Below are 126,079 nucleotides of genomic sequence, written 5' to 3'. Positions count from 1 at the left end.
CCGTAAACAAAAAATTAAGCAACCAGAACATGGAATGGCCTACATGATGTGATGTAATCTTTAGGAGTGCTTGTTGACAGAATTTTTATTCTTGCCAGGCTCTGTCTAGGCCAGTAAGATGTAGCTAGGTACCAAAAAAGATGCATTATGTCAGTGAATTTTTGGTTTAAAACTGCTATGGAGCCAGACAAGGTATTTTCCACTCAAAGATATCTTTATTAGCTAAGCTAATGGTCAACTAGCTTTAGCATTTTCTAACTGACTAATAAGGAATGATCATCAAAATTTCCTTGTCCGTCTTCAAATTAGCAAGTATTTCCAGACATGTTTATCTATTGCTACAATATAGACTTAACCCAAAAACAAGAAGAAATGATTTTAACACATATCACTTTGTTATATTCTTGTGATTGATGCACATTCAGTTATTTAAAGGGAAGTAGCTCTATGCATCAAAAAAGTCAATAAGCCGCATTGTCAGCAGATTTATGTAAATGCCTGCCTTTGAGCCTTATAATCTGCATAATCCTCTAATGTGTCTATTTAATCAGCCATTTACCTTTCCCCTCTGACTGCTACATCCTCAGGGTCAAGGCTCATTATGGAAACAGAAACCTGCCTACATAAACAGCTGTAGCATCTTTTTTAACTGTTTGATAGTACTTTACACAACTTTGAGTCACCTCTTGAGAACATTTCTCCTTAAGTTAAGTAATATTGAACTTTATATAATGCACACACAGTGTCTTTGAATGATCCCTGAGTGTGTGTATAATTACATCAACCTTGTGGTTATGAAGTTGTTATCTTCCCCCTGTGGTGTCATTGGCACAGAGGACAGCAAAGAGGTGGAGGTGTTTGACAAATAGAGTCGTACCTGAATACAGAATGAGATGCCCTATCTTGTCAGGAATATCCATTCACTGCAGTGTAATCCATCAAAGTTCATTTTTATCAGCCTGCTGGGTTTTTAACCACCTGTCACCTGTGGAAGATATTTACTGAGCACATATCTCTTCTTCTCATTTCATACAGATGTGTGATACCAGCAGAGCAATTTTACTCAGACTATAACGCCTTTTCTTATCTACTTTTCCTTTTCTCATAGAAACAATTATTTTTTTTTAATTCTTGTCTCAATCCAGTGTAAAGTCGGATAAAGTAAACCTGTAAGATGGTGCAAAGACAACAATAAACTATACATAGAACTGCTTCAATAAGCCAGAATACTATCATTGTCATTTCAAACATATGTTGCAAACATGTTATATCTCTGCTCACCAACTGTGTACATTACACATCAATGATTCTTTAAAGCTTTGGTCAAACTTTTGAGCTGAAATGAGATGTTGGCTTTATCTATAATGTGTTTTCATGAATAAATAACTATCAAAGCCTTCCTGTTGTTGTCTCATGTATCGCACAATATGATTTGTTAAGGGCGCCAGTTTAGCTCAGCTGGTAGAGCAGGCACGCAAATGCTGAGGCTTTAGTCCTCGACACACTGGTCGCAGACGGGCCTGCCCACAGAGTTGACTGGAACCCTGAAAAACCCAGTGGATGGACCCCAGTTGTGATTTATTGATGATGCAGTGCATGACTGTTGGATCAGTAGCATTGTGCTAGCATCTTGGCTAACAGTTACTTCATTTTGAGCTAAAAAGTGTTTGCATCCTGATGTTACAATTATTTATTTGTGCTACTTTTAACTAGTAAAACACTTCTTAACCTTTTTTGCCACTTTTAACCAAATGTTGATGCTTTATACCCTCATTTAATACTTTAAAGTCACTTCTAACATATTTTTGAAGCTTTTCCCCAATACACTCAATTTTTTTTGGCACTTTTGCAACTCTTTTTTTGCTCATTTTAGCCACTTAATCTTTTTTCTTCTTTTATCCCACTTGTTGCAACTTTTCAACAATTTTTGCTGCTTTTTGCCACTTTTTTCCACTCTTTTGATCTATTCTTAACCACCTGTCACCCATTTCTGACACCATTTTTTTCTACTTAAACCTAGCTGATGCAATTTTTTTGCCCATTTTAGCCCCTTTTAACCCATTTGACCACTTCTTTTGCAACTTTTAAATTATTTTTTTGCCAATTCGAGCTGCTTTTTTGTCATCTGTTTCTCATTTCTATCATTTCTGATGCCATACATTTGTCATCCATTTTTTCCACTTTTTTTTGCATTTTTAATATCATTTTTTGCTATTTTTGCCCATTTTGCCTCTTTTTTGCCTCTTGCCGCCCATTTTTGCCTCATCTTTTTGCTACTTTTATCCATTTTTGCAATTTTTTTGCCAGCTGTCCCCCATTTCTGCCACTACTGTTTCCAGTTGTCATCTATTATTTCCAATGTTTTGCAACTTTATACCCATTTTTGCCCCCCCCCCTTTTTTAACCACATGTTGACCATTATTGCCTCTTTAAACCCATATCTATCACTTCATCTGCCCTAATTTAAGCAGTTTCTGCCACTTTAAACCAAATTCTGCAGCTTTTATTTTTTCCCCATTTTGACATTTTAAACCATTTAAATTTTGGCCACTGAAAACCGAATTTTGCAGCTTTTTCATGCCCATTTTGCCATTTCAAACAATTTTAAACCAGTTTTTTGCCATTTAAAGCCATTTTTGCCACTTTTTTGCCCACTTAAAGGTTAATTTTTACCACACTTAGACCATTCATGCCACTTTGATGCCACATTAAACCTATTTTATCTCTTTTTGACCATTTGCCCATTTTTTGGCTACTTATTTCTCATTTTTACCCCTTCTTTTTGCTACTTTAAACCCAATTGTTGCCAGTTTTTGCCACTTTTTAATCCATTTTTGTTTTTCTCATTTTTCACAATTATTCCATTCTTTCCATGGAACATTTTTCTCTGTTCTTCTACTTCATTTTCTGACATCCTGACATTTGTGTGCACCATGGCTTAGTTTCTAAAGCCTGACATTACATTTCTAATCATTTATACCAGTGTGCCCAGCCACACCATTACCATTACGATAAAAAGGTAATTCTGTTTAAAGGAGAGGGGTTTACATTTAGAGAAAGGCTATATTATATTACAGCATAGATAAATAAAATTCATTTTCCCTTTTTTTTTTGTTGCTTTGATAAGAGAGGGTATTCAGGTTAAGAATAAAATACGGTTATCACAGCTTAACTTTACAATGGACCATGATTTTGCTGACCTTCATGATCCCAAGAAAGCTCTCCCCTTTGTACCCCCTTATGGGTGGCCTGGCCTGGTTTCAGGAATGATTCCCGGTCTCAGCTTATATTTGGTGTATGTCTTCCCCAAATACCCCCCATGTTTCCAGTCTCTCTTCAGCTTTCCTATCAAATAAAGGCAAAAGCATAAAAATCCAATATGACTCGCACAACATTATAAAAGCAGACAATACATCCCTAGACAGTTTTAAAACTCCTAATCAAAACTGAGCCTGAATTAAACAGCAACCCTTCACTGTATACGTTAACCTCTTCTCCCTCCCATCCACCTCTTCTATCCATCATCCACATCCTCTGTTTCATTCATCCGCATTTCAAACAAGAGCCATCATTGATTAGCAAGACAAAGGAGGAAGCCTTAAATAAAAAGACCATTTACAAGTCAGACTGGGGGAGCGAGGCAGTGACTGTGGGCCCTGCTTTCCCCATCTGCGATGAGAGGATGGAGCTGGCCTGTAGCATGATGACGTCCCGGCTCTATTGTTAGTGAAATGAACACCTGGCTGCCGGAGAAGTGCTAAATCACTGCTGTGTGTGTTTAGCCACACCTGAGGCCCTCCACACAGACTGTAACAAAGCAGAACATTTCAACGCAGGCTGGCTGGATTCAGAGGTAACAGTTCCTGGGAGACATAAGGGTTTTTTATCGAATTAATCAAAAAATTTGCCGACAATCCATGGAGGAAATCTTATTGCAGGCTGCTAAACTGCAGTGTTGTTTTCTGAAAGAATGGAGACTGAGCTTTGCCAACATTAAAAGAATCGGGGTTAGCCCTGTGGAAGTCTAAAAGTTATTTTGCTGTGTTGTGAAAAGATACTGTAAGGGGAAAAGAGAAAGTTTAAAAACCCTGCCAGACCCTTGTCAAGCTTGCTGCTTTATTGCTTTTATTTTGTACAGCAGCCAAAGCTGCAGTCGGCTGATATCATTCTTGACATGTTGTTAGAGAGAGCCACACTTTTTGATGTTGGTTCACACACAATGGTTATAAATGCACACAAGTGTGTTCACACTCATGCTTCAGTTGTGAGCCACCATCATTAGAAATATCATTACTCAGAGTCTTACACTGCTACAGCAAATATCAGAGACCCAAATGATCTGGTTCCCTCTGATGCCAGCAGCTTCAGTCTGTAGAGGATAAACTTATAGGTGGGTGGTGGTGAATAACAGCTGCTCCTCTCTGCTGCTATCTCATGTGAGCCTCTACAGTCTTATTCTCATAATAAATCCTGAGTCTGAATGGACACCCAAATGAAAAACTCCTTCCCACACAATCCCCTGGGATCAATTAACAAATGGTGAACATGCATGTTTGAAGTTTTATCACTGCTTTTAATCTCTTTAAGTACCAGAGTACTTCTATTGCGTGCATTGATATTATTTACATAATTAACAGCTTGGCATCTGTACTTTGATGAAGCCTTCAAGCTTATCTGGCAGAGATAAATGCAAGTATGTGAGCTGTGACTTAACTAATAATTTGGAGCAGCAACTAATGAACACACCAGATCAATAGCAAAGCCACACAGCATAGACAGTTATTGGAGTGTTGCTTCCACATCCCTGCAGCAGGCTACCAGTGGGAACAGCTGACCTTATCTGCCTCGACTTCGCCTGGAAAACAGAAGCGGTGTTGAACTACAGGCCTTTGTTGTGTTTTCTTTTTGTTAAAAACTTAAATAAGGATTTCCTATTTACCTTCTCAAGGTTCATTTATGCTCTAAGTTTGAAATGCTGATACAGATCCAGATAGCCCCGTCTGGTTGGTGTATTTTCTGGCAGTTCCATTTCCTGGTTAAAACCAGCCTCAGAAATGGGAAGAAACTCTTGCTATTCTGTTTTTTTTTATTTTTGGCAGTAAATGGAAACAACAGAAAAACAAGCAGTTTTGTTGTTTTCTCGTTTTTGAAAAAAAAGGAAAAAATGGGAAAACAAATTTCAAAAAAGGGGTCCAATTTTTTTCAATTCCATTATTTTGTTTTCTTATTTTCATGAAATACCTGAGAAAAAGGAAACTGTGTAACCCAATGGGAAATGTAAACACTTCAGAATATAAGCCCTTATGTCAACACTTTAGCCTGCATAGCCGTCCAATGTGAACACAGTATAATAACAGGCCTATTTGCTCTAAACAATGTATTAAAAGATGTCAAAGTACTGGTGATCTAATGGAATGTATAATTAGGAGGAAAATAAATTAATATGAAACAATAAGCCTGGACTGTTTGAGGTATTTATCCATGTACACAGATTTTGGCAGTTTCTTTCTGATGATTTATTTATTACTTATTTATTTTGTACACACAATAGTGAATGAACCTTTCCACCAAACAATACAATCATTAATTGAAAATTTGATTTGATGGATAAAAACCTGAAGCAATCCATGCATATTGTTTCATAACAATTTATTTTCCTCCTAATATTAATATAGTCTGTTAAATAACCAGTACATTTACCACTGACATTTTTTTACTTTTTTTTTTTTTTTTTTTTTTTTTTTTAGCAAATAGGCCTATTATTGTACCCTTATTATTATACTGTAAAACACAGTGAATGGCTATGTAGGCTAATGTTTTGACATGAGGGCTTTTATTTTGAAAGGTGCTCCTTTCACATTGGGTCACATGATTTATTTTTTCTCATGAATTTTAGAACAAGAAAAGAAATTATGTAATTGAGAAATGGGATCCCTTTTTAGAAGTTTGCTTTCAATTTTTGTGTCAAGGACAACAACAACAACAGCAGAAAAAAAAAAAAAAAAAACGACAAGAAAACGACTCATTTTGTTTTGTTTTACCAATTTCTGACAAAAACATAAAAGAACGGAATATCAAGAGTGCCTTCGAATTTCTGAGGCTGTTTCAACCAGGAAAAGGAAATACCAGAAAATGTGATAGCGCTATAGTCTGAGATTTGTGCCACTAGAAACTAAATTTGACTAATGGTATTGAAATTGAATAGTATGATTTGAATTTAATGTTTTGAAACTGAATTTATTTGCTCTGAAACTGAATCTTTTTGCTTTGAAATTGTATTTCTTTTTCACTTGAGCATTGAACTCTATATATCCCTTACATTCAAAAAAAAAAAAAAAAATCAATTTCAGTTCATTCAATTCAAATTCAGTTCTACAATTCAATTTCAGTTCAGCGTGGCACACCGTTTACGTCATCCATTCAGTGAGGAAGAGTAATCGAGCACAGATTCTCAACTGAGCAGGACTGCCGAAAATACAAGAAGAAGAACTGAGCAGAGCGATCGGGGCTGGCGTCTCTTTCGCAATGTCTCAAGACCAGGGACGCAATAATCAGGTTTGTATTATACATAAAATTATTCATATTTATCAAAGTTTACATGAAAAAAACGCAATGTAAGTCCTAACATTACTGTAGTTATTGGAGCTAGCTCCTCCAGTGCATGTAATGCTAGATTGCAGTAGAAGCCGGCTGGGGGAGGGTGGTGGAAACTGTTCCTCAAAAACAGCCAAGTTACCTTAATGCCATTTAAAATAGTTATTATTTTGCTATTCTGTGCTCCGTATGAATGAGGTTTTTAAATAATGACGAAGCGCAACGAGCGAGGAGCACCCCACCAGAGGAGACTGTTCGGTAGTTTGTTGATCACAGAGAGAAAACATTTATGATATAAAGTAAAGTGCCCAGATGGTCGGCAAAAATCCCTCTCAGGTATAATCAGTCACTGGTGTGAAACCCTGCGCTGTCAGACAGCCAGATCCCTGTTCATGCTTACCTGTTCAGTAACAGGTGAAATAAATCCATAGAGAACTGCACAACATGAAACATGACAACTGCAGACATTTAGACAATCTTTTATTCAAAAGAAAACAACTTAATGCTGTTCTTTGTTCTTCTTTTGATGTAGAAATGTCATCAAGTTCTGATAAAACTGGCGCTTTAGCAGCATCCACACTAATGTCTTCCACCATAACTGCACCGGCCTCTTGTTGCTGCTTGTTTAAGTCACGACTCCACCACGCCTGAAAGTACTGCCTCTCTTCACTGATTGGTCCTGTCGCTTTCTAACGGGCTCAAACGGTTCAGGTGGGAGTTTTGCAAGATGGATTCACCAGTGAGAAACACGGAAACGGGCGTATCCATCTGCTTTGCAAGGTTAGTTTAAGAGACATAAAATGAGGAAGTCATTTGAAAAAAGGCAGAACTTAATTGATTTTTCTGAGGAAACAATGCAGAATATTGAGTGAGTTGTTAGAAAACATTCGACACAAGAATTAAAGTTGACCACTTTATTACAACCATTTTAACAGGTTGCTGTTGCTAACTTTGACTTACAGCATGTAACACTGTACTTTGTTAACACTTATGGAAACAAGTATTCTCTAGAGGTTCTTATCTGATTTTTGGTAGTTAGAGAAGTCATGATCTCTGTACCTCTGCTCCTAACCTGATTGTTGATGAGATCTTCTAGGTCTGAAAAGAATAAGAACCTTAAATGACTTAAGGGAATTGGTGTTTGTTGAGCCTTTTGAGCTAACTGACATTAAAGGGGACATATTTTACCCTTTTAAGACAAGTTTGTATTGTTCTCAGAGGTCCCTGAAACACGTCTGTGAAGTTTGTTGCTAAAAAAACACTCTAGTATAGGATTTTTGCATGTCTAAAAACCCCTCTGTTTCAGCCCTTCTCAGAATGAGCCGTTTCTGTCTGTGGCTTTAAATGGTAATTAGCTGTCTGACTTTGCCCCTGACCACCTTATACAATTTTTCAAATCAGTCTGAGTCATTTAGTTGGATGATTCAGAACAGCGCCTGCTGCTTCCTTCTTGCTCGCTAGCCTCGCCCTCCTCCCCTTTCTTGACGGGGCGACTTTAAGCCTCACTTCAAACATCGTGATTTGCCAGTGTATTATGTAGATACCAACTATGAAAGTGTGGCAGTTAAAAGCATACTCACAGGTCATAACAGACCATGAGCAGATGCTGTATGAAGCTCTCTGTCAGGAAGGATGGCTCCAGAGTGATTTTTAAGGAGTGACAGAGTCACAGGTTCGCAGTACGGCAAATACAAGCACAACGGACTCAGTGTAAAAGGTTCAGGTGTGTGCCTTTTTCAGGGATCACAAAAAAAAAAAAAAATGTATCTGAAAATAACTGATCCAATGTGTGAAGACCTTTACACATCGTCTTGTGCATCTACAAATCTAGCCAACGTATGAGGGTTTCCTTTAAAAGGATTTAGTAGCCTCTTTTAAAAATGGGTTACATGAGTGTTTTTTAATGATTTTATTTGCCGTCATTAACCATCATTTGCTTTGATGTATTTACAATATTCATATCATAACACTGCTTGTAATATGTTTTTAAGAGTTCCCACTGGTACTGCTACTTTGTGACACAGGAGTGCCCTCTGCTGGTGGCCTGTTAACCAGCTGATTCTATATATATATATATATATACATATTAGCTCTTTATTAAAAGAGTGGCTGTAAAATGTCTAATTCTGTTGCTATTATTCTAGAACTAATTTTATTTTAATTATATATTTCGGTTAGTCTGCAACATGCGCCATCTTTGACTTTATTACTAGCATAATTCAGTACCCCAGTTGAGATTTCAAGTCAAAAAGTCTGTCTCCACCCCTGCTTAGGACATTCCTTAATGAAGAGAAATAAAGTGTATTTGGGCTTTATTTAAAAGCCTAACCTGAATTATGGAGTGTTTTCTGATTTTACTCATAAAGGGCATAAATGTTGACATTTGGACGCCCATAGTGGACTGATCAGCCTATGGACCAGCACTCATACCCTGGTCGCCTTAAGGAAACAGAAAGAAAGGGCCTTACAGCAAAACATAAACCTATTCTAACCTGGGGGTTGAAAAGAAAGGAGTTTCTTTGTGTATGAGGGGGAAAAAACAGATTCAGTATAGAAAACAGAGCAAGGTGAAGAGAAGAAAATAGACAGCATCATTACCAGGAGTCTCTCCAGACAAAACACACTAAATTTTCCCTAACACCACCTTTCCATTGCACCTCTCAGTGGTTTAGATCATTTTTACTTCCCCTGATATATTTGACCTACACTGCACCAAAAGAGCACAAAAAAATCACTTAGGCCGGTTATTCTGATCTGTGCTGAAATGGATCAGGTTACACATTGTGCAACTGCAGAAACCAGCAAAGAAAAGATTTAAATGGATGTTGTAGGAGACCTTGACTGAAGCAAGGCTTTTCCAACAATAGACAAAATTGCTTCTCAGCAGCTGTCCACAACCAATTAACCTGCAGACACTTGCAAATATGAGTTTTTCACTTCCAGAGGAAGCTGAAAATAAAATAAAAGCCCCTGCATTTGTTACACCTGGCTTAACATGCTGATGAAAAAAAGAATAGAATTTAATGATATCATGACTAAAAACACACATTTACTGACAGAATAAGAAGTGATTAGATTATTAGGTGCTTTGGGCTTCTGAGGACTTTTTGAGACCCTGACAAATTAAAAACCAAACCTATGCCACACATCAAATGTCATTATTGTAACTAAATGATGAACTGGAGTGGAATTGAACTGGTTTTCCATTTTACCTTGACTCAGGATAAAACCACTACAAAGGGCTTGTGTCTTAAACTTATTTTATTTTTGATCCTTTAGGTCTCCCAAACAGTGTAGAGGAGTCTGCCTCTACTCAGTGACAGTGACCGATCCATACGGTGAGAGAAAAGGAGCACAAAGTATAAACAAGGGACTAAAGACAATTGAGTTTTCCAGGTATTGTGTTTGTATTCTTGCTCTCTGGTTCATTTTTCTTAAAACATAATCGTTTTCTTGTAAAAGGAGGCTGTAATTTAAGGACACAGAAACATTCAGGCTCAAACCCACACAGCCACGGCATGACACGTACTGTCCTGCAGAAAAATTAATTTCCTAGGGGAAAAAAAACTGATTTATGCTGGAGCTTTTCTTGTTTCAATCTTGTTGTAACAGGCAGGGTGAATATATTAGCTTACCCAGTCCTGTAATGAATTATGCTTAAGAAGCCAAAGGATAAACTTGGACTTTCACAGCAGTAAGGTAGGAAGTGATGTTAGTGTTTCTGAACGTAGTACCTGTCAGAAAATAAAAAACTCTTTTGCAGCATCAAAGAGGAGTGCCAGAGATTTCAAGCTCAGGAGTAACAGTTGAAACATCACAAAGCCCCCATTACACTGACATTGTGACATTGAATGACAGTTTTTGCTCACATAATTCTAAGTGAAAATTATCAACAGTATACAGCACAAAATATTCACCCCATTTGATGTTTTATCCTTAGATTAATCAATCATGGTCAAGTAGGCTTTCTCGACGAAAAAACCCCAACAAACTAAACAGCCCCTTTAGTGTCACACTGAGAACAAATTCATAAAAAGTAATGTCAATTCAATAAAAAATATGTCAGTATTTAGTAGATGAACCTTTGGCTTCAACGACAGAACTGAGTTTGTGTGGACAGGTCTCAATCAGGCTTACATATATGGACACTGCAATTTTACTCCATTCTTCTTTGCAACTGGGTGTGAACAGCCCTTTTCAGCTCCAGCCACAAATTCTCTAATGGATTGAGCTTTGAATCAGCCACTCCAGAACTTTCAACTTTGTTGTCTTCAAACCATTTCTGTGCAGCTTTTGTTGTACGCTTCAGGTCATTGTCTTGCCAGAAAATAAATCTCCCAGGTAGTAGTTCTCCAGGCTGAATTAGACGGTCCTCTGTGATTTTCTTATCTTTTGCTGCATTCATTTTACACTCTACCTTCCAGGGCCAGCTGCTGAGAAGCATCCCCACAACATGATGCTGCCTCCGCCGTGCTTCACAGTGGGATGGTGTGTTTGTGGTGATGTGCACTGTTTGGCCATCTTGTCTGATGGCTACAAAGCGACATTTTGGTCTCATCAGACCAGAGAACTTTCTTCTTCCACATGCCTTTTGGTGAACTCTAGTCATGATTTAATCAGTTTTCTTCAACAGTGGCTTTCTGGTTGCCACTATCCCATAAAACTTCAACTGGTGAAGGGCCTGGAAAACAGTTGCATTCAGAGTCTCTCCCATCTCAGCTGCTGAAGCTTTTAACTCCTTCACAGTAGTCATAAGTAACTTGGTGGCCTTCCTCACTAGTCTCCCTCGTCACTCAGTTTGTGAGGACAGCCTGATCTTGGTGGATTTATAAATGTGCCATATTCCTTCCATTTCTTTTGTCTGAGTTGCTTGGAGTGTTCTTTTGTATTCATGGTGTAATGGTGTGTGGGAATACTGATTAACAGGTGACTGGACCTTCCAGACACAAGTGTCTTTGTACTACAATCACTTGAGGTGCATTCACTCTTTCAGGTGATCCCCATTTCACAAACTGTGGGACTACTAGCACCACCACTGTTCAGTTAGGTCAGTCACTGTAAAGGGGATGTAAATTTATACAGTCACTTATTCTACCTTACATATTTTTATTCAATTGACATTACTTTGTAGAAATCTGTTTTCATTTTCTCACGTTAAAGAGGATTTTTTGTCACGTTTTTTGTCAAGAAAGCCAAATTATGTTGAACATGACTGTTTCATAAATTCAGTAAAATGGTACAAAATCAAAGGGGGTGAATAGTTTTAATAGGCACTGTTTCACCTGCTGGATTTTAGCCACATTTTAATTCAAACAAAATAATTAAATAAAATAAAAAAACAGATAAATAAATAATAGGGGAACTGTTTGCCACTCTTTGAAAATAACACACAGGCTTCCACCCTGCCTGAACCTCTCATCGTGATAGTTTGTGTCTGTTTTTCAATAGCACACTTGAAACATTTCACATCCCCTAAGTATAGTGGTGAAACATCATCAGCATGGAAAATGAACTCCTTCCAGGGATATTTTTCATCCAGTGGTTTATGAAACATATCCTAATGCTTAATTGAAAAATGAGGTTTGTGGCAACAGGGAAGCTCGAAATGAACAAATGCTAGAATCAGTATGAAAAATTAAAAACAGACAGAATCTGGATCTGAACGCCTCAGGTTTTCAGATTCAAACGTGACAGTAATGGCTGGTTACAAAGCAGGTAAGGATTGGTGAGAGAGATCAAAGCTGGCCTGCCGTGCTCTCAGCGGACATGTCTGAACTGCTCGGCAGTATTAACCGTGGGGGTTGGTAGAATTCTTAATGTTGGACAGCGAGAGGAAGCAATGGTGGAGCTGTGCAGGGGTTCAAAACCACTGATGCTCAACAGGAATAAATAGGAAGGGGGTGGTGATTTTGTTGTCCTCTCCTGTTGCCAAGCAACATCAGATTGGGTGCCTAAGAGCAAAGTGTCTGACCTCTAACACCAGCTGCTTGGGGAGAAACATTTAAAAGCCAGCATGATAGGACTACAGCTGCCAAAAGAGCAGAGACATGTGACAGTCTGCACAGAATTTAGTACCATTTGCCACTTGTAGATTTAACGATGTTTGAAGGTCAGGGGCAAAAATAATGATGTATGTAGTGGGACACCAGTGCTTAAACTGTTGGCATACATTCATACAGAGAGTTTGAACCTCAGGTAAAGATTTAACATGTTCACACCTTTGTTATAAAACAGATCTTTCTCCATTAACATTAATCAAACACAGGTGAGGATGTCAGTGAAAATGAACTCTTTACCAAGGAGCTTAGTCTGGGTAGATGTAGTCACGTTGCTGGAATCAGAGCAGATTTCTTCTTTTGGCAGTGTGTTTGAAGATATCAGTGACCTTGTTTGGGGCAAATGGCGGTCCCTGTCACAGCATAAGCTCAAAGACCCTGTCTTCCCCACATCTTTTCCTGAGCTGGTTAATCAAGACCCAGGTTTTCCTGGCATAAATAATATTATTATGAGCTTGGTCCGTGTATGGAAGGGCACTCTGCAAGTTTCGTCAACTAAAACTAGGCTAAAACTAAAAAACTAATAAAACAATTTAGATGACTAAATATGACTAAAACTAAAAGATATTTTTGGCAAAAGACTATAACTAAAACTAAATTAAAAAGTCCAGTCAACATTAACACTGATAGGATGGAGCTCTCACATGTGGCAACAATCTCTCCCGACCCACCATTGGGTCTTGACCCAGACTTTAGGTAAGAGTGCCCGACAGGGACCATTATCACGTTTGCCCACTGGGAGGGAACATTTGAGGACACATTTTCATGTTTGTCCAGTGGGAAGGCATTCTTGAAGGCACATTATCATGTTGTGTCTGCTAAGAGGGCACCCAGGAGAGCACTGGCTTTATCCACCATAGCGGCACCCAAGAGGGCATTTCTGGGATGCTTGCTTGATTAGGGCATCAATGCACATTGCACTGGTGGACTCTGAGAGTCCTCATTTATCTCAGGAAAATCCATGCACTTTCAGCTGTACAAATGTCCCTCGCCAGGCCCTCACAATGACACTGGACAAATGAACTTGAAAAAGTTTAAATGAGCCTGCAGCAGAAAGAGGAATGAGGACAACAGCTTTGAGTTAGAGTAAAAATGTTTGCCTTTGACTTGTTCTCTGTTGAATAGCGTGTTTAGTTTAGTTGACATGATCTCTACTCATGACCAAAAATCCTGTTAATTTATGATTTTGATGCAGTCACTTGGGTCTAACAAACTTTGACCTGGTGATTTGCAGACTTCTCTGATGGTACAGTGCAAGAGCATTAATGATGTAAAATAATTGTCCCACTCTGATTTAAATTGATGTCCTTTATTGACATGATCATGTTTGGCAGCTCTCAGTTTTACTGGTGAAGGGCTTGTGCCTAATACCACTTCTGGACTACATTCAAACTTTACTCTTCCTCTCGTTGAACATCAAGTTTAACCTCTGCCCATCAAAATAAACTTATCTCAGTATGCACAGGCTTGTGTTGAAGAGCAGGGATCAATTAAAGTAGTGTGTTTTAGTTTGTCTTGATGAGAAAGTAGCCTGGTTCAGATCTTCCACTGTAATCTTTCACACTTAAAATTATAGCACTTTCTCAGTAGGGTAAGGCGGACAGAGAGAAACGGTTAACATGAAAAACTTAATTCAGATTAAGTAAAACTTTGAGCTTACACTGTTCTTCACAACATGAACTCATTAGTAGAAGTTTTGATGTGCAGTTCTTGGTGTATGTCTTGAGGAGAAAAGGATAGAGAACTAATGAGCTGTGAATATGAAAGGTAAAGACCTAGCTGATTAAATGTCCCACAAAAATGTGCTCTTTCCTACATGGGAAACAAGCCATTATTATTTCTTTGTTTTGCTACAAGGTTTTTTTTTTTCAGCTAAAAACATCTGATTGGATGTCGCATTTTATAAAACAGCACAACAACCAATAGACACCATTTATAAACATGTTCCAACAGCTTGAGAAGACATCAACTATTCTAATATTATCAACAATACCAGAAAATCAGAAATCTAAGGAGCGATAATGTATTAAACAATTTGGGGGTCTACCAGAGGGAAACAAACCACTGCTTCATGAGGTTTATTTACTCAACAGTATGCCACCATTTGCAACAAAGCAACAATTTGGTTTAACCCGCGTTGTCGACGACGTGCTGTTGAAGCACACTTTACATGATCATAATTGCATGACCATTTGTGCTATTGGAAAAATTCAAACAGTTTCTGAAAGCTAAGAAACTGTGCTTTACAGCCAGCATGCGGTTATTTCTGTAATTTCCCCTTTTCCCACTAAGAGTCTAGCATAAATTTTTTTGTGTTTCTTCATTTTAAACTGTTAAAACACTTAACATGCAGTATATGTAAATGACTGCCATATATTAAAAGTTCTAAGTATTGTGGAAAAATGGGCAAAAGCACGTACTCACAGGACATTTTCTGGGCCTTTTATGGTTAAAATAAGAAAAGAGCCCAGAAACTCAGTTTTAATTTGAACAGTTAAAAAAAAAAACACTTTTTAAACATGCAGTACATTGTACACAACTGCCAGATATCAAAGTATTCTAGAATAATGGGCAAAAGCACTTACAAGACACTTTCTGTGCCATTTATAGTTAAAGCTACAGTGTGTAAAAATGGGACTATCAACATCTAACAGTCAAGTCTGGAGTGTGATGCTCATTTCTCTGGTGATAACTGTGGGAACCAGTGAAGTTTAAAAATCAATACATGCTTAACTGTTATTTGGTCCCTTCTATGGTGCCATAGAAACAGGCAAAATGCAAAAATCCAAGATGGCACCTTCCATGGAGGGGACCCTCCCTATGTATAAATAAAAGGCTTATTCTGAGTTAATTTAAAACATAAATTTAAAAAATGTGTTATCAGATGTCAACACTAACTTGGAGCAATCTACTTATAAATGTTATGTTTCATTTTAACCAAGCTTGTTTTGCTAAATGCTAATAGGCTAAATATTACACACTCAGAGGTTCAGGAGTTAAAGGGTTAATGCACTTTGGCACTTTTGGCACAGTTGTGTCACCCTGTTGTCACCGCCATGCTTTCTACATGTTTCACCTCAATGCATCCCCATACCAGTGATGCCATTGCATAGCCTAACCACACAAGGAACATTTCAGAATAAAGCCTTCTGTACAAATGAGGAGATTTTCTCTGCATAAACGATAAACTGGGCTTTTACTTTGAAAAGCAAGAAAGTTTAATCTTCCTTTGTGGAAGAATAAACCAGTGTGGAAACTGACAGCTCCAGCAACATTTGTATCTATCAATAACTTTGGTCCTTCATCAGGGTCATCAAGGAAAACATCGCATACATATTCTATCAATATATATATATATTCATATCTGCTATAACAAGCTAAATGTGGCTCTTTAATTTTCCTGTGCATTTTGGCTGAGAGATGGGCATGGTTTGTGGTCAAAATAGGGTAGCCTTATATTCTTTCAGCACATGAGTCATGGCACTCATGTAGGCATTTTAAAACAGTCTTTCAACTGCATGAAATGAATAATAGAGGGTGCAAATATGGCACAGATATTGCAAGAGGCTAGAGAACCATGTTGGCTTTTAAGGTACAGGTCAGGGATATTACTGGAATGTTTCTACACCTTGATTGGAGTTCATCTGTGGTAAAATAATTGATTGAACATAATTTTGGAAAGGCACGCACCTATCTATGGAAGGCCTCACAGCTGACCATACATATCAGAGCAAAACCCAAGACATGAGGTCAAAGGGGCTGCTGACAGATCTCAGAGACAGGATTGTAGCAAGGCACAGATCTGGGGAAAACTACACAGAAAAATTCTGTTGCACTGAAGTTTCCCTAGAGCACAGTAGCCTCCATAATTTTCAAATAGAAGAAGTTTGGCACAACCAAGACTCTTAAAGGGCTGGTTATTCAGCCAAACTGATGTATTAGGGGAGAAGGGTCATAGTAAGAGAGGTGACCAAGAACCTGAGCTCCAGAGATCCTGTGTGGAGATGGGAAAAAGTTCCAGAAGGACAACCATTACTGCTGCAGTATACAGGATACCAGTGTTTTAGATGGAAATATGAGGTATTAATTGTGTATCTTTTGGTGCAGTTTTGGCTCATATGCTGAGGCCAGAGTGCTCAACACGGTGGTTGTGGGATCAAATCCTGATCCTGGTGCTGTTTGGTGCATGCCTCTGTCTCTTTCCCCAGAGAGTCAGGAAAGATCTTTCCCCCTGTTTCTCTTCAGCTGTCCTATCAAAATGATAGCAAAGGGTTTTTAAACGTGTCGTTTACACTGGATATTATAGTGGAAAAATGTTCCATTAGAAAAACAAATATATTAAAAATAAAGAATTTGTCTTTTACACCTATAGTGTTGTCTCTTTTGGAAAACATAACTGCCTGGTTTCAGCTGCATTTATTTTGTCCAACCTCAGACTGTCTTTTATTTCCTCCTCTGCTGATCAGCTGTCATAATAAACACTGCGAGTGAATGACTCTGCACGTACGTCTCTGTTGCCCTTGAATGCCACCCACACAGAAACATTAATTGATTGTGATGGTTGTGAAGGTCCTGCTGAGTGACAGTCAATAACACATTATGTAGTAAGGACTTCTGTCACCAGTCATAACAGCGGATGCAGACCAGCATCGCACACACATCCATTCAAACACACCAACTTATTGAATCAGGCAACACACGCAAACACGCCAATCAAAGAGCACTATCAAAGGGGGACAGGAAGAGAGCCACCACATCCCATTGTACCCTGCAAATCTGCGAGGCCACACTTCTCTCTACTCTACCTCTCTCTCTTTAAAGAATTCAAGAAAACATTTCAAAGTCACCAGTTGCCTGAATCTGCACATAAAACTTGCTGCACAGACATGAAACAGAAGGCTGCTTGCATACATAACTAAATGCATTTAGAGTAGAGCGCTTATGAAAACCCAAAGGAGCATCATGGTACTTTATTATAGCTGAGCACAAAACTGCATGTTTAACCCCAAAGCATTTTTTAAAACTGTGTTCCCTGGGAGCTTCAACACAGCGGGATACTTTAGATCTTCTCTTTGTGGTGTCATTTCATATTATTCATGGCCTCCCCTACAGCCTCCATATGCGCCTCTTTCTCTATCTCTCTTGGTCCCCATACGTCCCCATCTTCTTGCCTCATTCTCTTCTCCTCCAGTCCCTTTGTATCTACCTTCTGAATCCTTCTGCCGGCCTCTCCTGCCTCGGGGCATTTGTATGGCAGCATCTGAGCTGTGGCTCCTCGATGCCATTGTGCAGCTGTGGAAAAGGACACGAAAGATTGTTATCACAAAAGCTGAACACTCTCACACAGAGAAAATGAATTTTCTGACACAAGTAGAATGACTCTTAATGGATTCCTATTCTGGGTTTCCTCAGTAGTTCAGGCTGACATTTGTGCCCATTAAATTCCTTTAACAAGAGAAATGCTAATCTGAGAAGTCATAATAGAGTTGATGCACAAGGAAAGTGCAGTTAGCACAATCATGGAGGGAGCAGGAGAAGAAAAGTGACGAGGAAAAAGGTGGCTTTTTTTGTTGCCGATGACAGCAGCAGTGGAGGTACAACATGATAAAGTGAGAGTGGAGCAAGAGAGATCAAAAGAAAGAGTGAAAAAAAGAGGCACAGCATGACAAGTTTTGAAGCTGACAGCCTCTGTGGACGAATAGAAGGAGCACATGGGTTGCCTAAGGAGGCTTATGGAGAGTTAGAGGAGACATCCACACACTCTGGGCAAGGAGACTTCTTGCCTGGTCCAGATGCCTTATGTAAATACCGAACACATCTTCTTAACATTTGGGAGGGATGAATAAATCTAAAAAAAATGCAGATTCTTAGGGTATTTCTCACTGACATGCTGTAACACAGCAAGCCCAAGCCTTGACATGAAAGGAGACCGGCTGAAATGTAAGCAGGTAAGTCTAAACCGCCATGAAAAATCAATGCCTGGCCTTTGACTCAGACTGTGCATGCTTCAGTTACACTCCCTGCGACCGAGGGGGACTTGCTGGTTTAACTGCCAAGGGATCTTGTTTTAGACATGGTTCAATTCTCCATTTTTCATGCATTTCTTGTTTGCTGACACATTCAGGGAGGTCTGTACTACCAGGTCTCTCCCTTCATTAGTTATTCCTATAGAAATGCAGAATGAGACCTGTTTTGGTCACACTGCCTGACTTTGATAATTGCAGGCATTCATTACAACATTTTCTCAAATGAAATTCCACATAAAGCCCCGTAGTGACCTTTAGCATCAAATAAAATATTTAGTTGGAGCGGTGGATCCATTTTTAACTAATTACAAAGGGCGATGTGGTCAGGTGGAGAGATCTAACAGTCTGAGGGTCTACTCACCAGTTAAGGGCAGAAAACCTAGCAATCACAGGGATAAAATAAGAATTATTGGGCATCTGTGTTTAAAAATCCCTTTTTAAGTACTGAAGTATATCTGAGCTGAGAACAGTCGAGCATACACGAGCAGAAATGCTGCAGCACAAAAGATTTCGTTGGTCATACATGGAATTTCTTGGTGGCCTCTCTCACTCACTCGCATGGCCACTCAGTTTGTGAGGTCGACCTGATCTAGGATATGTTACTCATGTGCTGTATTCTCTCCATTTTTTAATGATAGATTCAACTGAACTCTAGGGGATGTTATTGCCTTGAATTTTTTTATATCCATCTCCTGATTTAAACTTTCCAACAACCTTCTCTGAGTTGCTTGGAGTGTTCTTTTGTCTTCATGGTGTAATGGTAGCAAGAAATCCTGAGTAACCAGTGACCAGACAATTGGATTCGAGTCATAGGGACTCCGACTCGAGTCGACTCGAGTCGCTAATTTGATGACTTGCAACTTGACTCAGACTTGGGAGGTAAAAACTCGAGACTTGACTCGGACTTGGGAGACAATGACTCCAGACTCGACTCGACTTGAGATAACATGAGTCGGAAAAATTGTAGCATATGTTTTTTTTTTTCATGGTATGTTTTTTCACGTGGATATCATTCTAGTATGACCAGAGCGGTCTGTGTACACGCTGCGCTCTCTAGCAGGTTCAGGCAGGCTCCCTTTTTTTTTTTCATCTGAGCCAGAAGCACTGGCAGGCTGGCAGCATGCATGCGCTGTGATTGTAACATGTCGTGCTCAGGCATTGTATGAAGAGCCAGACAAGAGACATACGAAGCTCTTACCTCTTAGGTTCACTTTATTGACGCTCCATTCACAGTACACTCGGTCCGTCACCTATTATTGTCCCACATCTGACACGGTACACACATACGTTCCTACTACACATCCGCTTCCCTTACAGTGATGATCAGTGGACACTGTGCGCGCGGGTGTAACAATGGCAACTGCTGCACCTGCTGCTAGTTCGACTTCAGTGACCAAAGTTATTCACTTTGCTTATAAAGACTTCCATTCTGATGGAAAATGTAGACATGCCAAATGCACGACTTGCAACGCTACAATTAGCGAAAAAGAGGGCACCACGTCCAACTTTATCCGCCGCTTGAGGACGCATGAAGCCAAGTAAGTGAAACCTGCAAACGTTAGCCAGGTAGCTAACGTTACCTTCACTGCCCAACCTGTGGCCAATATGTAGCTAGCTAAGCTAACATTAGTAAAAATGTGTGTGCGTGTGTTGGAATAGTCGGAATAGTCTGCATGCTCTTTTTTGACATTGACCTTAGGAAGATAAGGTTTCTCTCTTCAAGATATAAACCTGAGTGCTTTTTGGGTGAGCTGGGGAACAATGGTGAGGGACTTGACTCGACATAACCTTGTGACTCGACTTGACTTGACTTGCCCACAACAGGAAAAACTTGGGACTTGCTTGAGACTTGGACCAAATGACTTGACACTTGGACTCGGATCAGAGGGACTTGGACAATTGTCTGCCAGTGACTGGACCTTCCAGACACAGGTGTCTTTATATTTTAAATTAGTGTTGTAGTACTTGAGTCTCAGAGTGGCCAGACTAATATTTTCCATCAAGACCTGTGAAAGCCACCACCAAAGTGCTATTCTTCAAAGTCATCGGTGTGATAATAAGGAGAAGCCCTGTCCACAACAAATAGTTACTCATGTGTATTTCTTTTTAATTGATGTTCATGGTCTTGCTCTTGACTCAATCTCAACCCCCCAAAAGTCCATGAAAGACTTGTTTGTGGTTTGATATCAATAAATTTAAAAAAAATCTCAGTAAAAATACTGTTTGGTTTTCAGCAACAGAGAAAAGCATAAATGTCTCAGTTAATGTAGAGGGTACTAAGATGATTCATGGAGTAAAGGAAATAAAAATGTCTAGGTCATGTCATGATTGATGAAAAGCTGAAGTGGAAATCACATATAGATCATTTAAAGGTAAAATATCGGAAACTATTGCTTTGTTACACAAAGTAACATTAGATAATAAAGCCCTGACCCTTTTATATAACTCATTGATTGTTCCATGTCTGACCTACTGTGTTGAAGAGTGGGGTAGTGCTTGCAAAGCATTTATTCATTCAGTTTTTATGTGACAAAAAAGAACAATGAGAATTATCAGTCAATAGTTATGACTGTTGAAATTTCATGAAAGTCTTGATTACAGTATTCTGCAAATTATGTGTAAAGAGATTTGGAAAAAAATAAAGAGACAGTCACCACTACTCAGCTCTGTTATGGCCTGCAGCTCATTTATTTTATTTCAAATTTTAGGCAGATTATTTAGGAAGATTATTCTTCTTTCTGCTCCTTTCCATTCAAAGTTGAAGATTTTCCATTGGATTTTTTTTTGCCTGATTTATTGAAAGAAATAAATGTATAAATGAATTAAAAAATGAATAAATTGCTTGAAATTCACAACTTTTTGAGCATTCCATTATCAGTCACATAAGAAGTAAAAAGTTACTCCTAATTCTCCACAGCACAAACATTAAGTTATTCATTAAGATATTTTTGTTACAAAGTACTGCTTTTCATATTGTGCATTTTAACATCATCTTCTGTTGGATCTTAAACATTCTTGATTTCAGACCATAGTAGAGTATTCCATTAGAATTCAACTCTTAAACATTTTGTGGGAAAATTTCACTAATGTGGATGATTCCACACTGTGGGATTCAGAAAACCGTAATGCTACCTCTAATCTTATGAGAAATGTAGTTTAACTTTTAAAAGGGCCTTTACTCCCAATCATAACTGCAACCAATTCCAAACCCATAGTGGAAGAAAAATACAGAAACCCGACTAACAAATACATCAGATTTTGAATGAAAGTCATTTAAAAGGTAATGCTTAATTTGCAATCAAAATCCATGACATTGCTTACTGAAATCACTGGTCAAAGGTCTACACTGCATAAAGTGGTCAGAACAACCCAAACTCACAGGAGATCAAGTGGTCTCAGTATCAGCAGTGCTGATAACAATTATTCACCCCCTTGGATGTTTTACCATTTAATTGATTTTGTAAATCAATCATAGTGGATATAAATTGACTTTCTGACAAAAAAATGTCAAAGTGAAAACAGATCTCTACAGAGGAATGTCAATTAAATAAAAATATGCAAGGTAAAATAAGTGCTTAAATAGTCACCCCCAAAGGGACTGATCTAATTCTACAGAGGTCCAGCCAATTTGTGCAAGTAGTTTCACAATTAGTGAAATGGGGATCACCTGAGTGCAGTGAATTTGTCTCAAGTAAAATCATCAAGAAATGGAAGGAATCTTGTACATGAGTAAATCTGCCTAGATCAGGGTGTCTTCACAAACTATGTGACTATGCAAGAAGGAAACTAGTGAGAGAGGCCACCAAGACACCTATGATTACTCTGAAGGGGCTACAAGCTTCAGCGGCCAGATGGGAGGGACTCATTGTGCAAGGACTTTTGTGTGGCAAAGAAAACTCATAACAAATCTTGCTGCACATCATCACAAACACACTATCTCCACTATGAAGCCCGGTGGTGGCAGCATCATGCTTTGAGGATGATTCTCAGCAGCCGGCCCTGGCTTGCAAGAGGGGTAGAGGGAAAATGCAGCAAAATACAGGAAAATCCTGGAGAAAATTCTTTTTCAATCTGCAACAGAGCTACGGCTTGGGAGAAGATTTATTTTCCAGCAAAACAAACCTGAAATCTGGTTTCACGATGACATTAGATAGCTTTTTTTTTTTTTTTGTCAAAGTAGCCAATTATATTGACCATTATTGATTTACAAAATAAATAAAAGAATAAAACATCCAAGGGGCTGAATACTTTTTATAAGCACTGTAATATATAATAATTATGAGAGAACACTATTCAGAATCCACTATTGAACCCAGCCTGCGCGTAGACTCAAGATTGGCACATAGTTGGCACATTTTCAGCCAGTATTTACTCCATTTCAAAGATCTGCCTAAAGCTATCTTCCTTTTTAGTAGATTTCAGAGCAGAAAAAGTATTTAATGCAACAGGCTGAGTGCTTGCTGTATTTTGTTGTAGCGTTAAAGCAAATTCCAGTCGTCCAACAAATGAAGTTGGCACACTGTGAAAGCTTCTCCCTTTGATCTGCACTCAGGCATCCATCTCTCAAATAGTCCCCCGCCACTTAATTCACCACTTGACTCAAAACTTGACTTAAAAAGTTTTCCCTCTCATCAAGCTACAAACACAGCTTATATGTATAAGCTTAAGTCATCAGAGGCTACTCCCACTAGTCTTCATTGAAAATAATGATTTTGTGTGTGCAAAAGGATGTGAGGACTCCTCAAGCTGAGCTAAAATATCTTTCCCTCTTGGACTTCCCCATCTCTGCTCATTGCCCTCTCTCCCCTCTTTCTTGTCTCTCACTCAGGAGGAAACCTCCATCTTGGGCTAATGATCACATCATAGACTCTCTGCTCTGCACTCACTGGCTTCCAATTACAGTGGAGAGTTGGCCTCTTTAAAATAAAGATCCTTATCCTTCTGCTACTGAGGGTACTTCTGCTCCTGCTGCCTTCATTACCTGAGGTTTCTGTCCCATCTGGCTCTTGTTTCATGTGTGCTTCTTTTGTTCATTTACGTTTGTTGGGTAATAACTTTTTATATTCAACAAAACTTTTATATGAAAAATAGAAAAGCCTGCATCCAAATGTTTGCCTCCTTAGGCTGGTGACACAGTAGATATTTTTTTTGCCTTATTTTTCCCCCTTCCCAGAAAAAAGGGCCTTATTCAACTGGTTATTTTTGCAATTGTGCAGTTTCAGAACAATTATTCTACTGAAGCTATACAAGTTGGAGAGGTGTCTGAAGTCAGACATGATATTTAGCCAGTCCATCGCCTTTGTGAGATAATGTGCATAACCACAAAGTGCACTTGTGACTGTGCTTCTTAAAACTGGTCAGGCTTTAAACTCATCTGGTATGTTGCCAGCCACAATCCAGAGATACCGAGCACTGACTGTGAAACATGCATTTTTTGTTGAAGTAATCAGTATTTACTCATGATAAACACAAAAACCCTGACTGTTTAAAAATAATTTAGCTATTTTTCTACAAGAAAGAAATATAGTTCATCACAGAGCACAGGATTTACTGCAGTGATGAGAAAGTTTGCACACTGGAATGTTAAAAAGCTTGGCTACAGCAGGGAGAAGAAAAATTGGGAAGAATTAACAAGCCTTTTAGTTGGAAGCTTTGCAGCTTAATCATTGTTGTCAGGCCTGTATGTTGGAATGCATTATGTTGCATAGACTGTTTCAAAAGAGTTACTACCATGTTTCCCTCAGACACTGCAGCTGTTAAAAAAAGAGGAGCTTTTTCAGCCAGAGGTTGAAAATAATGAGTCAATCTGGGCATTAGCATAGAGATAGAGAGCACTTGCCAGCAGAACACTACTGGGGTTAAAAACGTTCAAATTAAATATTCAACAGCAATTGTGAAGGTGTGTGTTTCCTCCATTATATGACTGAATTCACAGACACTTTATTGATGAACCCCACAAAAACTCCCCCACTGCAGCTGCAGACACGGTACATTCAAGGGTTTAAAATTATGCCCTTGTCTTTAGTGAATATTCAACTAGCTTTGCTTGACAAGTGTGAAAACTGAAGCTGTCTTTCCCCCAGCAGAGATGCAGTAGAGAGCAAAGAATAAACACTGATATTAAAATTGCCTCCCTAACTTTCCAATGCCTCTGTCTTTTTCTTTGTCACTCTCCAAATCCAACTGTGCTTTCATTTTGTCCCAGACACTGTCCTTTGGATAGCAGACTAAAGCTGACCAGATTTTTAAATCTTAAATCATATTTAAAAACTGGGACACATAAGGACACTGTCAAATGATTTTTAACCTTATAATCAACTAAAAACACCCTCTAGATGACAGACTGTGAGATTGCACATCTGACGTCTGTAGTTAAAAGATTCCCCACACACGAGATCTCACTGAAACTAGCATCATCTAAAGTGACAGTAGGAAAAAAAAACATGGAGGTTTATGAAATCCTTGGCAGTCCTGGTGCACATTAGGTGTTCAGTTACAGCAAAAATCCAGAAATGAGGAAAAGAACATGGATGAGAAGAAGCAATAGTTGCTTTTATGTCTGTGGGCTGTGGAACTACATAACCCCTGGTTGGTGAAGCTACCTCATCTGCTCACTTTCATTGGTTGTTTTGGGTATTCCATTGACTCAGGCCCCCTCCACCCGGGGGTCAGAAGGGTCAAATCTGGCATACAGTTGGGCTTAAAATAATCCAGTGAGTGGCCAGCTGAAGTCAGAGACATGAGTCTATGTATGCATAAGCCTCTTTGACTCCTTTCCTGTAACATTAGCTTTTCAACTTTTGCTGACTGCATTTACACTTAAAAAATATGAAATTAGCGTTCATTTGTAAAGATTATCATGATGAACAAAACACACAAAAGTCAAACCTTTTTTCTACAGCTGTCATTTAAAAATTGTGAGCAAAAATTCAACTTTTATTTATAAACAAAGTCTGACAGTTACAGTCATGAAATAACCACATTGTAAACATTACAGATATTTTATAAATAACACAGAGAAAAGGTCAGAGGTCTAATATGAGATTGAATTATGTTTAGACCTGTTTTAGTTGTAGTTACATGAACAGTGGCTCGCTTTAGCTTACTTAGCTTTAGCTAAGCTAACATGGCTACACTAACTATGTAATTGATGGTTAGTTAATTAGCTTAAGCAACATGAGCGTTAGCAAACGTGGCTGAAGCTAATGTAGCTACATAGATATGCCTACATTGCTTACACAGTGACTTTGGGAGATTAGCTGTAGCTTACATAGCTAGTTAGCTACATTAGCTACATAGCTTAGACATCTATAACATCACTTTAGCAACGTGAGTTCAAGCAGATGTAGCTAAAGCTAACTTAGCTTTGCAGATAACTTAGATACACAGCTAATATAGCTGCTTTCTGAGCTTAGCTATGTTAGCTGTACATTGTTCTGTTAAGCTATGTTTGCTCTGTTATAATGTTTTCATGTATGACAAGCTTTTTTTCTTGTAAGCAGACTGTTTACTCAGCTTTATCAAATGTTTTGTAATCAGGTTTTGCAGGTCAGGTTTGGGTTTTGACTTTAACTTTGGTATCCTAACCCTTAACCTAACTTTAAACAGAAGTAATCTGATTTTATTTCTAAAATTGTAGCATGTATTTCCATTCTGGGATACATGGAGAGATTGTCTCAGATGACAATCTGCAGCCAGACTGTCTTAAAAAATTTATGGAAAAATCATGGACTTTGGCCCATGGAATCTGAGCAATGCCAACTTCTGGGACTGACCAACAAAAGCCTCCCTGCAGTACTCAGTTGGACCTGCATAGCTCTGCACGTTTAAGCTGGCAGAGCCAGTATCAGATTTAGAACCTGAAGAGACGTCCCTCCTTCTCCACTGGGAATTTCAATAAACAGAACAACCTATTCTTCAAATTTGGCATCTAGGAATCAGGAACTTGTAGTATGCAGGCAAAGCTAGTTTGCACAACAGCAGACTGTAACGCTGAAGCTTGTATTAACCCCTAATTGAGAAGGAAAATAGAAGATGCTGAAGTGTTATATATTCTAGCAACAGGGGAGATCTCAGTGCATCCCTCCTTGAGCTTCCAATTTGCCCCCGATAAAAAAAAAAAAAAAAACATGGGCGCAAAAATAATGGAAAAACTTCCTAAACAGTCCTGATTCAATCACGTTAGCCTTTTCACTTTTACAACATCTTCTCCACATGTTGAGTATTTATACGGTATTGAGGATTTGTAAAATCAATAAAAGGGTTAAACATAAGAGGGGGTGAATACTTTTGTAGGCAAACTATGTGAGAAAATATTCCATGGAAATCTGAAAGACAGCTAGTGCAATCAAGAGCAAAAAATCAAACATCCACCTCTTTATTTGGCCTCAGAGTTGTGCACAACAGCTCTAAACTCACAAAGGGAGAAGCATTTTCAAATTTGACATCAGACAGCAATCAGTTCCAGGCAGAGGGAACAGGATAAATAAAAAAACATTGTAGACAAACAATTCTTTGTACCCAGTCTCTGGCGGTCACAGGGCTAACAAGCTTGTTTGTAAATGCAAAGCCCACTCCATAGTGCCCCATCATTCTGTCCACATGCTGCTCAGCCTGGCAGTTTCAGCTATAAGTGACCTTGAAGCCTTGCAGTCACCAGACTGCATTCTGCTGTGTTTGCTCCTCTGTTCTGACAAAAATCAAAATCTGCATCTGATTCTCCTCATGGATGAAGAATCATCGCCCCGCAATTAAGATGAAATAAAAGTCAGAGTTATGAGATTTTAAAACCCCCCTCATAAATAATTTACCTAACAGCTCTTCCTCTTCCTTTACTTATATTTCATTCAGGACATCTCTTTTCTCTTCCTGCTTCCCCCTACCTGCCTGGCTGGCTGTAGCATCGAATAAAATGCAACAATGAATCGAGATGGAAAGTTGCCATGGCTGCTGTTGAGCTGCACTCTGTAATGAGTTCAATCTCACCCTGCATGGAGATGCTACAATTAAACAGGCTTATGAAATAAACATAAATGTAGCCTGCAGAAAGCAGCTCTTTCCCTTTGCTGACACTGGTTCCATCTTTCCTTCATAATGTCCTCGAAGATGGATTATTCCCCCGCCAAAGCAAAGAGTAAGTTAAATTAGTAACACTTACACCAAGGGATGAAAAAGTCAAGCAGCTTTCCAATTATTTCTGCTGCTTGCAGTGCGTGCCTTCCAGTTAATATAGCTATATGTAAATTTACTCTGCTATCTGTTTTTTCAAGATAATTTCAATTTTCCTTTCACCCTGTTTTCCTCACTTTTTTCCTCTCACACCAAAGGATTGTCTGGGTTTGTAATGTAAAGCTGCCTGGCACTATGATTTCAAATGCATCCCCAGTTCCTTAAAAGTCTGGATGCTGTGTAACGTGCAGATGTGCCACTATGGGTGGGTCCCTAAGGTCCTGGGCCGATACACTTTTGCAATTTGCCCACCATAAATAATTGGGTGATGATTGAATTTCCTTTCTTTTACATTTATAGGTTCATATCTGATGGTTGAATGCTATTTAAATCCTAAAATACAGTTTATTCCTTTGAAAAGAAATGCAAAGCCGTTGTAATTATCTGTAACAAATCATGTCAGACCACTTTAACAATGAAAAACCAGCTCTGATGTGCTCACACTTGGATTCAAAAAATGTTTCAACGCTTGGCAGCAGATGGATCCACCAGGTACAGAGAAAGAGCTAGAAAAGACCCTTCACTCAGGTCAAAGTCAGACAGCTTTCAGAGCCACCTTTCCCTCATCAATCTCATCCATGCAAACTTACACTGTGAGAAGTCGCGTCTGCTTTCATAACTGGAATATCGTTTCTAATTGACACTAGACCTACAAAAAAAGAAAGTCAGGACTTAGTGCTGAATGTTCCTGTCTGATCGAATTGCATTTTGTTTCCGATTATATAAGCTCAAACAGACAGCATGGTGTACTGCTCTTTCTCCATTGACACTCTCTCTCTCTCTCTCTGGTATCAATAAACAACTCCATTCAATTTTATTATCAAAGAAAGAGGATTTTCTTACACAAAAGTCAAAGAGCACTGCTCTGAAAATTCATTTATAGGTCTTAAGCAAGAGAGAAAATAAACAATATCATATTGTTTGGCTAAAAAATCTTCTAATTGAATCATAGGTGAGTGCTAATCGGCTAAAATTAGCTAGTTCATGCTACTTAAAGATATGGGATTCACTGTCAGCTGTCAGTTTCTAATATTAGCTAAAGGCAGTTATATTTTGATCAAGTTAACACATGGCAGGATTAGAAGAAGTCTGTTTGGTACTACTAACTAGTGTAGCCTACCGCGTGTCTGATAGTATTAATTTGTTATTGGCTGGGTTTTCTGTCCCTGATGGGATTCTGTGGAAGTAAAACCCGGGCTTGTCTCCTCATCATATTAACAGGCCCAGACAAACTGTAATCCTGACCCCATGCTTGGTCAAATGTGAACGTGTTGAATGGCAAAATGTTGAACTGTTGGATGGAAAACAACAAAATGCTAAAATAGAGAATGTTTAAAGTGAGAAAAATTGAGCATATAGCTTTAGGTCAGGTTGACCACTGAGTCAAGCTATGCCATGTAGTTGAGATCAGCTCATCTCATTGAAGCCCTCATCACCTGATGGCAAGCTGATTCCTCTTAAGCATGTTATTGGCTGATCTTACCCATGCTGCCATATCTAAACCGCTCTAGCCTGGCTACACTCTACTGCTCCCTCTGCAAGCCATTTTTTGCAACCCTCCTCCACCGCAGCATCTCCTTTATTCTGCTTCTGCCTTAATCATTGTCACTCTGTTGTCTGCTTTGGGGTTTTTGCAGTTTCTCTTCCTGCCTTAGGCTTTCCTTATACGCACAGGAAGAACAGGGATGTGTGCTGTTCCTGCTTGATGCTTTCCTCATTGGCTCTTGGAAGGGCAAGAGGATCCTAGAACAACCAAATATAAATAACAGTAATAAGAGCAAATTAATAACTACTTATAAAGAAACACAGTCATGTGTGTTTCCATTATTACTAAATGTCAGATTTCTGGTGCTTTATTGCCTCTGTTCCAATGTTTTTTGACAGATATTGCAAACTTTAGAATGGGCATACATTTTACACTGTTAAATTTCTCTTGAATGTTAAGATCAGTCTGATAGAGGTTGGCTGTAGAGGAATAGTAGAACCTACTATCAAACCCAGACAGACCTTTAGAGGGCTGCCGAAAATACAATCAGTGGATTTGGAAGAAGAGTAATGTTGCCACTTGGGTCTCAACTGAGCAGAAAACCATCTGGGCCTCAGCTAAAGAGCCAACAAAGGGGTGAGTCCAGGAGTAGACGGCACCTTGGGGGTGGGCTTGAGATTTCAGCTGAACCCTCTGAAGACGGGGGCTGAACAAACATTGAGAAAGAAGGGGCCCATTTGATAAATTTTGAAGGCGCCATCACTCTCTGGACAGTCCCAAAAGTTAAATGTATGCAACCAATAGAAAGTAAAATCTAGTCTTACATAGGAGAATCTAATTTTCAGTACTAGCTTTCTCATCTTTATGTTGTGATTCATCACATATGGAACACAACATGAGCCCACATCAACATGCTACTTAAAGACATGACTACACAAACATGTTGTAGTTCAGTAGATGTTAAAATATCACACTTGTGTTACTTTGCTGATATTTGCACTACACAAACCAGCCATTTTCTTTTGAGTATAGTGCCAATTCTTGCCCTTTAATCTGAAGACACTTAACAAAAAGAAAATGGTCTGTTGTACCCTTTGTTACTGTATTTTATCAACAAAGATTCACATCACGTTTCTTAACAGACAGAAACCATGAGCAGAGCTAGCGGCTGAACTGGAGTTGCAGAATTGAATTGAACTGATGGCTGTACAGGTCCATCCATTTTCTTCCGCTTATCCTGAGCCGGGTTACAGTGACATGGGTGGGGGGGTGCTCCTCCCTTAAAAATGTCCAAATGTCCAATACTGCAAAACAATGCTAGTAAATTTAATTTAACCATAGTTAAATTATTGCTCATAAATGGGAAAATTATGGCCCAAAAATACATTAAAATGCAGAGATATTTGTACAAATCACGCAACATTTGTTGCTTGGCAATCCGGTTAAGGGGGCCCTGTGTAATATTCTCTCTGGGGGCCCAAAATCTCTAGCTACACCCCTGTACAGTGGCAGGAAGCTAAGCAAGTCAACCCAGACATACCGCTCCCCAGCAGCATTTTCAAGCTCTTCCCAGGGGATTCCGAGGTGTTTCCAGATCAGATGAGATATCTAATCCCTCCAGTAATTCCTTGGTCTGCCCTGGGGCCTCCTCCAAGTTGGATATGCCCAGAGGACCTCCACAGGGAGGCGACCAGGAAGCATCCTGATCAGATGCCTGAACCACCTCAGCCAGCTCCTTTCGAGATGAAGAGTCAGCGACTCTAATTTGAGCTCCCTCTGGATGTCCGAGCTCCTCAAGGCTGAGCCCAGACACCCTCCTGAGAATCTCATTTCAAGCACTCAAACCTGTGATCTCATTCTTTTGGTCATTACCCAAAGCTCGTGACCATAGGTGAGGCTTGGAATGAAGATTGATCTGTAAATTGAGAGCTTTGCCTTTTGGCTCAGCTATCTCTTCACCACAGTGGTACAGTACCACATCTGCAATACTGCCAATACTGCACCGATCTGCCTGCCAACCTCCTGAGCCATTCTACCTTCACTCAAGACTTCACTTCTATCAGCATACTGATTGATGATAACAGCTAAATAGATGCTGTGTACTGTGATGTTTGTCTCTGTTCACTAATCAGGTGAGCTCAGAGGTCCCTGTTGGAAGAAAACCAGAGTATATGACATTTACCTCTCCTGAACAGTCCAGTAGGCTACTAGACTAGAGGCAGGGCAGTATGATGCTCCCCTAACATCTGTTCCTGCTGGTAATGCCACTGAATGAGACATGAACAACATTCATGAACAATAATGGTATTTAAAATGAAAGACTGGAGTGTTGGTCAAAGGATTATGCCCAGTGCTTTTGTTCAAGAACAACAGGCTTCTTGGTAGAGACAGAAAAGCCTGAATGTACATTGACAAAGTCAGCTCACAAACACAGCAGAGACTCAGAATGTAAGTGAGTGGAGGGGCTGTTTACCCTCTACATTTGAGGCTGACAAGACAAAAAACTACATTCACTACTACAACTACAAATATCTTATGTAGATAAGATATTTTCATATTAAGATCCTTTTACTTTTTAGACACGCAATTTTGTTTCATTTTCAGTTTGATATTTCATATTCAATATTATGGTTCATTTATTAAGATTTATTTAGGATTTTTGCTTTTGTTTTGAAAGTACAGGACAGTGGATGTTGTAGGAACTCATGAAGAGAAAGTTAGGAATACTAGTAGTATCAACCACAGACAGTATGCTTATTGACCACAAAATGGTGTTTTTCAAATGTTGCATTTCTCAGCATTTAATTTTTCTCATTTTATTTATTTATTTTTTAAAATTTGTGTTTCCCCTTCAAACATGTTTCTTATTTTTATATAATTTTCCATTTCCATGTTGACTCTGATCAGCTGGCTGTTCATAAAAATGACAGTGTGACATTTGATTGAGGATTTGACTTGAAAAGTGACTGTTTTGGGGATTTAATTTTCAGATAAAAATATATTCAAATCTATAACAAGTACTGCAGTTCAGATAAAAAAAATTCCAGGATATGATTTTTGTTCCATATCAGCCAAATTACTTGATGATTGTGACACACCAACAATAGTGTTTAAGGAAAGTATTGACACTTATTTTTTTCCACTTAAAGCACTGGTGGGGACACAATCATACGCCTTTTCCAGGTCCAGAAAACACATGAAGACTGGATGAGCAAACTTTCATGCTTCCTCTGGAAGCCCTGCGAGGGTAAAGAGCTAGTCCACTGTCCCATGATGGAATCAGCATTGTTCCTCCTGTATCTGATGTTCAAAAATCAGTCTCTTTTCAGCACTGTAGAGTAAACTTTTCCTTGGAGGCTGAGTAGTGGGACAGCCTGAAAAAGAGTACTCTGACATTTGGGTATTGGTTCAAGACCCCCATGACCTTTAACAAGACAAGCAGTAAAGATAAAAGATGGATGGACTGTTCAGGAGCAAAAATATTGTACTACTTCAGACTTCACCCAGATGAAGGTGCTGCATCAAAGGATAAAAAAAAAATCTGTTTCAATTATCCCTGAGATCATAGCAAATATAAAGGCATTTTATACAAAAATGACAAATCATAACACTCAAAACAAAAGCAACAAACAAAGAAAAATACAATATTAACCCCATGGCCATAATGAAAAAGTAATTGTGTGAGAAGAGACTGATACTGCTTTGTTACCATCCAAAGTATCACATTAGAAACACAGTATCAGTCAACAGTTGGTTCTGCAGTGTAAAGGGAACTCATCACTAAAGTGTAAAGGGATTGCCCTCTTCTAACCAATAATGTCTGCACAAAATTTCATAGAAATCCATAAAAAAGCAATATTTAGTTTGAACCAAAGTTGTGAAACAACAAGTTGCAGCTCACTGACTTACAGTACATTGTCATCCTGAAAGCCCAGTATTGTTGCTGTGCTTTAATTAAGGATTATTTTAAGCCACAGATTAGAACATTGGTAGACATGTGGCATTCCAGTCATCGGGACAGACTCAGAGTAAACTTCAGCGCCCATGTTGTTAATAATGGAGGAATATGTCAACTAGTGCAGTCATGTGGCTCACAGATGTGGAAAAAGTATTTGGACAAATATGAAGCTGTGCAGCACTGAGGAGAAAGCTTTAGCAGGCTTTGGTGGCTTTTTAAAGAGGACTGGCTTACAATAAGAGAAATAAAATATACTGGCAGCCTTATCCTTTAAATACCCAACTTTCCCTGGAGGAAATGGGACTGCTGGTAAATCTGTCATATCTGTCTCTCTGTCTCTGTCTCTCTCTCTCTCTCTCGTTAACCCCTCTCTCGTTTACTTCTCTCTTTGGTATCTCCGCTGTCACTTTCATCTTCTAAGTGCAGTATGTCGGGCTATAGAGCAAGATTCAGCAGGAAAACAATCTTCACTGTCAAGAATAGCCTGTGACATACATGAAGCTAACTCGTGGTAATGCTATAAATTAATTACAGGATGGGGTAATCCTTAAAGCATGGGCTTCTGGATTTCAAAAGCTCCGAGAAAAGCTGCAATGTGGTAAAACTGTGCAGATTCAATGTAAAAGTACCCATTAAGGGTGTCCCTGACAATGGATTTACATAAGTCACATCTGATTGGTCAGATTTTGCAGATAGACTGACTGATTGCCATTTTTTTTAACTTACTGAACCATTTTCACATTTGCAAAATAAGAGATAGACCATATAAAAATGGAGTAAAATGTTGCTACAGTAGGACTAGATCCATCCTTTTTTCACTCAGTAATTCTGCTTTTGTGGTGGCCTTAATAAAGCTTTACACATACATTTATAATCCAGAAGGCCTCTAGCTTTGAGTAAAAAGGAAAACAATGTAGCAGGGTGCAAACAGTGCACTTCAATGTGATGACAATAAACCTTTATGTTGATATTCATATAGTTCTATCCATAAAGCACACATAAAACAACTACATGTTCAATTGCCAGAATCGGAGATGAGGCCATGCCCTGTCAGTCAAACATAAAACAAAGTGGCATATATTACCATTGCAAATAAATGACAATCTCACACATGCCTCGGGTGTCAATCTCTTTTAGTTACTGCAAATCCCTCGATGTAGAGTAATGGCTACCCTAAGAAGAAAGAAAAAAAACAATGACACTTTGGACCGTGTATAAATAAGTACGCCAAACAACTTATAAATGACAAAAATTGACATAATAAGAAAGTGAAATTAATAATTCAGTTTAATTACATGGTCTACCTTTTGTACTGCAATAAAGATTGATTATTTGTAGAAATAAGGCAAATCTAAGTGAAATTAGGCATTAAGCAGCCTTATATAGCTGCCCTACTTGTATTTGCACATGTTCATGCATAAGATTGGCTTATTGAATGCAGCTCTTTTGAACAGATGGAGAAATATTGCATCATTTGTGGTCACCCCTGAAATGTAAGTACATGTGATTTAATCTTAAATTATGTAAATTAGTCAAAACACCTCCCAAATGTTTCAAGTTATGAATGTTTTCACAGTCAGGAAAATGCACTTAATGTTGTGAAAAAAAGACATATACCAAGATACCTTAACTGTAACATTTCCTATGTTGTTATAGACAACTGGAACTCATTAACAATCAAACTAGTTTAGTATTTGTGTTAGGAGGTGCTCATTTTTAACTGTAGTGTTGCAGTTGTTTATTATTTGTGGTTCAATCTGGTAGTTGAAAACACTGAACAGAATATATTATTCGTAAACATTTCAAAAAGAAAGACTATAATATAAGTATGTAAGCCATAAGAAGACATAAAGGAGAAATCTCGACTTATTTATGCAGCTTATCCCAGGATTTCAAAAAGTATTCATCTCCTTGGATGTTTATACTGATTTTATAAATCTATCATGGTCAATGTAACTTGGCTTTTTGGACTAAAAAAAAAAAAAAAATCTATTAAATGTCAAATTTAAGAGAGATTTAAATTAAGTGACTGCATAAATATTCACCCCCTTTAAAGTGACTGACCTAATTCAACAGAGGTCCAGAGATTTGGTGCTAGTAGTCCCAGAGTTCATGAAATGGGGATCACCTGAGTGCAGTGAATGTGTCTCAAGTGACTGTAGTATAAATGTAAATGTAATATAAAGACACCTGTGTCTGGAAGGTCCAGTCTGTGGTTAATCAGTATTCATGGCTACCATTACACCATGAAGAAAATAACACTCCAAGCAGCTCAGAGAAAGTGTTATTGATAGATACAAAAAAATCTCCAAAGCAATAAATACTCACTGTAGTTCAGCTAGATCAATCATCAAGAAATGGAAGGTATATAATATATGTGCAAATCTGCCAAGATCAGGCCGTCTTCACAAACTGAATGTCTGTGGAAGAAGGAGACTAGTGAGAGGCCACCAAGACACCTGTGACAACTCTGAAGGAGTTACAAGCTGCAATGAGAGAGACTCTGAATACAATCACTGTTGCCCAGGTTTTTCAACTATCAAAACTTCATGGAAGAGTGGCAAAGAGAAAGCCACTGTTGAAGAACACCCATTAAATCATGACTGGAGTTCGCCAAAAGACATGTGGGAGACTCCATGGTCAAGTGGAGGAAAGTTCTTTGGTCTGATGGGACCAAAATGTTGGCCATCAGACGCTATGTTTGGCGGACACCAAACACTGCACATTACCACACACACACACACACCATCCCCACTGTGAAGCACGGTGGTGGCAGCATTATGCTGTGGGGATGCTTCTCAGCGGCCGGCCCTGGTGGGTTTGTTAAGGCAGAGGGTAAAATAAATGTGACAAAAAATACGAAAATCCTGGAGGACAGTCTTATTCAGTCTGTAAGACAACTACAAGTTGGAAACGATTTTTATAAGAGTTACTTTTTGACTTTTTCATGCCTTTATTGACAGAGGAGGACAGTGGACAGAATCGGAAACAGGGATGAGAGAACTGGGGAGAGACATGTGGGAAAGTGCCACAGGCCGGATTCAAACCCCGGCTGATTGCCTTCATGGGGCCCGCCTTAAACCACTAGACCCCCTGCGCCCCTAGAAGATATTTTTAAAGATATTTTCTAGCACTACAATGACCTGAAGTATACAGCAAAAGCTACACAGAAATGGTTAAAAGACAACAAGCTGAATGTTCTAGAGTGGTCTAGTCAAAGCCCAGACCTCAACCCAATGGAGAATTTGTGGCTGGACTTGAAAAGGGCTGTTCATGCCTGAGCCCTGTAACCTGACACGCCAGATAGATGTGTTTCATACATCCATCTGGGAAAGCTTCGATAGGAAACATTTGAGAAAAGGTAGAGGATTTGAAAAAAGACTCAGAGTGTGGTTGGACGAACGTTCTGTCTGTCACATCTCTAAAGGCCAATCAGAGCAACAAAACATGTGACGTAGCTGCTATCAAGCTGCGCATGTGCAGCTACTGAAGAATAACACGAAACATGGCAACTATAGACATGTAATTATTTGACTTTTGTCTTTTTTGAAAAGAAAACAACTCACTGCTGTTCTTTGTTCTTCTTTGACAAAACAATGTTGTCAAGTTCTGATAAAACTGGCACTTTGGCAGCATCCATACTAAGCTCTTCCGCCATTATTGCACCGGCCTCTTGCTGCTGCTTGTTTACGTCATGACTCTGCCGTGCCTGAAAGTACTGCCTCTCGTTGCTGATTGGTCCTGTCACTTTTTAACCAGGCCCAAATGGTTCAGAGCTTAACAAGATGGATTCGCCAGTGAGAGCTTGAGCAGTTTAGCAAAGAAGAGTGGAGTAAAACTGCAGTGTCCAGATGTGCAAGCCAGAGTGAGAGCTATCCACACAGACTCAGTGCTGTGATTGCAGCCAAAAGTGCTTCTACTAAATACTGACTTGAAGAGGGGTGATAAGCAGTCAATTATTTTACATTTCATTTTTTAATTTAATTAACATTGCTTGTAGAAATCTGTTTTCACTTTGACATGGAAAGGGTTTTTTGTGAAAAATTATTTGTAAAAAAAAAAAAGAAGCCAAATTATATTGACCATGATCGATTTAAAAAAAACCAACAAAACGGCAAAACATCCAAGGAGGTGAATACTTTTTGATAGGCACTGCATGATTGGATAATATATGTGTCCTGAAGGTGTTAATGTAAATGAAAAAAGAAGAGTAGGGACTTTGGGACTCACACTCCTCCTTCCTGCCAGATCTGTGATTTCCCTGCTCACCTAAAGTCTACATTCACTCCCTGGCGGTGAGTCTGGGACTTGGCCCAGCTGAGAGAGGAGCATGTGTGTCTTGAATCTTCAGTCTGTCCCTTCAAGTCCTGCACAAGATGAGGCTAAAAATGAATGCCAATTACCCGGCTCCCCTCTGACATTCAGATTATACGCAATATTGTGGATTTTTTTTGGCTCGAAGAGAAATCCTCAGCGGATTGTGGATCATTCGATTAGAATCCATGAGAGTGAGGCTGCTGTGTGAAATAGCGTGAACTTAACACTGTCATATGTGCTGCTGTGATTTATTTCGCATTCTGCCAACATCTACTCATCAACTCAAGCTAATAGAGGCCATATCGGGCAGCGCCAGGCTGCAGCCTTATGGCAGTCAGCAGTTGGATGTGTTTGTGCCTCCCACAACAAGCCGGGGGACTGTACATGTTTGTGTGAGCTCTATATGTGTGTATGCAGCTCAATGTGTGTGTTTTGAAGTGTGAATCTGAGGGAAATGCTAAACGGTGATTTGGCTCTCTACAGGAGTGCCCATGTAGCTAAATATATAGGAAAACAAGTTTAAAAAATAAGCAGGTGGTATCATACATATCTAGCCAACTCTCAGTTTCATTCTCATGCATTACAAGCAGTTTTAATGTTTTCTTGTTTTTGTTTGTTTTGCATTTTGCCCATAATGCTCTGCCAACTTTATTGAACTTGTTTCATATCCCACAATGCCTATAACAGTTTTTGGGAACCCCTTAAGAATCCTTGCATCTGGTGCAGATCTCTATTCCTGCCCCTTTGGGCTTTTCTTTTAACAGTTACTAATGTGATTTCCTGTTGTATTCTTCATGGCAGGGATGCACAATACCTGTTAGAACATTAAAAATCAATACAACTATGGGCAAATGAAATCCATCTGGCAAATAATGCTTTGTCTTAAATGAAAAATATTCTGCCTGCTTTTGGCTTCTCTTGTTTGACACCTGTGGCACAAGAAACAAAAAATTATAATATATTATTGTTGTCAAAGAAATAAAATAAAAGACTCTAAATAATATAAATTGACTTAGTCTCATTTCTTTGTAGAAATGATGAAATTCAAAATATTGTGATGACTGGCCTATCACGATCCTCTAAATGTATGAGTTCAAAAATGTTTGATATTGCAGTCTGTAGTTTTTGAAGTATTTAGATCCCTGTCTTCAGAGAGTAGCAATCCTCTATTTGAGTTTTTATAGTTATAAAAAGTTATAAATCACCTGAAATACATATGGAAAAAATGTTTAAATGCAGAATTTTATTTAGTAGGATTCATAAATTTTCTATAGGTTATGCAGAAATTTGCTTGTGTTTGTACTGTGGACAAAACATTACAATGAACAGACTCAAAATACCAAAACTTAAATCCCTATTACAGCCGTCCTTCAGTACATGTTCCATCTCCACTTTTTTGACGCCAATCTTTCAGCCATCATTACATAAGCAATGTCCCTGAAATTGACTGCTGACCAGTCGATCTCAACAACAGCTGGGATCAGCTCCAGACACCCGCGAACCAAAGCAGAATAAGTGGTGTAGATAATGGATGGATCAGTGTGGAACCATGTGGGCCCTTTAGGCCCTCTGAGGACAGTAAGTATTTCACAGAAATAATATTCAGATACATACATACATACATACACTATGGAGAGAAAGGTATTCCACTGCCTGACCATTAAGCTAACATGGACTGTACTGACATTGTATTTAGATACATGTTCTCTAATATGGAGTCAGCCCCCTTTTGCAGCTCTAACAGCCTCCACTCTTCTTCAAAGGCTTCCCACAAGATTTTTTGAGTGTTTTTTAGGGAATTTATGCCCATTCATTCTGTAGAGAATTTATGAGGTCAGGCACTGATATCAGACAAGAATGCCTGGCTCACAATCTCCATATCAGTTCATCCCAAAGGTGCTTGATGAGCGCTGAGGTCATGGGATGATGACGACGACACATCAACCTGTTTGGAGGAGTTGAAGGGCTCTTTATAGGCCAGTCAAGTTCCTCCACACTGAACTCATTAAGCCATGTCTTTATAGTCCTTGCTTTGTGCACTGGAGCACAGTCATGTTGGAATAGAAAAGCGCCTTCCCCAAACTGTTGCCATGAAGCTGGAAGCATACCATTGTCCAAAATATCTTGGTATGCTGAAGCATTAAGACTGGCCTTCACTGGAGACAGGGGCTTAGCCAACACCCTAAAAAACACCCCAATGCCATTATTCCTCCTCCATTTCATGGAGGAGGAATAATGGCATCTTTTGCTGCATCTTTTCTATTTTAACCCCAAGTGATATAACCTTGCAAAGCACATGGATAAACCCGTTTCCTTATTTTTCACTGGCGAATCCATCTTGCAAAGCTCCCTTCTGATCCGTTTGGTCCCGGTTAGAAAGAGACAGGACCAATCAGTGATGAGGGGCAGTACTCCCAGGCGTGGTGGAGTCGTGACATAAGCAAGCAGCAACAAGAGGCCAGTGGAATAATGGCGGTAGAGCTTAGTGTGGATGCTGCTAAAGCGCCAGTTTTATCAGAACTTGACAACATTTTGTCATTAAAAGAAGAACAAAGAACAGCAGTGAGTTGCTTTCTTTTTAAAAATGACAAAAGTTGTGTACTGATATGTCTATAGTTGCCATGGTTCATGTTATTCCTTGGTAGCTGCGCACCTCGATAGCAGTTATGTCACGTTTTTTGTTGCTCTGATTGGCCTGTAAAGATGTGACAGAACGCTCATCCTATCACACTCCGAGTTTTTTTCAAATCCTCTGCCCTTTCACAAACACTTAGTATTTCAAGATGGATGTGTGAGACAAATCTATCTGTTGTGTCAGGTTACAAGTGATGTGTTTAATGATATTTCATCAGTTCTGTATGTTCAAAGGTAAAGAGTAGTTAAAACAACTTACTCAGAGGCCTTTAAAGTACTCAACACTTCATTACTCTGAGTGTTTTTATATTATAAAGAAGAGCATGGCAACTTACTTATTATTCTGTACTTGATTGTATATTTACCATCCATGTGTGTCTTAAGGATTATAAAAGAGTGTCTCTTTCAGGATACTTTCCTCTTAGTTAGAATAAGAGTTTTTGAATAAGGACTGTGGCCCATCAAGTGTTTGCCGTCCAGGAGGATGCAGACAGAATAAACACCATTCACAGTCCCAACATGATCAAACTTGTGTACATTCAAAACTTTTTTTAACCACTGATGACACCAAAATACCAACATCTACATTGTCATGTCTTTGCCTTCTGTTGCAAACATCTCTGATGTACACTCTGACTTCCTTTAAGGCAACAAGGACAAAGTTGGTCCTGATGTAAGACTACAAAGAAAAACGGATCTGCTCCTGGTCGTTGTGTCTAATTTATGATGAACATCTCAGGGGTGTACAGGTCTAAATCAATCGAACTGGTGTGATAAGACGTTCTTGTTACATTCTTTCTGAGTGCCTGCCCTCAGCTACACAAGACAACTGGTTTTCTACCCTTCCAGCTAGTAAATTGCATTCATATAGCGTCCCCTGTGTAATCTGGCCCCTGATTGGATGGTGGGGATGAGAGTCAGCAGACATCTAAAGACTGAGAAATCACTGATTGAATAAGGGCCATAACATGGGCCCAAGATGAATATGGGCTAATTAATTACTAAGATGTTTCTTTTCAATGCTCCTACAGCCAATATCACAGCAAGTACACCCTGTCTGTTTTAATTTTTTGCATTTCATTTCTTTCCATTATTTTCTAATTGAAAAAACGCAGCTCCTTGCGCAAAGTATTTGGTGCAGTATCGAAAGAAAACCAGGTGATATAAGGTCCCATCCATCCTCGTGTCTCTATAGGAAACATACGTTCCTCCGAGCGTTCAAACACATGTAACCCCGCCTTGAATCTCCTCACTTCTTTACAGTCGCCACACTCCTGCCTCCGTCAGTGCTGAAGGTAACTCCGTGCGTAAAGCTCCTCCACACCAGACGGACACCGCACAGGTTCAGCATCACTTCTCTGAAGACACTTAGTTGAAGACAAAATCTCTTTACGTTTTTGGCAGGAAACATTTAACGATTCCGTTCAGCTATTGTTATTTTTTTTTTTTTTCGTTGTTCTTACTTCTCGGTGAGTGTTTTTTTATGCTCTCACTTGAGCTTTTCCCCCTGTAACAGTCTGTGCAGATGCTTCGCAAAGCCTCGATTCATTTCTGAAAAGTGAACAATGTGAGAAGCTAATGAAGGATTTTGAAGGAAATCACTGTGGATGCTCTTGGATTTAACAGCTGCTGCGTGTCAAAACAAAGATACAGTCAAACTTATGGCGTGAAGGTAAGACTATTATTGTTTTTCTCCTGAAAGAAAATACTTGTGCACAAACAAAGGCAGTGTGTAGTTTCAGTTTGCATTGTGCTAAGATGTGTGTGCGCAGCATAACCAGTCTGCCTAAGAGATTCAGGGCGATCCAAAGTGATTTATTGGCCGTGATTCCTGGGATATTAACTTTCAAGGTGAATTTGCTACGGATGTTGGCAGGCTATTCCCGCGTCAACCTTCCACAAATGTTTGTCCATATCAACATGAACACTTACAGGCTGACCGTGTGAAGAAGGGCGCGCGTCCGAGCGCACGAACTCTTTATGTGCCACTTACACAGCCTGTATTAAACTAAGGATTTGTGTTCATCTCCGTTGCTTACAGTATCGATCCGGACTGGTCGTCGATGTAGAACAACTAAATGTAAACATTTATTCTGTGCATTGATGGAGTCCTGGGGTATTGCTCGTGTGCTTCTTGAGCTGTGGCAGTGTGCCTGTGTCAAGCTGTTCTCCCCAACCCACGGAGCGCTGATTTTAGATCTGTTTGTGCTCTCCAGTTTTGTTACTAGTGCCGGTCTCCAGAGGCAGCTCGTGCGCCACACGGATCCGCGTGCTGGTTGCACAGCCTGTCCTGTATCCAGCTCTAACAATTTAAAAACGGCTGAAAATGAAAGTCAGATGAAGGGAAAAAAATGTTAGTTATGCAAAGGGAGCCAACAGTGACCAATTTGTGATATGCTCTTGCATTTCGTAAAGATTTTTTTTTTCCTTTTTTTCATGGAAGCATGATGTAATTTTCATCACATTTCCGAATAACATAACAGAGAACAGCTAAGATCCTGACCGTGACATCTAGCTTTATGACTTTTTTTCATGAGACAGAAGGCAAAAAAAGAACAAGCAATGTCTTTGCAATAAAGTCCAAATCCCTCCATAACAACAATCATATTCATAAAAGTATCTCAGATGTTCCAGCAGCTATTTTGTAAGTCATCAGCCATGAACAGCATAGCACCTGTTTATTAAATCACTGCTTTCAAGACAAAGGATGCTGTCAGTCTTTATTTGACAAGGAAGAATATTACCTCAACTCTCCCAGGGCAGAAGTGAGGATAAAACATTTTATATGGGAAAAAGTGAAGTGAAGATTGTAAACACATCTACAGATAAACCCTATCTTCCTAGAATGAATATTGGCTGTGCATTGAGTGATAATCTTCAGACATTGTTCATCCATATGGATTTACAGCTTCCTGTCACTGATCTGTCACACCGCGTGAAGAGCAGAACAGCCTCACAAAGCTGCCAGATACAGCGCTTGTCAACTCCAGCTGTTTGACACAGACAGCTTTATTGAATCAAACCTCCAGGACACCCCCAAATCAAACGGATTTTTCTCCCAGCAAGGGCATTTTTGATATAATACTGAAAACAGACAGTACTAACAAGGATTTCAGAGCATGCCTTGTGCTGATGAGCGGTCACCTTACTTTGACAAAGATTAGGTAACTAAAGAATTATTGAAATTAAAGGTGCAGGATTAGGCACGTAATTACCAAAATAATTACAGGGTTAAGGGCTAAATAGCCTCCTACAGGTGGTCAATCAATAGTGACATCAGGATTCAACACTAAGAGATTATCGGGTTCAACATAAACATGACTGCAGATCTATGATTCCCTTAAGACTGACAGGAGAATTTAATCAATACTTATCCTGCCGTGGCAGGCATAAAATGTTGTAGCTACACCTTTGTTCCCAACAAATTTGTATTTTCACTTTAAAAATCACTGGTGCCTAAAGATCTCTGTTTAGTATGGATATAAGATAGTGATTTTGCTCTTGTGAGAAGTTTAAAATTGTACTTGAAGAGATTGTAATACTAGTTACTATGTATGGGCTTTAAAGTAAAGAAAATCAACAACAAGGATGCTCTTTTCTTTATCGTTAAGTTTTGAGTCTGAAATGTTCTGTGTTTGAATCTTAAATGGCAAAGATTCATGCTATGTCATTTATTCAGTTCAGTTGGATGGCTGCTTTGGTAAGAGGATATTCCTTTAAACGTATTCATGCTTGTTGGATATGCAAATAGATGTGAAGGAAGCCTTCTTTCTTTTCTCCTCATTCATTTTGCCCACATTTCTGCAGATTTTCTGTAAGCTTACGGTTATGGACCAAATGTTGCACTACCACCATCAATTGTGTTGAGCAATGTGGCCGACAGTTCAACCCAGTTCGCACAATAAAACAACAAAGAATAACTTGGAAAATGGTAGAATTTTTTTGTGTGAGTTAATTCAGGACATTAAATATATGATGTTACCTCAGCTGGGCAAAGGGACAGGCAGCTACAACAGAGAGATCAGAAGAGACTTAATGTCAGTTAGATGTCATTGATGAAGGTCTGTGAATGCCTTAAACTGAATAGATTTTTCAATAATCATCCTAACATTAAAAGGATATTTTAGTATTGTTAAAGTTGAGTCATATGAGGTACACAGCAGTAGTTAGCCTCCTGTGATTTAACTGAGCATTGGAGCTTTAAGGAGGGCTCACTGGTTGTACCTGCCAGGATGCCAGGCTATACAGCATAACAGATACAGTTTCTGCCAGAGATTTTGAAGGTTTTTGGTCAAAATTAGACACAAAACAGTATTGGCCCAAATGTACCCAGTATCAAAAAAATGTTTTGAAGCATTTTATTTTATACCCAAAAAGCCTCTGTGTTTTGTCACAATCTTAAAATGCAAGCGCACGCAACTGGTAGCCAAAGCCTGCATTGCAAAAAAAGTGATGAAACACAGAGGCTTTCTGGGTTAAAAATAAAATGTTTCAGAAGTTTTCAGTAGTACATACGTTTGACCAATATTGTTCTGTGGCCCATCTAAATTCCAGGGAGAAACTGTACCCATCTGTTACACTGTGTAGCCTGGCTTCCAGGCAAGTACAACCAGCAAGTCCTGTTTAAAGGAGCCGTGCTCACTGAAATCACTGGAGACCAATGCCACTTCTACTGCTAGGTACCTCTATGGCCCAACTTCAAAAATACTGAAATATCCCTTTAAGGAAGCACAGGAGTCTATGGTTAGTGCCAGTGTCCGTCAAAACTTTAAAATTAAACATAATTTTTCAAAAACTCAGATAAATGGCAACCGGCAGGATTTTAAAAGGCCTCAGTTTAAAGGGGACAAATTATGCAAAAATAACTTTTCACTTTTTTCTAACAAAAATATGTGCCCCTGGCCTGTCAACAATCCCCTCAAATACCAGTAAAATCTATTCCCTTCCATTCTCTCTCCACCTTCTAGAAAATGTGTGCTGAAACAGGCCGTTCTCAGATTTCCCCCTCATGACCTCATGTAGGGAGTTAGCACCCCCCCCAGGTTTGGTTGTCCCTCCCTGCTTAGAAGAAAGTTCCGCCCTCCTCTCCTGATCTTCCTCTCAGCTGCCAGCTGAAAAGCTAGATAGCACAGTGGGTTACCCTGCTGACTTTGGTCTTGGGGATTGATGGTTTGAATCCCCGTCAGGTCCTTAACTTTGGATAAAAGTGTCTATAACATCCAAGTGACAACCTCCGGTCCTGAAAAATGAAGCCAATGCGGAAGTGCAAAAAATTTCTGTACCGCGAGTGTCCACTTGAGGCTGGCTGCAGGAACACAACAAGTCCCGTCTGCACACATGTTAAACAGCCGGTTTTTACACTAGAAATAAACTGGTTTACAGCCTGGTTCAAAACACCAAACGTGTCTCATTAGCTGCTGTCTTATTGTGCTCCCACTGTATGGGGGATGAATTTTTTTGTACCACAATCGTTTTGATTATATTTAGGATGAAAGCTGATTGGCGCGTCTCATTGGAATGACAGGCTTGGCAGGCAGAGGCTTTGTTTCTGTCAACCAGAATGCTAGCTAGCAGGCTGACAGGAAGTCGACTTAGTGGGTGGGCCATTAGGTTGATCCAAAGTTCGGCTGAGGCCACAATTTCAATATGGAAGCCTCCACAGATTGGCTTCAAGAGCCGTTTGAGTCCGCATATTGTAAGCAGACGACTGACGTCACACGGGGTTTGTCCAATTCTTTCTACAGTCTATGGTAACATCAGGAGTGCCCCGTCCGTTTCCTGAGAGGGGTGTGGTCAGGGCCAGAGTCAGACAGTTCATTACCATTTAAAGCCACAGACACAGAAACGTCTCACTCAGAGAAGAGCTGAAACAGAGGGCTTTTTAGACATGCAAAAATCCTATACTGGAGTGTTTTTTCAGCAACAAACTTCACAGGCTTGTTTTAGGGACCTTTGAGAAGAATATATACTTGTTTTAAAAGGGTAAAATATGTCCCCTTTTAAGCCTAGACAAGCCACTCATATGCAGCCTGGTTCCACAAAGCTGTCCGGCTTAGCTTGCTAGCTAGCATTCTGGTCGACAGAAAAGTAGCTTCTTCCTGCTGAGCTATCTGTCAGTCAAATGAGACGCGCCAATCAGTCTGCAGTGAGGTTTTTGCTAAATATAATGTAAATGAACATGGTACAAAAAAATACCCACCCCTTTACAGAGAGAGCACATGAAAACGCTAATGAGACATGATTGGTTTTTGGAACCAGGCTGTAAACCAGTTTATTTCTAGGGTAAAAACCGGCTTTTTAAAGGTGATTAGACGGGACTTCGTCTAATCATTGTTCAGCCTCAAGTGGACACTCGCTGTACTGCAATTTTCTGCACTTCTGCATTGACTTCATTTTTTAGGACTGGAGGTTGCCGCTTGGATGAGACATACTCAAAGCCAGAGAGTTGCTCTGCCCTCCTCCATCTGTGACTTGTTCTTACTGGGGAGTGTTCTCAGTCAAACCAGCGCTTCACACGATGTATTTACTTAAGGTACACCTTAACCTCGCAAAGCACATGGATACGCCCATTCCAGTGTTTCTCACTGGCAAATCCATCTTGCAAAGCTCCCGTCGTTTGGGCCCTGTTAGAAAGTGACAAGACCAATCAGCGTTGAGGGGCAGTACTTTCAGGCGCAGCGGAGTTGTCCTGTAAGCAAGCAGCAACAAGAGGCTGGTGCAATTATGGCAGAAGATATTAGAATGGATATTGTGAAAGTGCCAGTTTTATCAGAACTTGATGACATTTCTTCATTAAAAGAAGAACAAAGAACAGCAATGAGTTGTTTTCTTTTCAAAAACGACAAAAATCATGTACTGACATGGCTATAGTCACCATGGTTCGCGTTATGCAGTTCTGTATAGAGTTTACTCCTCGGTAGGGGCGCAGCTTGATAGCAGCTGCGTTATGTGTTTTGTTATGTTATGTTACGTTATGTGTTTCCCTTTCCCAATTGCTGTCCATGAGTGGTTTTCTAGATGGATGTGAAAGAAATCCATCTTGCGTGCCAGGTCAGGTACACCTTACATTTTCTTTATATGCATGGTTATGACATAAGAGGGGGAATGTAGTTAAAAGATGGTGCTAACCCTTGTGGTTTGTGTCATGATGCAGTCTTGTAGTACTTGAGTCCTGGACTCAGACTTGAGTCCGACTTGAGCCCTGATTTTGGAGGACTCGTGACTTGACTTGGACTCAAGCGCTGATGACTTGGACTTTGACTCGAGCTTTAACTGCATCAGGACTTGAGGATGAAGAGGAGGACTCAAACCTTTTTTTGCTAAAGACTATTTTATTCTGTAATATTTGTTGTTTTTGTGAGAAAACCCTGCATAAGTGATCAGTGTTCATGCAGCACGTGGTGCATGCATTCACCTGCGTTCACATGCTACTAACCTGCTGTCTGTTAAAACAACCACAGAAGAGAGAGAGAGCAGGAGGAGCTGGCAAGCCTGGGTGACAGAGAGAGGAGCCGATAACTTTATAGGTAGCTTAAACCTGTAGCTCTTCTCTGTATTCTCGTGTTAATCTTTACAAGAAATTAAACTAAAATTGCAGCCAGCCTACCTTTGAATTGCGGAAAATCTCCATCAGCGGCCTCAGTCTTGGACAGAGAGATAAAATATCTTAAACCTTGTAGTGAGTCCTGTTAGTTAGAAATATTAATCCAACGTTGAAATCTGCGTTAACATTGGCCAGATAATGCTGATTAGTGAGCTAAACAAGGTGGCATACAGTCTAATTATGGTGGTTTAAAGACAGCTCAGACTTTCGAGTAACGAAGAGGGAACAAAGTTAAGACCTTTTTATGATGTGTTCAAATGTACAATGGCGAAAATTGAAATTTTAGTATTTAATGAGAAATCTGAATAAATGCAGTCATTTTAAAGGAGGAATATATAAGATAGAGGTAAAGCATGAGTGCAGTTAAAAACATGTTTCATTTTTCCACACAAGATACACAAATAATCCTGTTAATACAGCTAATATTATCTATGAAGAGTGTGACCATTAAGGAGTATTAATAAGAGTTAACCTGACACACCAGATGGATTTGTTTCACACATCCATCTGGGAAAGCTTCAATAGGAAACATTTGAAAAAAAGGCAGAGGCTTTGAAAAATCCTTGGAGTATGATTGGGTGAACGTTCTGTCTGTCACATCTCTACAGGCCAATCACAACAACTAAGCATGTGACGTAGCCACTGGCAAGCTGCGCATGCGCAGCTAATGAGAAATAACGCGAAACATGCAACTATTGACATGTAAGTACTCGACTTTTGTTGTTTTTGAAAAGAAAACAACTCACTGCTGTTCTTTGTTGTTCTTTTAACAAAGAATTGTCATCAAGTTCTGATAAAACTGGCGCTTTAGCAGCATCCATGCTAATCTCTTCCTCAATAACTGCACCAGTTCTTGCTGCTGCTTGTTTATGTCACGACTCTGCTGCACCTGAAAGTACTGCCCCTCGATGCTGATTGGTCCTGTCACTTTCTAACCTGGCCCAAACGGTTCAGATGGGAGCTTTACAGATGGATTCACCAGTGAAAAACAAGGAAACTGGCAAATCCATCTGCTTTGCAAGGTTAAATAAGAGTATCAATATCAATAAAAATCAATGACCCTCAACCTGGACTGCAATGTTTTTGGAGTTTTCTTTGAGTAAAACTAGAGTAAAACTAGAAAAGGTGATCAGGACTAAAATGTGACTAAATCTATTAACCCTGTCTCTAAGGCTACTCCACCACGGGGCCAAAGATGTCTGGTTTTATTCATACAAACTGCTGTTAACAGCTCCTCTAGTCCTTTAAAATAAAAAGTTGAAGAAATTTATACATAAATAAAACAAATCAGTGCAGCCCACCTGTAAAGCTAGAATGCCGGATAAATAATTATTAATTTGATTTAATTTGGCTCTAGGTTTTAAGTACTGGGGACTCGTCTAGGACTCGAACACAGGTAAAGGGGACTTGACTGATTTTTCTTTTGTGACTTGAACTTGTACACTAGGGACTTGGACTTGAGGTTTGGTGACTCAACTACAACACTGTCGTGATGTATTACAGCTCATTTAGAGCAGTGAAGCCAGAGCAACTGCTTGCAATACACAGTAAATGAGAATTAACTTTCAGTTTCATTAGGTCTTGTTCAGTGTGTAAGGGTGGTAGCTGGGCACATTTGCGATATTGACTTTGCATGTCTACGCACTTTATACTTTTATTAAAGTCCTGGTGTATAAGATGCAGCCAACTTTTAAGATGAATAAAACAAGGGTCAAATGTGGGTGTTATACACAGTTATGATAATGAACGGTGCATTTATACTTGACTTTGTTAGGTCTAGAGGCACCACAATGTGATGAGCTTGGGGGGGTTACAAGTTACAGGGGGAGCGTGGGTGAGTATGCAGCTTATGACAGTAAGTATTCATGGCCCATCACAAATAAGCAGGTCAGGTATATTTATTCAACAGTCAATGCTAATTGACTAGCTAGGACATTTTAGCTGGAGCACAATTAAAAGTCAAATTTTGCAAACTTGTATTAAACTGTTATTTGCTCTAATGATGGATGATTATGGTGATTATTTCACTCTTTTACTGTTCCTGTCTGACCTCAATTACAGAAGTTGAACTTTTAGATTACTTGACCTGACTGATGCCTTGACAATATTTTATTTACTGTTTTTGCCACTGAAGGTCACTGGCTTACTATTAATGTACTGTGGCACAAACAAACATTTTTTTTTTTCGGACAGTCTCTAATAGTTACAAATTGATGTCTGGGTTGCTTTAACCCCAAATGTCAAAATCCACTAACTCCCTTTGTTAATTATGCATGCAGAAAACTGCATTTACAGCAGAGCTGCTGTGCCCTACAGCAAGGATTGTGTCATATAATTGTGTCAGTGTAAGCCAAAGAAATAAAGTTCAGGAGGAGCCTTGCTTAGACCCATATAAACAGAAAAGGCAGAGAAATGAGCACCGGAGCTTCGGTGACCTTTATGTGTGGTTCTGTCAGAAACAAAATAAGCTAAGATGAAATATAAATAATTTAACTTTTTAGCTGAAGGTAAATCACTTTCTGAAAACGCTAAATGGCCTCCAAATTATAGACAGTGTAAAGAGAGGCTCCTGTAATTGGCTTTGGAATTATTGTGTATCTCTAGTAAATGGACAGTCCAGCAGCTCCTCCAGTGTGACTTACAGTCTGTGTCTGTGCTCCAGCAGCACCATTGTTTTCTTGACAAGTAAATCATTTAATTGTATTGGATCTGTGTATCCTGGCCTATTCCTATTCTTTCGCTCTCTTTCTCCTGAAACCCATTCCCCAACATGTCAAATACATCAGCACTCAAGGAACCGGCACTACTCACTGAAAGGGTGGAGGGGCCAATTAGGTCCAGAAGCCAATGGGAGATCCATCAAGATCTGGTTATGCTCCAGGTTACAGTTATATGCTGACAAAGTTATGTCAGATGGCAGGCCTGCATGTACATTAATGGTGTGTCCATGTCACATATTGATTCTTATGGTGTATGGAGGCAGAGCGGTGTATGGAAGCTGTGCACTGGATTTTGCAGAAGCTGAGTGCTTCAATGGAAAAGGCATGTTGATGGACATTCTTTTGTTAAACAGTTTTTTTGTATTTCTAAAAACTAGTTAAGGATTGAATACTGCAATAACTTCACTGTTATCATTGTTCAAATTGCAATGCATCACCATCACTACTAAGGCTCTTTTAAGGTTTCTTTGCAAATATAGACTGGTATACATATATTTCAAATGATTTATCCATCCCCACCTGTATTTCCCCAATCCTCAGAGTTCAGATGGACATTAAGAAAATGCATCACTAGAGGACCCTGTCTCACATAAGCCCCTACTAGCACTGCTGCAATACTACTGTTATTTTGATCCCTTCCGATATTAACCTAGCTGCTCTGTTGTAGTTGTCTGTCCCTGTACCCAGGTCATGTAAAATCATGCTCATTGTTTGAGCCTCATTCACCACGGTAAAGGAAGAGTCAGTTTCTTTAATAATTGGAAGGTTATAGGTTCGATCCTCAGCTCCTGCAGTCCATTTTATTCCCATTCTTTCATCAGTAGATGAGTATGGATGTGTATGAAGGATTAGCAGGTACCAATGGTCAATTCATTATTTTCTCAAATTTGTTTTGAACAAGAGCCTTCGAAAAGGTTTGAGCAGAATTATGATGCTGTTTTTAAACTGCTGAATGGTTTGCACCAGTGTTCTTAAACCAATGAATGCCACATGCTTGTCAGCTGGAAGCATTTCCCCCTTTTGCCTTCTTTGCATCGAGAAACAACCTTTTATGCCCATATACACTGTAAAAAATCCATCTTGATTTATGTTGAATGAACAAATAAAAAAATGTTGGGTGCACTTTTGATAACTTTACTGATTGAATAACACATTATATGACTTTCCTTAATTATGTAAGGTATATACTGAGTAAACATAAAGATTGAAGTTGGGCCAACATCTGGGGACTCAACTTGAATAGTTAGCGTAACTATTCAAGTTGAGCCAACTGAAATTGTAAAAAAAATATCTTACAATTAGACATTTTAAATTATGACCATTTTATGTCAACTAAATGGCAACATTTGGCATTAAGTTAGAAAAAAAAAGCTGAAAAATTTCTTTACTATGCTTTACTGAGCCCTCATTTTTGTCTTTACAGTGTAAAGGCATGAGACTGTAGGGCTGTTTGCAAGCACAGAAGGCACACTGGATAAAACTGAGATGTACGCAGTAAAAGAGAATTGGATCAAATGTAAAGATGTCAGAAAGTTCTTAATTTTCAACATTATTTTTTTAAATCCTTACCTTAATTTTTATTTGTAATTTACAGGTTGCACTTTACATCAGTAATTGCATTGGTAAAATAAAGCTGACTACATTAAATTCACATGTGTATTAAAGTTATTTGATAATAAAATAGGCTAAACTAATGAAATAAAATAAAAAATAAATAGATAATAAATGAAAACATGATTTTGCACTGGCATAACAGCGCTCAAATGTGTAAGAATTTCCTGATTTTTTCCCAGAAAATATGTGGGCAAATGTGGATTTTAAGAACAAACTTCCTAAGAACAGTTGGGGAATGAGGCCTACAGTTCCTAACAAACTCATATGCCTTTACCCCAAAATCAGCTGTTTTCCAAGGTTTCCTTCATTTTTGGTTTGGACACTTTGATTTTTACTATTGTGGGCTTGTCTATGGCAATCACATGGATCTCTAGAGATGGGGCCTATATTGGTCTCATATGGGCTGATCCCACTTGAAGTTCACATGGGCAATCACAAGTGGACCAACATGGAACCTCCGGATAAGCCCCCATGGATCCCATATTGCAGCCTGCATGTAACCCATACAGGGCCCAAATACACATGCTGGTTTGGATTGATCAGCACTGTGCCCACATTTTCCAGTGGTATTGCAATATTTGGTCCATATCCAAAAGCTTTCAGGAAATGTGCAGAAATACTAACAAAATGAATGCAGAGTTCAGCAGAAGCTCTGCACACAGTGGTGAGTGAACCTGATATAGAGCATAAATGAGTCTTGCGTATCTATTTTCACATTTCCTCAATAAGTAGGCCTACATGCGAATTTACAAAGGCACCAAGGTGAATTTTATCATTAAAGGCAGACTAAAACCTTTTGCTCTGCTCCTCTGAAAAAGCGTGATCAAACACTTTTAAGTGAAAAGCGGCCTGCTGGTCTTGGTCTTTTGAAGCTTGAGTAACAGGCAGTCAAAACACAGGGTGTGTATGAAGAACAGAGAACCCTTTCCATGACTCTATTTCCCTGGATGTATTCTTAATAGGTATGAAAGTGTGTTACGGATTAATATGCATGAAGAAAAACATGCTCGATAAGTGTCAGTGGCCAGGAAAGCAGCTGTGGCTCCAGTAGAGCTTGCTGAAATATCAGAGGTTAAAAAAAATCTTCCCAGGGCAGAGGAGAGTCCTTTGAACACTACAGGGAACAACCTGGATCAGTGTGATGGTAGATGATGTACATAGGTTGACAGAGTGAGTAACAGAAGAGAGGTGTCTTTGGTCTGGAACAAAATGTGAATGTGCTGGCCATGCAAAGTGTGTCTCCTTCCCTGTAGACTTTAAATTAGCAGCACTACTTCCAGATCACTCAAACTCCAGCAGATGGTGCCTGACACACAAACATAGACCGCACCGCCCTTAAGGTGCTGAAAGACAAATGAACTACACTGCTCAATCAAGAGCTCTTCTTTTGGTTCTGATTCCCACACTTTAAAATATTAAAAGGTGACAGAAATGAGGAGGGGTGGTGACTGGTTTGTCAGGTTGAACATTTTCCTTCTTAACTTCTTATGTCAAGTGTTGAATAAAGCCACGGTCTGAATACACAGCCTTTCAAGCATCTTCTATGACATTTTCTTCAAGAATGTCTTTTGTTTGTTGAACAAAGGGAGCATAGATCCAGCTGTCTATATGGCCTTTTGCTCTTAGCTTTGATGAATTACTGTCTAATTAAAAGCTGCCTTTTGCAAAGGCCAACCTCTGAAAATTGCAAAGCCTACAAAAACACATCTTTGAACTAATCAGTGAATACTCCAATAGATAAAACCCTTGATAAGGGGTGTAGTTATTTCTATATAGATCTAAGGGAATTCAGTATTAAGATATTAACAATTATGCAAATATCTCCAGGTTCTGTAAATAGTTTCTCAAAATACAGAGTTAGCAAGAAACGCAATGGTTTTCATAACAGTAACATCTTCCTTTGGTTCTTAAGTCGCTATGTCTTTACTTGGTGATGAATCCAGCTAACCCACTGCTAAAATAAAAGGCATCCATTTCAAGCAGACCACCTCAGATACGCAAACAGTTCACTTCCTGCCCAGCATGAAACAGCACAGAGAAATAAGAGGAAGTAGAGGCTGGGGATGAAGGTCATTGAGCATTTAGCATCTTGTGATGATCCTCAAGAAACTATAAGGCAAAACAGGGATTAAAAAGGCTGAAAGGGGAGTTTTTGTTTTACAGGTTGTTTGAATTTTTCTTTAGAGTCAAAAGTAAATGCAATTTGAAGCAGTGGAAAAGAAAGCTTGGGTCTTCTGCTTATAGAATCAGACAGACTTAACACCTTCAGCTGTTGTAGGCTTGTTCCACTGCATTTTCACCCCAAAACACTATTAAATGTATTATTCCCATAACCTACTCTTCTTTTTTTTTTTTTTTTTTTTTTTAAACTTTTGTGCCATTTTCTCTGTCCATAGCATAACTTATGTTCGTGTTCTCACACAAAAACAACAAATATTACAGAACAAAATAGTATTTAGCAAAAAAGGTTTGAGTCCTCCTCTCCATCCTCGAGTCCTGATGCAGTTAAAGCTCGAGTCCAAATTCGAGTATTTCGCGCTTGAGTCCAAATCGAATCACAAGTCCTCCAAATCAGGACTCAAGTCGGACTTGAGTCCGAGTCAAGGACTCAAGTACTACAAGACTGCATCATGACACAAACCACAAGGGTTAGCACCATCTTTTAACTACGTTCCCCCCTCTTTATGTCATAACCATGCATATAAAGAAAATGTGAGGTGTACCTGACCTGGCACGCCAGATAGATTTCTTTCACATCCATCTAGAAAACCACTCATAGACTGCAATTGGGAAAGGGCAGAGCCTTTGAAAAAAACTCTGAGGTTGATTGGATTAATGTTCCCTGTCACATCTTTACGGCCAATCAGAGTAACAAAACGTGACCTAGCCGCTACTGAAGAGCGCCCCTACCAAGGAGTAAACTCCATAGAGAACTGCATAACATGAACCAGGGCGACTGTAGACATGTCAGTACACAACTTTTGTTGTTTTTGAAAAGAAAACAACTGAATGCTGTTCTTTGTTATTTGACGACCGGTTTCTACGTCACATAAGCCCCACCTTTTTAGATAAGATTTTTCAAGGCAGATGTCCGTTTGAGCTAATTAAAAACCATAAAATGCAGATTTTTATTAGTTTAGTGCAAATTTCAGCTATAACACCAACATTGATGTGTTTTATTATAGTTCAGTACATTACCTCAGTGTACAGATGAAAAAAAATGTTAAAGTGCTCACTACCTCTTTAACAACAATGTGCTGTGGGGCCTGCAGGAACATAACATAAGCCATTTTAGAACCAAACATTTTTAAGCCAAATATCTGATTCTGCTGCCATTTGTGGCTCTCTTCTCCTATCAGAAATAAATAATTTATTTTGTTTTGGAAAAAAACATTCACACAGAAAATGGGCTGAAGTATTAGAGGGGCAGTGGTGGGTTTGAAATGTCTTGTTTTGCAGCATGTGATCAAGCATCGGAGGGTTGCGCATTAATATTGGACACCTTTAAATAAATCAGCTCATAGAGAAAGTTAACAGACAGTTTCTCCTCTAAACATTGTACTTAAGGGAAGTTTATATGTACGTATGTGATATAATCAGTTGTCTGTACCACACGTTTGACTGTGAATTGTTTGTGCTTCTGCACAGTGACACGACTCCCCCACAGCGCACACACTGCATGTTCGGCATTGAGATGTTTAATTTCTTGCACAAAATTATTCCAAGATATTTGACTCTCTTGTCTGACAGAGCAGGATGAGCATAGACAGTTGTTTCTCTAGTATTTTAATTGTTTTCTTGGATTAATCTTTTGAAAGGGAGAGAGTGAGTGCATATGGATGACAGAAGGATTGCCATTATGCACAGCAATTTGGTGAAAATAAACACAACATCAGTCCTAAAATGTGTGCCTTATTACATTTTAATCTTTCAGTTCAAGAAATGGTGGGAGCAAATGATCTAAATTAAATTCAACAGTATGACAATATGAGCATCTGGCTTATTACATGTTCATCATAGTGTACTGTCCCCTATATTAAAGAAATGATGCTCTGTATACCATGTCCTCTATAAACCAGAGGAGAGATTTTCTTGACTTTTATTAGCTTGAAGAACAGCTTTTCTCTGAAATCTGATTGGGCCGTTCTTGTCTCCCTCTCACTTTAAAGACAGGCTTATACTCCAATTAATAAAAGCCAACATCTCTGCTGCAAATACTTCAGGTGTCTAATGTCTCATTAAAGAATAAAAAAAGTAACCTAAGCATGCAGTTGTTCCAGTGGTTATGTTGTCTGAGGTTCTGGCATGCTTGCTCTGTTGTCTGGCAATGCTGTGTTTATATTTAGCTAATATCAATATTGCTTCCACAAACCTGCAAATGCAATTAATCTGCTGGCTTCACTGCATACCCGCTCTCTGGCCTACAGCAGCGGGTCATTGTGGGAATGTGAACTGCCTGGGATGACTATGCAGGAAGCTGAGGCCAGAAACCCTGACTTCAACTTGAAAATATATTTCTTAAGAGAAACAAGTGAGTGGTTGCAGACAGGTACAGCGGGGCCTGGCACTGCATTTATCTGGGTTTTCCTTTGTTGAGCAGACAGGGTGTGTCAGGGAAAAGCAGGAGAAGCAGGAGAAGCAGAGACACCGCGTGTGTATGCCTGCGTGCACCTGCAGCCATTTGTGTGTTACAGGGTTTGTAATGGAAAAGCAGCCCCCGATCTGTGTATGTGTACATGGAGTATGCAGCCTCACAAGAGACAAGTCTGGTTGTTAGGTTGGAGCTTCCCTGCGACCTAATGAGGTCGATGGAGGCCTGTTACCAACCTCCCCTCTCCTCTCAATGCAGTGTGCCGATGTTACCATATTTACCCTCATTGCTTGATTGCAGAAGATAGTGGGTGAAATCACCACCCCAGTAACCTTTACGTCTTATCAATAATCCTGACGCAAAGGTTGGATTGGTGCCCTCGGGGATTTTTCTCCTTCTACATCAGTGCCTTTCATTTAGCCCTTTATGTCCTGCTGTACTTGCCTCTTAATGTGACTTGCGTCTTGGACGCTCTCCAGTATTATAGTTGTTTTTTGTCACCCTTTTCTGTCAACACCTCCAGAGTGGCGGTCCTTTGTCAGTGCTTAAATTTGCTCTCTGGGTGCCATTTCCAGAGAAACAGGTTATTGCATATGTCAGTCAAATAAATGATTGAGCGGTCCCTATTGGACCTTTTTCAATCAAGTCAGGAAGCAGTTCTGAAAATAACAAAATGTCTTTTTTTTCCTCTTCTCTTCTTATTTTGCTGTATAAATAAAGAAAATACAATCGTATGTATGCTGTCAGAGAGGGATGATGGACCTATCAACCTGCAAACCTATATCAAAATGTTTAAAACGCTGTAAATTTACCACAAACAATTACAATAAAACCACCTATTTACCAGTTTAGTTATACATAGACCTTAAGTCATTCTTTCAAAATAATCACCTATCAGCATTCTTCTTATAACTATATCAACAGCCGGATTTAAAGCACCTTTCTACATGAAGGCTGCAGAGAGAAAGAGGGCATAATTGCACCGCCACAATAATGACACAGTAATTGCTACTCTGCATGAGCAGGTTTATTTTCAGCAGCACAGTAAAAGTCATAGCAGCGAGCCACCTACACAGCCAGCCTAAAGAAAGGGGCAATTCACAATTGTGATCGCATGCCTCCTTGCTCATTCAACAACAAGAGCGGCAATTTTCCCAGAAAAAGAATTTGCAAGATAGCCATTGACTTTTACCAGCATCACTGATTACGACCTGGCATCCAAGAGGGCCAGGCCAGATTGAAAACTAATTAGGATGAAGGCTATCACAGGGTGGAATCACACACTTTCTTTGACAGTATTGACATGGCCGCATCAGCTTGAGGTCTGCCCTCCCATTTGCATAAGCGGTGAGTTAGGGAAGGATTTATATTTGCAAAGTTAAAATCCTTAGTGTTCCATTAAAACATCTGTAAGGAACAATAATGGGGGAGTTATGTGCATGATCAACGTGCTAAAAAATATTACCAGGGTATTATCCTCGCAAATTTGATTTATAAATACATAATCAACAGACAAGTGCCAAACAATAGCCACTGATGTCATGGGAGCATGGAGAAACGGTCACTAATGGGATGCATTGTGTATTGTAAGGTGAAAATGGCACTGCAGCAAATGGTGTGTTTCTGTAAGCATATTGATCCGTTGCATGTGTGGAGCTCTGTCTTTACACACGTGTTTGTCATGCTCTCTAAAACAAGGTCAAATTTCAAGCCTTCAGAAACAAAGCTATTTAAATCAACCAACTAGCTGAAATCAATCAGTCTTTTTTTAACATAAGCTGTGCAGTTGATTGCAGGGTTTAACAAACTGACACCTGCTCGGCTGACTCATGATTGGATGGTGTTAGTACTTGACATAGAAAAGGCCTGATTAGTTCCAGTTCATAGCCAGTTATACTGCTATTGGAAATTCAAACTTTGCCTGTTACATAACCCTTTATATGGCACTCATTGTAATTCCTGGAAATTAAAATGTAAAGTCCTAGAATATTACTGGTGGATGTCCCAATACTTTTTTACTTGTGTCACTTTTCTATATGTATTTTACATTATTATGGTGAAAATCAAGGTCAATGAAGTGAACATATACACTCACTGGCCACTTTATTGGGTACACCTGTTTAACTGGTGGTTAACACAAATAGCTATCAGCCAATCAGATGGCAGCAGCTTAGTGCGTTTAGGCAGGTACTGTACACATGATGAAGACGACTTGCTGAAGTTCAAACCCAGGATCAGAATGGGGAAGAAAGGGAATTTAAATGACTTTGGATGGGGCATGGTTGTTGGTGCCAGATGGGCTGGTCTGAGTGTTTCAGGAAGTGTTGATCTACTGGGATTTTAACTCACAACCATCTCCAGGGTCCACAGAGTAACCTGCACGAAAAAGGGAAAATATCCAGTGAGCAGCAGTTGTGTGGACGAAAATGCCTTGCTAATGTCAGAGGTAAGAGGAGAATGGGCAGACTGGTTTAAGATGATGGCTACAGCAGCAGAAGACCACACCAGGTACTAAAATTGTCTCACCAAACTAGGACAATTTTGTTGCCTGGTCTAATGAGTCTTGATTTCCTGCCATGTATCAATTGTTCAGGCTGGTAGTGGTGGTGTTGTGGTGTGGGGATATTTTCTTGGTACACTTTTGTCCCCATAGTACCAACTGAGCACCGTTTAAACACCACAATCTACCTGAGTATTGTTGTTGACCACGTCCATCCCTTTATGACCAAAGTGTACCTGTCTTCTGATGGCTACTTCCAGCAGGATAATGCAACATGTCAAAAAGCTCACATTATCTCAAACTGGTTTCTTGAACATGACAGTGAGTTCCTTGTACTCTACTGGCCTCCACAGCCACCAGATCTCAATCCAGTAGAGCACCTTTGGGATATAGTGTAACGGGAAATTCACATCATGGATGTGCAACCCACAAATCTGCAGCATCTGTGTGATGCTATCATGTTAATATGAACCAAAATCTCTGAGGAATGTTTCCAACACCTTTTTGAAACTATGCCACTAAGAATTAAGGCAGTTCTGAAGACAAAAGGGAGTCCAACTCGATACAAGGTGAACCTTATAAAGTGGCTGGTGAGTGTATGGTTTCTTGCCTGTTTATGTTTAAAAAAATCCATAAAAAGTGTGCATATAAATATGTTAATAATAGAAAAATAAGTACATAGAGTCTAATGAGTATTTACTTGTACATTAAAAAGATATTTGAATACAAAATATTAATTTTACAAGACATTGTAGGTTGCCTTTAGATTTTGAGCTCTTTCGGGCAGAAAACATGACTTGCTTCAGAGTACTATAATGGTGCTTCCAGCTCTTTCATCTTTTAATTTTACCTTTTCCAACAGGAAACTGATACTAATCACAAATATTGAATATCTAAGTGTACTTTACCAGTGAGGAAGCTCACAATGAAAATAAAACCTGATGTATGCCGTATAATAAAACTGTTATACTGTTGAAAAACTGACTGAACTCACATAGATTCAAAAAAATTATACCACTTATTGTTCTTAATTATTCCACCAGAAAACATTAAAAACATCCAAAATATATAATGTCTAAATCACGTGCGTGAGAACATGTTTCTGCTGAGTGGTGCTGCTAGGTATAAGTGCATGCATTACTGTTTGTGTGCAGCAGGGTTGCCAGGTCCGCGGTTTTACCACGGAATTGGGCTACTTTTGACGTACTGCCGTGGGTAGATTTTGTTGTCCGTGGGTTGAGCAGACCCATTTTTTATGTTTTGTCAGTGGTGCAAAAAGTGGGTATGCACTAAATGCGGCGCATAGGAGCGCCAAAGCAATGGGGGTAAAACTATTTCGAGTTGGCATTTTCTGTATTTAACAGCTGTTTGTGCATGTGTAAACGATATGATCAATAACAGAGGCACGTCTCTGATTAGGCACCCCTCTGCTCCTTCACCTCCCCTCCTCTCGTCCCACACACACACACACACACACACTATAGGCCCTCCAGTGCGCGCTCCCTCGAGCACGCAGGAGCTTTCATTTGAATCGTGGCTCTGATAAGGCTTACTTTACAAAAAAGAAATTCTCCCGAAATCCTCTAGAAAGGTGAAAACTGTCAGCAGTAGCCTAAAGACTGCAACAAGTCATATCAATAAATCTGAGTCTACACAAAGAAGACGGACTTTAACTGCCAAATTCAAATGAAAACTTGGTTGTTATAATCACCGTGGGGCGAGCCCAGGACGGAGGAACGTGCGTAAAAGAGTGCACAGGACGTCCGCTGACGGAGCGTCTCTTCAGTAAGTCCATAATACCTTCATAGAGGTGTGCTGTCTTGTGTTGAAGCTTCTAATGCCCTTGTTTTAACACAGTTCTTCAGTCATTTCCTGCTGATGCTCTCCCATACTCGTGTTTGATGATGACTTTTGTGATGCACATCATCATCATCATCAACGAGCCAAACACACACGGATCACATCTTAGAATAATGTAAAATTGAGTAAAACTTGTGTGGTGTGCAGGTGCTTACACACCTTCATTCAATTAAGGTGACAACTTCAGATACTGCCAAACAAGACACAGTCGTTAGCCGCTTTAATATCTTTGAAATGCCGTTTACATTGCAAGACCATAAATGTTCTTAACTTTACACATGTGACTCAAAGGAAATCATTATTCCTCAATTTTTCTGCAAAGGCAAAAATACTGTGTAACAAAAGACTACAAAAACACCAAAGCTCAGTTTCCTGCCATTTTTTCATGAGCACTGCATACACATCAGCCACATTGTTCAAGTCCACGCAAGTCCCTCACACATAACTCATACCGTAAAACATATTTTTAACAACAAAAACCAAAGACACCAACCAACAGTGCATCTGTTACTGTGTGCTTATTCTTTGTTAAAAAAAAAAAAAAAAACAGCCACTAGATATACACTCCACATGCATGTTTGAATGATGTTATTTGGCTCTGACCCACAAGTAAACTGTGCAAAAATACAGTTTAGCCAAAATTATAACATATATCTACAGCAAAAGTGTGTGTGAGCTAACTTACTTCAATTGATGACTCTGTAGGTGGCCGTTGCTCTGCTGTGCGCTGCACAAAGATTTGCGTTAAAAGGCGCAGTGTCCAATTCGTTCAGAGCATCCTGATGGACAAGCTGCAGACCCATGTGTGTCAGGCTTTTTTTGAGTCACAGTGCTCCTTAACCCTGTTTTTAACCGCCTAAGTGAGGAGAATCACCTCTCAGAAGAGGCCACAGACGCATGCAGGCCACCTCTCCCAGCAGCTCCTTAGTTTGTGGATGCAGGCCACCCAGAAAAACTGCAACACCAATAGCTGTTTATAATCCCTTTTCTTTCGTAAGATCCGGCGGAAGGGTGAGTTGCATGCAGGCAAGACTTGTCGATGCACTTTGGCCTGATGTGATGATGTCTGTTGTCAGGTTGGAGACAATAATTTATTTAAATCAAATAATATAATAATTAGAATGTGTTTCATTCACTTCTGACAGGAAATGTATGACACGCTGTTGTTAAAAAAGAGGCTAAACATTTTTAAGTTGTAATTGTTTACACATTGTATGCTCATACTGCCTGCCAACAGGGGTGCTGCAGCACCCTCAGCAACCACCTTCTTGCGCCTATGGTCTAAATTAATTTAAGCAGATATAAAGCTCACAGGGGCCGCACGGTGTGGCAGTGGTTAGCGCTGTTGCCTCACAGCAAGAAGGTCCCCGGTTTGCTTCCTGGTCAGGGTCTTTCTGAGCAGAGTTTGCATGTTCTCCCTTTTGATGCGTGGGTTCTCTCCGGGTACTCAGCACACACACCAAACCTCTGGCAACATCAGACTACACAGAGTACTGTTCTCCTACATTATTATGAGTTATTTGTGAAGAAAAAATACCTTCAGTATAGCTTGCTAGATGAATTGGCCCTGTTTTAACATGGACACTATTTTACACCCCTAAACATGTGTATGTCCAAAAATGGTTCCTCAATTTTTTCAAGCCAAAATTTCAGTAATTGCTTAAAATCCTTTGCAAACAAAATCAATCAAATGTAATCTTGACATGTAGCACCACTATTCATCTTTAGTATGTATAAGTTTCCTCAGCTAATTCTGGTTAGTTTTGATTTTTGGGGGCATTTTTTGGGACCAAAAGAGATGTAAAACTGCATTTTGTGAGTTCTGGAGGAAACTGGAAGTTTGAATCACTCAGGGCCACTACTGATTGATTGGATAGTGTGATGTCACTTTTCAAGATGTTGACTGATCTCTACCTATTGGCTGAGAAAAATCATTCTGGTTCTTCCGTATCACAGAGTTTGGGAAAGGCCACAAATGAAGTCTACTAAAATCACCATATATGGTTCCTTGCTCCATAAAGGGATAAATGTAGCTAATTTTAGAGTATCATCATTATTGTCTGGTTTCAGCGAGATTTAAGCCTTGAATCATGTTAATGATTAAGATAAAAGGTAACGACTGTTTTAAAGATACAGAAATCATTCTCGATGTTGATATACTTCAAAATGCTGGGTAACCTTATGCCTCTTGACTCCCATCGTCACTACTGTGATTAAGATATGATTGTACCATCATTTATAGGCTGTCCACTAAAAAAAATACTTCACCTCACCAAGTAAATCATACCCAACAACTCATGTCAGTCAGCACTGTCTAAAAGTCATTGTTACTTCTGTAAATACTTCTATCAGATATTGTAAAAACAAATGCTTTCTAAATCCTTTCAAAATGACTTCCTCATATCTAATGGAAAAAGGCAGCCAAATCCTACATGGACACATGTAGTTATCACATACAAGGCAAACGCTCTCTCTTGTGCTTCTTATCTGCTTTTTTGTTCATCACTGGAGGTTGTATAGCTTCCCAGTCTGTGGAGAAAAGCCCTGTCACTACTGTGGAAATCCAGATAATGCCTCCTGCTTTCATAGATCAGTGCTGGGGTCACCTGGGAATAGGAAGATGCAGTGAGATGCAAGACTGGGGGATTGTGGGTAAAAAGTGAGGTCAGGCTATTTAAGGATTAAATCCAGGACAGGTCAACTGCTCACAGTACTGGGGTCGCCTGGTCAACTCCAGCACTATTTAACCTATTTCATGATGAAGGATGGATACACTGTACCTGTGTCTTTGCTTCCTCACATTTAATAATACAAATACTAAGAATGAACACTATAGTTTTTTTTAGATTGTGGCTTAAATGTAACAGGAGGAATGAAAAATCAGTGCAAATTACAAAAACCATTTCCCCCTCTAATAAGGTTATAAATACATCTATGCAGTAGAGTTATTCAGCTTTAAGACTTACTGTGCACAATAAGAGCACTTTCCTCTAAAACCAACCAATACGAGTGTCATGAGCCCATTAAATGGCCATCATAAGAGCATTTATATGAAATATAGGGTCCCACTTTACATACAAGTCTGATAAGTGGACCATTTATTACAACTATAAGGTTTAAAGACTCATTTTATGTGTACAGATATGTATTGTAGTGTAATGCAAAGACTAGCAAATCATGTGTACTTTCATCGTGCAGCAGTAAATTGTGTTTTAAATCATTCTGCTTCCACAGTTTAAACTCTAACTCTGGATCTTTACCTTAGTTCCAGTCTCAGGGTAAAGATAAGATAAACTGCTTTGGATTGAAGTACCTCAGCAGTGGGCATGTCAATAAAATGCATTGATGTTTAAATCCAACACTAAGACAGCAACAAACAGGTTTGTAAGGGATTAGCCCATGTATGAGTTAAGGGCTAAAGACATGTGCTTTATGCACTTTAATGTCTAAAAGGTTACAGTGTATGTATGTATGTATGTATATATATATATATATACAGTGTGTGAAAAACATTTCTATAATATGTTAAAGACTCCTTCCCTTAGAGAGTGAACTAGTCATCTCTGTGCAGCATTTTCATTACTCTTTCAGTTGGACTCACTGGACTGTTAAGAACACGTGAATACTTTTGGATTGGAAAAAAACCCTAGCATGTAGCATGCTTGTATGGTAGCAACCATGTACATCCACATGTTTCTGTGCTATTTTGTGTGTCCTAAAATTTTTACTTTTTTACTTTAATGTATTACTTAGTTTTTAGCTCAACAGCTCATTGCACGTCAGATTTCATTTTACATTTTATGGTTTTATAGTTCTGATCTCAACACAAAAACACTTTTTAGCACTCTAAAACTGTTAGTATGGTTAGTGTTTCTTGAATAATTGTTGCATTTGTATATTTTTTCTCAGAATCTTTTTTTTTTTTTTTAAAGATTTATTTTTGGCCTTTTTTAGATAGGACAGTGGATAGAGTCGGAAACAGGGAGAAACATGCTGGAAATAGTGCCACGGGCCGGATTCGAACCCGGGTCACCTGCGTATATGGCGTGCGCCTTAGCCACTTGACTACCGGCGCGCCTCAGAATCTTTATTTTAAAAATTTTCTCTGACTGTTAGAATAAATGTTAATTAGTGCTAGCTTTACCACAGAATTCTATGAGTATTAATCTCTTGACACAAGTGTACCATCAACCTTGCAGAGTAGATGGATTGGTCAGATTCTGTCTGTCACAAGGTAGATCCATCTTCTAAGGCTTCAATCTGAAACCTTTGTTCCTAGTCTGAGAATTACCTGACCAATCAGTGTCATTTGACCAGTGTGATTAAGATGCACCGCAAGTTGGTAAATAATAGCGGCCACTGAAGAAACTAGAGTGGATGCAGATATACTGACAGTTTTGTCAGAGCTGAACAATATTTCAATCAGGAGAGATTTAATACGAGTTTAGCAATAATGTATTTTACCCTATGGAGTCTAGACACTAGTGGTACTGTTGATGAGGGATGCAGGATCTGTTGAGGAGTAGACTTATAAGAAGCTGGACCATGAAACCAATGAGGTGGCTTGGAGGAGGAGACTGAGGTATGCAGGATGAGATGAGCAGAAGACCAGTGAGGATCTGGACTAGAGGCTGATGAATGGAATGGAGGTGGCTGGGGTGGAGGACGGTTGTAGCTGACTGTAAAAATGAGAGTGACGTATTTAAAATATGACTGATGTGTGATCCCTTGTCGGTCAGGCTTGTGGCAAAATCTGATTAGTTTAGTAAGAGAGTGAACACCTGTAATCAGCTGATCACCAGAGCGGGAAGAGAGAAAGGATAGAAGAAAGGAGAGATATGAATGAGTGGTGACTAATGAATAAGTAGAAACAGTCTTAAACTTTCACTGAGCTCTATTTCTAAATTTAAAGAATTATTAATCTGAATAACAATCAGATGCATAAATATAGTTACAGCAGTGACTATGTTTGTAACAATACTGTGATAGCAGGGGACTTGAAGAATTGCCTTAACACCTCTACCTGCTGATGAGTACTATTTACTAGAGTGCAGTTGCATTCATATCTCTAGTGGATCATGCTTGAGCATTCATGAATCAAGCCCAAGACCACCTCCTGAAGAGGTTTGGTTCACTTGTGTTTACACTGCTCAAATGAACTGGACTTTAGGCTCAAGTGTTCTCTGGTCTGGGCCTGGATCCCTATCCTTCAGTATGTTTTTTTATTTAAAGATAGGCACAGAAAAAAAATAACACAGATGTGCTTGGATGGCTTGGATGTGCTTAGATTTGAAATATCTCAAAAACACATCCTATTTTTGTCACAAGTGCCTGTGCTCTTTTGTTATTGAGTTCTAAATAGTTTCTAGCTGTTCCCACAGACTTGCTTTAGATGAAACTTTTGTGCCATCAATCTTTGAATCTACTACATCCCAAATTTGTTCAATAGGATTCAAATCCAGACTTTGACTTGGCCAGTCCATCAGTTCCAGTACTCCAGATTCCTTTTTCTTGCTCAAATAGTCTCTGCACAGCTTTGAAGTATGCTTGGGGTCATTGTCTTGTTGGTATATGAACCCATGACCAATCAGATTCAGTCCAGAAGGGATTCCATGATGCACTAAGATGTTGTGGTAGACGTTCTTGTTTATGATACCTTGGATTTTCACTCATTTGCCCACGCCCTATCCACTAATGGAAGACTCTGATCTAGAAGCATTCATCTCTGCCTGAAGATCAGCAGTGGTCTTCCTTCTGTCTCTCTTCAAATCTTGAGGTGTCTGACATCTGCTTCAGTTAACTTTAGTTTCCTGCCTCTTCCTTGGCGCATTTTGTAAGTACCAGTCTCGGCAATTGACTCCAAAGCATACTTGACTACACTGTGAGAACACTTTATGTCTTTCCCTATTCGTCTCAGAGACCATCCAGCATCATGAAGTGCTTTAATGTGGACTCTCTCATTTTCAGTGAGTTCTGAACAGGAATGAGGAATTTCAAACTGAATTCACCTTTTTATACCCAAATTTGAGCCGGCTCACTGGGCTTCTCTGAGAAGTCAGAAATTAATCAAGCATAACATTCAACCACTAAAACTCATTTTTCTGTTCAGGAATGCAAGTAAATAACTATAATTTGACATATTAATCAAGAAATAATAATGTGCTTTACTATTTTTTCAGGGTTTTTTGTTCATCAGTAAATTTGAAAATTCATGGATAACAATAATAATTATATTTTAGCATTAAAAATATCATTTGGGTTAAAGAGCTTCTACATATTGGTGTATTAACCATTGCAGAAACATAAAAAATGATTTTGGTAATTACCAATGCTGTTAATTTAGGGCAGCTGTGGCATAAACCTTACTTTGGGTGGTCGTCTAATAAATTTGTTAAGCACTGGACATGTTGAGAAGACTGAATACAGAACGCTTCAACCATCTGAAGAAAAACATTATGTAACACACTCACTCTTGTTTCACACTAAATAAGCAACAGGTACAACAATTTTCACATCATTTCAATGACAATAGTCCCCTTATATATTTAGTTATACTGTTTTTGAATGCATTGCTTTGCCACTTTGTTTGCTTTGCTGCCTGTCAGGTTTCATTCAGGAGGACACAAAGACACACTGGGACACTTCAGACTCTATAAATGATTGTTCTGATATTTTTTCAAGTCCCAGTTGAAGCCTTTATGATCATTCTTGTTATCCAGTTTGACATTCTTCTGAAGCAGCTGCTTATTGACTGCTGTTCTTATTTACTCTTCACACATCCTCTAGCAGCATCTGAGCAGAGAGGACAATGGTGGATTGCAGAGTCACTGACAGGTGTCTGGCACTGCACAGTGAAACCCCCAAAGAATTAGAAACAATTGACGCAAATTTTCAAAGGGACAGAGTGAATGATAGCTAGACACAGGAGAGCTACAAAAGACCAGACAATGGACTCAAAAATAATATGTGTTGACAGTGTTTGCTTGTTTTTAAGATCACATTCTTTTTATGGCTGGGAAATGTGGTGATGTTTGACAACAGACAACAGAGTTAGGAGAGTGTTACCTAAACAGGAGATTACAGGGCCAGACAAATCATTACAGAGAAATGGGTATTGATTACCAATACAGTCAAACCTTTGCAGAAATGGAAAGGCCAGTTATTTGTTCAGAAAAAATCTAACCACCATTCTCTGCAGCTTTGAAAATACATTTTTTTAGTTGAGGCAACTACTTCCATCAGTGTCTAATTCCACATATTATTGTCTCATCATTAACAGCTGTGAAGTCCTAGTCAGTTGTGTGCTGTTTAAGATTAGAAAATGGTCCAAGTCATAATGGTCATCTTCTACTTTGCTGACATATTAGGCTTGTAAAACAGGCCTTACATTTAACTGTTAACTATTTCTGCCATTGTGAAATTTTCTGCTATGTGTGGCATTTCCTTTTACTAGATTCTTTCAAGTGAGACCAATTACAGCAATAAACTCAGGCTAATCTCTATTCAGTTTGCCCTGTGAGATTTATTCCTGTTGGCACAGAGACATGAACTGATCACACAGACAAAAATGACACCAGCCTTGGCAGACAGCCAATGACTAAAACATTCCCTGTTCAAGAATTTGATCTCATAGCCAGGTGTCTGCTCCCATGTCTACGTAACCTCCCTATTTTTCTTCTGAATTGTAACCTGGGGATATCCTTGGAATCTTTATGTTTACGTGATAGTCCTCACTTTACCTTTCTTGTGAAAATAGACAGTTTTATTCAAGTGTGGTGGATCAAACTCTGACACAGAGATGCATCAATTTCATTCGAGAAAACAGGCCCTTATTTTATAAAACAATCATAGTCAATATAATTTGACTATTTCCAAAGTGAAAACAGATAAATACAAAGTATATATAAAAGTGACTGACCCAATTCAACAGAGGTGCTAGTAGTCTCACAATTAGTGAAAATAGGGATCACCTGGGTGCAGTGAATGTGTCTTAACTGATTGTTGGATAAGGACACCTGTGTCTGAAAGGTCCAGCCCCTGGTTTGTCAGTATTCCTGGATACCATTACATCATAAAGATAAAAGAACATTATAAGTCAGGGGATAGATACCCAAAAATTACCAAGGAACTCAAAATCCCCTGGAGAACAGATAAATCCATCACCAAGAAATGGAAGGAATATGGCGCGTGTCAATCCTCCTTCCTGCCTGATGGGGCCCTCAGGTGGGCGTACTCGCCATTACACGCCTAACTTCAGCCTCAAATTTCAGCCCAAACATGCCTAAAACTTCTGCACAGTACTGTATATGTATAAGTTTGGATGTATATGTGGGTGTATATATATTTTTATTTATAGAAATAAATAACTATGTAATTTTAGGTTAATATGGAATATAACAGAACAGAATAAAGCTATTTATAAAAATGTATTAAAATTATATGTATAGTATACAATTAAAAAATATATGGTGTATTATAAAATATATGGTCCTGCATCTAGAGTTTTAAGTCTTTTTGTGCAATTTGAAGATAATGATTTTTACCATATGTTGTCATGAATTGAAATGCAGGAAGAGAAAAAATAATCAATATAGAGTAAATGTACTAAAACCTTTCATATTTCATGGTTCATCAGCTTATATGTCTTAACGTAATGACAAGGTGCTTGTGGAGGAAGATTGATCCTCAGCTTTAAGGACTGATGGACTGTGTTGTGAGGAGGGCATGACGTGACATGCCAGTGTTTTTTTTAACCGTATTACGAAAGCCGTCATTCTTAACAACACTACCACGGCACGGGTCCTTACAAATAAAACAAAGTATTGAAAAAGAAAAGAAGGTGGGTGAGTGCTGCATGGGGTCAAAGTATCAAACACTGTGTCGTCAGGATCAGGTGCTCTTCAGGAAATGGACAAAAATAGATTGTTTGCAAAAAAGAGGAGGAATGACTGGCCTGTCAACTTATCAATGATCAGGATATCCTGATGAAGACTTGGAGTTGAAATGCGTAGATATCCCTGTTTAATAAAGGATTTTTACTACATCAGAGTGTCTCGGATTCTCAGTTCTGACTGCCATCTATACCATGGACTTCTATTGATAAGTTAGCAGGCAAGTCATTGCTCCCCTTTTTTTGCCGACAAGAAGGCAAAGTATTGACTGGGTAATTATAGTGAGTAAAAGTCAGCGGTAGCTTCAGGCTTCTTTCACGTTAGCTGTTAGCAGCTAAGCTATTGTTATGATGTCTCACGCTCATGTTTGTCATGCGGTCCAAGTATTTCACTCTGGAGTGGTATATCTTACAAATGACTTGACTCCTGTATAAGTATGCACCGCCTTTAATGTTTTGGAAGCCAAAGTAAGTCCACATATCTGCTACAAATGCAGCAGAAGCTGCGCCGCTGGGTAGGCATGGCTCACTCGGACCAGAAGTCTTGCATGATCTGGTTGTCTAAGTCAGGGGTTTTCAAAGTGTGTGAAAGTGAGCCTCCCCTAAGAAGAACTGATCCATTTGGTGGACCCCTGCCCACAAAAAGGATTCAAATTTTTTAAAAAAAGTAAACATCATTTCAAACATTTATGTCTAATCTTTAAACATTTTTAACATTAATATATTTTGGATATTTTGGTTTGCAAATGTCCAGAAACATCTGCCTTTCCCTCTTATTCAGTTACAATGCCATTAAATAGTCTTCTTCATATTTTTGGGTCATTTTACAACTTCTTTTTGGTTCTTTTCCCCCATTTTTTCCACTTTTATCCCATTTTTGCCCCCTTTACCTTTTTGTCTATTTAAGCTATCTTTCATCATTTTATATCCCCTTTTTCCTATTTTTTTAGCCGTTTTTGCAATGTCTTTTTGCCACTTTTTCCCAAGTTTTGCCCTTTATCCCATTTTTTGCCCTTTTTTTCCACATTTTTTTGCCACTTTTTGCCCATTTAAGTGGCCCTATGCCATTACATACCACTTGTTTCCTCTTTTTTTGCCTATTTTTTCCAGTCTTGACTGCTTTTTGCCCATTTAAGTCACTTTCCACTCATTTTTTTGTCACTTCTAACAAATTTTTGCTACTTTCTGACCATTTTTTTCCTCTTTATCCTCCCCATTTTCACCAATTTTTTGCTGCTTTTTGACCATTTTTACCACCTTAAACCTATTGTTATTGCTACTTCAAGCTGGTTTTGTTTTTTTTACCTCTTAGATTGTGGCTCTTGCAAAGGTATTTTAAAATTTTGGCTCTTTGGTTAAGTTACACTGTTCTATAGCATAGTCTCTATAGTAACTATAAGTTTATCCATTTTGCTCCATGCACAGCAGAGGGTAGTAAAGCAAATCACCTTTTTTCTGGTTTATGGTTCCGCGCCTCCCCTGAAGCTCTGTGGCGCCCCCCAGGGGATGCCCGCCTCACACTTTGAAAACCACCGGTCAGAAGAGAAGAGGGAAGAGTCAACTGCTTGCTGCCAGCTGGCGGTTACTGTCACCAACTCGGTCAGGGGGTGAAATTACACCCAAAGCTACCACATCAACTAAGTAAATTATTGCTTTAAAAAACAAACGATACTGCCTTTTAAAATATCATTTCAAAATATCGCGATATATCAGTGTATTGATATTTTTTTTGATACCCCTAAGAGATCCTGGAAGTTTGTAACAGCTGTCAAAATTTTAATTTACAATGAGAAACTGTGAGTGTTACTCACCATGGCCCTTTTCTTTTCTCTTTAACAGCTGCTTTTGACTCAGGTCATACTTCTCTATGACTTTTTAGTGGGTATAACTTCTTCTTTGGCAACAGCTTAGCTTCTTAGCTTGAGCTTTTATCCTATCATCTCTTTTGGTTGGCAAATTTAAAGAGTTTGCCTTTTATCAGCTACTTATAGTATTTGTTTAAACCCTCTCTTCTACAACCACAATGTATGTATCCCAGTCTAGGTAACTGCTTTCTTGCATGTTGCTTCTAAAGGCCTCCGTAAAGTTAACTGCTGCAACTGTAGAAACCTATATTTAAAGGAAATATTTACCATAGAAATAGCTTCCATTTTTCCCTCACTATTCATTTCAGATCTCCTCTTTTGCTCTCAGAATACAAAGTTCAGCACAGTCCCCAGAGGTGAAAGAAACCAGCAGCTGCTCGGCCTTTTATTTTTACTTCTTCTTAATCTCCCCCTCTGCCGCCAAATCCAAATTTGAAACTCTTACCCTGTGCTGCTTACAGCTTATTCTCCACAGATATATCGACCTCAGCATGTTGGGCCCATTTTTCCTCACCCATGAGAATACTTTGTTTGTTGTCCCCAAAGCACATGAGCATCTAAGCTGTGTGCCCATACTTCTTCTCTCACCCTTTATTTCCCATGTTTGCCCTCCCTTTTCATTCTGGCTTCTCCTTGCTGGACAATTAACTGCCATGGGACCTCTCTTTTCCTCTCTTTGCTGTCAGTGTCTTCCTCCAGATGCTTTGAATCTGGATCTGTTTTCTTTAAGAGATGCTTTTGTACTCCCTTTCTGTTCCCTTTGTGTTGCTCCTTTCCTTCCTCTAGGCTGACTGAGTTGTGCACTTGAGCTTTTTCTGTGGGCTTCTTCATGTGGATGTTGCTTGTCTTTCTACTAGTTCCCTAGACAATACTATGAAGATTAATTGTACTTGAATCGGCTCCTTGTGTTTAACATAAAAGTCATGCTGGTACTTACAGAAATCAGTTAGGCTTGCTTGAGGGTATTTTCTTGTCCACATTATATTTCTAAGGATTTAAGTGAGTATTTAACTATTCATGTTTTAATCCTCATAGTACACTTCTCAAGCTGTGTGACAGTAAAGCTGTAAGCTTCTCAGCTTCTTTTCTCTAATCCCCCATCAATATGATCCAAAGAGCCTTCAGAAAGCACAGACTCAAAAACCTGATCAATCAAACCATGTCTCGTCTCCAGAGCAGAAGAAACTCTTCTCTAGTGAAACCTTTCCAGCAGCTCTGACTGCTTCATATGTGGCTGTAATAGTCAGTAACTGTTAAACACACCCTCATTATATCAACCATGTGGATTATTTTCTCAATTTTATTTGTTTCAATATTTCAAAATTGTTTTGCTCACATCACATCATTTCCTTAGTCTCTGGTAAATCTAAGCTAATGGGTCAGGGAGGACTAAGGAAAGGAAAAAGAATTAAACTAAGGATATATTGTCAATTATAAAACTAGACTAGTTTCCTGAACTCTTCACTACCACTAAAGCAAAAGTCTTGGTGATGTCTTCATACTCCACTGTAACTTTGGCTGTTCTTAATACTGACACTTCATGGCCACTGTATGTTCTGAGCTTAATCCTGCACTAAGCAAGCGTGGGTTTATTGGCTATCGTGGAATAACTTGTAAAATGTTCTCCTTGACGTTATAGTGTGTCGACACCCTGCATCTACTCGAATGTTACATTTTTCCCATTCACTTTTAGCTCTTCTCTGATTGGTTCTTCTCCAGGAATGGCTATCTCCTTATTTAGATGGTACACTGTCATCCTTAGGCCTTTGCACACTGAGTCTGTTTTCGTCTGATTTTTACATGTTTAAAATATAGAATATAGCTCCTGTTGTGCTGAATATTTATACAGTGTAGCTGAAACTTTTGTCCATTTTCATTTTTTTCGAAACAGGTTTGTTTTTTTGCATTTATTTACATCAGTCCACGTCATTTGAATGGGTGGTTGATGATTCAGATCAGTGCCTGCTCCCCTCTCTGTAACTCCCAGTAAACCCTCACTTTAAACTCTGTGTTTGTGGATATCAACCATAAGGCAGAAGTTTGTACTCACAGCTACATAACAGAAACTGATTTGAAAAGTCTTCATCTCATTGGCCCAGCACTATGACACATGAGCGTGTGCTGTGTGAAGCTCTCTGTCAGACTGATTTTAAAGGAGTGACAGAGCCACACGCTCACAGTACAAAACAATTTGCCACATTTTACGAATTGGAAAATGAAATACAAATAAAACGCAATGGACTCAGTGTGCAAGGTTCAAGTGTGTGAGTTTCCAGTTATGGATCCAAAAATAATGGAGCCAGTGTGTGCAGACCTTAACGTGACACATCTTGAAACCTTCCTTATTCTCACTATCTCCCCCTTCCTCTTTTATGAAATTAGCTCTCTTTTCGTACTTATTTTTCTCCCCCTTTAACTGTGCACTATTTTCTTTACCCCCTGTTTTGTTTCTGCAGGCTCTTTTTATTTGTCCCTCTTTTCCACAGTTGTGACCTTTTTCACTGGCAAGCCTGCAGTCTATGGCTAGGTGGTTTTCCACATCTGTAGTATTTTCTAATGTCCGACCAGGGCTTTGGTGGTGTGTCAGCAGCCTCTGCTGTATCCTGTTGTCATTTATGCTACCAATCAATGTCTCAACATCATCAGTGAATCACAAAGTAACAGTGCCAGCTCTCTCAGTTCTGCTCAAATGTTTTGGATTTTATGGAAAATCTGTACATACTCATGATTTTGTTATTAAACCAGATTTGAATCGGTACACCCAAGAACTCTTCTGAGGGGTATCAAGGACAAATGGAGCAATGGTGTGGCACGCAAATCAGCACAGACAGACATGCTGTCAATTATAGTAGTAAGATTTATTTCAGCTTTGTATTCAAACAATACAGTTTCAGTTAGTTTTGTTTTTGATAAAGCCTTGTTTTTCATTTTATGTTTCAGTTAAAAATGTTATTTACATTTTTGGTTTTTTTTTTTTATGTTTGGTTTGGTTCAGTAAAATAACCTTGTAGAGGACCAGCTACACTCCCCTGAGGAACTCCACAACTTTTAGGCATGGCTTTTAACTCATATTCATCATCCTAAATTCACTTATTCCTTTTGGTACATTGAATGTTAAAGGAAAAAATGTGTGACTGTAGTTCTGGTAGAAATGAGCACTACATTATTCCTGCATGTAACCTTACTCAAGAAATAGATTGATCTATACGTTTTGGCAGGAGACTCTCAATCCAGAATAATAATGTGAGATCCTGACTGAGAGTAAAGTATAGTAGTGTTGATCTTTATGAATTGTAAAGGACATGACATCTAGTTGGTGACACTACTCGGCGTACCTGCTTTCATTGGAGTTTACAGGTATTCTGCTGGAGGTGGCCAAACCTGGAATTGTAAATATCAAACATGTCTGTGTGGGGGCAGATCTGATCAGTTGTTTATTTGTACAAGCATTGTTAATCATACAGTGTAGGCCCCATGCAATCTGGCAGCATGCTAGCTCCAAACAGGGTAATGTCATGAGTACTGAAAGAAACTACAATTCGCTGTCTTTCTCTCTGTTACGCTCTGACTCGTCTCCTCGACCGGGTGTGCATCTTTCAAACTCTATAAACTCCAAAAAATTGAATAAGGTACTCATGTCCGCCATCTCCTGGTGTAAAGTGGTAACAGCACAGCCCTATCTCCCAGTAGTACAGAATCCTTTAAAAAAAAATCCTGCATCCAGACAGTGATCCGGATCAGTCCCAAAATCTAATCAGTTCTTCCTAATGCCATTTCTGACATTTCCTGAAAATTTCATGAAAATCCATCCATGACTTTTTGAGTTATATTGCAAACAAACGAACAAACCCACCTGATCACATAACCTCCTTGGCAGAGGTAAAAACTTGATGTGATCTGTTGGTGGAAAGTTCATTAATGAACTAAGACATGGATGTTTGATCTCTTAGAGCAGAGGAAGTTAATTGGCCAGGTATAAAACTATAATGGCAGGCATTAAAGCTGGTGGAGGGTTAGCATTAACACATCCTACTGAATCAAATGTGACAGTAAGTGTGGGCTTGGAATGTATGAGCTAAAAAAGGAAGTACACAGTCTCTACAAAAATAGCAGAAGATTATAGATGAAGAGAAATGGGTTAATGGCTAATAATAAAGCAGGTATCTATTTGCTTAAATACTCCTTGAGCAAGACATATCCGTTCTATGTCTTTGACATTGCCCTGTTTGGAAATGGACACGATTATTATTATCATTACCATCAGACACAGGTTGCAGGGCTTATAATAAGGCTTTAGGAGATAGTTAAGGCAGCAGGAAGAGAGCAGAGGCTTGTTTTTATAAGCTAGCACCAGCCATCAGGCGAGCAGCAAGAAAAGTCTCAAGCACTGTAAGTAAGGATGTAGAGCGGACGAATAAATAAGATTAGACAGCACAGGGCATCTACAGGGTACACACACAGACTGATGCCCCCGAGCAATGCTTACACATCTTACCAGGAGTCCTCCTTCCTCACTCTCTTCCTTTATTCTGTCATAACTTCTTTGGAAATCTTCCTTCCCTCCTGCATGTAGACTCTGCCCTCCTCTGGTGACTTTTCTTGTTAATTTTGCTCTCTGCTGTGCTTAAAAATGCCAGATGTGCCATCTTTGATACTCTTAATAAACATGATGCCTTCTGCACAAATCAAAAGTTTAATACATCTATATTTACATCCTTTTTTTGGAGCCACTGTTGCATGAATAGCTGCCAATTTGTGCTTTCTGCTTCATGATGTAATAAATTCAGCTTTGCCCTTTCTGAACATTCACAGTCCTTGCTGTTACAAGTGTGCAAACCTTTGTGAAGGAGTAAGATAATCTAATCAACGCAGTGGCATTCAATTGTGCTGCAGGTGAGATTTACTTGACCCTGTTAAAGAATTCACATATCACTTAGAAAGCGTCCTTCAAAAAGGAACGTGTCAAAAAAAAGTCTAGGGTCTTGAAAACTGACAGTGTTTATGAGGGCTTAGAATAAAAACACTTAATGCTCTGAGAGGGCTTGAAAAGGTAGAAAAGCACCTCCACAGAATTTAACCTTCTCATCTTGGATAAAAAAGGTTAATGAGAAAAACATTACTTTCAGTTGAAGAGCTGCAAATCAAGGATGTGGCAACTATCCTGTGCTTTATACACTGAAAACATTCAAGAAAAATTAGTTTGTCCTTTAACCCTGTAACCATGAAGCATAATGCATGATGGGAGTATTTGTATGTCTTTCTGGGTTCCCCTTTTAACACTTTTGTCTCAGGAGAGTTTAACTTCTTTAGATAAAAACATTACAAAATGACTGTAAACACATACTGTATGTCTTAGACTGTCATGTGATTCAACGTTTAGTATTTTCCATTTGGAAAAGCAACATTGTAAGGTTTTGTAATAAGTAAGCCTCTTTTTCAACCACTTTTCTCACTTACTAGATGTTATTGCTACAGGCAAGAGATAAGCCTGGCAGATTATTCATAACAACCAAAAATAAGCTCAAATTATAAAGACAGAAATTACTAACAAAAACAATTACTTGGGTGAGAAAATAGGTGCAAGGTTAAGGAAATTAAATTAGTTGCAGACATGAAGATAAGTTAGAAGCAGCTTGGGATTTTAAATAGATTCATGTCAGCAGGAGCAGTCTGGAAGGCTGTGAAACCAATTAAGATGTGAGCAAGCTGGGAGGAGGGGGGAGAACAGCATTAAACAGTTAGTAAAGCACATGAGGGATGTGCATAAGACTGATTGTTTCATTGTTAAAAAGAAGGAAAGCATAGAACAAGAGTCAGTGTCAGATCTGGTCAGTGTCACTGTGGTCAAACAAAGTTATGCTGTAAAGCAAAATGGAATTTGAGACTAAAGCCCAAAACACACCAGTGCCATCTGACACACGTCCCCTTTATTTATGAACAAATCCACACCAGTGCCAGATGTGCATGGATGCACCATGACACTTTACTCCACTGCTTTAATCAGGGCCAGCCAAGTTTACTTTGGGCCCTAAGCGAACTTGTTTGGGGGCCCCCAACTGCCAATCACTGTCACTGATGCAATCAATGCTAGAATATCTGTATCTATCTATACAGCTAGTATATCCTCAATGGGGATAAAAAGAGGTAACATAACTTGAATTTTTCTTCAGTTTATTTAAAACAGCATTATATAATGTCATATTGAGAGAAATTTAATATATAATGTTGTGTACATTACTTGAGTTAAACCTGAAGTGATCTGACTCAGTTGATCCTTTAAATGAGTAAAACTAGACTCATGTAGTTGAGCGGTGTGTATAGACTTCATTTTGGTCTGCTAATGGTCATCACTATACATAATGGTAGTGAATATTAGACTCACACTCTGGGCCCACTAGCATGCAGTAACTTCAGCTGTGAGCTGGACAGTTGTGGATCTTGAAAGGACTGTGATTTTTTTCTGGGAGATCAGGAAGTCCTCCACCCCTCTGCCTCTGCTGGGATGTTATATGTTTTATCTTCATGCACACGGATGGAAAGGCTCCTGTCTCTCTTCTCTTTTCTGGACTGTCGGTCTGTAGAGGACTGATCTCACTATAGTTTGCATCTGAACTGATGCTTGTGAACATTCACAAGGGCCCAAAGCAGCAGCTTATGTCACTTATGCCTCCCGCCAGCTCTGGCTTTATTCCTGGCATAGCCAGGTGCTGCTGGTAGTGTGTTTTCCGGAGAGATCAGCATCTCAGCTGCTGTAGTAGCAGCTCTGTTTGAGAGCACAGAAAAAGGAATTGGGTGCAATCTTTTGTTTCTGAATGGGAGGCCTTAGCTGGCGAATACCACTGCTCTGCTTTTTTTTTCACTTACATACATTTCTAACATTTCTGTGTCTCCACAGATATTCTTAGGGTGGTTAAGTTACTCTAAGGCACCAGGTCAAGCTGTAAGGTCAAGAGTGGGGAATCTATGAATCTCTCCTCTCCTCCTGGGCTGATAGTCTAAACTCACCAGCTTGAGCTAAATAAGAAGTTTTTAATTCCTACAGTCAAGGTTGTTTCTTCACAGTTTGTGTGAAAACCATTCACAGACACAGTCTGACTCCAGAACTTGCATTTGACGTCAGTCAGTGGAGTCTGTGTAATCTTATTATGAGTTATGATTAAGGTTATGGTTGCTCTAAAGGCATTTACAGGTGAACTGCTTTGGGCTCACAATGCTTTGGTGTTGCGGCTTCTCCTTGGCTAAGACCAGTAAACAGCCAAACGCGAGCAATCTGAGTCTCCTGTGTCTTCCTCATCTCAGGTTTTGGAATATGAGGTGGGGAGGTGGGCTCTCAGCTCTGGTACCAAGCAACTGGCCAAGCAGTGGCTGATGGGGCGTTTGACCGTTGACATGCTGCTGGCAGTGTGTGCTACGGATTGCACATGGGGTCTATCATATGATGTGTTTTGGCATAAAAAGCCCAAAAATAAATCTTAAAAAATAAATAAATAAATAAAAACTTAAATATTCATAAAACTCATTGTTCTTTTCAAACCTCAACTTAGTTATACTTAATTAAACCACTGAAACTATAGGGGGGCATTTACCTTGTTGAGTTTTTGAAAACAAAAGCATCAACATTTTGGACCACTAAACATTCACATTTTGTTCTTGCATCATGCTCCACCAGCATGTATGCACTCACAAGTGCATCTAGAATACCTGCCAACTGCAGAGGGAAGTAAGACAAATGTGGTGAATGCAACACAAACTTTCTCACTGATCATTATTCAGTGGAGGTAATGGGCCAGGAAATGTAGCAGAGCACCAGCAAAAACCATAAATCCAACATTCAACATCTGGATGGAAGTTCAGTTTCCCTGTAGCCTTATTTTTTGTTCCACCACTTTTATCGAACAAAAAGAAAGACTGAAAAACACCTTTCTATTGATATTTTAAAAGGTGTTTACCTGCTTTGCAAATTCCTGAAAAGTTTTAAACAAAAACCTTACTTTCTGGGGGATAACACAACTTCAGTGCATCATAATAAGCTGCCAGCAGCTTCTTGATAAAACTCAGCTTCTGACAGATCACTAAATGAACCACTTAGTCTTAATTTTCCCCCTTAAGCTCACCCAGGTTGTTATAGTTTAATCTAGCTGAAGTATGGTGGAAGCCTTCGACATCATTTTATAAACATTAGGAATCTTAGCTATATTTTAAAATAAAATTGGAGCCATTATTGGGCACAGCAGAATTTAAGCGATAAATCAACACTTAGCAGAGCAATTACTGCAGCAAAACAGATCATCCTGAAACATCCAAGCTCTTTTCCATTAACATCTGCATGAATAAAACTTCATTAAAATGCTGTCTTCTGTGTGTTTGTTTTGCAGGGCCCTCTCCTGGCCTTTTGACACTCACAGCTAATGGATGTCTTTACCCAGTATGCCTACAACAACAGTTTCTTCGACAATGGAGCATTCAACGGAACCGATCAGGGGCAGAAGTACCCGTACAACTACTACGCTATGCTGCTCTGCCTGCTCATCTTTGTCATTGTCTTCGGTAACGTGCTGGTGTGCATGGCTGTGTCCAGGGAGAAGGCTCTCCAGACCACTACCAACTACCTGATTGTCAGTTTGGCTGTCGCCGACCTCCTGGTGGCCACCCTGGTCATGCCCTGGGTCGTCTATTTAGAGGTAGGAAAGCAGACCTGCATGCACACATAAGATTAACAGATACATACTCTTACTCAGAGATGAAAAAGAACTATTCCATCTAACTCTTTTTTATCTGTTGTCTTACATCAGTTTTAGCAAACAAAATAAAATGACTGTAAGAACCAGGGTGATTTACTTAAAAATGTTTAGTTGTCAATCCTGTACTTTTACACAGTGTTCTGTATAGTACACATTTAGCAAATGTAAAGTTTAGAAAACTGTATTGTCAGTATTATTTAAGAAGCATGAAACAGCAATTTCCATAGCAATGTTTCATTTGTAACAGAAGCACTGAAGCCCTTTTTCCGCCATATCAGTTCCAGAGCTGGTTCAGAGCTAGAGCCTGACCTAGCATGCGTTCTTTGGTTTTCCATAACCAAAGAACTGTCTCTGGGCCAGAAAGTCTGATTTATAAGCAGAAGCAATTTCCTGATAAACTGGGGGGTTGAGTGGTGCTTACGTTGAGGGTTGGGGGTAATATTGTAATCAATATCAAGGAAGAGCGCTGTTTTTAAAGAGTGGAGCTTGGCTTCAGAAGACTACAGTGAAAATGGATATAAAAATAAAGCAGAAGTGGTTTGTGCTGTGGGGATGAACTCAGCTCTGAATAAGTCTGAAGTTGTTAAAAAGATTTATGGAAAAAAAGTAGAAAAAAATATTGATGTACGGTGATTTAACAGCAGTTTTTTTAACATGTACATTTTTGCCTCGAAGGTGTCTAGAGGATGCCCTAGTGTTAAAGCTGGCACTACCAAAAAAAAAATACAAATGCAATAAAATCAATTTTGTTGCTAATCTTTGACCCATCCAAGACTCTTATCAGCACCAAAGCCCTTTCTTTCCACTATTAATTTTAAGGAACATAATTCACTTTTTGTGTTTTTTGTAGTAAAAAAGAAAATATTTCAAATAATCAAACTGGCATTTAAAGGGTTAAAATCTTGAAAATTATTGAATGTTTGGTATTTTTGAGCAGGTCTGAAGTTGTTAAAGAGATTTATGAAAAAAAAGTAGATAGAAATATTGACGTATGGTGAATTACTGGCAATTTTTCTGTTCAAGTACATTTTTTGCCCAGAGGGCAGTAAATTTGAGGAGGGCACAAGGGATAAACTGACGTAATGATGTAGCTGCCAATTTTTTGTTTTTTATTGTTTTTTAGAATGAACCAACTTTCAACAAGCTTCAGTTCTGACTAGAACCAGCGTTGGACTAGCTTATAGGAAAAGGGGTACTATGGGGCTAATGCTAATGCTAGCAAACATTAGCATTAGTATAATGGTTTGAAATATGGCCCTGTTCACAGGTGACTATCAACCAAATTAGATGTTGAAATCAAAAAGATCAAAAGAAAAAGTTCAGCATGTTTTGACATTTTGAAGAAACACTAAACAAAGAGGTTTTAGAGTGGGCAGCTGCATAGGCATCAAGGCTTTGTATGCTCAAAGACCAAGGATGTGTAGAGAAGAACCTCTTTCAGTCAGATCTTCAAGTTTCTCTTTTTGTAAGAGCCCTAAAGATGACTCAGCATGTCACAATAACTGAAATTTGTGTTTATAAGACTAATTCTGTTTGTTACTTTCTCCTACTTCTGTTGCTTACAAATACACCTATGCATAGTTAATGTAGCTATACACTGGCATTAATCCACCATCCACTGTGATGAGTGATGTCATAGTGGTCAGGTGTCTGCAAAAGGTCTAATGAAATAAAGTTCAAAGCTATGTTTCATTTTTCTGTCAGAACAAAGTAATTGCTTATTTAATATGCAACCCAGATAAAAAAAAAAAAACAATTAATTATCATTTGTTGTTTGAAAAATATGGAAAAGGTGAAAGGGACTGAATTTGTATGCATGCAACTGTGTTCATAATTTAAATTATGTGCAAACAAAATTAACTAGATTTCCTTTTTGTAGAGAAAATGATCAGGTTTAAATACAGAAAGAAGTACAACAAAAAAAAAACAGCAGGAGAAAAGGAAGTCATATATAGCATCTAAAGGTAAAAGAGAAACTCATATTATTCATGAGATGAATTCTGGGGGCAGTTACAAACAGAAGGAAAATGGAGTCAGACAAACTGGCAGCAGTTATGAGCAGGTCAGAGGCTCAAGGTGAAGCAGAGGTGACGGCTTAAATGTTCACATCAGCATTGTAAATATCAGTCATGAAGCGCTTAAGGCCTGTAATGTAGCAACAGAATGTAACAACATCAAAATGTCAGACCTGTCTACTCAGTTAGAGGTCAGACAGTTATGAATAATTCCTCCTAATTCTGGGACAAATTCGTTTTTTGCATTCACTGCGGTGTTGAATAATGCAGGCCTGTTTTTTTTTTTTTTTTAAAGCAGTTATGATACAAAAAGCCCACCGAACAGTGAGATTAAGACTCAGGTCCACCATCAGTATCATCTCCACTCTTCCAAATCAATTGTGAGCAGGATGTGGGCTATCTTGAGGAAAAGTCCCTTTTCTCTAACTCTGTTGCTCATGTCTTGTGCCTCTGCTCACAGGCCCTGGGGTTATTTCTGACCATCAGGCTTTAGGTCACGCTGTGTGATGTAGAGAAAGGCAATCTAAGACTACAGGGACTCTAATCCTCCAGTGTCTCTCAGTGAGTCATGATGATTATCACTCTGATCAGATTACAGACTTTAAATCCATAGGATGTCATGGTCTCTGCCTGTTTCCATGCGTGTTTGTTTGCACATAAAGAACAAAAGCCACCGAAAATGTGGCACTTTGTAAGTTAACAGGTAAAGCTTCACTATTTACACCACACAGTAACAAAGTGCCACACACAGAGAGGAATAAAATACAATAAACACTTAAGTAGATATTACAAAACATAACCAAAACTTTAATAAGAAAGCAGGATGAAGGGTATAACAGCAAATATATCATCTGAGATTTGATCAATGTGGACAAGGACTAGAAAATAAGGAAATATAACAGAGTGAAGTCATGCAGTTCCTCATGTCTTCTTTCTACTATAATTGGAGAGCTGTCTGTATGTATGTATGTCTTGATTTGCAAACCTCCCTGTTGCTCCAATTCTCATTAATACCTCTCAGAGGACTTCTTGGGTATACTGAGTCAAAACTGGAAGCATGACATCATAAAAATGTATAGGTTTTTTTTTATAAAACTCCAAACCTGTGGTTTTACACTTCATGTTGGTCCCCCTCAGGTCTCCATCCACCATACAGCTGACTTGCTGACGTACAGTGGGTGTATTGCGTTACTTCCTCTGCTCTTTTCCTATGTCTCTCTTTGCCAACCACCATTACACACCCAAAGACAGAGAAGATGCTGTGTTTTCCTACAGTTAATTTTTGTTACTCTTTCTTCTTCTCATCACTACTGTTTCATAGCTGTTGTGCATTTACGTGGACATATATTTAACAACAAGCATCCTCACGATTTAGCTGCTTTTTCTCCTAGCCACCCTGTCCTCTTCCTACACAACATAGTCTAGCTTAGCCTCAGCTTCTGTGTCTGCTTGCTGTGCCAGATATTCAAATTTTCCCCGTTCTCCTTCACCAATAATGCTATGTGTAATGTTAGGGGTGTAAATGTACGTGTTTTCGCATTGTTCCAATTCAGTACTGGTCTCTCAGTACGGTACAGACGTGTACCAAACAGATACATGTGGAACAAAGCTCATATACGGACAGAAAACCAAAGAACAACTCACTGTCACACTGTCCTGACAACCACACAACCACTGAAACAGCCTGAATATTCCCAGATAAATGTGTCCTGTCAGGAACACACCAGTTATATCATTTTAAGATATAACTGGTGTAAAAAAATTCATCAGTTCTTGCAAGGAGGGAAAATAAACTACAAAAAACCATCAGTATTGTGCTGTAGCCCACTGTATAATCAATAGGATGTTGTAGTTTATTCTGAATTTCACAGGAAGTCAATGAAAGGATCCAAAGGCACAATAAGAGGGGAATCCAATATGCTAGACTGAAGAAAATGAACGTTTGAACGAGCAGCTCGGGAGAGGATGTATTCAACATTTCTTAGCTTAAAGAAGCAGGAATGGACAAGTTTGGGTACATATTATACATATTCATATTAACAAAAACATGAAAATAGTTTGGATTTTTGATTGAAAAAGACAAAACAATTTGATAAACTGACAAAAAACAAAGAGATCTGGCTAATAAGAAGTGTTCCAATTTGGAAAAACAAGTGAAGGAAGTTGGATAAGTCCACTCTTAGGGGATATTGGGATGGTGAACAGCTAATGAAGTTTATGGAAATTTGTATTGAAATAGATCTATATATCATCAGCAGAGATATGATAAGTCTCAACAGCCAGCAAACAAACAATTAACAGAAAACATAAGAAAAGAGAAAAAAAGATTGACCCGAGGATTAATCCCTGAGGAACTCATCACAGGACAGGACATGGTTTTAAGGTCCTATACTACATTTTTAACTACTTAATGACACAGATCAAAATCAAACATAGTCTTTTTTGCAAAAGGCAAACAAGACCATCAGTGACAATACTGACTGTTTCTATGCTTTAACTTGGAATGACATACCTTACAACCCACCGCTTTCCTAAAAAGGTTTATTGTAAGTGATTTTTCACTGTTAAAAGAAAGCAAAATGATTTATTTTGATAAATCTTAGATATGAAGCCAGTTAAATTTTGGACAAAACATGCCAGTCAAATTTTTAAAGTCTATACAGTAGAATGATGATTGATGGTCTAAGGCAGAAAATTTGATTTAAAAAAACATAACCTTTATCTGCATAAACATTCAGCTTTATTCAGGCCCAGAGTGGCCAGGAGATTCCTGTAGGCCAGGCTGGTTTTAGGGCCAGGACAGCTGGTGTATAACGACATTAAACACTCCAGGGATGGACACAAGCAGGAGTGCTCATTGTTGGAGTTTCCAACAATTCCCCTCGCAAAACATTCCCTCTGTTTCTCTCTCTGTGCTTGGTTGGGCCGTCCGTGTCCGTCTTACTGGAAACACTACCGCACCATCGGTTCCATGTTTACTTTGTAAACGGTTAATTCTTCTGACCCAAGACAGTAAAAGTGATAATCAAAAGAAAGATGGATAATAACTACTTTACACCAGGAGATGGCGGACATGAGTAACTTCAGTCCCAGCAGCATTTTTGGTGTGTTTCTATTCAAAGTTTTGGAGTTGACAGAGTTTGAAAGATGCGCGCCCGGTTGAGGAGACGAGTTGGAGCATAACGGAGAGAAAGACAGCGAATTGTAGCGAGAATACTCACAATGCTGGGAGGAATAGAGGAATATTCACCCTCTGCCATGACTTCCAGTCATCCAGTGAGACCATGGGTGCATCTGATGGCACCAGCAGGCAATGCTTCCGCCATGACAGTCCACCCATAGCAAAGTCAATGCTTTGCCTCACCATGTTTCCACCCCACCGGGGAGGGAGTAATCAGCGAATGCCATGGTGGGGGGCACATGGGGACGGATCCAGAAATTTTTATAAAGCATTCTTCACTATTGGGAGATAGGGCTGATGGCGGAGGTCTGCGCTCTCCGAGTGCTTTTCTAGTTATTATTATTATTTAAATGTCATTGTGCTCATAATCTCCATTTGTGATCATTAGCATACATTATCACAGCAAGCCTTGTTTGTTCATAACTTATGCAACTTTTACTATGCTTGTTTGCTTTGTTTTTTTCCCCCTGATCTCTGTTGTTGTGGGCGGCTGAGTATACAGCAGCAGGAGTCCACATCAAAGCACCTCTAGTGGGAGCTGAATGGTAATCATCCACATATCAAAGCTCCAATATGTAGTTGAAAACTCTCAATAGATTACAATATGTGATAAAATAACAAAGATAATGGGTCTCTAGTGCTGTGAAGTTATTCATTGCTCAGGTGTGTTTGTTTGGTTTAAAGCCATTATGAAGTTTTAATCGATTGAAGGTGTGTCTTGAATTTGACAGCTTTTTGTAACTTTATAACAGAGAGAAATTCAAACAGCGTGTGGCAACAAAACACTGTAATTGTAGTCAGCTTCTCCTTTGTTTTTTTTGTTTTTTTTCTGAAATTGCACCTTGTTTTCTAATTATTCAGAGGGATTTACCATTGTCGTACTCTAATTGCATAATGAAGACAGGAAGAAGGAGTGAACACAATTTAGCAATGCCAGTGAGTTGTGGCTTAAAGAAGCACTCCACTCATTTAAAAGTGAAAGTTCTTAAGGTTCTTTTCGAGATCAGTTCAGTTCATATATATGTAAGTCATTATACAGGTATATACTGTATACTATATATTCTAATTATGTGCTTATGTATCCTCCATTTAATGGGCCTTGATGTCATTTACAGTGCCCATAAAAAGTATTCACCCCCTTGGATGTCAAAGTGCAAACAGATTTCTACAAAGTAATAGCAATAAAATAAAAATATAAAATGTAAAATAAGTGACTGCAAAAATATTTAGTACCAGTAGTCTTAAATTTAGTGAAATAGGGATCAGATGAGTGCAGTAAATGTTTCTCAAGTGATTGTAGTATAAAGACACCTGTGTCTGGAAGGTACAGTCACTGGTATTCTTGCCTACCATTACACCATGAAGACAAAAGAACACTCCAAGCAACTTAGAGAAAAGGTTATTGAAAAGTATAAGTCAAGGGATGAATACAAAAAATCTCCAAGGCACTGAACATCCCCCAGAGTTCAGTTAAATCCATCACCAAGAAATGGAAGGAATATGGTATATTTGTAAATCTCAGACAAAGTGAAAAAAGGAGCACCCTCCAAACAATAAACTCCTCAAGGTGCACAACAAAAAAGACTTCCTAGAAAAGGAGGCCCCAGCACTCAAAAATGTCCTTTTAAGTTGTTTTATTTAGGCAAGGCAGCATCAGCGCTGAAGAAGACCACGAGTTGAAATGCATCCGTTGTGCGTTGTTTACATTTGTAAATCTGCCTATATCAGGCCTTCCACACAAACTGAGTGACAGTTCAAGAAGGAGACTGGTGAGAGAGGCCACTACGATGCTTATGACCACTCTTAAGGAGTAACAACCTTCAGCAGCTGACATGGGAGGTACTATACGACAACTGTTTCCCTGGTTCTTCATCAGTCAAAGCTTTTTGGGAGAGTGGCAAAGAGAAAGCCACTGTTGAAAAAACCTGTTTAATCTTGAAACCAAAAGGCATGTGGGAGACTCCATGGTCAAGTAGAAGAAAGTTCTTCTGAAAGGTCTGATGAGACCAAAACAGTTCTTTTGAGCGATCCGATAAGATGCTACATCCATGCAAACAAGGCTGTTTCTAGCCATTTTGGTACCCTAGGTGAACTTACAATTTGTTTTGAGAAAACATTAGGGGCATAGACCCCACAAGCCACCCCATGGCTCCACCTCTGACTGATGAACTTGTCCACCACACAGGATTTACACATCATAATGCCAAAACAGTGTCAGAAACATAGGGTTATTAACACATTGTGACATAATTATTTACAGACATAATTCAAGAGCACCTGCAGCAGTTTTCAACTAGAATTATCCTGTTAGCTCTACTAAAAGTAAAAAAGTTAGATGGCTGTGTTGGGATCAGGTCTGAATTTAATTTTTGCTTGCACTACAACTGTTTAAGTTAGTAAACAAGGCACAGCTTTAACGCTCCTCGTAGCGCTGCAGACATACAGTATGAGTGTCTCCACTGCTCTGATGCGCGTCATGAAGCACAGGAAGAGACTGGTGCAGAGATACTGAGTCATCACACTGTTGTTTGAGAGGAAATCCCTTCTACCCATAAAAATTGGCCTCTTTTCATAAAGCATTTAATTTACGGACAAGGACAGGGACAGAGAGGGGCAAACAGAGTAAAAACGAACTCTCTGTAGGAGCTGACTGAAGTACGCTGCACTTTTTGGCAGTTGCGAACGATGATCAGGAAAATAATTCCACCTACGGCTTAAAAAAACAAAAGGATGTGTACATAAAGTCTGTAAATATGATCCTGACATTACTCTTATTAATATAATCAGGGTTAAATTGAGAGTTTTCTTTCATTCTCCATTCAGTGAGAAAACTTTGATTAGAACAGTGAAAAACCTTATTTTTCAAGGGCAGTGCTTAAGTGAAAGTAAAATTATAATTTCTTAAACTGAACACAGCTTCTGTCGGTCCGTGCTCTATGTGGATGGTCAGACTTTAGGAGGAACTGGACGCGCACGTTGGGGGTGCAGGTGGGAGGGAGGGATGACCCACACGCACCAGCAGGTGTTAATGGTCAGGAAATCAGGGGGAATGGGCAGGTAGGGTGTTAGCTGTCTGAAGCAGGGCTCTATCTCTACATCCTGTCTGTTCAGCACTGTGTGAATGAGGAAAAAGAAATCTTGTTTTTTCTCGAAACGACTTGCTGGGCTCCCAGTGTGCGCATGCCAGGGGCGTGCATGGAGATAGAGAGAGAGAGAGTGGCGAGGTGAGTCTGGATGGTTTCAAGAACGAGGGGTGCAGAGGTTAGAGGAGTGCAGGAGTTGATGATCTGTTACATTGATGGCTCATGACAGCGCCCCCCTCAGCATGGCGCCCTAGGCAACCGCCTATATCGCCTATGCCCAGAAACGGCCCTGCACGCAAACACACCATCCCCACTGTAAAGCACAGTAGGGGTAGCACATGCTGTAGGGATGCTTCTCTCCTGCTGGCTCAGTAAGGCTTGTAAAGGTAGAGGAAAAAATGAATGGAGCAAAATCATTTCTGTGAAATTGCTGGAGGATGATCTTATTTTGATGGGTGGTTATTTTAGTCCCCACTTTGGATAAAGTGGGACCTCTTATCTAGCCTTGGCATTTTAGCAAGAAAAGCAGTTTATAAGTTTTAATCTACAGACTTTGCCAAGTAAAACATTTTAAAACACACTCGTTCTGCAGCATGTTTCAGCACACATCATTTTATCTGACACCTACCCAGTGTCAAAGAGTTTTAAGGTTTTAAACATAACTGTACATAAAAGAAACATCTTTATGCTGATGACATTATTTACTTTTTTTCTGTTTCATATATACAGAAAATCATTGGAGCTTTGCATAAAAGCTATGTTGTATGGTTGTACTTTAAGTTATTTATTTATGTGTCATTAACTTTAAGAATCTGTTTCTCATTTGAGGGTCTGTTTTCTCTGATGAGGACCTGTGTGATCAGACATGTTGGCTTTTTAATTGACTTGTCCATTACAGGGGGGGCTTCATGAGTATTTACCTACTCATTTTTTTAAATTTTCATGTTTGGAGTGCCTGTTTTCCTACAGAGTTGTGTATTCTTGGTTAGTTACTAATTCATTGGGTAAATATCTGTGAGAAATTAATGTCAAAAATGTCAATGCAAACCACTGAAATTAAAAGACTGCTTTAATTTAGCATTTTATTTTGGTTCATTACAGTCCAAACATTTTTTCTAGCACAGAGATTTCTGATCCCAACTGATTCCCTGCACATTTAAGCAGTTTTGTAGAAAGGCGATACTTAAAGAGCTTTTTACTTGTTTTGAACAGATTTATTCTCAACAGACAAATAACAATTAGAGGGAAGCTCTCTTAGGGTATAAATACAACGGAAACTAAAACCTAGCTTTTGTGAAAAACCCTAATGTATTTCCTAGCGATTGTTTTGGGTGGGATTTAAAACAGATTTTTGTCTTAAAGTACCTGGCCTGCTGTTAATGTGCAGAGAGATAAACAGCAGCTGGATAGGTGAAAATCCTTTAAATAGGTATGAGGGAAGATCAAAAACTATGGCATTACTGATTGCCTGATTACGTCTTTCTGAGGCCCGTACTAGCCAGTTTATACAAATCTCTACTTGAAGTTTGTGTTTTGAAAGGAAAGGTGACCTTACATTTATTGAAGTAATCATGGCCAAACAGCTTTGGCAGAGTGTTTCTGTATTATTTATTCATTTCACATTCTGCAGAACAAGCTTCTTCCATCACAGACACAACTTTAAATTACTTGCACCGTCAGACAGACATGTTTTTTGTTTTTTTTTTAATTAGACTGTATTTTTTATGTGTTACACAACTACGTTGTTCTGTTTTGTTTGTCTTGGACACAGAAACTCCAGTCACAATGTATTAAAAGATTTTTCTTAGCCTGTGTGCAGACTCCATGCGATTACATTCAGTGTCACAGATTGTGGCCGAGTTTGATAATGTATCAGCATGAACTACACTTCTTAGTCACAGTGTGGGCAAGCCATTCACTTTGCCCTTTAATATCAAATGCTGGATTAGCATTAATTAGCTCAGTGCTCTCTTTCTGCGCCGGCGACTAATTTAGTGAGCATATGGAGTTGAAATTATGCATGTTTCCAGGGCCAGAGTTTGTCATAAACCAGGGTGAACTAAAGGAACTTGATTTGTTTTTCATTTTATTTCAGTCCTTCTCCTTTGCACTGAATTCAGTTCTGTTTTTTTGCACTTGCTGAACTTTAAATAAAAGGTGAAAGGGTCACTTATAAAAAGATTAGGAATTTGAAAATCAGAAAAGGTGGGACAATTAAAGATGCATTAAAGGCTTGTGTGAGTGACTTTCCCTTTGTGTAGACTTTCCCTTTGTAACAAAGACATCCCAGAGACGTCTGTTACAAACGTGAAGGTTTTCTTTCTCATTATAAAAAATCGTATCCCTACAAAGGTGCATCAATGCATACATTAAACTACTTTTGCCAAGATTAGTGAACACCTTTATACACCTTTATTAGAGGCACAGTAAAACTTTAGGCACCTTTTAATAATTTAAATCAATACAAGTTAAACAATGATTCATTTTACACATTTTGAAATGTTTGGAAATGTCTGAAATTGTGAAATGTCTTTCGAAATAGACTCCAATGTGATGTCTTTGTGAACATCAAGGGGTAGTGAGGCCGACAGCAGGACAGGATACCCTGCTATGGAGTCTAGACACTGGTGGTATTGGTAATGAAAAAAGTAGAATAAGATGAGTAGAGACTTCTGAGGAGATGGACGCCGATGAGATGGCTTGGAGGTGGTAATGAAGGGATGCAGGATGCACAGAGGAGCTGAACCTGGACACCAATGAGACATAATAGAGGTAGCTGGGGAGGGGGAGGGTTACTGCAGTCACACTGAAACAACAAACTGCAGAGGAGAGAGAACAGATTTTAAATATGGAAGCAGCAGGATGATTGGATTAAGAGAGGTTGTGGTTAGGGGGGATTGGCTCAGAACTTAAGTGAGTCGACGGCCATATCAGCTGATTACTAGAGCAGGAAAAGGGAGACACATGAATTAATGATTACTAATGATAACTGGGATAAATGGAAATTAAACAGCCTTCCTGCTTGAACATATTTTTCTCTGCAAATAACAGGCATGGTCACTTCATTGAAAAATTAAATTCTTAATCTGTGATTAAAGACACAGACAAGCTTCATATGTTTTACGGGCGCATGTGTTAGAAATCTTAAGGTAATGTAATCCAGTGAACAAAAACGAATATGCCTTGAACTGTTGAAAACTGTGGGATCATTAAAAAGAAGATTAGAAATAATTACAGTTCAAAAACAATACATCAGGACCAGAACATGGACAGGCATGATATAACCTGGCATGCCAGATGGATTTGTTTCATACATCCATCTGGAAAACCACTCATACACAGCGTTTAGGAAAGGGCAGAGCCTATGAAAAAAACTCGGAGGGTGATTGGATGATGTTCTGTCACATCTTTACGGGCCAATCAGAGCAACAAAACACATGACATAGCTGCTACCGAGGAATAAACTCCATACAAAACTGCATTACATGAACCATGGCGACTGTAGACATGTCAGTACATGACTTTTTGTCGTATTAAAGAAAACAACTAAATGCTGTTCTTTGTTCTTCTTTTAATGAAGGAATGTCATTAAGTTCAGATAAAACTGGCGCTTTAGCAGCATCCACGCTAATGTCTTCTGCCATAATTGCACCGGTCTCTTGTTGCTGCTTGCTTACATCACGACTCCACCGGTCCTGAAAGTACTGCCCCTCAACACTAATTGGTCCTGTCACTTTCTAACTGGGCCCAAACAGTTCAGACAGGAGCTTTGCAAGATGGATTCTCCAGTGAGAAACACGGAAATGGGCGTATCCATCTGCTTTGAGAGGTTAGGCATGATGTGAGTGGACAGTTAAATAAAACAGCGCTTCTTCTTCTGTAGTGACCAAACAATGCTTACTGAAGTGCAGCTATTTAATGTCATCGACTAAAAATGCCACATCATCAGCTCACGGTACGACAGAGTCACCTTTGTTGGCTACTTAATTTTTGATTTGAGCTATCTTTTCAATAAAAACTGAACTGGAAGGACTATACAGCAAACCACTGTTTCATTTTTGTGTCTGAATCAAGAACCAGCTGGTTGCAGATCTCCACCATGGAGAAGTGGCATACTAACCCTTGATGTGTTTTTCCTTAGTTTGTGTTGTGTTGTTTTTAATTTCATCCCCCAACCCCCTTACCCTAACCCTTACCTTTAGGTTCAGGTGCCTAACCCTCTTTGGGTTTTCCTTAGTTTGTGCTGTGAAAAATTAAAATGTATCCCCCTTAGTAAATTTTCAGTTTTTATACATAACATTCTGTTATAAAACATTTCCACTTACCGCAACCTCTGACAGTGGCGGAAAAAATATATGCCATTCAGTAAATCATTCTGGTTTGGGTTCAGGTAATGTGCACCTCTTCCATTCCCAGGGCTGAGTACGCCCCACTGTAGAGGTCTGCAGCCAGATCCTCTTGGATGAATTTCACACATTGAATGACAAAATATGTTTCAAAGTGGCAACACCGTCCAGCCTCATGCTTAATCAGGCTGCCATAATGCTTTGTGGGTAGCAAAGTTTAACAAAGTTTGAAGAAGAGGCCAAATGCCCATCACCTTTGACCCACATAATCCAATCCAGCTTGAGTCAGAGTGGGCAAGTGTTAAGTTTGATTACAGTCTCTTTAGAGAGCTCTTGAGATACTGCATTCACAACCGAAAGAATGACCATAAGGCTGATGACCTTGAGCTTTTACCTCTAAATCTAATCAGTTCAACCTTGAATCAGAGGAAACATTTCTGCAAAGGTTAAAGAAAATCCCTCAAAGCTTTCTTAAGATAACGTGTTTATAAGAACGGCCCAGACTGATGAACAGACAACCAGAAAACATAATGACACCGTCCTTGGCTGTGGTATAAAGGGTAGAAAAGAGGGGAGGTTAGGAGGGAGAATGGCTCTTATTAGGCTGTCAGATGATCCTGCAATCACTGGTAGTGTTTGAGACACTAGCAACAACATACAACTCTTTAAACTGGTGCTCGATTTTGAGAAGACATGGCCTGAAGGCAAAGATTAATCATTCACTGAGAGGTTGGGGTCATCCCCCTTGACACACACATCTCTCTTACCCTTTTTTCTGAGCCACAGGAGGAGGCAGGTGGGATGGAGTGTCAGACGAGGTGGGCGGCATGGGCTAACACAGACGTGTCAGACAATCACTGGTGATGTTAGGTCCTGGTGGGGTCTGATTACTGTATGTAACAGATGTATAAATACAAATAGGTTTCGATCAGGTCTTTGATCAGACGCCACCTGGGGCTGCACACCTGGGTGCATGTGAGAGCATGATTATTTAAACGGGTAATCAATAGTGTTAATACATTCTGCTGGAAATGAGTCATGAAGGCGGTAAACAATCAAAGAAGATTCAAGTGTTTTCCACATAGTTGTGACCTTCTTGTAAAAGCTTGAATGTAACTGATCCTTAAAGTATGTGACAGTTGTCTTTCACCTCTTCAAACCATTTCTATCCTGATCTCAGTTTTACATTTTTACCTTCTTTTATTATCTCCACCTGTTGTTCAGCCTTTCTCTCACTCTGTCACCGGTGTGCGAGAGAATAATATGATAAAGTGCGAGGAAACTTGACTGTCAGAATTTCCTTTTGTTGCAGGACAAACACATCATTTCTGCTGTGTGTGGCGCCTTTGTTCTGTCAACTGTTTCCTGTAAGCTGTCTGTGTTTTCTCTTCTAGGTAGTGGGAGAATGGCGCTTCACCGCAATCCACTGTGATATCTTTGTCACATGTGATGTGATGATGTGCACGGCCAGCATCCTCAATCTCTGTGCCATCAGCATTGATCGGTGAGTTTGTCTCTGTAAAGATTGTTTAGTCCTGCTTCCCAAGCTTCCTGAATTGATTTTTTGAGTGGAAATTTTAGTCTTTTGGTAACAAAGGAGAAGTGCTAGCTTTAGTTGATAATCCAAACTCATATCTCTTTGCACAGACTTTATGACTATTTCACATCCCCTTTATATCATGATATTAACTACCAGATGTTCCAGGGAATCAATGAGGTTGCAGAGTTCAAGGAACAACAGATACACATAATGTAATCAACACCATTGGTAAAGGTGTGAATGGAAAAAATCTGACGGGTTGCACATCATAGGAACAAACTGAGGCATAGACCATTATGACTTTACTGTTCTTTCTGTAACTGTCCATATATATCATAACAGCAAGACTGTATTTCAAAATCTTAAAACTACAATATAACAAGGAAAATAACAAGACAGTACAATTTCACAAATTAAGATAAAAATCAGAAGAAAAGTCTGTCTCCCACCCCACCTGAAAAAAAGCAGTCTAGGCTTACTAGGCTTTTGCATAGTTTTGCAAAACCTCTTGCATGTCAAAGTGAAACATATTTCTACACAGTTATTTCAATTAAATAAAAATACGTGATGCAAAGCAAGTGCATAAATATTCACCCCATTCAAGTCAGTTTTTAGTCGATGCACCTTTGGCTGCAATCCTAGCACTGAGTCTGTTTGGTCTCATTCAGGCGTTCACATCTGGACTCTGCAATTCTGCTCTGTTCTTCTTTGCACAAATTCTTGTCTTCCAGAATGCTACCGAGCCTCCCATTTTTTACAGACCCTGTAAAGTGAAAACAAATCTGTATTTAGTTTTTTTTATATGACAGGTCACTGTGTTATGAACCCCCAGGTCAAATTTCATGCAAATTAAACATCTCTACGTTTGTAAAAATAAGCTTCAAAATCATGAAAAATGAGGCAGTAAAATCTGCTCCAGGATGGTGTGGGAGTGTCTGTTGAATGAGCTGAATCCACGCCCACTCAGGAGAAATACGATCCTCTCAAATTAAAAAAATGCCACGATTGGAATTGAGGAAAGCACTTATGCCAGCAGCCTGCCTCTTGACCTTTTGTTGACCTTAGAAAAAGAGACAAAGTCCGTTTTCTGGCTCAAATCTCTGTTATGATGTTTTAAATGATCCATAGACCACTGTGGCTGATAGATTTGGCAAATTTACCTCACAATGAACAAAAAACAGCATTTAACTGACTGTTAACTTTCAATAAAAGCAGTGACATCAGCTAACAACAGACTGTGCTGAGATCAACTGCTCTGTGATTTTATATTGTGGTGTTAGAGGGGCGGGGTCATTCCCAACTGTGGGCTTGTGACATTATGAGCTCACATAAAAGCCCTTCTAGGGACGGGTGTTGCAAATTAGCATATAAACACTATAATACTTGCATGGGATGCCTGCTCTCATTTATGTTTATTGTATCTGTCCCTAATAAATAAACCTTAATAATAATAAGAATAATAATAATACAATTTATAATAATAATAATAATAATTGCCTTGCCTACTTGAAACCAAGCCAGAAAAGAGACAAAAAACTTTCTAACAGCCTCAATTCTGAATTTAGTCACATGCAGATCTCAGAGTTTTCACGTTTGCAGCAACCGTATTCCAACATATCTAAGACAAAAACTTTGGATTTCACTTTACAGGGTCTTTAAATGAATTGATAGTTAAAGTGCAGACATGTCCTGTTTTTTCAGACTTCAATCATCCGATCAACCAAATAAAGCCAAACAAGAGTCAGTGGCAGAATAAGCTGTTTGGACTTGGCAGAGAGGATTTGGAAAATTTTTCATGTACGCAACCTACATATTCAGCTCTGCTGCTCATCCCACAAATGCGCATTCCTTACAAATGTGACATCATTTAAAAGGGAAAAAATAGGTTTTCCAACAGTATAAGACTTTTTTGCTAAGAAACATTACAACAAAGAGAAATAATCTACAAATGTCCTCACTTTTTGAGCTGGGTTAATATGTGAGATTATGATCTAAACCTGCCTTCAGCATGTCTTGGGGTAACTTTGATTATGAATTGGCACTATATAATCAGAGATTAATTGAATGAGTCAGTCTGGATGCTTATAGTCTGGTTTGGTCTTATTTTATGGGTTATAAAGAGATACCAGTCCCAACTTTAGTCGGTTTTATAACCAGATAAAACCCCTCACAGGAGCTATAAATGCTTAGCAACTGTTTGTTCACAAGTCCTCCTCCTCTTTGGTTCATTAATAACTCATCTAAAACAACTCGTACTTTACTGTGTATCTGACACGATAATCAACAGTGCTTTCATTAAAGTGCATCAAAAACTGCTGATTGAAGATGATACACTGGAAGGCTTTTATTTTGACGGGCATTTGCATCTTGAGCAGGTAATAAAGAGCTGCAGGAAGTAATCACATAATGTTCACAAGCAGAATAATCAAAGTGGGAGCTTGTTCTTAATATAACACCCATGGATGTGTCTGAAGAATACAAGCGACATATCTATGTGATTAAATCCATGTGGCATAAATAGTCACTGTGGACACAGTTTAAACTTTAATTAAAGGGATAGGATTAGAATGCAAATATGCCTAATGTAGGGAAATCTTATTAGTACAGCAAAATTAAGAATTGCTTTTCTGCTGATTTATTTCAAAGTGCAGGCTGTTTTGTAAAAGTTCAGATAAGAGTCAGACAAATTCAGCAGCTTTAAGCAGAAATGTGTAATTTCTACATCAAAGCATTGTTTCTTTGTCTACTTATTCAGCAAAGCAGAGATACAAGGGGATGATCACTTAAAACCCTGTGCTTCTTGAAATCTGTGTTGTGCATGCAAAACCCACGTTTTTGAGAACACAGGCCAGAAAAGAGGGTTGTAACTTTTTCTGTCTTCAAAATGGAAACATAAATAGCAGTAAGAGCAAGGTCAACCCGAGAACAATGGCCATACAAATCAGCTCCTCACAGCCTCTTCGTAACAGACGGCTAATGGGCCTGAAAAACTGTTAGTGTAGGAGGTGATATGAATACACACATGCCAATAAGCAGAACTCGAACTGTGATGCCAGAAAAAGACTGCTTTTAAGCTGGAACATGATACACTTCCTGATCCTCAGGGAGTTGTAATGTGCAATGAAATATTTTAAGATGGAGCAGTTGTTTCAAACTTTATTGACACTTAATCATGCACACTGCCTTTGGCTACCGAGAATGTATTTTCAAGATTTTGTTGACTCAGTACATTTAAATATGCCATACCAATGCTGAAGCAAGAAAAAAGTCTGTAAAACCTGTGTGCATAATTACATAGATACACAGCTTTCCATAACAATAGTATTGACGTGACACAAAGGCTGTGCCAGTGGTTTGAATTTAAGCCTGACAAAAGAACAGCTGGGTAAAAAAAGCCTTTCAACTAGAAGAAAACATAATATGCAGCTACAATAGGTTATTTAACAAGGAATTGTTGTGTATATAGATGTCCTGAAAGGGACCATTTAAAAATATGTATTTTCATTCTTATGTTCAGTGAGACTGTCTTGAGGCTTTAAAAATGTCTCTAATGCATTGCCATCCTCATTAAACATTCACAGAGCCGCTTACAAATGCTTTTTATGTTGTTTTTATGGAGGCTTGCACTGTTCTTTCATCGTCTTTGTTGGTACATAACATCACCCCAGGTACTAACCATCGGTCTAATAGTAGCTCAAAGCTACGAGAACCTAGTGTTAAAAAACTATGGGAAAATACCTGACTAACTTCACAGCACAGTTTTGATTAAACTTAAGGACATAAAGATCAACATTGAGGCCTGTGTACAGATTAAATCAAAATGGCTACTAACTTAGAGGTCTTTTGCAGATGATTGCACGCAGCAGAAGAAAACTCCCCTGGGGGGGGGGGTAATGAATTCTGCAGAAAGACACACCTCCAAAAAGGCCATGTTTTGAGCTGTTTACATCTGTGTCCAGTGTTTAAAAAAACGCTCTTTATTATTTCAGACTTCACTTTATTGATGTTTATTAAGCTACTTGTGTGTCCTGAAAGTAGAGAAATATTCAGGCATAAAATAGTTTCAGTGTCATTGAAGCGTTATATCACAATGCAAATTAAAAAAGTCTCCGTTTGAAGCCTGGACAAGCAGTGTCGGAAAACACACGAGTGGTCTGTTTCCACAAAGTGGCAAGACTGTCTGGCTGCAGCCCATTCATTCACAACCATTCAATAAGACGCTGTTCATCTCAGAATGCTATTCACATGCTAAAACTTGCTAAATAAATTCGGATTAAACGTCAGTGTAGGGTTAGGGATAATGGAGCTACATAGCTATTGAGGCTAAAGCCAAGCTCTAAAAGCACCTTTTTAAGCTATATGTCTATGTTATCTGTGTAGCTTGGTTAGCTTTAGCTATGTTTACTTTATTCACGTCACTAAAGCTAACTTAGCAATACGTAACAGAGCTATGTAGCTAACGTAGCTACAGCTAAGCTCACAAATCAGTTATGTAAGTCATGTAGGTACATCATCTATGTAGCTAGTTAGATTTGGCTATGTTTGCTAAAGCTCATTTTGCTAAAACTAACTTAGCTTCATTTGGCTTATGTGAGTACTGTAGCATAACTATGTTAGCTTTAGCTAAAGCTAACGAAGCTAAAGAAGGCACCTTACGTAACTACTTCTAAAACTGATTTGCGCATAATTTAATCCTATATTTGACCTCTGATGTCATAGCTTTGGAATGTTCCTTATTCTTTAATGTATTTGATGTGGTCGAATAAAGTTGAATTTTAAAAATATAACCAAAACTGGATGTACAGTGCTAACAAATTTATTAGACCACCTGTCCTATTTGTCTCAAAGACCATCCAGCATCATGAAGTGTTTTAATGCGGACTCTTTCATTTTCAGTGAGCTCTCCACGTTTTACCATTTTGAACAGGAATGAGGAATTTCAAACTAAATTCACCCAAATTTGAGCCGACTCACTGGGCATAAAAAATGATTTTGATAATTACCAGTGCTGTTTTTTTATAGCAGCTGTGGCATAAACCTTACTTTGGTTAGGGTTAGCGTGGTCTAATAAATTTGTTAAGCACTGTACGTTATCACAGCAAATTACGACATTTCCTGTCTAAGATTTATTTATCTATTTATTTATTTGTAAAGGGACCTTGTATAATAAAAACATAAATGTTTCCATTTGATGCATTGTACCAGTTTTAGCTTAAAGCTAATTTACATCTGCAGTCACTGGGCAGGTCACAATTAAAACATCCGTTATAAAACATCACAAAGAAATTGAAATAAAACATTATCTTAAAGCTGCAGATCACCCACACAGGCACATACACTCATATACACATAAACACAGTCACACAGTCATATTTAAAATGATGTTATAAAATCAGTGGTTACAGAGTTGAGTGTCTTTCAGTGGATTTTTGAGTTTGTTCTTGAAGCTTCCGATAGAATCAGAGTTCTTAATGCTGTCAGGGAGAGCGTTCCACTGAGTCGTGGCTTTTACAGAGAAACCTGACTGACCAAAAGCAGTGATACTGAAAGGCACAGAACAATCTCTAATTGAAGATATTCTGGTAGATTTTATGGACTGCTCAGGGCGAAAATTAATAAATTGACATAGTAGTGGAGGAGCCAAACCATTTAAAATCTTAAACATTAGACACAAATTAGAAAACAGTTTAAAATTCTCAAAGCTAAGCAGATGATGCTTTTCTAGAATCCTGCAGTGGTGATACTGCATAGATTTTTTTTATCTAGGGTTTTTAAGGTTTGTTTATACAGAGATCCCAGTGGTTTAATGGCTGTTTGTCCGGCTTGTCCCCAACATGTGATACAATCTGACAAATGAGAAAGGATCATAGCGTGCATGACAATCTTTGTGGCATCCAATACACGCTACAGAGTCTCAGATGAACAGTCTGTGAGAGTGGCCGTCAAAAATTTACCGTCTGCAACCAGACCCCTTTTCAAAGCAGTCCAGCTTGCTTCAGTATATTTTTGTCACAGTTTTGCTTTTTAAACTCTGATCTTACTTATATTTGCTCAGCTGATGTCGACCCAGCCTCTCTAGCTGTGACAGAAATCCGTTCCCTTAAAGGAGACATATTTTGCTCGTTTTTATTTTTTCATTATGTCAATCTTGGATGCCTATGGAGTAACACTGCATGATTTGCAGGTCATAAAATGCTTCCTGTGCCTCACAATAGCATTTGCAAAATCCTCATTTACAGCCTCTGCCTGAAACGCTCTGTTTTCAGCGCTGTCTCTTTAAGAGTCCCCAACTCCACGTGCCCACTGTCCTCTGATTGGCCAGTTCTGTGAAAGCTTCTGGGGGCAGAACCAAGGGCTGGACTTGCGTGTAGTGCACCAGAGCCATTGAGAGAGATTAGAGTGTATTTATTTCATGGTGTAAGGGGCAAGGTGATTGCCATCCAATTTGCAGATTCATGCTTAAGAAAACCTGCACCCTAAACTATAAAATAGAAAAAAAGTTTATATACATATCAAAAGGACTAGAGTGCCATGTTTAGAATAAAATGATAGTGTGGGTCGCGAGCTATGCGTCCTCTTGTTGTTCAACTCCCTCCAGCAGTGACAAATGAAGTTTGGAGTATATAAACATATGAACATTCTGGGATAAAACACTTGCAGTACAGACAGCAACAGCTGTTGCTACACATTGCTCGCTACACATCCTAAATGACACTGAGAGTCTAATAGTCACTTTTTTGTTCATTATGGTGATGAGAATAGTGGAAATAATAATTGTTGTTACTATTACTATCACCAAGTTCAATTTCCTTTTTTGTATGTTTATATTTAAATGCAAATTTTCTGATGAAAATATTGCAAGGATTAAATATTAAATATTTCAGATTTATGATTTAGAATTTCACTGTCAGTGGTCTTGGAGGCAAGCCAAATACCAAATTAAAAAAAAAAAAAGCCTTCAAAAAGTGTATTTTCCATAATATGTCCCCTATAAGAGATCCAGATCATTTCACTCAGTTCAGTAGAGCTGGCTGTTAAGCTCCAAAACGGCTCTTCCTTTGGTAACAGTTTCGCTTTTTAACTCATTGAGTGCCAGCCCTTTTATAAAATGGAGCGTGGCTTGTGCCAGCGTTTTTGGCCATTTTGAGTCACCTTTCAAGACCCACAGAATATTTTGTACTATGATTCTGAAAACACTGAATAGCCCAAATGAAAGAAGAAACTCTCTATTTCATCAAGCAAGAAAAACACGTTTGTTTGCAGCTTGTTCCATTCTTGATTTGTTTGAAGTTGAATAGAGGCCAGTTTCACCAAAAAGCCCACTTTTTTTCTAGAAAGCTGAGAAAAACGCATTTTTGTGAAAGAGAGTCTGTTAAGCAGAACAGTGATTTGAATGTTATAATTTTGCCTTTAATAACATAAAATACATCTAAAAATTATATAAAACTTATGTAATTTTTTTTAAAGATTTTTATTTTTGGCCTTTTTGCCTTTATTTTGATAGGACAGTGGATAGAGTCGGAAACAGGGGAGAGAGCGGGGAGAGACATGCAGGAAATAGTGCCACGGGCCGGATTCGAACCTGGGTCGCCTGCGTATATGGCATGTGCCTTAACCACTCGACTACCGGCGCGCCAAACTTATGTTATTTTATTGTAAAATAAATAAATACAAAATACAGCGCAATACAACTAGACGACTGTTTCCGTCTCTGAATAAATAAATAATAATAATAAATAAATATTTTATTGTCAAATGTATTTCCTCCCAGCTAGAGGGTCTAGAAATGATATGTGAAACTTTTTTTTCTTACCTGCATGTTTGCTCTTATTCTGTGAGATTTCCGAGGAACTGCACAGCCCTGAGTCACATTGTTTTGCTTCCATAGTTTTCAGACAATGATATTTATGTACAGTAGCACCACCCATTGGATATAATCAGTGTTTCATACACTAGTCAGTGAGGTTAATGAGGATAAATAACCAAAGATTGATTTTCAAAGTTTAAAATATGGCAATATAGCGGCGAAAAAAGGTCAACTGCCCGGTTACAATGCCAGTTAAAGGGTTAAGAGCAGACTGTTAGATAACATACAAACAAAAACTCAGTCATTTTGGAGTACATGTGTGCAAGCAAAATTATAAGTCCATACAAGTCTATAAAAGCTTAAAGTAAAGGTAAAAATAAAAGGAATAATAAAGGGAGGATATCCAGACTGAAAAGTGGCCCAGACACAGGAGAGGACACCGACTAAATCCAGTGGGAGAAAAAGAGTGGTGAGACACAGGTGAGACAAATGAGGCCCAGGTGAAAACAGTCGGGCAGAGCTGTAATGCAACAGGAGGGAAAATACACAGAGGGAGGAAGTGAAGTCACAAACGAGGGAGAGGAAGGTGAAAGACATATTAAAACAGGAAAGAATTATCAAAAAGGAAGCAAACGTGGCATAACTTATTAACATACATGGTGAAGGCTGAAGTTTTTCACATTCAACAACTGCAAACTTCCCATTATTGATATTAATGAAACTAAGGGATCAGAATTGGAATCAGCCAGCAACTTCTTGACCTATAAAACTACAGACTGATTTCTAGTTTCCATTAAAGAAGACATTTTAGAGTGTTTTTAATCAGCATTTGTCCATTTATGACATGTTAGAAAAACTCCAATTTGGCTATAGAGTGAACCACAGCACAGAGACACTCCTACTGAAAGTAATAAATGACACTAGAATGATTTTAGGTACAACGTGCCCGCCCTCCTTCTTTTAGACCTCAGGAGAGCTTTCAAGACAGCTGACCATGAATTTTAATCAGTCGACTGGAGAAATCAACAGGCCTCTTAGAAAGTGTTGTAGCCCTATTCCATACATTTTAACAGATTTTAATTATGAAATACCTCAGGGAAGCTTTCTTGGACCTGTTTTATTTTAATTATGTATACTTCCCTTGGGAAATATCATCTCACACCCACAGGTCAATTTTTACACTGACGACACACAATTGTACATTTCTGTGTTCCCCGATGATCTAACTGCTTTTCAGTCCCTCACTGCCTGTCTCTCTGAAATAAATGTATCCTTGAGAAAACTAAATAACATTAGCATGTTTATTTTAGTAGCGCCAAAGAAGACAGTTAATGCAAATTAAAAACATCTTATAAACTTTGGAGTGATTGTAGATGCTGGTTTAAATGTTTATCTTCATGTTAGCAAGATCACAAGTATCTCCTTCTTTCATCTAAGAAACATCACCAAAGTTAGACCCATTATTAATCTCAGGAAGATACTGAAACTTAAATGGATGCTTTTATTACCAGTCATATAGATGATTGTATCTTTATTTCTTTCCATTGGATTGGTCAAAAAGTCTTGTATAATTGTAAATCATTCAGTCTACTGCTGCCAGAGTCTTAACCAAAAAAGGAAAACTGGTCACAGAATCTTAATTTAAAATCTCTGCCCTCTGTGTCTTGTGGATGTGATTTTAAAGTTCTTTTAACATTTTTAAATCTTTTAAAGTCTTTTCCTTGACATTAAGACCTTTCATTTTATGTCCCTGTCAGACCCATGAGGTCTGTAGATGAATGCTTCACTTTTAGAAAAATGTTGAACCCATTGCCCCAGGATGTCAAGATGGTAACTTCTCTGGATGGTTTAATTTAAAGACACATCTTGACTGTTTATAGCTTTGACTTTCCCTTTTATCATTGCTTTTCCATTATGCTTTATCCAGTTTTTACCTATTTTATTGATTGCTTGCTGATCGTATTCATTCATTTTTTATGTTTTAAACTTTAATCTATTTTTTAACTTTTTTGTTTCTTTCTTACTTCTTTTGATCTTTTATTTGTGCTCAGTACTGGAATTTTGTGTGGGATATTGCTTTATTTTCCTTAATATTTCACACTTTTTTTATGCATAACTTAATTCTTATGTCATGTACATTGTGCCCGAAAAAGGATTCCCCCCTTCGATGTGTTGTCCTTTTATTGATTTTAAAAATCAATCATGGTCAATATAACTTGTCTTTTCTGATAAAAAGATTAACAAAAAAAATCAAATAAATAACCTTAAATAAAAAATATGTAATGTAAAATAATGGATGCATAAATATTCACCCCTACAAGTCAGGATTAACAGAAGCACCTTTGACTTTGGCACTGCAATTTTGCTCCATTCTTCTTTGCAAAGCTGTTTAAGCTCTGCTAGGTTGCATGGGGATTGACATGAACGGGCCTTTTCAAGTCCAGCCATAAATTCTCTTTTGGATTGAGGTCTGGGCTTTGACTCAGCCCTTCCATAACATTCACCTTATTGTCTTTAAACCATTTCTGTGTAGTTTTCACTGTATACTTTAGGTCATTGTCTTGCTGGAAAATAAATTCTCTCCCAAGCTGTAGTTCTCTTGCAGACTGAATAAGATTGTTCTCTAGGATTTTCTTATATTTTGCTGCATTCATTTTTCTGTCTACCTTAACAAGCCTTCCAGGGCCTGTCCACAGCATGATGCCGCCACCTCTGTGCTTCACAGTGGGGACGGTGTGTCTGATGGCCCAAAAGCCCCATTTTGGTCTCGTCAGACCAAAGAACTTTCTTCCTTTTGACCATGAATTTTTTTGATTTGTCATATGCCCTTTACCTTAATGTGCACATCTAAATCAAATGTATTCATTATGTTCAGTTCCACCTACACAAGGTCCATTGATGCAGTCTATCCTGTGACACACAGGGTAAAAAAAGCAATTAGCAAACCTTTGAGTTTCTCTTTTTATTGTAAACTGAAGCAAACATAGCATAGAAAAATGTTTTGAGATAATGGACAACATCTTTTGCATACAGCTTTATTTGTCAACCATCGTAGTTTCCACTCTCAAAGAGAAGTGACAACAGAGGGGGAACCAATCGATCAAACATACAGTGACAATTCCAATCTGGACATTTGTAGTTATTGTTCTCAAGATGTTCAGTGAAAGTGTTATGTTTTCATAAGTTGTAGCTGAAGTGTCTGTTTTCCTTTCCCTCTCTTGCAGCTACACAGCAGTTAAAATGCCGATGTTGTACAACACCCGCTACAGCTCCAAGAAACGAGTCACAGTTATGATCTCAGTGGTGTGGGTGCTGTCGTTCGCTGTATCGTGCCCCCTGTTGTTTGGTCTAAATAACACAGGTATGTAAAGCTTTAACACTGATGTGCTCTGTGTAAAGTAGTACTGGTGCTGTACTGCATTATTCATGGTAACTTTTACAGCTTAGTAGATTCTATACATCTTAAACACTGACATTAAACCTTATGAAGAGCCTTTTATTGAAATGTATTTGCTTGAAGCAGCTTCAGGAGCAGGATTAAACTGCACCAGGTTGCGATTTAGAGCTTTTTCAGTTTGTTGCTGACCAGCTCCTGCGGCTTGCATCCTCTAACTTTGAAGCTCCATTCCTATGAGTACATTGATGTGATGTGGATTCTGCCAGGACTCAGACAGTTATATGTGCGCCACACAAATGCTTTCAAGTGGTGGCAGCTGATCTAGCCAGAACGGGCAGAGAGAGAACATGAAAGCACAGACGACCAGCAGGAACCTCAGTAAGTTGAGCAATGAAGATTTATCTTTAAGCTAAAGCAACTTAAATCTAAAAAATATATTTTTCTTTAATTTATAAGCTGACAGAGGAGTTATAAAATATTGAGGGACCACAAGTATCCAAGGTGTCTTTACATTTCAACATGAGGCCATGGGATGAAACTTAGGGATAGCCCAGCAGTTTAGTATTTACAGCAGTTTAAAGAGTAACTTAACCTGCAGACACTTCACATGACAAAGACTGGAATATACACTTTGACCCAGAGAGTGCTCTTCCACAGAGTTCAGTACAAAATCCCTGCTAAGTTGCAGTGGTCCCTACAGCTGGGTCTTCTCTAATTGAGTCAGTAACTCCACTCATGGTGCAAAAGTGTCTAATGCCCAAAAGAGTGAGAGGAAAATTCTGTAGATTAATTAACTAATTACTGAAATAATTTGAGTACAATGACAAAAAAAATAGCAATCAAATACTGTTTACTTAAAAATTAAAAATGTTTTCTATCAACTCAAAGAAAAGAGCTGAAATAGTTTGGAGTTTTAAGTTAACTCATTTGCTTTAAGAACCTTTTACTTTGAATGTCTTTAAATGTCCAACAGTCCAGCACTAACATTTTAGTCTCTTTGATGAAAACTAAACATACTTTTTGTCGGTCTTTATCACCAAAGATATATTCTAGTTTAGTCTTTCTCACAGAAGGCGAGATTTACCTGGTTCACAGGCGGGCTTCAACGATTACAGTCATAGTCAGTTATTTAGTTCTTTTCAAAGATTGAACCATGCACCTCAGCTAAAAAAAACTCTAGGGTTTAATTACTGTTTAAAGAAAGAAAGTATATAAAATACAGTGACTTTTAGACTTTTGTAGAAGTCAAGCTTCAAAGAAGAGCTTTAAATTTCCATAGTACCTACAGCCTTTAAACTAAACTACAGAATAAAAAAAGTATTTTGTATAGTTTTTATATTTGTTTTGACTGAGACTTTAATGCTTCTTACGATGAGTAAACCGTACTTAAACACTGAATGATAGATTCTCACATATTTTGATAATGGTGAGATTTAAAAAGTAAAAAACTTCAAAAATGCACAGTAGGTCTACTTTAAAGGCAGGTGCTGGGAATAAATTCATCAAAAATTGCAGGCAAAATCCTGCGTGCTGTCTGAATTTCCCTTAAACACTGGCAACATTTTAGCACTGAAAACTTTTGAGGGGTATTTTTCCTGTTTTGGTCTTTGTTACGTGAGAGAAAGTGGTTGTCATTACTTTTTTTTTCTTAGTGCTGACACCATATCCTTTAAAAATGCTGTATTAAAGATGATTTTGATTATCTTAATTTGAAGTTTTAAGGACGCATTTGTTTATTAGGGGTGAGCAATATCACGGGTTGACTGTAATGGAGGGGACCACAGGGGCTCACAGAAATGTTGGTGACGCCCCCGCCTCAGTATGTGTGCTCTGGCAGTTAAAAAGACCAAGTTTAAGCATGAATCAGAGAAATCTAAAACTAACAAACAGAAAGTTCAGTGAGTCATAAATTGGTGTGATACAACCTCTACATTTGTCAACAAGTAAAAGCCTCACAGGAGCATCCTTGGCTGGCTATACAGCTAGTTTGAGTGAGGTAGGGGGGAATAAAATGATTGCACTGGCCCTGGCAAATATGTTGGAATATTTTTTGTGGAAGACCTTAGGGTAAGTGGAGTGTAGTAAGTCTGGGTGAATTTTTGAGCGACTGACTTAAAAATAGAGAGAGCAGAGTTCTTAGCTGCATGTTCAAGCTGGTCTTTCTCGTTTTATTGGTGAAAGTTTTTCAAGAGTCATACTGACAAGAACAAACCGCCCTCAAGGGAAAACAACTATGGAATATATTATGAGGTGTAAAACCTTGATTCCCTGTGTTATTATCTTCACAGCCACTCGAGACGACACCATCTGTGTGATCAACAACCCAGATTTTGTGATGTATTCCTCCATCGTGTCCTTCTACGTCCCCTTCATCATCACTCTGCTGGTTTACGTGCAAATCTATGTGGTCCTGAGGAAGCGCAGAAAAAAGGTTAACCACAAACCTAAAAAACGTGTCATTCAGGCTGCTGAGCCTGATGTGGCCACTTCTCTGAAGGTGAGCTGTTACAGTTTACAACTTTTACAGCATTAATGTAAAACTGAGATTGATTTACATTTTTATCGGACAAAACACCCTCATCAGGATGCATGTTTTTCAAACGCTGTAAAAAAAAAAGAGAATAAGGCACTGCCGGCCATTTGAGCTGACTTGTTTCTTTGTGAAATTGCGATCAATAATTCCTCTGGCCAATTATACGTAATGGTTTTAGGGACAGGCATTGTGTTACACAACAGTATACCATAAAGGGAAAAACACAGACAGGAAGAGAATTGATTTTCTTTGGAAAAAATGGGAAGCAGAAATTAAAAGGGCAAAGTTCAGTTAAACCTAGAGCATTTAAGTGCCCCCCTCCCATAATGTGAATAAAACAGCTAGTTTCGGTCAGAGAGCCAGTTTGAACCATATTGTTACATTCACTGGCATGTTTGAGTGCCACAAGCTGCCACATAGCTTTAATAGCTATAGCCTCTGAATGACCTTTTGCTATTCTGATTATTGATTTTAATGACACAGTGAAACTCAATGGGCCCTGCACAGGAAGTCAACTAATGCTTTTGTCCCAGAGCCCAGCTTCTCTTCTGTGTGTGTGAATGAGGTCAGGAGAAACATTTAGAAGAAACACTGCAGTTTAGCAGGAATACAGACCACGCATTCATCCAGAATTTAATGATCAGTGAAACTGTTACACATGACTGCCTATTGACAAATTATGTACAGAATCTTAACAGAGTAGAAAAAACTCATTTAAATGAAGCTTCACATGTACTTGTCAATGTGGATGCGATTATGTCACTTTAGTGAAATAATCTCAGCTCTCAAACCGCCATGTTAATAGACTTATAACTGCACAAGCAGCAGGTCAGATTTTTTACTATGTCAGACCCCTTGGGAACAGTCATCTATTTCCTTCTGATTGATGAAATATGCCTCTGGTAATGAATGTTAATTTCTCCATAAATCTGTTGGAGCCAGTGGTAAGAGTTAAACGCCATCTAGCCACCATGTCTTTTCATGTGCTGTTAAAGTGTGCAATATATATGCCATCATTTCTAGGTCCATAACTTACTGGAGTAGCACCCATTAATCTGTTGAGTCTCAGTTGAACTCAACAGACAAAATGGATGTTTACCCTCTTATTGATTTTATAAATCTGTCATGGTCAATATAACTTGGCTGTTTTGACCAAAAAAAAAACTCTTAGTGTGAAAACAGATTTCTACAACATAATGCCAATCAAACATAAACATGCAATGGAAAATAGGTGACTGCATAAGTCTTCACCCCCTTCTAGTCAGTATTTAGTAGATGCACCTTTGGCTGCAATCACAGCACTGAGCCTGTGCGGATAGGTTTTAATCAGGCTTGGACATCTAACACAGCAATTTTACTCTATTCCTTTTTGCAAAACTGCTCAAGATCTGTCAGGTTGCACAGTGATCGAGCGTGAAAAGCCCTTTTCTAGTCCAGCCAAAAATTCTCTATTGGATTGAGGTCTGGGCTTTGACTTGGCCACTCCAGAACTTTCACCTTGTTGACTTTAAACCTTTTCTATGTAGCTTTGGCTGTATGTATAAATCTTCTCAAAAGTCTTAGATCTCTTGCATACTTACCTCCAATTTCCACATACAGCAGCTGCACTGTGATCTGCCAAGGAATCGTACTGCGGAGCAAATCCCTCCCTCTCTAGTCAATCAGAGCAGTTCCACTGCCTGCACTCCAGTCTGGCACCAGCATGTCCCTGAATCGCGACTTTGCTGGGGATGCGCTGCAAGTCTATTTTCAGCGCCAGCTACTGCCAATCTGCAATTCCCGTTGATCAGAAAGCTCCAGAAAAGAAGTCAAAAGCATAGATTATCTGGTTCTTTCAAAATACTTTACATTACATACTTTTGTTTACTTGACATTCCTTTTAAAAGAGGTTATTAATATGACATTAAAAAGTTTTTATTTTTATTTTTATTTTTTTTGTAAAAACAGCCAAATTATACTGACCATGATTTATTTATAAAATCAACAAAAGGGTAAAACACCAATCGGTATCAGAATTTACAAAAAAGCCCCATCAAATAATGCTCCCTGTGCTTCCCAGAGCTGATCAGTAACATCTCGATGGGTAGTGCTATCTGATAAAACACCAGAGCTCCATGTAGTCTGACTTGACTCATCAGCAGTGGAGAGCTGTCATTAGATCACTCTTTTGTCTGTTGTACTTTGACAGTTTTCCTTCTCCTTCTCTGATTGAGCTGTTTTTGTTTCAGGATAAGTGCACTCATCCAGAAGATGTGAAGTTGAGTACCGTGGCTGTCAAATCTAATGGAAATTTACCTGCCAATAAGAAGAAAGTGGTTGGTTCTTTTTACCCCTCCTTCTTTCAGAGTGCATTTTTTTCATTTCTCAAGAGTATAAAACGCTTAAAAAGCCTCTTTTTGCTTTGGAGAGCATGGCAAACTTAAATAAAAGCCTGAAAGCATGATTATTTCATCTTTTTCATGCATATTATTTTAAATGTCACCCACTGTGCAACTGTGAAAACTGACCTTCTGAATGAGTGTTATCCCACTCCTCCTGACCTCACCACAGATTTTCATCAAAGATGGAGTCCAGGAGAGTGAAGACGTCGAGCTGGATGAGCTAAACAACAGCACCTGCAGCCAGAGTCAGAAGCAGCAGTCTCAGAGCGCTCTCGGAGACACTCCAGCCACGAGCCACCAGCATCTGATGCCCAACAAGGCCAACACCAGTCCCACCTCTACTCCTCCCACTCCGCCCGAGGACAGCCAGAAAGCAGAAAAAAATGGAGATCCTACCAAGGAGGCTGTGAAAGATCCCGCACCTGTTGCGTCAAAGGCATTTCAGACGCAGGCTTTACCTAATGGCAAGACTCAGACGTCTGTGAGGACCATGAGCAAGAGGAAGCTCTCCCAGCAGAAGGAAAAAAAGGCCACCCAGATGTTAGCCATTGTCCTCGGTAAGTTTTTGACTGAAACACTCAAACAAGTCACTGTACTTATTTCATCCAAGTGGAAATACAAGTGCAAAACTAAGCATTACTCTAGCCCGGTAACAACTTTTAGCCAATGGTGCACATGAGAAACAAAGGTGAATCCCAACATTAAATATGGACAGACTTTTTAAACTTTTCCAAAGGCAAATTTTTTCTTTCTGCAATAATTTAGCAAAAACTCAGCTTGTAACACACAAGCCTTAAACTTTTTTTAATATTGCACAAGTCCCCAGCTCTCAAAGGTTCCCAACTCCTCTGCATGTGTTATTGCAATGTCAAAAATTTTAGCTACGCCTTAAAACAGAACCAGAAACTGAGACAGGCAGTGATGCAATGAAAAGAAATCATTTTGATATTTGTATTTTTGAGTCCAACTTTCCAACAAGTCCTCAATATTTAAGGTGTTTAGAGTTCCTGTGAGAGATTTTTGACTGGTTATGAAAGAGTCTCAAATTAATATTGATGACTCTTTATGACCTCAAAAGCAATCTTGAATGTCAGACTGAATAATGACTATATCACATTTTTAATGCCTAAAAGAGAGGAAGGTGTCAGATGAGACAACTGCTGAAGAGACAACCCTTTTTACATTTACTCAGCAAATATTCACAATGAGTTGCATTTGGCCAGATTAGGAAGGTCTTAGGGTATGAGTCCTGCTGGCTTGGTTTTAAGATTCTGGATGAGCCCCCAAATATGTCTGTTCAAAATGAATCAGAATGACCAAGTCTCAAACAAAGATGAGAATAGCTGCATTTGAAAAACAGACAAAACACAAGATTCAAGAAACAAAAGAGGGAAGATGAGAAAAGCCAACCCCACAATGGGCAGTAGGCGCCATCCCCCTCCATTGTAACACATAGTGTAGCTCTGTTAGCTGTGTAAGCTAAATGGATAACAGAGCTATGAGCTAACATAGCATAAGCTGCTGCTCACAAAAGCCATGAATATCTATACGAATGAAGCTACAAAGCTAAGGTTAGCTATGTAAGCCATACATTGACTTTATCTACATAGCTTGCGTGGCAACATTAGTTTTAGCTATGTAGCTAAAGCTCACATTACTAAGCTAACTTAGCTACATTGGCTTATGAAACAACGTTAACTACGTAGCTAGCCAAATAGCTTTAGCTGAAGCTCACAAGGTAAAGCAAGCTATTGTTTGCCAATCCAGTCCTAGAATGGGTCTCTATATAATAATTCCCTGGATTAGACCTCTGATGTTTTTTCAGTTTTATTTATGAAACTCGTTTAAGTTCGACTTTGAACTTTGTTGAACTTTTATAAAATTGGAGCTACATGGATAATGGAGCAACATAGCTCACATAGTTCAGACTAATGCTCACAAAGCTCAATGACTGCTACCTTTACGAAGCTTTGAAGCTGAGGTAAGCTATGAAAGCTACTTAGCTACTTTATCTACATAACTTAAGTAGCTATGTTAGTTTAAGCTATGTTTGCTAAAACTTGTGTTGCTAAAGCTAACTTAGCTGTTGAGCTTTGTTGAACTCTGAATTTGAACTAAGTTCAACTTTAATTAAAATATAAAGCACAAAATATGTTGTACTTGAACTTGTAGCTCTTCTGTTCTGACACAGTAATGGTCCCCAAGAGGGAGCGTCTGAGATCTACTGTATGTTCTACAGCCAGACTAGTTATATCACTCTAAATCAGGTTGACACAAAGAATTGTCTCTTCAACTCCTTTCACACAGGATGGTATGCATCCTATGTTAAATTCATTTTTAAAGGAAGCAATGAACTTCCTTTCCTCATCTTTTAAAGATTTCAACCAGTTTTTATCATGGTCGACACCTAGATAGTTTCAAGTTGTTTCACCTAGTCCAGATCGAAAAGATCCCTCCTCACATCCTATGTGCTGGCCACATGCTCCTCTCACTGCTCCTCTAAATAACCCACCCCTCTTGGACACACATTGCACCCAGGTGTGTAGCACAGTGAGGAAGGATCAGAAAGAGAGAAAGCAGGGCTGCTGGTAACACGCCGTATGAAAGAAAACACTATCTACAGGACAACACCAGCAAAGAGATAAGACATCACTTTCTCCGCAGTGGGTGTTGAATCAACAAAAAGTGGTCCTCACAGAAGCTTGAATGTGAAATTCTCCCCCACCTTCATGTACTATAACATTTCTTTTTCTTTTCTTTCTCAGGTGTTTTCATCATTTGCTGGCTGCCATTCTTCCTTACCCACATCCTGAACACCCACTGCACTACATGCAAGGTTCCCACTGAGTTATATAGCGTTTTCACATGGCTGGGCTACGTGAACAGCGCCGTAAATCCAATCATCTACACCACATTCAACATTGAATTCAGAAAGGCTTTCATTAAGATCTTGCACTGCTAAACTGCATCATCACATGTCTGATTGGACTGAGGCAGAGGTGAAAATAAAAGAATCTCTTCTGGCAAATACCTCATTCTGTAAAAGGGGGGGATGCACCACAGGCGGGAACAGCTTTTTAAAGCTAAGAAGAAACTCTAAGAAGGAAGTTATGGCTCTCAATGTGAACCGTTTGTGGAGTAACTGTTCTCCAATTGTTGAATGTAAAACGAGAAATGTCTGTAATTATGAGTGTCATGAAGAAAAGAGATATTGTAATATTGTTCTATAGAATCATTGTTCTTGTCATGTATAAGAGCCATCTGTGTATAAAAAACACTTTCACATGGCTTTTTATTGTATGTGTACCTTATGCTTCAATAATGTATATTTTGTTGCAAATCTTAGAGATATAAAGTCAGTGTTCAATGCAGTGTTAAAACTGATATGTGAGCTCTTATTCTGAAAAACCTACCTAAAAGTGTATATTAAAGAAAAAATTATGTATAATGGGGCCATGTCAATACACACATATTTGCAATTTTATAAATTGAAAAGATTACTATTATTATTGCTATTATTATAAATATAATTATTATTATTTGCTGTACATAGATTTTCTTCATAAAGTAACTGTGATTATATGCCTGCAATAGAAATGTGATGCATGCTACACCTCTCCTCTTCCTGATTTCTCATAAATTGTATGTTTAGCAAAAAAATGTATAAAGATGTCTAATAAAGAAATTAATGGCACACTCTGAGGTGCTTTGTGACTGTCAGTGTTCACGGTGTGTCTAAAAATACACCCGTGAATGATTCACCCTTCTTTCCAGCTCTGTTTTTCAGTTAAAATGATCCCGTTTGCTGACAGGAAATCTCTGCAGCAGGTTTGTAACATAGCAAAATACCAAAATACCAGCTAGTGTGTGGACTCTGTGGCTTCCAGGTATAATTATGTGGATGTGTGTAACCCCTCAAGCAGCTCCTTGGGGTCTTTGTGAGAAAGAATGAGGCAAACTCTGCAAAACTCGAGTAAGAGTCAGAGAAGTGCATCTACACTCCCCTCCAAAAGTATTTGAACAGTGAGGCCATTTCTTTTATTTTTGCTGTAGACTGAAAACATTTAGGTTTGACATCAATAAATGAATATAAGATAAGAGATCAACATTTTAGCTTTTATTTCGAGGTAATTACATCTGGATCTGATACACAACTTAGGGGATAGTTTTATTTTTTACTGAACACCACATTTTTTGGTGAGCTAAAGTATTTGAACAGAGGGACTTAAAACAGATTAAAGTGAATAAGACTTAATATTTAGTTGCAAACCCTTTGCTTGCAGTAACAGCATCAAGCCTGTGACCCATTGACATCACCAAACATTAGCATTCTTCTGTTGTGATGCTTTTCCAGGCTTTCACTGCAGCTTCTTTCAGTTCTTGTTTGTTTTTTGTTTTTTTGTTTTTTTGGGGGGGGGTTACTCCTTTCAATCTCCTCTTTAGCAGGTTAAATGCATGCTCCAAAGAGTTTAGGTCTGGAGATTGACTTGGCTGGTCTAAAACCTTCAACTTATTGCCCCTGTTGAACACCTTTGTTGTTCTGGCAGTGTGTTTTGGGTCAATATCTTGCTGCATGATGAAGGATCTCTCAGTCAGTTTGGTTGCATCTTTCTCTAAATTGGCAGACAAAATGTTTCTGTAGACTTCTGAGTTCATTTTGCTGCTGCAATCATGTCTTAACATCATCGGTGTAGATTAACGAACCCGTCCCAGAAGCCATGCAAGCCCAGGCCATGACATTACCTCTACTGTGTTTCACAGATCAGCTTATCTGATGAGGATCCTTTCTCCATAAGTTAACCCTTTGATGCGCAACATAAGTACCCCCCCTCTAATGCACAACATAGGTAAAAAATGACCCGCATTCATTTCCCTGGCTATTTAATGCTGGCTGAGTTTATCTTTGTTCCATCTTTTGAAATATGTTAATTTCATAGATAAATTGCTACAGATATTCTTTCAATATGTTTTTTTGATTACCAAATATCATTTTTATTTTTTTTTTCCCTCCTTACGCTATGAAAAGAACCAGTTTTTATATTACAATGTCAAGTTTACACACATGGGTCAAAAATGACCCATCCTTCCATGTGTGATTTATAATTGAATGATTTGATCTTGTATTATTTCTTTAGCAGTAAGTGGGCCAAACACTTTTGTAATCAATATTTGCAACATGTTTATTTGTAATTTTGTCACACATACACAGATAACAGATAAAGCAGCGTCTGAACTGAACTTTTGTTTTATAACAGAAAACTGCTGAATTGTGTTCTGTCTGTGTTCAACTAAACACAGCATTTCAGTAAAGCACAAACCACCATCCTAATTTTTGCATGCCTCACAAAGGATCACAGTGTTTTTGTGCAGTGGTGGCTATGTTGTCTTTTTTTAACCCACATCTTCCCATTGCCTCGATGACATGCTTATGGAGTTTCAGCGTGCCCTCCATGTGCCTCTTCATATGTGGCATTATGAGCTCTTTGCCCAGCTCCTAATGTGAAGCTAACTGTTGTTGTTTATGAGTTTAACGTGGGCGTATATTGTGTAACTGACTGCGTGTGTAAGGAAAAGTGCGCAGTCTTGATTTTGATACATTAAACCACTTACACAAAGAAAAATAAGAAAAAGACTTTGTGCAGTCGGTTCTAGGGTCTAATTATGTGTCTGTAATGACAGGGTAATAATTACCGTACTCAGATTTACTGTTGGCTTGGTTTCTACTGTCTCGGTTTTGGGTCAGGTCTGGAAATAAAAATGCGTCCTCAGTCCCATTTAGCACAGACTTGTATGTATTGATGTATCACAGAATATCAGATTTATGCGTTTTGCTGTTGTTAATACAGCAAAATAATGTGAAAGCAAATATCCGGTAGTTGTTCTAAATGGCTGGCATTCTTGAGGACTGCCGGTCATTCTGACCGGGGGAGTCTAGCGGACACTCTGCTATATTGTTTTATTTGATGACTTGTCTAAGATAGCTTAGCTAAATGCTTGAGTATGATAGATCAACTGTTTGACTGAAATAGTTTAGCTAACCACTTGACTAAGATAGATTAGCGCACTGATCAGCTAAAATAGCTTAGCTAACTACAGTACTTTTCTAAACTGTCTAGCAATAAACTTAGCTAAGTAGATAGCTAACTGCAAATGTTAGAAACTAAATTAGAATGAGCTAACTATGGATTAGCTCACTGTTTGGCTAAAATATCTTAGCTAGTTACTTTTCTAAGCAGCCAAGCAATGCTAAATACAAAGGTTATCAACTAAATTAGAAAATAAAATAAAGCATAAATAAAATGGATTATCTATGTCAACAGCTAGCTAGCTAGCAAGCTAATAGTTATAACTGTCACTCTCTGACAAGGAATGTATTCTCTCTCCTAAGGTAACCTAAAATTATCACATTATTTACAGTCATCTTCCAGAAATGTCTTTTTTTTTTTTTTTTCAGAGGTAAGGTTGTAGTAATTGTAAACTACAACAAAAAACAAATTCTTACATCTACCAGATGTGCAAGGGCGGCTGTGTTGAGCTGTGAAGTGTCTGAAACACATTACAGTATCCCACAAAGTACTTTTATGTGTGCGGGTCATTTCTGACTCATGTGTGTAAACTTGATGTAGAAATACAAAAAGTCTGATTGTTCATGAAGTAAGGAAGGGAAAATAAAAATGATGATTTGTACATTTCAAAAACAAGATATTTACTGCATAATTGGAATAGTTACTGATAAAAAAATTTTTTAAAGAAATATCATAGAAACTCTCTGCCATTTACATGAAACAACACAGGAAATAGATATGGGTCATTTTTGACCCATGTTGCGCGTTAGAGGGGTAGTGATGAAAAAAGTGGTTTAACTCAAAAAGTAAGAAAGTGGAAATTCAAATAAGGATGTTTTATGATTAAAAACAAGTTAATTGAGGAATACCTGGAGGACTGAATGATGAAATTAATGTTTTCCAAAGATATAGATAAAAGAAACTCATCCGGGTCACTTTTGACCCATGTTGCGCATCAAAGGGTTAACCTTTCCATCACTTTGGTAAAGGTTCATCTTTGTTTCATCAGTCCATAAAATTTTGTCCCAGAATTTTTGAGGCTTGTCTCTGTACTTATTTTGTTCAATTCCAGCCTGGTCTTCCTATTCATAATGCTTTTGTGCTGCTGCCTGTCTTGGTCAGGACATTCTTGTAAATGAGATTATTGATCTCAATGAGGTTTTTCTGGTTAAATAAAAATTATTATTATATTATTATAAAACAAATAATGAGTGGTTTGCATCTTCTGATGTAGCCTCTGTACTTTAATTCATGAAGCTTCTGCCAACAGTAGATGGTGATACCTTCAGTCCTGCCCTCTGGAGGTGTTTGCTGATGTCACTAACAGTTGTTTTAGGGTCTTTCTTTACAGCTCTCACAATGTTTCTGTCAACTGCTGCTGTTTTCTTTGGTCTACACATTTAAAATCTGTTACTTAGTATACCAGTAGTTTCGTTCTTCTCCAGGACATTCCAGACGGTTAGACTGGCTATGGCTGTTTGTGCAGTGGCTCTGATGGATTTTCCATCTTCTCTCAGCTTCACAGTGGCTTGTTTCTCACCCATAGACAGCTCTCTGGTTTTCATGTCCATTACACCCCTAAATATATATACAGTCTGTACAGGCAAAACCCATATCTGAAACTGAGCGTAGACATTCAGCACTATTGTTTGAATAATCAATGTAATAGGACACACCTGGGCAACAAAACACTCTTTCTTACTCTACATATAAAGAAAGACACAGTACTCTGGTTGTTCCTGAAGTGAGTTGTTGCAGTTTATACTTCACTTGAGTTACACCACACTCATTTATTTGGACCCAGAAACTATAGAAAGCATGTGAGTTCAAAGGGACTTTTTGCTTTGAGCACCTGTAACAATACTGTTTTGTGGTGCATTAAAAATAGTGTTATGTCTTAATGACAAATTTGTGAAAACAAGCTAAAACAGCTGAATGTGAATCCCTTAATGTAAAATATCAACTTAAACTACTGTGGCAAGCTGTGGTCAAGAATGGCTCTAGACAAGCTAAATACGTTTAACAAGCCCTCATGCACTGAACATGAACAGCTTTCATTTATTTTTTAACACACATTTACACACATATACAAGCAAGGTAGTCCGCACCTTCATCCCCCTCACTCATGGTGCAACACTCAAAAGAACACCCTCCCCCAAAAACATGAACCAACAACCAAAGCATGCACAACTACAACCACACAATCAAACATGAACGTTATAGAACATCAGAATAGCGAAATCCCCTGTACCAACCATCCCAGCAGTCCCTGCTCCAGGCGATACTTCCTGGATCGCCACATAGCCCCCACCTGAAGAGCTAGTCGTCCCCGACAGCCCCATCACCCAAAACAAAGTCCCTGAGATGTCCTGGACGCTGCCTAGGACGCTGGGATCGACAGGAGGGAGTTGTGGGAGAAGCGGCAGGCTGGTCACCATGTACTGGTTGAGGAGCATCCTCCAGATCACTCCCTGGGCCAGTAGGCGTGGCGTGTGGGCGGTATGGAGCCAGACGGTCTTGATGTAGCACCACCATGCGTCTCTTTCCTGGCATGCGGACCCGATACACCACCTCGGACAGCCGGGCCACAATCTCACCAGGTCCTTTCCAGTGGCTGCACAGCTTTGGGGACAGCCCCTTCTTCCTGACCGGGCAATACACCCACACCTGATCTCCTGGCTGGAATGGTCTTCCTCGGCAGCGGGTGTCGTAGGCCCTCTTTTGCTTTAGCCCAGCATCATCCTGAGCCTGGCGTGTGTAGTCATGAACCACCCCCAGCCGAGCTTTTAACCTTCTGAAATAGTCCAGCTCTGGTCCCCCTGCCAGGTCAGAATCCGGTGGTGTCCCAAAGACCAGGTCCACTGGTGTGCGGAGTTCCCTCCCAAACATGAGGGCTGCAGGTGTACAGTGACTGGACTCCTGAACAGCTGTCCGGTAGGACCACAGGACCAGGGGTAGGTGATGGTCCCAGTCACGTTGATGTTGGCTGGTGAGAATGGCAAGCTGTGTGGCCAGGGTGTGGTTAAAACGCTCCACTAGCCCATCACTCTGGGGGTGGAGGGGAGTTGTCCTTGTCTTCTCTACTCCCAGGAGACGACAGACCTCTTTGAAGACCTGGGACTCGAAGTTCCGCCCCTGGTCACTGTGCAGCTCCTCGGGGACCCCGAAGCGGGTGAACATTTCCTCCACCAGCTTAGCAGCAGTTGTGGCAGCACTCTGGTCTGGCACTGCGTAGGCCTCGGGCCACTTGGTAAAGTAGTCCATGGCCACCAAGATGTATCGGTTGCCAGAGTCTGTGACTGGAAAGGGCCCAAGGATGTCAACTCCAACCCTCTCCATTGGGGCCCCCACCAAATACCGCTGCAGCGGGGCATGTGAACGCTGAGTGGGTCCCTTCTGAGCAGTACAAGAGTCACAGCAGTGGACATACAACTCTACATCTCGTCGACAGCCAGGCCAGTAGAACTGGCCCCGGAGGCGCTGGAGGGTCTTGGTGTTGCCGTAGTGCCCCGCCCCCACCGAGCCATGGACCATCTGCAACACTTGAGTGCGAAGCATGCGGGGAACCAGCAGCTGCAGGAGGCCACGTCCGCGGTCTGGCGCCTGCCATCTCCGATACAGCAGGCCATCATGGAGCTCCAGGTTGCTCCACTGTGAGTGGTAGGACTTGACTTCCAGACCTTGCAATGACACCTCAGCTCGGTCCGGACAGCATCCTTGATCCAGCCAGCGTTTCACTGAAGCCAATGTGGGATCAGCTTCCTGCTCTTGGAGAAGCTGCTGGTGGTCAACTGAAGAGTACCTCCCTGCATCTGAAGACTCCTGGACTGCTGCCACCACATGTGCTGGCTGGCCCCGCTCCTCCTGTCTCTGGCAGTAGCGACACTCCATTGCTGCACAGGGGCGCCGGGAGAGGGAGTCTGCATTACCATGCTGCTGTCCAGCCCGATGCTGAATCTCAAAGTTATACTCCTGGAGGATCTCCAACCATCGTGCAACCTGACCCTCGGGATGCTTGAAGTTCATGAGCCAGGTGAGTGAGGCATGGTCAGTGCGGAGGAGGAAGCGGCTGCCATGCAGGTAGGGACGGAAGTGGCGCAATGCCAAGACAACTGCCAGCAGCTCCCGACGGGTGACACAGTAGTTCCTCTCCGCTCGGGACAGGGCACGGCTGTAGTAGGCAACAACATGCTCTCCATCCTCCCCTCTTTGTGAAAGGACGGCCCCGGCCCCCACACTGCTAGCATCGGTGTCCACGATGAAGGGCCGGTCAGCATCAGGGTAAGCCAGGACAGGGGCTGTAGTCAGGGCTGCCTTCAGCTTGGCAAAGGCGGTAGCACAGTTGTCGTCCCAGGTGAACAACTGTCCCTTGTCTGTCAAGTGGTGAAGGGGGCTGGCAATGGTTGCAAAGTCTTTGATGAAGCGTCGGTAGTAAGATGCCAGTCCCAGGAAACTCCGTAGCTCACTGATGTTGTTGGGTGTCGGCCATTCTTGGACGGTGGCCACCTTCACTGGGTCTGTGGCCACCCCCTGGGCATTGACAACATGGCCCAGGAATGTTGTCTCTCTGGTCATCAGCTGACACTTGGCTGGGTTCAACCACAGCCCAGCCCCACGGATGGCTGCAAAAACCTCAGTCAGGTTGTCCAGGGCATGGTTGAAGTCATTGGCATGCACCAACAGGTCGTCCAGATACACCACACAGCGGCTCCTGGGGATGTTCCCCAGTACCCTCTCCATCAGCCGTTCAAACGTTGCCGGGGCGTTACACAGTCCAAACGGCATGACTCGAAACTGCCACAGCCCTTGGCCAATGGTGAAGGCGGTCTTTGGTCTTGCTTCTGGGGCCAGCTCCACCTGCCAGTAGCCGCTCTGGAGGTCGAGAGAGCTGAACCAATGGGAACCGGAGATGTAGTCAAGGGCATCATCGATCCGCGGCAGGGGATATGAGTCCTTCCTGGTGACAGCATTGAGGCGTCGGAAGTCCACACAGAACCGCCAACCACCCCTTCGTTTCGTCGTCAGGACCACAGGGGCTGCCCAGGGGCTGTTGGAAGGTTCTATCACTCCGGCTGCAGCCATCTCGCGGATCAGCTCTTGCGCCACCTGTCTCTTGGAGATGGCTAGTCAGTGTGGTCGCAGTCTGATGGGTTGAGCTGAGCCGGTATCGATGCTGTGCTGGACCAAGCTGGTCTGCCTACAGTCCCTGTCACTGGCTGCAAAGATGTCAACATTAGCTTCAAGGAGGCATTTCAGCTGTTGGCTTTGTTGTGGGTCAAGCCCTTCGCTACTCCGCTGCCACAGGTCCTGTACTGCCTTCACTGTCAAGAGGGGACGTCGTTGGATCTGGCTGCATGGACTTGAGCATCTCCAGATGGGACTGGGCTACTGGCAGTAGCTGGTGGGGCTTGAGGTGCTGGGTCTGGCTGGTCAACTGCCTGGCTGTGGGTGTGGCTGGTTGAAGCAGTCTTCCTCTTACGACTGGACTGGAGAACCACGGTCTCACTACCAAGGGTGATGGTTTGGCTTGGCACATCAACCCTGGCCCCCCAGCGAGTTAGCAGATCCAGTCCGATGATGCACTCGTCTTGAATGTTAGCCAGCCAGAACTCATGGGACAGCTCAAAACCAGCTGCTTGGACTCTCAGCGGCTTCCTGCCCCACATGCCAGTCTTCTCGCCAGTGACAGTCATTAACTGAGTGTTCGTGTGTGTCCACGGTGGCAACAGGGGGCCGTCAGTCCCTGGAAGGAAGCCAGGTCGCACCAGGGAGATGGTGGAACCTGTGTCAACGAGGGCTCTGCAGGGCTGGCCATCAACCACACAGCTCAGATAGAGCCCCTTGGCATGTCCTAGCTTGTCCACCACTGTACAGCGTTCCTGTGAGGGGATGATTGGCTGGAGTGGCGGTCCCCTCACTGAGCCGCTCCGTAGGAGTTTCCCGGTTGCTGAGAGGCCACAGTCTTGGGAGTCAGAGCCGGGCAGTTGCGGGCCAGATGCCCAGGTTCATCACACCGATAGCACCGATCAGCTCGTCGACGAGGGCGCTTGGAGTATTGCAGCTGCTGGGCCTGACATGCTGCTTCCCCCTCATCTCCCTCGTTGTTGCCAGGTCCTACCATCCTGACTTTGGGCTGGAGGCTGTGGCCACGTTGTGGGTAAGGGCATGTGGAAAACACTAGCTCGGCTCTCTCTGCCTCTCGTAGGGCTTCATCGAGAGATGTGGGCATGGTTAGGCGGACATGCTGGCGTAGCTGATCTGGCCTGAGCCCTCGCAGGAAGGCATGAAGGGCCAGCTCTTCTTTAGCAGCTGACAGGAACTCTGGATATCCCCGCTGGGCATGCAGCTTCACATCAGCAGCGAAAGTGCCCAGGCTCTCTCCGTCTTGGCGATGCCGTTGAGCTAGCTGCTCTCTGCTCTGGTCGCTAAACAGCCGCTGCCCAAACCGTCTCTCCAAAGCTGATGTCAGGGCTCTGAGGTCTCGCTGCTCTGCTGGATGCAAGTCAAGGAGCGCTTGGAGGCTTTGTCCCTCCAGCGCCAGAGCCAGGTGGGTGGCAGTCTCTTCTTCACTCCATCCACTATGCCGTGCTGCCAGCCGGACCTGAGCAAGATATGGCTCCAAGGGTGTTGAGCCGTTGTACTTTGGCAGCTTAGCTTGTGTCCTAGGGGCACCTGGGGCCGGCCGCTGCCAATCAGCAGGGGCATAGGGGAGCGGACTCTCCCTAGCCCTCTCCTCTTCTGTCCAATGGCGAGGCTGCTCCTCAGTATCAACCATCCCTGCCTCCTGGCGGCGCCTGCTGGAACTCTGGTCATTCCTCCTATCCTCCAGAGGGCGGCGTTGAAGTCTCGATGCACTGGAACCATCAGGTAGGGTTGAGTGTCGGCCACCGTCTGCTGACTCCATTGTCTTCCCCACCAGTTCTTCCAGTAGAGTGAAATTTCGCTCCAGGGCTTGCTCTAATTCTTCCATCTGTCTCTCCATTCTGTGAGTTGCTTAATCCCACTTCTGACACCAATGTGGCAAGCTGTGGTCAAGAATGGCTCTAGACAAGCTATATACATTTAACAAGCCCTCATGCACTGAACATGAACAGCTTTCATTTATTTTTTAACACACATTTACACACATATACAAGCAAGGTAGTCCGCACCTTCATCCCCCTCACTCATGGTGCAACACTCAAAAGAACACCCTCCCCCAAAAACATGAACCAACAACCAAAGCATGCACAACTACAACCACACAATCAAACATGAACGTTATAGAACATCAGAATAGCGAAATCCCCTGTACCAACCATCCCAGCAGTCCCTGCTCCAGGCGATACTTCCTGGATCGCCACACTACCAAATCTGTGATGGGACACCGTTTCTTACTGACTTTTACACCTGCCACCTCATTTAAAACCTGGCTGATCTCAACATAGTTAGCTATTGTAATCTTGCAAGGTAAACAGGGAGAAGGTCCATGGCAACCAGTTGAGGTGGGCATTTTGACATCTATCATAGCAGAGTTAGACATGTTCCGGCCAATAAACTGATTTTGCCACTGTGCTTGTACAGCACCTATAGAAAGTGTTCACCCTTTGGATATTTTATCATTGCATTGATTTGTAAATCAGTAATGTTTAATATAATTTTTTTTTTTTTTTTTTTTGCTTTTTTTTTGGCTAAAAATCTCTAATGTCAAAGTAAAACAGATTTCTACAAAGAAATGCCACTTAAATATGAGAATATAAAATAAGTGACTGCATTTAAATTGATCCCATTTAAAGTGACTAAATTAATTAATCAGAAGTCCAACCACCTGGTGCTAGTAGTCTCACATCTAATAAAATGGGGATCACTTGAGTGCAGTGAATGTGTCTCTAGTGACTGGAGTATAAAGGTTCAGTCACTGGTTAATCAGTATTCATGGCTACTATTACATCATGAAGACATAGGAACACTCCAAGCAACTCCAAGAAAAGGTTACTGAAAAGCCAGTCAAGGGATGGATGAAATACTATGTCCAAGGCACTGAACATCCTCTGGAGTTCAGTTAAATTCACCATAGAGAAATGGAAGAAATACGGCAAATGTGTAAATCTGTCTAGGTCAGGCTGTCCTCACTAACTGAGCGACCATGCAAGAAGAACACAACCAAGAGAGGCCACCAAGACACCTATGACTTCTCTGAAGGAGTTACAAGCTTCAGCAGCTGAGATGGGCGAGACTCTTCATACAACCACTGCTGCCTAGGTTCTTCACCAGTCAAAGCTTTATGGGAGAGTGGCAAAAAAAAAGGCCACTGTTGGAGAAGGTGCAGATTAACTCTCGACTAGAGTTCATCAAAAGACGCGGGAGACTCCGTGGTCAAGTAAAAGAAAGTTCTTTGGCCTGATGAGACCAAAATGGTGCTTTTTGGCTATCAGATAAGACACTATGTTTGAGGGTCACGAAACACTGCACATCACCACAAACACATCATCCCCACTGTGAAGCATGGTGGCGGCAGCATCATGCTGTGTGGATGCTTCTTTTGTGGTCTTGGAAGGCTTATAAAGGTAGAGGGGAAAATGAATGCTGCAGAATATAGGAAAAACCTGAAGGACAATCTTATTCAGTCTTCAAGAGAACTATGGCTAGGGAGAAGATTTATTTCCCGGCAAAGTAATGACCTGAAACATATAGTGAAAACTACACAGAAATGGTTTAAAGATGACAAGATGAATGTTCTGAAGTGGTCTAGTCAAAGCCCAGGCCCCAATCCAATAGAAAATTTGTGGCTGGACTTGAAAATGGGTGTTCATGCCAGATGCCCATGCAACCTGACAGACCTTGAGCAGTTTTACAAAGAAGAATAGAGTAAAATTGCACAGTCCAGATGTAAAAGCATGATTGAGACCTATCCACACAGACTCAGTGCTGTGATTACAGTCAAAGATGGATCTCCTAAATACTGACTTGAGGAGGGGTTGAATATTTATGTTGTCACTTATTTTACATGACATGGCCTTAATAAATTAACATTACTTTGTAGAAATCTGTTTTTTTTACTTTGACATT

At 39.6% G+C, this 126,079-nt stretch overlaps 1 protein-coding gene across 1 annotated transcript; it reads left to right on the top strand.

The window, feature by feature from the left end:
- The first annotated feature begins 41,600 nt into the window (after positions 1-41,600).
- Positions 41,601-114,660, top strand: drd2a (dopamine receptor D2a). Its single transcript, XM_041801958.1, has 8 exons — positions 41,601-41,971; positions 80,318-80,623; positions 94,703-94,812; positions 105,880-106,016; positions 108,341-108,549; positions 110,814-110,900; positions 111,136-111,523; positions 113,732-114,660. Exons 2-8 carry the CDS (start codon positions 80,351-80,353, stop codon positions 113,926-113,928), a joined length of 1,401 nt encoding a protein of 466 aa, XP_041657892.1. The 5' UTR covers positions 41,601-41,971; positions 80,318-80,350; the 3' UTR covers positions 113,929-114,660.
- Positions 114,661-126,079: the final 11,419 nt, after the last annotated feature.

This window comes from Cheilinus undulatus, linkage group 2 (genome assembly GCF_018320785.1).
Source record: "Cheilinus undulatus linkage group 2, ASM1832078v1, whole genome shotgun sequence".
NCBI classification, from domain to species: Eukaryota; Metazoa; Chordata; class Actinopteri; order Labriformes; family Labridae; genus Cheilinus; species Cheilinus undulatus.
Note: the sequence above shows the minus strand (reverse complement) of the source record. Positions and strands in the feature narration are given on the sequence as shown.

Bases quoted from the DNA above. Each gene is read 5' to 3' on its own strand.
- drd2a (XM_041801958.1), top strand. From the start codon at position 80,351: ATGGATGTCTTTACCCAGTATGCCTACAACAACAGTTTCTTCGACAAT. The intron at 108,550-110,813 runs GTGAGCTGTTAC...TTTTTGTTTCAG, and splicing joins ATGTGGCCACTTCTCTGAAG to GATAAGTGCACTCATCCAGA. The intron at 110,901-111,135 runs GTTGGTTCTTTT...ACCTCACCACAG, and splicing joins CTGCCAATAAGAAGAAAGTG to ATTTTCATCAAAGATGGAGT.